The sequence below is a fragment of the Chiloscyllium punctatum genome, chromosome 37, assembly GCF_047496795.1.
Source record: "Chiloscyllium punctatum isolate Juve2018m chromosome 37, sChiPun1.3, whole genome shotgun sequence".
NCBI lineage: Eukaryota > Metazoa > Chordata > Chondrichthyes > Orectolobiformes > Hemiscylliidae > Chiloscyllium > Chiloscyllium punctatum.
This window is the reverse complement of record NC_092775.1, coordinates 51,749,996-51,894,174: the sequence shown is the minus strand read 5'-3', so window position 1 is coordinate 51,894,174 and position 144,179 is coordinate 51,749,996. Positions and strand designations below refer to the sequence as shown.

The following is a 144,179-nucleotide window of genomic DNA, read 5'->3' as shown; positions in this document are numbered from 1 at the left end:
GTTGGACTATAATCTGGTGTTGTGGGATTTTTAACTAAGTGAGCCAGCAATTCTCCACTATTCCTCACAATTCACGATCCTTCCAAGTTTTGTATCATCTACAACTTTTGAAATTGTTTTCTGCAGCAAAGACAAAAGTGGAACTAGTCCAGGCAGGGACAGGAGGATTTATAATGGGAAATTGCAGGCATGTTAAATAATGACATTGTGTCAGTCTGTCCAGTGAGAGGTACAAAATATTCCCAAAAATAATAAAGATTAGATTACTTACAGTGTGGAAACAGGCCCCTCGGCCCAACAAGTCCACACCGATCTGTCGAAGGCACAACCCACCCAAACCCATTCCCCTACCCCTATCACTACGGGAATTTAGCATGGCCAATTCACCTCACCAGCACATTTCTGGACTGTGGGAGGAAACCAGAGCACCCGGAGGAAACCCCACGCAGACACGGGGAGAATGTGCAAACTCCACACAGACAGTTGTCTGAGGCAGGAATTGAACCCAGGTCTCTGGCATTGTGAGTCAGCAGTGCTAACTACTGTGCCACCATGCCACCCACTGTAAAGCCTATTGCACCTGGCATTCCCAGGCAGTCTCCCATCCAACTACTAACCAGGCCTGAGTCTGCTTAGCTTCTGAGATCAGACAAGATCAGGCGTTTTCAGACTAGTATGGCCATAGGGTCTGAGGGCCTGGTGAGAATGAGGGATTGAAAGAAATTATATTTGCATCAAAAATAGTAGGATTGGAAGCTGACAAATCCTGGGCCCAAAATGTCTACATCCCACAGCGTTAAGTCAAAATTGGCAACTATCTTTCAAAATTCTACTGATTTGAGAAAATTACAGTAGAGTGGAAGGTTTCAAATGGAATCCCACTATTTAACAAAGAAGAGAGAGAGAACACACCTTATGTTAGTCATAGGGAAAATATTGTAATCTAATCAAAAGGATATGTTAACCAGGCACTTAGAATTATGCAGAGTTAACACGGAGTTATGCAAAGAAAATTATATTTGACAAGTGTGTTGGAGTTTTATGAGGTTGTTATTGGTAGAGCTGAAAAATGTGTTGCTGGAAAAGCGCAGCAGGTCAGGCAGCATCCAAGGAGCAGGAGAATCGATGTTTCAGGAATAAGCCCTTCTTCAGGAAAGGGCTTATGCCCGAAACGTCAATTCTCCTGCTCCTTGGATGCTGCCTGACCTGCTGCGCTTTTCCAGCAACACATTTTTCAGCTCTGATCTCCAGCATCTACAGCCCTCACTTTCTCCCTGTTATTGGAAGAGCCGATACAGGGGAATTAGTAGTGTTATGTATTTGGATTTTCTGAAGGCTTTTATAGGGTTCCACACAGGAGATAAGTAAAAGCAAATTAAAAAACATGGATTGGGTTGCGATCTGCAAACTAACTGTTCATTGGTCTTTCATTCATATCTAAATCACAATGTACATTAGAAACATCAAAGAATCCAGAGCTGAACCCTGTGGTACACTCCTGGCCACAGGCTTCCAGTCACAACTCACCGCTCTTTCACCTTCGCCCTCTGCCTCAGGTCGCTAAGCCGATTTTGGATCCAATTGTCCTGAATTCCATGGGCTGTTAGCTCCTTAATCTCAGTCTGCTGAGTGAGACATTGTCAAAAGTTTTACTGAAGACTACATCAACTACACTACACTCGTCGACATATCTAGTCACCTCCTCAAAAATGGCAATCAAATTTGTTAGACAGAATGTCCCCTTGACAATCCATGATGACTAACCTTGATTAATCCTTGCCTCTTCAAATGGGGATTCATTCTGTTGCTCAGAATTATTTCCAATAGTTTCCCTGCCACTAATGTAAGATTCACTGGCCTATAATCCCCTTTATCCCAATCACCTTTCTTGAATATAATATTACATTATATATCTCCTGTGGTAAGAGAGGACTTAAAAATTAATGTTAAGTCTCCTCCCCTGCCTCCAACAGTAGCCTGGGATACATATCATCTGGTCAGTAGTATGTATCAAGAAAAGCACAGGTTCCAACACTGAGGACCTCTTCCACAGACCTCCCTCCAGTTTGAAAAGCATCCGTTTACAAATCCGCCACTATTGATGTTGAGAGTGTGGTGCTGGAAACCTCCTATTTATTCCCTGTCACTCAGCCAATTCCGTATCCATGCTGCTACACTTCCTTTTATTCCATGAGCTCTAACTTTGCCCACCAGTCTGTTGTGCAACACTGTATCAAATATCTTTTACAAATCCACATACACAACTTTACAGCATTGCCTTAATCTTTATTACTTCACAAAACTCCAAGTAAATTGGACAGGATTTTCCCAGAAGAAATTCACTCTAGATTTACTTAATAAGCCTGCATTTGTTCACATAACTTTTTTTTGATCCAAGCTATTGTTTCTGGAAATTTCCACACTGCCAATGATTGGCCTGTAGCTGCTCGGCTTACTTTTATCTCTGTTTTTGAATGAGGCATAATATTTGCAATCTTCCAATCCACTGGCACCACCCCGAATCTATGGAAGACTGAAAAAGTTATGGCCAGAAATTGTAAGCAGTTTTGATTTTGCCAGTTTGTCTATCTTCAAGCAGTGATATAAAGTCCAATATTCAAGCCCAAACACTGGGTATTTGCAGCACAATACATTTGGTATTATGATCAAGTACCCAAATGTGCAATTAGGAGCATTAGCCCACTTATTTTGCTTTATTCCTGATGAAGGGCTTTTACCCGAAACGTCGATTTCGAAGCTACTTGGATGCTACCTGAACTGCTGTGCTCTTCCAGCATCACTAATCCAGAATCTGGTTTCCAGCATCTGCAGTCATTGTTTTTACCTCATTAGCCCACTTACCCTGCTCTGCCATTCAATGAGAGCATAGTGGATGTGATTGTAACCGTATCTCCACATTCCTGCCTACCCAAATAGCCATTGATTCTGTGTTATTCAGAATCTATCTATTCTGCCTTAACAATATTTATTGATCCCAATAAGAGAATGCTCCAAAACTGGGGCCAGTATTCACAGTGGAACAGAGCTCCAACAACGGGGGATGTACTGACAATAACCTTCCAATCAGAGGTGGTCCCGGAAGACTGGATAATTGCAAATGCTCCAGCCTAGTTCTGAAAATGGTGTGAGGTCAATAGCCAGCAACTGTAGGCTAGTCAGTGTTAGTCAGACATCTTTTATAAATGATAATGTGGACACAATAAAGGGCAGGCAACTGAGACAGATTTCGGTCTGAGACTGATTTGATTTGTTTTATTATTGTCACATGTTCCGAAATACAGTGAAAGGTATTGTTTTGCGTGCTGTCCAGACAAATCATACATTACATAAGTACATCAGGATAATAGAACAGAATGCAGAAGATAGAGAATGTGCAGAAAGGGTGCAGAGAAGGGTCAACTCTAATATATGAGAGGTCTTTAAGAAGTCTGTTAACAGCAGGGAAGAAGCCGTTCTTAAGTCTGAGCTCTCTGGGGTTCGAATTCACTCTGTGAGTGTGCTCTAATACTTATCAGTAGAGTATCTTATGTGGGAGGGAGTGTATCCAATGAGGGAATGTTTAGCTAATCACAATGAAAGTCAAGGCAGTACTGGAGGGTGGAAATGTGAAAATGACAACCAAATGTGACATTATGGGCAAGAGGACATAAACATAAAATGCCCCAACCCAGAGGCATGTGGAAGCCCCATCTTAAAGCAAGTTCAAGACAGAAAGCTATAGGTTTCTGGAGAGTAAGGCATTGTTAACACATTGTGGGATATGGAGACAGTGCAGAAAATGGCATTAAGGAACAGAATATGTTCTCAGATTGAAGGCCAAGTCAGTTGAGCTGACCAAGTTACTCCTGTTCCAATGCTTCCATGGCCCACAGAACAAATAGGGTCAGAATAGAGAAAATGGTAAAAAGACAGAAATAGCACTCTATGCCTTATGTCTTACAAACCTCAGGGGAGTGAGGTTCGCCTAAACTAGAGCATGCTAGGTCTTTTAGCCTACCTAGATAACAACAGTGATTTTAAATTGGTAACTAGTACAGTGTCCGCCCTCGTGCCAAAGTCACAGTATCACCCATTGCATGAGGAAATCAATGTTAGACACAGTATTCCTGTGCCTCCACAAGCTGATGAGAACGATTGAATCTCGAGGTGACAAAGACAGGATAAAAGAGGGTTTCAGCAACAGAAGCAGTGTTTGGGGTGAAGTTGGTCAGTATTTCAAGGTAGAAGCAGTTGGTCTCAGTGACAGTGCAAATATGAGGTCAGCGATTTATCTCAGGGTCAAACATTACAACAGGATTAATAACAGACCGGTGCCACATAAATGCAACTTGTGTAATCAGGAGTTTGGGTGAGGTTTGGGCAATCAATAAGATTTGAAAACTCTGAAGTTTGAACAGTGTATTTGATCAGTGTATAAACATGTTGTCAGCTTGGCTGAACAGTAAGGGTTTTACTCAGTGGGTGAGCAATAACTGTAATTTCCATAATGAGCATGTTGATGTTCCCATGTCCAAGTGACAGTGTGAAAAGGGCCTGAAATGCAACTGTCAGAACTAATTAATGTCACGTTTTAATTATTCCTTCCTACATTACGCTGTTAACCATCTAAGTCAAGCTTGTACTGTGTTAAAATGAGCCATCACAACTTAATTAAAATTCACTTTTTCTTCTTGAAGATAGGCCATGATGTGACAGTGAGAGGATCCATTAGTTATCATTTGAATCTCTCTAAGTAAAGGAGAATTGCCTATTCTGTTTCTGGTCATGCAGCTTTACACGTTACAAGCTTGTTTCCATGCATTGAGTGTGAGCTGCATAATAACATTGAGTTCAAGGCAATGGTTCAAAGGTTAATCGCCGGCAAGTGATGTGACTTTGTGAGGCATCCAATTGGCACATGACTTTACCCTCTTTTAACACCATGAAAGGTGACAGGTATCATGGCCTTCCATTGACCAACAAGACTGAAAGTGATATCTCTTTGCTGGCTAAGAAATGGGATATTGAGTAATGCAGGGATATATGGTTGGGGTACCAATCTGCCAGGATCTAATTAAATAACAGAATAAGCTAAAAGGAGCTGAATTCCCAACTACTTTATTTCTTCTATTTTTGTATTAGACTGAAAAACTGCTTCGAAACAAGGGATTTGTAAAGAGATGTCTGCATTTTAGAAATCAAGTTTACTTAAGCACATTATGATTGGTGTACAATTTCCTGGGATAATGAGAATGGAGGCAGACAGAATGGAACCAATGGATTCTGAGCTAATGGAAAAATTTACTGCACAGCAATATTTTGATTGGCTCCTGACCAGGTGACCATGGTTTGTGTGGGGCTAGTGTAGCAGAAACATTGAGTCTGCAAAGAAAAATATCTCTCTCTGTGTCTCTCTCCAATCTGGAAATACCTGAAAGTCTCCCGTTTAAAAAATAAATGACAGTTAGCTATCTTCTACTTTCTCTGCAAATGTCCTGACGAAGGAATAAAACATCAAAAAAGAAAGGCCAAATTCTGAACCAGTGAATGAAAGAGGGAGCGTTGGTGTGCGTACAATCTTGTGCCAAGGAAAAGAACTGAAAGGAATTGAAAGACCTGCTGATGTTGATGGCAAGTAGACGGGAACAGCCACTGCTGGGTAAATCTAAAGCAGAACAGTAAGAGAACAGACTCAACATATTTCCTTTAGTGACAAAACTAGGAGCAACAAGCCCAGAGAACACTGGATATCTCGGAATATTCAAGAAATTCCTATTTACCTTAGTCCTAAATGGTTAACCCATTATTCTGAAACTGCATCCATGGTTCCATGACCCCCTGCCATGGGTTTTCTAAGTTTCCACCAGATCAGTTTCCTCGATCTTTTAAATCTCTCATAGAGTCTTGGTTTTAATTGATCTACCAATGCCTGGGCCCAACACACTGGAATAGTGCATGAGTATGTGATGGCCTTGTGATATTATCACTAGCCCTATTAATCCAGAGACTCAGGTGATGTTCTGGGGAACCCGAGTTCGAATCCCACCACAGCAGATGGTGGAATTTGAATTCAATAATAATCTCGAACTAAGGGGTGGCATAGTGGCTCAGTGGTTATCACTGCTGCCTCATAATGCCAGGGACCTGGGCTTGATTCCAGCCTCGGGCGACTATCTGTGTGGAGTTTGCATGTTCTCCCCATGTCTTCTTGAGTTTCCTCCCACAGTTCAAGATGTGAAGGTTAGGTGGATGGGCCGTACTGAATTGCTCATAATGTACAGAGATGTGCAGGCTGGGTGGGTTAGCTAAGGGAAATGTGGGGTTATGGGGATAGGGTGGGTCTGGGTGGGATGCTCTTCAGAAGATTGGTGTGGATGCAATAGGCCAAATGGCCTGACTAAAAGCTGTAGGGATCTATGATTCTAATCTGATAATGACCATGAAACCCATTGTTGAATGTCAGGACAAAACCCATGTGGTTCACTTTAGGGAAGGACATCTGCCATTCCTACCTATTCTGGCCTACATGTGACTCCATGTCTAAACATGATTAATTCTTAACTGTTTTCTGGGGAATGAGAGATGGGAAATAAATGCCGGACCCTCTAGTAATGCCCACAATGAATGAATTTTTTTAAAAGCCTCTCACCACCTTTCTGTCCTCCGCCATGCTTGAGGGAGATGGTGTTGTAGTAATATTATTGGCACTAGTGACTAAGGGCCCCAGAATGATTTTCTGTGGAACATGGGTTCAAATCCCTATATGGCAGATGGTGAAATTTAATTTCAACAAAAAGAAAAGCTGGTCTCATAGCAACCATGAAAATAGCCACAGTAATATGGCCAACCTTTACCTACTTTAGGATCATTAAGGAGTAACAATAGATACAGGCGTAGTTCAAAGCATCCAAATTCCACTAATGAACTTTAAAAAACACACTGCTTAAGACTCTTGTAAATTGCTTTTTTTCTGAGGCTTATTGTCATATATGATTGTTCTCCTATAACGAGCTCTGGGAAATTTCAGGGTGTGGAAAGTGCTTAAGAAATGTTGTCTCCTGTTCCTATTTCCCTATTTTCATTATTTTCACTCATCCCTTCATTTCTTTGCAAGCTTTGTGGTCCCCTGGAACCTCTGTACTTCTCAATTCCTTCTTTTGCCTTGTATTGCGTTTGTCTTTGTCATCCTATTCCCTGATGATCAATGACAAAGTTAACATTAATGTTTCACCATCAGCTGATACCTTGCAATGATTGTGGAATCATTAACAACAGGAGGTACAGATTCATTTTAAACGCTGTTCAAATCCAACTGAAAATTCATTAGATTGAATTCAAATTCTTTATAACAAAAGGATTCTGGGTAATCCAAGATGGAAGACAAGAAAAATGGTGGCTGTAAGGGCTGCTCATTTTTGGAGGTATTTTAGGTGTTGGAGGTGATTTCCTCGAATTCCAGGAGCAGTAATTACTGTTTTATATGCTGTTACATTGTTTTGGAACTTTGGGGAAAAAAGATCAAAACATGGGAACTTTTAAAAGAAGAAAGACACGTGGTCAGTCAAGGAGAGAGAGAAAGAAGCCACACTGCTAACTGACATTGCTGTTTGAGTTCATGTATCTCTGTACATTGGAGTGCATTTAGGAAAAATGCACAAACAGTAAATTCATAGCTGATTCTTGGAGGAATCTGCGTGGGAGAGCTCACAGCATGGGAACAGATAAATACATAGTTTTTTTAATGCATAACCTTACTGTAAGTCTACAGTAGTGAGTAGAGTGGGTTCTTTCTTGATTATATGTTTTATTGAAATCTGTCTCTTGATTAAATTTTAAAAATATAAACCATGAGTACTAAGTTAGCTTGGAGCACTGTTTTTTAGAGGGAAAAGACAGTGCTATTTTCTGGGTCTGTAGATTGTGAAGGAGCAAAGATGGCCATTCGTAGAGTGATATGCTTTTCCTGATGGATGTGGGAGTTTAGGGAGATCTTCCATGTTACTGATGATTATGTCTGCAGGAATTGTCTTTGGTTGTGAATCCTATCAGATCACATGGATTGTTTGGAGTGGCAGTTAGAGGCAATAAGGAATTTGCAAGCATTGGGGGTGTGATGGATGGCAGTTATTGGAAGGGAAAAAAGCCACATGTAGAATCAGTTAGAAGGGTTAACTCCAGGAATGGTAGGATGGGTAGGCAGGTAGTATAGGAGTCTTCTTTGACTATCCCCATTTCAAACAAGTATGCTGTTTTGGAAAATGTAGGAGATGATGGACTCTCAGGGGAATGTAGCATGAACAGAGAAGTTTCTGGTATTGAGTCAGGGTCTAATGTGATGGGGGGTGCTTTGTTTTCCAAGCAATCGATTGTGACAGCGGACTTTTCGGTCAGAGGCACAGCCAGATGTTTCTGCGGCCAGCAGTAAAAAATCAGAATGGCATGTTGCCTCCCCGGTGCCAGTAGCAAGGATGTCTCGGAGATGATGTAGAATGTTCTCAAAGGAGAGAGGGTCATTGTACACATTGGAACCAATGACATAGGAAGGGGAAAGGATCGGATACTTAAGGGAGAATATAGAAAATTAGGCAGGAATTTAAAAAGGAGGTCCTCATGGGCAGTAATATCTGGATTACTTCTGGTGTTACGAGCTAGTGAGGATAGGAATAGAAGGATAGAGCAGATGAATGTGTGGCTGAGGACCTGATGCTGGGGAGAAGGGTTCACATTTTTTGATCATTGGAATCTTTTCTGGGATAAAACTGACCTGTACAAGAAGGATGGATTACACCAGAATCGGAAGAGGACTAATATACTGGAAGAGAGATTTGCTAGAGCTGCTCGGCAGGATTTAAACTAGTAAGGAAGGGGGTAGGACCCAGGGAAATAGTGAGGAAAGAGATCAATCTGAGCCTGGTACTGTTTGGAAAAGGAGCAAGTCAAACAGTTAGGGCAGCCAGGAACAAAGCAGAGAACAAGGTAGGATTGATAAATTAAATTACATTTACTTCAATACAAGAGGCCTAACAGATTCAATTGAGGCATTCAAAAGAGCAGACAAAATGGATCAAAAGAAAACATTAAGGGTATGGGGTAGAAGCAGGAGATTGGCAATGATGTTTGCATTGTGGGCACGATGGGCTGAATAGCCTTCTTCTATGCTGTCATGATTCTGTGATTCTCTGATACCATTGTAATTGTATAAATGGCCACTTCCAACTGGCCAAATGGTCAGTCCGTCAAGTTCTCCAGTCATCTGACAATGTGTCAGTGAGAGGTTAGGAAAACTTCCCCGTAAAATGTTACATTTTGCATTTGTGGGGGACATTTTTGCAGTACATTAGTGAATTCCTAAGGTCTGGAATTGGCACCCACTGAGAATGGGAGGACTAATTTGGATTTTTTTTCAAAATTCATTCAAAAGGTCAGCATTTGTTGTTGATCAAGATGGAAAGGAGTGATTTCAATGATTGGGGTATTTCCCAGGTGTCCCCACAGTATATGAACAGGAGGAGTCCATTTAATCCCAATACACAGTTCCACTATTTAGTTAGATCTTGGCTGATCTATATATTCAGACATCTTTACTCCATTGCCCTTGATTGACTTATAGACCAAAAATCAATCAATCCCAGAATGAAACATTCCAATTAACACTGGCATCCATAGCACTCTGGGAGGGAGCAAATAGGAGGAGAAAATGCAAAGGAATATGGACAGGTTACACAATCATTTGCTTTGGAAAGAAGACAAAAAAAGGGAGTGTTTTCTAAAAAGGGTTCAGAGAGTAGTGATTTTCAGATTAGGAAGTCCCTGATTGGGGCTGTTAATCTGCTCCAATTAGGGAGACCTGGCTGACCTCATAGGATGAATGTCGGGAATATTGAGATGCCTGACTCGGTGAGAGACTGTGCAATTGGCAAATGTTATGGATTTATGAATAAAAGGTTATTAGTGATGGGGTGCTGGTGCCTGAAGAGTTATTTCATTAAGTCATCATGCCCCCATGTCAGAAACATGCAGAAATCCTGACCCAGTGACTATCTGGGAATTACATTTCATTTTTCAACTGCCCTTTGTATGAAAAGTGATAACCAAAAATAACTAATTTGAGGCATATCTTGAGAGTCACATGAACATGAGGTGAACAGGGGGACAGAAACCACACATGGGCAATGATTCAGAATTAGTGCAGACTTGGTAAGCTGCAGGGTCTGTCCCTGTGCTGTACTGTATTGTATTTAGAGAATGCTGCCTGTCTGTATTCTCCCACAAAAAGAAGTGTTACCTCCATGTCTATCATATCAATTTCCTTCCTTGTTTCAAGATATCTCAATTAGATCACCCATCAAGCTTCAAAATTTAAAACAAAATCAGGTTTATGCTCCCAGTTTAAAGCCTGTGGTCATTGTGGTGAATCCACATGACACACCTTTCAAGGTCAGTACATCTTTCCTGTTGTGTAGCGTCAGAGAGGAACCCTGTATTTCACATGGGGTCATAGAGTCATAGAGTCACACACCCTTCAGTCCAACCAGTCTATGCCACCCATAATCCCAAATTAAACTAATCCCAACTGCCTGCACTTGGCCCATCTCCCTCTAAACATTCCAGATGTACATCTCCAGATGTCTTTTAAACATTGTAACTGTACCCACATCCACATCTGGAGGTTCATTTCATACACGAACCACTCTATAAAAATAAAAATTGCCCCCATATCTTTTTAAAATTTTCTCCTCTCACCTTAAAAATATGTCCCCCTAGCCTTGAAATTCTCAATTCTGAGGAAAAGACACCTTGCCCTTCACCTTCTAAAAGCCTTCATGATTTTCTTCCTATGGTCTTGTGATAAAAATCCTAGCCTATTCAGCATCTCCCCATAACTCAGACCCTCCATTTTGGGCAACATCCTGGTAAATCTCTTTTAAACCCTCTCTAGATTAGTAACATCTTTCCTATAACAGGGTGATTAGAAGTGGACACAGTACTCCAGAAGATGTCTCACTAACATCCTGTAGATATGATTCAGAGCTGCCGGTGTTGGACTGGGGTGTACAAAGTTAAAAATCACACAACACCAGGCTATAGTCCAACTATTGGACTATAACCTGGTGCTGTGTGATTTTTAACATTGTGGAGAATAAGATTGTAAGACACAGAATATATAGCAAAAGTTTGTGGTGTGATGTAACTGAAATTATGTATTGAAAAAGATCTGAATTGTTTGTTCAGTCTCTCATCTTTTAGAATGACCATGTTGGTTTCAGCTCTTTCATATGTAAATCGCAAAACTTTTTTAAAAATTACATTCTCAAGTGAAACTTTAACAATTGGTGTCATGTCGGCCCAGATAATGTATTGAAGGTGTGAGCTGCTCTGTGTGAGACTGTCTGTGCCACAATGATCAGACTGATTCTAATCTAAAAATCGGATTTACAAAATCTTACATGGATTCATGCAGTTTTTGAACAAAATAAAATGTAATTCTGCAAGTACAAATTCACTCCAAAAACATATATATGTGTGTGTGTGTCTGCATGTGGGTATGCGTATGTGGGGTGGGGGAGCATGGGGAGTGGGGAGCGGGGGTTATGAGTGTCTGTGACAGAGTGTGTATATGTGTGTAAGTGTGAGTGTAAAGGGATATAAGTCTGTGAGAGGGTGTATGTGGGAGTGTATGTGTGAGCGTATAAGAGAAGATCGGTGTGAGTGTGTGTGGTTGTAGGAGAGTATGTGTGTAGGTGTGTGTGCGTGTGTGTTTAGGAGTGTGTGTCTGTCTGTCTGTCTGTAGGAGTGTCTTTACACTCACATACACACATTCTCTCGCAGACACTCATTACCATCCCACATGCGTACAAACACAAACAGTTGTGGGGCGAATTTGTACTGGCAGAATTACATTTTACTTTGCTAAAAAATTGCGTGAATCCATGTAGGATTCTGTAAATCCGTACTTTAGATTAGAATCAGTCTGACCATTGTGGCACAGACAGTCTCACACTGGGCACCTCACACCTTCAATACCTTATCTGAGCTGACATGATACCAATTGTTAAAGTTCAATTGAGAATGTAACTTTTAAAAACGTTTCGTGATTTTCATATGAAAGAACTGAAATCAACATGGTCATTCTAAAAGATGGGAGACTTAACAGACAATCCAGATCTTTTTCAATACGTAATTTCAATTACATCACACTGTAAACTTTTGCTATAAATTCTGTGTCTTACAACCTTATTCTCCACAACCACCTGCTGAAGGAATAGTGCTCCAAAAGTTAGTGCTTCCAAATAAACCTGTTGGACTATAACCTGGTGTTATGTGATTTTTAACTTTCAACATGACTTCCCAACTCCTATACTCAAATGTCTGAGACTTGGGTCATGCCCAGTTTCTGTAAAATTGGTAAATAACCTACATGGTTCTTTATTCGCAACACAGTCTCCTTTTCACTCTGAGAATCTCACGAAATTTGTCAGGAGCTAGACTTCTCCTGAGCAGTATGAATAGTAAATAGCCAAGGTTCAATTTTAACTGTTGGAATCTTCCCTTTTCTAAATGTCCAGGTACCAAATACAAAAGGATAACTCTCCAAAGCCTTTGAACTTTTTCAAACCAATTGCATAAATGCAGCTGGTACCTTTGTAATTCTACATTTCCCAGAGCAGCTAAAACAGTGCAGTATCTGAGTCACATTTTGCCAGAGAGAACATTACTTATTCAGGTCGAATGTGTCACTTGCTTATTAAGCTAATTTGCCCAGATGCAAATTCTCTCATTTTCCGTTCATTAACAATTTAGTGCGAACTATTTCTTTATTGTGTTCTCATTTGTAGGGATGAATAAATTGAGGTGGAACTGGTGAAATGTTTTGAAATTATAATGATTATTAATTTTCAAAGGGAAGGACAGAGGTCCCAGCTCAGCCCAAAGGCAGCATGTCTGACTGAAATCGTAGCTTTGAAAGGTGGACGTCACTTAATTAATTCCTTCCACAATCTGTGCCAAATGATTTTAATTATTTTGAAACAAAGAGATTGCAAGTCTGTGCAAAAAACAACCTCAGGTACAGCAAATGAAGAAGGATATCTCTTATATAAAAAACAGAATCAGATATTTAAAGTGTGGGAGATGTAGAATACTGTATTGACCTGTTACTTAAAGTAGTATCTGTCCTGGAAATTGTTCTTTCATTGTGTCATAGAGTCATAGAGATGTGCAGGACAGAACAGACACCTCGGTCGAACACATCCATGCCAACCAGATATCCTAAATTAATTTAATCTCATTTGCCAGCACTTGGCCGACATCCCTCTGAACCCTTCCTATTCATATACCCATCCAGATGCCTTTTAAATGCTGTAATTGTACCAGCCTCCACCACTTCCTCTGGCAGCTCATTCCATACACGCACCACTCTTTGCATGAAAGATTTGCCCCTTAGGTTCATTTAAATTATTTTTACCTCCATTTAAATCTTCCCCTCTCTCACTAAACCTATGTCATCTAGTTCTGGACTCCTCACCCCAGGGAAAAGACCTTGTCTATTTACCCTATTCATGCTCTTCATGATTTGATAAACCTCTTTAAAGTCACTCCTCAGCCTCCGACGCTCCAGGGAAAGCAGCCCCAGCCTGTTCAGCCTGTCCCTATAGCTCAAATCCTCCAACCCTGATAACATCCTTATAATTGTTTTCTGAACCCTTTCAAGTTTCACAACATCCTTCCTATAGGAGTGAGACCAGAATTGCACGCAATATTCCAAAAGTGGCCAATACAATGTCCTGTACAGCCGCAACAAAGCCTTCCAATTCCTGTTCTCAATGCTCTGACCAGTGAAGGAAAGCATACCAAATGCCTTCTTCACTATCCTGTCTACCTAACACTCCACTTACAAGGAACTATGAACCTGCACTCCAAGGTCTCTTTGCTCAGCAACACTCCCCAGGACCTTACCATTAAGTGCATAAGTTCTGCCCTGATTTGCTTTTCCACAATGCAAGCACCTCACATTTATCTGAATTAAACTCCACTTGCCACTCCTCGACCCATTAGCCCAACTGATCAAGATCCCATTGTAATCTAAGGTAACCTACTTTACTGTCCACTACAACTCCAATTTTGATGCCATCTAAAGTTACTAACTATACTTTCTATGTTCACATCCAAATCATTTAGGTAAATGATGAAAAGCAGTGGACCCAGCATTGATCCTTGTGGCACACCACTGGTCACAGGCCTTCAGTCTGAAAAGCAACCCTCCACCACCACCCTCTGTCTTCTACCTTCGAGCCAGTTCTGTATCCAAATGTCTAGTTCACCCTGTATTCCATGTGATCTAACCTTGCTAACCAGTCTCCCATAAGGAACCTTGTTGAACACCTACTGAAGTCCACATAGATCACACCGACCACTCTGCCCTCCTCAATCCTCTTTGTTACTTCAAAAAACTTAATCAAGTTCAATGATATGATTTCCAATGCACAAAGCTATGTTGACTATCCCTAATCCGTCCTTGCCTTTCCAAATACATGGAAATCCTGTCCCTCTGACAATTTGCCCACCACTAATGTCAGACTCACCGGTCTATAGTTCTCTTGTATTTCCATACCACCTTGCTTAAATAGTGGCACCAAGTTAGCCAACCTCTAGTCTTCCAGCGCCTCACTTGTGACTATCAATGATACAAATACTTGAGTTGTGGGCATTTTATTTATTCATTCACTAGTTGAGGGCATTGCTGGGTAGGCCAGCATTTATTGCACATTCAGAGGGCAGTTAAGAGTCACCCACATTGCTGTAGGTCTGGAAACACATGTAGACCACAGACCAGGTAAGGATGGCAGTTTCCTTCCCAAAAGTATATTAGTGAACCAGATGGGGTTTTCCGACAATGGACTAATGGTTAATATTAGACTCTTAATTTCAGATTTTTATTGAATTCAAATTCGACCATCCACTGTGACAGGATTCGAACCCAGGTCCCCAGAAAATTACCTGGGTCTCTGGATTAACATTCCAAAGTTAAGATCGTTCGGCCATTGCTCCCTTCTAATTGATAGCCAACGGTCATCTGACCCAGTCCCAGCAGTCTGCTGCCCAGGGGTGTGTATATTAAAATTGTGTTCCATTTCAATTAAGCATCACCATCATTTCCAATAAGCTGCCATCAGCCCAGATCTGTCACTATGTCAGAATCTCAGGGACAGAACTAATATAATATGGGGATTCAGCGTCGATGAAATGGAGAGATCCAGTTCACTTGTTTTTTGCTCCTTTATCTAATGTGAGTGTTGCTGGCTAGGCTAGCATTTATTTTCCATTCATGATTGCCCTAGAGAAGGTGGTGGTGTGTCGATGGGAGGATAATCAAGCGCCTGCTCTGTCCTGGATGGTGTCAAGCTTCTTGAGTGATTTTGGAGCTGCCTCCATCCAGGCAATTGGGAAGTATTCCATCACACTCCTGTCTTGTGCCTTGTAGATGGTGGGGAGTCGGGAGATGTGTTACTCCCTTTAGGTTTCCGTGTCTCTGGCCTGCTATTGTATCTTTGGTATTTATATAGAATAGAATATCCTTTATTGTTATGTATACTCCATTGCAGAAGCAAATGTGAAAAGCCTCTTATGGCGCCATATTGGTGCAAACACTTAGGAATAGATCATGGATACAAATGAGGAATAAAAAGCAGTTGCATTACTGTACAGAGTTTAAAAAAATAGGTTGGAAATAAGATATTGTTGAAAGCTTGATATGACAGTCAGGTAAAAAAATTACAAATAAACATGAAATTACAGCAGCTCAGCGCAGAGCCTCTTCATGTGGTCTGACTGCCCGCACCAGATCGCAGTCCAACAGCCATCCCCTCTCCACGCCAAGCCTTCCTATCATCATTCAGCTGCTCCAAGGTAAATTCCAGGACTGTTTCCTCATCCCTGGTTTCCCACCGGGACTCCCTGCCTGTGCTGCTCCAGGACTCACTGCTCTGGGACTCAGTGCTCCAGGAATTGCTACTCCGGGAGGCAACTACTCCGGTACTTGATGCTCTGGGAAGCACTAATCCGAACTCTCTGCCCACTCTCCAGGCCTGCTGCAGCTCCAGGATTCGCCTCCAAGGCTAAGGGTAGAGGAAAATAGAGAGAAAAAAAGAAAAAGGAAAAGAACAGGCAGAGCAGTGGAGCTTCAGCTGGGAGTATCTTACTCTGCCGTCACCTTGCTGGTTATGGTTCGAAGAAAAGCAAAATGTTTGCTGGAGATCTTGAATGAACCCAGAAAAGGTTGAGAAACTCAGAAGGTCTGGCAGCATGTGTGAAGAGAGAGACAGAGTTTATATGTCAAATGTACTTGATAGGGTAGCTGTGAAGAAGATCCCTTTCCCATTTTGTAAGAGTCCTGGGTCAGTGTGCATAATCTCTGAGTGAAGCATTTAAAACAGATCTGAAGAGGAAATTCTTCTCTTAGAGGGTAATGAATGCATGGAATTCTTTCCCACAGAGGATTGTTGAGGCTGGGTCATGAGTATATTCAAGATTTGAGATAGACAGAGTTTTAATTTGTAAGGGAAATGAAAGGAAAAAGGTGGGAAAGTGGAGTAGAAGATTATAAAATCAGCCATGATCTCATTGAATGGTGGAATAGACTTAATGAGCTAAATGGCCTACATGTGATCATACATTTTATCGTCTTATTGTCAATGCTTAAGAGAAAAGAAACAAAAACTATTTTTCTCCTGTGAAAGGTTAACCACAAATTTTATTAAATTATGTAAAACCTCCAGTTGAAAATAAGCTGGAAATGCTGGCTGATGAATTTAAAACAATGCACATTGCAAAATGTTCACATTGAACGTATTCAGAATGTGACATCCTTGAAACTTTCTTGGTCTGAGATGCCCAACTGCACTGGGAAGAATATTCTGATCCAATCACCTTCAGCAGTTGCTGAGCTAATAAAGCTTAGGAGTGAGCCTCACAAGATCAGCTGCTAAACAGCCTTGCTCTTGTCTCTTCTATTATCAGAATAACTTAAAGCAGAACCTGGTTGAATTTAAGGTGAAAATCCCACAGGGAGGGAATCCAGGCATCTCAGAACTAAGTGAATAGGCCAAATAACTGTATATTTCCTTAACCATTCAGATTTCAAGACTAAGAAGGAAACAGGACAGTGCTGAGAAGAAAGCATAAATTCCAGTGGATGGATTTAATGCCATATAGAAAAAGAAAGATTAAATTGAGAGAAAAAGTAAAGAGGCAAGGGAAAAGGAAATCAAATAAGTTAAACCTTCAACCAATGAAAACCTGAAGAAATAAAACTTCAAAGTTGTACTTATTAATGATCAGTGTCAGGTAGGTTTGTTGGTATTAATTAAGACTTACTCTTTTGTTAAATAAAGTGAAATGGACAAGGTTTCTATGGTGAGGTTAGTTTGTATTTGCTGTGAGTGTGCAGCAACTGCACAGCACTCAATGAATTTCAAAAGTAAAAGCAGAAGACAGAATGGTATTCCCAGTTTAACTAACTACACTAACAGCAGTGTGGTCCTTCTCCTGCAAGAAACTGCTGAACAATTTGCTTGTAAGAAAATGTGGCTCACAGAAAAGAAAATACAATCTCTTTAATGATAATATGCAAAGGTCCCAAATCAGTTCATATTTAGTTATGAGACTTGTAATGGTTTATTGTCCTTAGCTTGTTGTAAACTCTGTGTTGGGAATTTCAACAATTGACCAATAAAAGTAAGTGAAAAGACCTGTGGTTTCAATGGCTGAGCTTATTTTTACACTGGTAATGTTGGTAATTCACTCACTTGGTGAATTTTGATCTATTGGGACTGAAAAGTTATTTGAGTGATTTGATGAGCTCTACTTGATGTTTACGGTCAATTTTAGTGCCACTCAGATTTGATGACCTAGTGGTATTATTAATAGACTATTAATCTGGAGACCCAGGTAATACTCTGAGGACCTGAGTTTAAATCCCATTGCAGGGTGGAATTTGAACTCAAAAAACCATCCGGAATTAGTGATGACCATGAAACCATGTTGATTGTCAGGAAAACCACATCTGGTTCACAAATGTCCTTTAGGGAAGGAAACTGCCATCCTTAACTGGTCTGCCCTACATATGACTCTAGACCCACAGCAACGTGTTTGACATTGGTGAGGCCACTGTTAGAATATTGCATACAATTCTGGTCTCCTTCCTATCAGAAAGATGTTGTGAAACTTGAAAGGTTTCAGAAAAGATTTACAAGGATATTGCCAGGGTTGGATCATTTGAACTACAGGGAGAGGCTGAACAGGCTGGGACTGTTTTCCTTGGAGCGGCGGAGGCTAAGGGGAGACCTTATAGAGATTTACAGAATTATGAGAGACATGGATAGGATAAACAGACAAGGTCTTTTCCCTGTGGTGAGGGAGTCCAGAACTAGAGGGAATAGGTTTAGGGTGAGAGTACAAGATAGAAAAGGGATCTAAGGGGCAACTTTTTCACGCAGAGGGTGGTGCGCATATGGAAATAGCTGCTTGAGGAAGTGGTGGAGGCTGATATAATTGCAGCATTTAAAAGGCACCTGGATTGGTATATGAATAGGAAGGGCTTGGAGGGATATGGGCTGGGTGTTGGCATGTAGGACTAGATTGGGTTGGGATATCTGGTCAGCATGGAGGAATTGGACTGAAGGGTCTGTTTCCATGCTGTACATCTCTATGACTCTATGATTCTCAACTGCCCTCTGGGCCATTAGGGCTGGGAAATGAATGTTGGCCTAATTAGTGATGCCCACATCCTGTGAATGAATTAAAAACAGGCTACTAATCCAACATTCTAACTTATCTGTCTTATAAACCCTAAACGTAAGATGTTCAGTGATGCCAAAGTGTGAAACTAGAATACGAGAGCAGTTTGCATAAAATACGATGCCAAGCAGTTTACATAGAAGATACCTTTATGTTGCTAAATTGGAGATATGTTACTTTAAGGCTTTAAAGTGTAATTAGCATGAAGTAATGATAGATTTAACTCACTCAGAGTGTAATAGTTGTTTCAGATGCCAAGAGGTTAATTGTAAATTTCGGCAGTGGTGGCAGACAGATACTACAAGATCAAGCTATACACTTCATTGTTTGAAACTAAAACTGAGAAGTGTGGGTTCTGGAGATCTGGAACAAACACAGAAATTGTCTGAGCAACTCAACTGATCTGGCAGCATCAATTCTGATGAAGAGTTATTGCACTTGAAGCATTAACTCTGCTTTCTTCCAACATGTACAGGACATTGGTGAGGCTGCTTTCAGAATACTGCATGCAATTCTGGTCAAACGTCAATAGGAAAGATGTTATTGAACTTTGAGAGGTTTCAGAAAAGCTTAACAAGGATGTTGCCAGGGTTGGAGGGTTTGATCTATAGAGAGAGGCTGAATAGGCTGACACTCTTTTTTCCCTGGAGGCTGAGGGATGATTTTATAGAAGTTAAGAAAATCATGACAGGCATGGACAGGGTGAAAAGCCAAAGTATTTTTCTCAGAGTAGTCGAGTCCAAAACTAGAGGTGAAATGTGGAAACATAGAAGAAAGGGGCAGGAGGAGGTTGTTTGACCCTTCAAGCCTGCTCTGCCATTCATCTCCCAGGTGAGAGGGGAAGGATTTAATAGGGAACTAATAGGCAACATTTTCATGCAGACGGTGATGTGTGTATGGAATGAGCTGCCAGAGGAAGTGATGGAGATTGGTACAATACTAACATTTAAAAGGCATCTGGATAGCTACATGATTAGGAATGGTTGAGAGGGATATGGGCCAAATGCTGGCAAATGAGACCAGATTAATTTAGGGGGTATGTGATTGGCATGGATGAGTTGGACTGATGGGTTTGCTTCTGTGCTGTACATTTCTATAACTCTATGTGCCCATTGCAACATGATCTGGCACAACTGTTTCAGAGTATTTCGTTATGCACTTGCGATGCCTAGGCTATGGGGCCAAGTTCTGGGAAATGGAATTCAAATAGTTCAGTGAGTGCTTTTGACTGGCACAAACTCGATGGGCCAAAGGGCCTTTATCGTTGCTGTAGATCTCAATGATGAACATGGAGCAGAGATCTATAGCAGCACTAAACAAGTTCATGCTGGATGACAACATATCATTCTGCCCAGTGACACAGGTGTAACACCTTCAGTCTAAAACTGGATGTTGTATAATCTCCATCATTGATCTTTTGCACTTAGCACAGCAGAAGTGCTGAAATACTTCACTGGGAGTTTTAATTATGCACAGCATCTAATGCAAATTAACTTAATTAACTGTTCCACCCACGCCTCAGAGCTGCAACCATCTGAAACTGGTGCTGAGACTTTTAGAAGGGTTTGAAGGAGTCCCTGGAATCAGTGAGTTCACACACTTTGCTGATAGGTGGCTCTCATAGAGTCATACAACATGGAAAAAGACACGTTGCTCCAACCAGTCCATGCCAAACATAATCCCAAACTAAACTAATCCCACCTGCCAGCTCCTGGCCCAAATCTCTCCAAACCTTTTCTATTCATATACTTATCCAAGTTTCCTGTAAACATTGTAATTGTGTTCACATCCATAATTTCCTCAGGAAGTTCATTCTACATGCAAGTTACCCCTTGTGTAAAAAAATTGCCCCCATGTCTTTTTAAAATCTTTCTCCTTTCATCTTAAAAATGTGCCTCCCCTGCCCCCCCACCCCCGGTCTGGAAATCCCCCATCCTAGGGAACAGACACCTGTTGTTGACCCTATCTAGAACCCCTCATGATTTTATAAACTTCTATAAGTTTTCAATATCCTACATTCCAGTGAAAAAAGTTCCAGCATATGCAGCCTCAAACCTTCCATACCTGACAACATCCTGTTAAATCTCTTCTGAGCTCTCTTCAGCTTTATAATATCCTTCCTTTAACAGGGAGACCACAACTGGAAACAAAAAAGGCCTCACCAATGTCCTGTACAACCTCAACATGACTTCCCAACTCGTACACTCAACGAAAAGAGCAATGAAGGCTTGCGTGCTAAACCATTCTGTCTCTATGTGATGCAAAGCACCCTCTGTTCTACAACACCACCCAAGGCCCGACCATTAATTGCATTAGACCTACCATTGTTTCATCGCCAGTAACATCTGTTACGTACACATGTGACATGCATGCATACATTTAAGGATATTTTCAAAACACCTTTTGTCAGATTGTTTCTGGAGATGCTGGAGATCTGAGACAAACACACAGAAGATCCTGGAGAAACTCAGCAGGGCTGGCAACATCGGTGGAGAGAGAAACAAAAAGACCATTGCCTTCCCATTGTGAAGGAGAGTAAGGCTGGACTTGAAATGTTAACTCATAAGGAAACGAGTGGTAATGGCCTACATTCACTGCATTCAGAGGTTATGTGAACAGAGTCAATAAGGGTTTTCAAAAGGAAATCAAATGACCTTGCAGGATCATGGCAAGAAAGTGGATGAATAGTATGACTGATTCCTCAATGATGACATGAGAAAAGTGAGTGTCGTGGGATCCTTCTGTGCTGGAACAAAACTTATAATTCTAAGGCCCAGATTTTTGTGGGGTTGTGAAGACCATGTGGAGACCCCAAAAGGGTGGACTAAGTCTACATCAGCAGCTGCTGTCTCTATTTCACTGGAAAGGGGAAGGGTACAAAGTGTGGCTCAAATATGTGGAAAACCCACGTGAATTCGTGCTGAGTTCAAGCCATTCACTGTATCTACAGCTCCATCCCATACTGTGGAAGTTAGGCATTCTTATTGTAAATGTTAATGCTATTGAAAGGTGCATAAGATCTATAGAACTGTCATTCTCATAATTATTAGGAATTATTAGGGATAATTATTAGGGATAACCAACATGGCTTTGTGGGGGGAAATCATGTCTCACAAACTTGATTGAGTTTTTTGAAGAAGTAACAAAGAGGATTGATGAGGGCAGAGCGGTAACCGTGATCTATATGGACTTCAGTAAGGCGTTCGACAAGGTTCCCCATGGGAGACTGGTGAGCAAGGTTAAATCTCACGGAATACAGGGAGAACTTTCCATTGGACACAGAACTGCTTCAAAGGTAGAAGGCAGAGGATAGTGGTGGAGGGTTGTTTTTCAGACTGGAGTTCTGTGGCTGTGGTGTGCCACAAGGATCGGTGCTGGTTGCTCTACTTTTCATCATTTACATAAATAATTTGGATGGGAGCATAAGAGGTGTAGTTATTAAGTTTCCTGATGACACCAAAATTGTAGGTGTAGTGGACAGCGAAGAAGGTTACCTCAGATTACAACGGGATCTTGATCAGATGGACCAATGGGTTGAGAAGTGGCAGATGGAATTTAATTTAGATAAATGTGAAGTGCTGCATTTTGGGAAAGCAAATCTTAGCAGGACTTATACACTTAATGGTAAGGTCCTAGGGAGTGTTGCAGAACAAAGCGACCTTTGTTCATAGGTTCATAGCTCCTTGAAAGGGGAGTCACAGGTAGATAGGATAGTGAAGAAGGCGTTTGGTATGCTTTCCTTTATTGGTCAGAGTATTGAGTACAGGAGTTGGGAGATCATGTTGAGGCTGTACAAGACATTGGTTAGGCCACTCTTGGAATATTGCGTGCAATTCTGGTCTCCTTCCTATCAGAAAGATTTTGTGAAACTTGAAAGGATTCAGAAAAGATGTACAAGGATGTTGCCAGAGTTGGAGGATTTGAGCTTTCGGGAGAGGCTGAACAGGCTGTTTTCCCTGGAGCATCAGAGGCTGAGGAGTGACCTTATAGAGGTTTATAAAATCATGAGGGGCATGGATAGGATAAATAGACAAAGTTTTTTTCCTGGGGTGGGGGAGTCCATAATTAAAGGGGATAGGTTTAGGATGAGAGGAGAAAGACATAAAAGAGACCTCAGGGGCAACTTTTCCATCAGAGGGTGGTACGTGTGTGAAATTAGCTGCCCGAGGAAATGGTGGAGGCCGGTACAAATGCAACATTTAAAAGGCATCTGGTTGGGTATACGAATAGGAAGGGTTTGGAGGGATATGGGCCAGGTGCTAGCAGGTGGGACGAGATTGTGTTGGGATATCTGGTCACCATGTCCATGCTGTACATGTCTATGACTCTATGACTCTACTTAAATCCTCAGCCCTTTAAAAAGAATAAGTACCCTGCATCAGTGAAGGTTACCAACAGAACCGAGATGGAACAGAAGTTTACCAAAGTGGTGAGGGGGCTTGGAATTAGAATCTTTGCAGTGTAGATCAAGGCCATTCAGCCCATCAAACCTGTGTCGATCCTCCAAAGAGCATCCCACCCAGACCCACCCCATCCCTGTAACCCTGAATTGTCCATGGCTAGCCCACCTGGCCTCCACATCCACATCCCCAGCCTCCATGGTCAATTTAGTATGGCCAATCGACCAAACCTGCACATGTTTGGACTGTGAGAAGAAACCTACACAGTCACATGGAGAACGTGCAAACTTTGTACAGACAGTCGCCCGAGGTTGGAATCAAACTCGGGTCCCTGGTGCTATGAGGCAGCACTGAACCACTGTGCACCCCTACTTTTTGGCTGTAAATTGCCTTAGAATGTCTAGTGGTCATACAAAGTGTGAGATGAGAGAGGGGGGGGGGAGTATTCCTATGTAGGACATCAGTGAATCTCAGCAATACCCACTTCCTAACACCTGAATTGCCAGACAATCCTTCAAAGCCAAGTTTAACCTGTGAAATTCCATCGTCCCCAACCAACAAGCTCTTATCTAACTTGTAAAAGTGTTTTATGAGCTTCCGAAAGGAGATGGAAAACAGCATCGTTGCTCTGCCCTCTCCCTGGCCATGTTTTACATTCAATGGCATTCTGAAACCAGCATGTCGAGCACCCCTTGCTTCTGTTCCTCACCTTAAAGGGGGGGAAACTTCAGGCCCAGGACTGGCTGACAAGGGGGAAGACAAAGAGCAGTGCCAGGAGTAGGATTGGGATGGAGAATGATCCTGGAGTCAGTTGGTGCTTTAAGTTTATGCAGGAACTTGTCATAGGGTTTAAGTTGGATTTGGGGATAGTGAGTGGGAGAGGGAAGAAAGTGTTTTACGCCATCATTACCCTGGAATACATGGCCTGATAACAGATGACCAAATGTAACCTCCTTGAAACAGTGGGGAGCAGAGACAAAATGGCACATAGAGTCATGATGGGCAGATTGGGATTTTGTCTGCTTTTCTGGGGTCCTGAGGAATGATCACCGGACCCGAAACATTAACTCTGATTTCTCTTCACAGATGCTACCAGACCTGCTGAACTTTTCCACCAACTTCTGTTTTTGTTTCTGACTTAAAGCCTCCATAGTTCTTTATCCTGTCTACTCTAGCTGTAAATCTCAATTCATAACTCTCAGCAATAAATTTGAAAAGAAGACAACAAACAGGCAATAAACATGAACACAGGTTACCTGCTCCCAAAGATACAATGGTCGTTTAATATTAAAGGTGTAGAGAGCTGTTCAGTTTGTCTGTATTCGGTAAGACCAAATGTTTTTTATGTGGTAACCCAGGCATCCAGCTGCCTGATTAGACTGAAGGTACATTGCCATAAGTTCACAGCAGCTTCAAATAAGTGGGCTGACATAGTTAAACACATGCCAGAAATTTCAGACAACCCTTCAGTGTAGTGTAAGCAGCAGTATTATACACCGAGCACTTCATCTCACGGTCCATTAATTTTATTACCTGATCAGAAAACTTCTGATTGTGCTGTTGGTGCAATAACCATCAGCTGAAAATTGTGATAATTGCACCTTTTTTCTCATTATTATAAGGCGATCACTGCAATTAACGATGATAGCATTTCATAGCTTGGTGGATGGATCTGAGCCAGGTTTTTTGGTCATGTAATGTGTAATGTGATCGCAGGATTGAGAGTGGGAGAAAGAGAGCGTGACCTCTCTCTGTAATTGATTCTAGGATTTCCTCGCAGAGAGATAGCAGGATTTCTCTGTTACTGATCCCAGGATTCGCACCCAGAGACAGTAGGATCTCTGTAACTGATCCCAGGATTTACACCCAAAGAGAATGGGATCTCTGTAATTGATCCCAAGATTTACACCCATAGTGAGAGTGGGTTCTCTGTAACTGATCCCAGGATTTCCTCGCAGAGTGAGAATGGGATCTCTCTGTTACTGATCCCAGGATTTCCACCCAGAAATAATGGGATCTCACACTTACAGAGAGAGAATGGGATCTTTCGCTCTAACTTATCCCAGAGTCAGCACCTATAGAGGAAGAGGTCAGAAGAGGTTTTGTGCGCAGTGCCTATTTCTGTACTTGGTTACAGACAGGAAACAAGCAGACCTGCTTCCACGTGGCAGACAGGGACTAGTCAGGTACCACAGCGATCAGCTTTAGGACCCCAGCTATTCAGAGTATGGATTTATGATTTAGATGAAGAAACTAAACAGCATCTCTCCAAGTTTGCAGATGTCACAACTGGGTAGGAAGGTGAATGGTGGGGAGGAGTTTCAGTATGATTTGGACAAATTGAGTGACTGGCAAATGTGGATAAATGTGAGTTTATCATTTTGGTAGCTAAAACCAGAAAACTATCTAGGCAAATGGGCTTAGTTCAGTTCAGGAAATCTGATTGGCATGGACAAGTTGAGCTGAAGTGCATTTTTCCATGCTGTATGACTTCATGACTGGGGAGTCCAGAACCAGGGGTCACACAGTCTAAGGGTATGGGGTAAACTATTTAAGACTAAGTTGAAGAGAAATGCCTTCACCCAGAGGTTGGGAAAGAGGGACGTGCAATGCAACCTGGGGGTGCTTGTACACTAGTTGCTGAAAGTAAAGATGCATGTGCAGCAGATGGTGAAGAAGTGAGAGGATTTGAATACATGAGCAGGGATGTCTTGCTGCAATTGTACAGGGCTTTAGTGAGACCACACCTGGAATATTGTGTGCAGTTTTGATCTCCTTATCTGAGGAACGATATTCTTTCTATAGAGGGAGATCAGTGAAAATCTACCAGAATAATTCCTGGGATTAAAGGACTGATGCATAAAGAGAGATTGAGTGGGTTCGGATTATAATCACTAGAATTTAGAGGAATGAAAGGGATCTCACAGAAATGTATAAATTCTAACAGGACTAGACAGGGTAGATACAGGAAGGATGTTTCCAATGACAAAGGAGTTGCAGTTGGAGTTTAATTTAGATACATATGAGGTATTGCATTTTGGTAAAGCAAAGCAGAGCAGGACTTACACAGTTAATGGTGGGGCCTTGGGGAATATTATTAAACAGAGAGACCTAGGGGTGCAGGTATATAGTTCCTTGGATGGGCCTCACAGGGAGACAGGGTGGTGAAGAAGGCGTTTAGCATAATTGCCTATGTCGGTCAGAGCATTGAGATTAGGAGTTGGCATGTTGTGTAGGAAGTTGAAAAGGCCATATTTGGAGAGGGATATGAGCCAAACACAGGCAAATGGGCCTAGTTCCGTTCAGGAAATCTGATTGGCATGGACAAGTTGGGATGAAGGGCCTATTTTCATGCAAAACTAGGGGTCACACAGTCTAAGAATATGGAGTAAATCAATTAAGATTTGTTTGAGGGGATCCAAGATGGCGGCAACCCAGCAAGTCTGAGTCTATAGTGCTCTTCCCAAGACTTTGGTAAAGTGGGTCACCCACCCCCACCACACTCCCAAATCATTCATAATAGCTGTTAAATTTAATTAGTTGCTTAGTATTACATTTAAACAGTCTAATATTTCGTAAAAATGACCAAAGGAAAGGGAGCCCGCAGCTCTCAGCAAGCAGGACCCCCTCCCCCACCTTCTCCCTCTTCAGCTGCAGCAGAGGCATCCACAGCCGCCCCGGGGGACTTACCTACAGTAACAAACCTTGTGGAGATGATCTCCAAACTGGACGCGAAGATCGACGCTTTTATCGAGGAGTCCCGAAATCGATGGGACTCACTCTCGGCCGCGCTGCAGAAGCACGACCGAGACATCCAGGAAATCGAGCGCCAAGTCGGAGGGGCAGAGTTAAAGGCCGCGACCTCCGAAACTACAGCGCTGTCGGCCATGTATCAGGTCGTCGAAAAAATATTCCTTTGCTGGGCCTTCCCGAATGGGAAGAGGAAGGCCAGCTTACAGCGTTTCTCGAGCAGTGGCTGCCACAGCTTTTAAATCTGGAAGCTGGATCAGGCCAGGTAAGGGTGGAATGGGCCTCCCGGGTCGCAATACGCAGGCCTGGCTCGAACCAGCGCCCACACCCGGTCCTGTTCCGGCTGCAGAGCTATAGGGAGAGGCAGATACTCCTAGAAGCTTCTAGAAATCTTGGAAAAGACCCCCAAACTATGATCTATAAAGGATCCAAGATCATGTTATTCCAGGACTTTTCTCCAGTTCTGGTCCGAAAGAGGAAGGCATTTGACGAGGCGAAGAAGCGTTTAAGGGACTTAAATATTCAGTACTCCTTACGCTACCCAGCGACGCTACTCTTTAACCATGAAGGATCCGTGTATAACTACGGATCACCAGAAAAGGCTAAGGAATTCTTGGACTCTCTTAGATAAATTGTAAGAGATAATGGATGTTGGTTTGCCTTTTCCCCTGCTTTGGTTTATATCCCCCCTTTTTTTTACTTACCTTACTGTTTAATATTATCATGGGGGGTGGAGAGAGGGATTTGATTTTTCTCCCCCCCCCCCCCGGGGTTGTTTCTTTTATTATTTTATACGCTGGGGGGTTTGGTTAGTGTTGGTGGGGGCAGGTGGTTACCTTATTCTATTTTACCTCTGTCTTTAGGAGCAGGGTTGTTTCTCCCTTGTTATTTTGTATTATTATATTTAATTATTATTTGTTGAGATTGTAACTTTATAGTTATATGTTTATACATGGTATTAACATTACCAAATATATCCAGGTGTTGGTGTGGGTGGGGGTAGGGTGCTCACTGTTAACTCTAGCTTTGTATTATATCTGAATTCTCCTCATTTTATTGAGGAGCACCCAGGTCAAGGGTGGGGCATTGGTTGGGAGAGGATATGATGGACTTTTGGAGAGGAAGTGACACCCCCTGGGAACAAGGGGGAAAATCTCCACTTAGATACATTTTTTTTAATTTAGAAATAGTTTTTTATGATGCTGCTGTGAGTGTATTAGAGAGCCTTTATTTTTGTAAATTTTATATGCTCTATGCTCGGGATGTTCTGGATAGGGTTTCCCCTCCCGAGGGGTCTCGGATTTGCCCAGATGATTATGGTTGATCAGTCGGTTAAGTGGTGCACCTGGAATGTCAAGGGGAGTAATTCTCCAGTCAAAACGAAGAAAATATTATCAAACCTTAAGAAAGAAAGAGTTGATATAGCTCTCCTACAGGAGACACACCTGTCGGATAAAGAACACTTGAAATTACGACAGGGTGGATTTGATCAGACCTTTTTTTCTTCTTTTAGCTCAAAAAGCAGGGGAGTTGTTATTCTTGTTCGGAAGAATTTCTCTTTCAAAATCCTAAATCAGATAAAAGACGAATCTGGACGATATATTTTGATTAAAGCCCTCATAAATGGAGAGGAATATGGGATTTTAAATTTGTACTGCCCCCCCGGCACACCCCTTTAAAATTATAACGGAAGCCTTCTCAAAATTGATGGCTTTTGGTGCCCATCATACAATTATAGGGGGAAACTTTAATTGTATTATGGATCCGGAAATAGAGAGGATTCCCAAGAGTACTGCAGGAGTATCTCCCAGATCTAGACAATTGGTGGATCTGAACAAAGAATTAGGATTAGTAGATGTATGGAGATGTCCTCATCCACAGGGCAGAGATTTTTCTTTCTACTCCAATCCACATAAATGTCATACCAGAACTGATATGTTTTTTGCCCCCTCGATTTTTAAAAATTCCATATCATCCTGTAAAATAGGTAGTATAGCAATTTCTGACCACGCTGCTGTATATATGGAAACTAAGGTGAGGAACAATGGGACATCCCCTTGGCATTGGCGTATGGACCCCTTCCTAATGAAAAATAGTAAATTTGTAAAGTACTTCTCTCAAGAATTTAAAACTTTTTTAGAAATTAATTCAGGTACGGCTAGCAACCCATCAATGATGTGGGAGACCATCAAAGCTTACACGTGAGGTTTGATCATCTCCTACTCAGCGACCCAGAAAAAATTGAAGGGAGAACAACAGCGTTTGCTTGAAGCTCGCTTAAAAGCAGCTGAAACAGCATACACTGATAGACCTTCTATTATTAAATTGCAAAGGATTACGGCTCTTAGGACAGCTCTAAACACTACACTCACCCAAACGGCTAAGAGGGAAATATTATTTGCAAAACAAAGGTTATATGAATATGGCGACAAACCGGGTAGATACTTAGCATTTCTTGCAAAGAAAAAAAGGCCCCTCAGACTATTGCATCTATCAAGGAAAGTACGAGTATTTTGATTCATGATCATAAAAAGATTAATGCGATCTTTAGAGAATTTTATTCTGAGTTATATAAATCGCAGGATTGTGAAGATAGGACTAGGAGGATGCAGTCATTTTTAAAAAATTTGACCTTTCCAGGTCTAACTCCAGAACAGGTATCGGTCCTAAATGTTCCTCTAACAGTCCAAGAAATACTTGATGCAATTAGGCAACTTCAGAGCGATAAGGCACCGGGCCCAGATGGTTTCCAAGCCGAATTCTATAAAGAATTTACAGAAATATTGGCTGGTCCACTTATGGACATGTATAACTATGCATATAGTCAGGGCTGTCTCCCGCCTTCGCTGAAAGAGGCAAATATCTCTCTTATCCTTAAAAAAGGAAAGGATCCAGAAGATTGTACATCATACAGACCAATATCCTTGCTAAATGTAGATTTTAAAATCCTTTCTAAAACGTTAGCACTAAGACTAGAAAGGGTACTACCACATATTATAAAGGAGGATCAGACGGGATTTATTAAAGGGCCGTAGATCATCCAATAATATTAGAAGGGTTTTGAATATGATTCAAGCCTGTCATCAGGGAAAGATACCAGGAGTAGTAGTTTCATTAGACGCGGAAAAGGCATTTGATAGGGTTGAATGGTCATATTTGTTTTACACATTGGAAAGGTTTGACGTTGGACAGGTGTTTACCAAATGGGTCTCAACATTGTATAGTGATCCCAAAGCAGTTATGGTTGCCAATGGATTAGGCCCGGGTAGCTTCAGTGTGGGTAGGGGCTGCCGTCAGGGATGTCCTCTCTTGCCATTGTTATTTACGCTAATAATTGAGCCACTAGCAGAAGCTATACGAGCTGATCCTAATATAACGGCCCCAAGGATTGGTACAGGTAAACATAAAATTACCCTTTGTGCAGATGATGTTCTTCTATTCGTCAGTAATCCTCTGATGTCCGTACCTCGCCTAATCCAAGTTATTAATACATTTAGCGCATTCTCAGGCTATAAAATTAATTTTTCAAAATCGGAGGCTATGTCAATGGGTGGCCTTGCTATGATACCCCACTTAGTGGACGGATCCTTTTTTCCCTTTCGTTGGTCCCTGGAGGGTTTCTTATATTTAGGTATTTTTATTGCCCCAGTATTAGGTCAGTTATACAAGGCTAACTTTGTGCATTTACTGGAAAGGATAAGGCAGGACCTCCAGCGATGGGGAGACCTTCCAATTTCCTGGCTGGGTAGAATAGCACTAATTAAAATGAATGTCCTGCCCCATCTCCTATACCCTATGAGAATGCTTCCGGTGATGCTGCCGAGGATGGCTCTACGTAAATTATATGGCTGGCTGGGTTCCTTTATCTGGAATCATAGATGGCCCCTCATTAAGCTGAAGAAGCTACAGCTTCCACAGACAAGGGGAGGATTGGACTTCCCAGATTTTAGAAAATGTCAGTTAAGCTCCCTATTAAGTTACATAGCTGATTGGGTCTTGTCTGATCCACAATCAATCTGGTTGGACATCGAGGCCTCTCAAGTAAAATACCCACTTATTAACCTTTTATTTTCAGACAAGAGGAAAATCATTACAGATCACTGTAAAAACCCTATAATACTAAACACAATTAAGGCTTAGAATATAATGCGGCAAAATGAGGGCAACTCACATAAAACATCCCCCTATGCACCGATAGTGGGAGCATGGGGATTCCAACCAGGGTTTACAGATGTCACTTTTAAACTCTAGAGATTCAGGGGTATCTCATGTCTAGGGGACCTATTTAAGGATTGGGTCCTGATGTCTTTTGAACAGCTGCGTCAGAAATTCAGATTACCTAATGGAGACCTCTTTCGATACTTCCAAATTCGAGACTATATACAGAAGAAGACTACGTTATTAGATAGTCTTTATAAATCGGATAGAGAATGTAATGTTCTACGACCAGTGGGGGTATCCTCTGTCAGTACTATTTATCATTTACTACATGATGAAGTATCGGGAGATATGGACAATCTGCTTAAAACATGGGATCAGAATTTGGGACTAGAAATCTCTATAGAAACGTGGAATGATATTTGGGAAAATGCTAGAAGAATTACTATCTGTAACAGAACCCAGGTTATCCAGCTGAAGATACTTCATAGGGCCCATATAGCACCGGTTCGATTGGCAAAATTTAAGGCAGGAGCATCTCCAATGTGTCCCAAATGCAAAATAGAGGTGGGCACTCTTGTACATTGCCTATGGACCTGTCATAAGATCCGTAGATATTGGACTAAAGTAGCAAGTACCCTGACAGAAATTTTAGGAACGGAAATTAAAGTGGACCCTGTGTCTCTCCTTTTGGGCTTTTCGAACTTTCCCTCCCTGGACGTGTACGGGAAGAGATTATTTTCTATTCTCTCTTTCTGTGCAAGGAAAAATATTTTGGTGAACTGGGTGGCTGAGGGCCCCCCTGGACTTTCAAACTGGCACAGATTAATTATGGAATGTATTGCCCTTGACTTCCTTACAAATATGGTGCACCGAAAGACCGAATTATTTTATAAAATATGGCAGCCCTTCTTGAATTACATAAATACAGATATTTCGGCTATCCTAACAAGGGCTTTTATTTAATTGAGATTACAAACCTGGCTGGTCCGGGGCCCCTTAGGAGAGGAATCCCGTACGAATACGGGTTTTATTACATTTAATGTTAACACATTCCGAGCATGTAAGAGACTTAAATATACACTCTGGTTAGTTGTAGGTTAGATTAGTAGACAGTTGAGTTTTTTTTTTCTTTTCGGTTTTTTTTTTCTTTTGTTAAATTTTGGCTATTGTGTATTTGATATACTTGTATATCAATGTTTGTATTTGAGAGCTTTGTTTATTTTTGTAAACTTGTAAAAATGTTAAATTTCTAATAAAAATATCTTCAAAAAAGACTTGTTTGAGGAGAAATGTCTTCACCCAGGGATTGGCGAGCCTGTGGAATTCACAATCACAGAACATGGTTTGAAGCTAAAACACTATGATTTCAAAAGGAGTTAGTTATAGCACTTGGGGATAAAGGAATCAAAGGATATCAGAGGGAAAAACAGGAACAGGCTGTTGAGTTGGATGACCATAGTGAATGGCAGAACAGGCTCAAAGGGCCAAAGGGTTTACTCCTGCTCCTACGTTCGATGTTTCAATGTGATTTGGAATGATCACACTGAGTAATATTGGCATACCAGCTGGTGGTGCTGACCTGGGTTAGAAACAAATGGTTAGTTCCAAGTGTCTGAGAAGCAGCACTCGCCTGTGTGTGATAAAGCCAGGGCTGAATCAGCAGCCCCTCCAATCAAACAGCAGTCCACAGTCGAATCTACACACCACGAGCAATCTGAATTATGTCAGACACAGGAGCGCAGGAGGTTGTGATCAGCATCTCATTCATGGGGCATCATTTTCCATTACAGTACAGTCCTGGCTCAGCGATGTTTCCCAGACAATTCTCATTAATGAAGCAATAATGAACAGGAAGTTGTTCTTTGATTGTGTCTGCCGCAACTGCATCAATTAGACAGCAGAAATTACATTTTAACTCATTATTAACATCCAGCTTGTGCATTTGCACATTCCTTCATTTAACAAATGGAAAGGTTACAGGAAATGCAGTAAAACTGAAGGCTTTATTTCTGTGTAGATTCTATGTCAGCTCATGTACAAGCACAGTACACACAGCAAGTATCCGGCCATGTCTGGTCCATGTGTGCCTGAAGGCCTGTGACGGTACATAAACCACTGAGGGGGTCAGTTTAGCTCAGTTGGTTTGCAAAGCAGTGTGATACCAACAGTGTGTGTTCAATTCCTAGCATGAAGCATTCTACTTCATAAACCCCTGAAAGTGGAGTTGCAGGTAGATAGGATAGTGAAGGTAGTGTTTGGTATGTTTTCCTTTATTGGTTTGAGTATAGGAGTTGGGACGTCATGTTTGTGGTTGTACAGGACATTGGCTAGACCACTTTTGGAATGCTGCGCGCAATTCTGATTTCCTTCCTATTGGCTTCTATTTCCTTTCCTATCAGAAAAGTTTTACAAGGATATCATGAAGGGTTTGAGCTATTGTAGGCTGAGGTTTATAAAAACATGAGGGACATGGATAGGATAAATAGACAAGGTTTTTTTCATGGTGTGGGGGAGTCCAGAACTAGAGGGAATAGGTTTAGGGTGAGAGGGGGAAGATATAAAAAGGACGTAAGGGGCAAGTTTTTCGCACAGAGGGTGGTGCGTGTACGGAATCAGCTGCCAAGGGAAGTGTTAGAGGCTGGTACAATTACAGCATTTAAACAATATCTTGATGGGTATATGAATAGGAAGGGTTTAGAGGGATTTGGGCCAAGTGCTGGCAAATGAGACTAGATTAGGTTTGGATGGTCGGCATGGACAAGTTGGACCAAAAGATCTGTTTCTATGCTGTACATCTCTATGTCTCTATGACTCTATGACTCTCTCTTTGTCTGAGGTGTAGTGACCCTCAGTTAAATCACCACCAGTTGTCTCTCTCTAATAACAGAGCAGTCCTACGGTCTGGTAAGACTATGGGTGACTCAGTGCACCATTCACTGACTGATACACTTCCTTGTTTCACTCATGGCAAGATGGTGCACATCCAGTAATAGGAAAACAGAGAGGGTCGGCGACTGTCAATTTAAGCTTACATGGAGACGGTACTGCTATTGTTGGGATAGGTCATTGCAAGCTGCAGCCAATCATGGGATTATTAAAGATCAAAAGTGCTGTTATCCTTATCACCTGGCTCAGACAGGGCCAGTTGCTGCTTCCACTGATACCCCAGCAGTACATGCTGGCTGTTGCTCTGCACACAGCTTGGTTTTCCACCAACACCTCCATGTAGTGGCCTGAATGAACCTCGAAGATGACCCTCAATTAAAACACACCCTTCAATGGTAGAACAATGAATGAAGATCATGTGCCCATCATCAGTTGTAAAGAGGGATTGACCATCTCTAGGCAAGATGGTTTGCCCCATGTCAGTGGGTAAAGAATGCCAAACCAATGAGACTGCACACTGGCTTCATCACATTACAAAGTGTCATACACAGTCCCCTGCTCAAGACCTTTTTCCTGAACCTCCTTCTCACACCCCACCACTCCCTCAGCACTATCCCTAGTTTGAAAGGAACTGATGGCATGGGGGCACATTGTGGTTCATCCAGCTTCCCTTATGACATCCTATTTTTATTGTTAGACCCTAGAAATCCAAATGGCCCAAGGAGAGGAGACAAAGGTGCAGTGGTAATCTAAAGAAGCCCAAACAAACCAAAAGGAAAAACATAACTGACCTCATCCTTACCAATCTGCATCTGTCCATGACAGCATGGGTAAGAGTGACCAACACACAGTCCTCGTGGAGATAAAGTCCCACTTTCAGATTGAGAATACCATCCATCATGTTGTGAGGCACTACCACTGTACTAAATGGGACAGTCTTTAAACAGATCCAGCAACTCAAAATTGGGCATCCATGAGGCATTGTGGGTCCTCAACAGCAGCAGGAATGTCCTTCAGCGTGATCTGTAACCTCAAGGCCCGGCATATCCCCAGCTCAACCATTACCATCAGGCCAGAGGATCAATGGAAAGTGCAGGAGGGCATGTCTGGAGCAGCACCAGGATATTTGAAGATGAGGTGTCAATCTGATGAAGCTACCAAACAGGATTGCTTGCATGCCAAACAGCATAAGCAGCAAGAGGTAGACAGAGCGAAGTGATTCTACAACATATGGATTAGATCTCTGCAGTTCTGCTACATCCATTCATAAATGGTGATGGACAATTAAACAGCTCACTTGAGAGGAGGCTCCACAAATATCCCCAAACTCAATGATAGAAGAGCCCAGCACATCAGATAAGGCTGACTCCTTGGATTGTGAGAGGTTACTGGAGCACGTGGAGGAAATCCACACAGACACAGGGAGAATGTGCAAACTCCTCACAGATAGTCATCCAAGGCTGGAATCGAACCTGGGTCCCTGGTGCTGTGAAGCAGGTAGTACTAACCACCTACCAAGCATGCCACCCAAAGGTCCTGTCAAGCAGCACCTGCTCAGCAGTAACCTTCTCAATGACGCCCAGTTTGGTTCTACCAGGGCCACTCAGCTTGTGACATCATTCCAGCCTTGGTTCAAATATGGATAAAAGAGGGGAGGTGAGAATGACAGCCCTTGACATCAAGGCCACATTTGACCGAGGGTCGTATAAAGAAGCTCTAGCAAAACTGGAATCAATGAGTGTCAGGGGGCAAACTCTCTGCTGGTTAGAGTCATACCTTGCATATAGGAAGCTGGTTGTGGTTGTTGGAGGTCAGTCATCTCAGCTCCAGGACATCTCTGTGGGAGTTGCTCAGGGTTGTGTCCTTGGTCCAACCACGATCAGCTGCTTCATCATAACATCAGAAATGGGGATGTTCACCAACGATTGCACAATGTTCAACACCATTTGTGGCTCCTCAGATACTAAAGAAGTTCATGTTCAAATGCAGCAAGATCTGGACAATATCCACTCTTGGGCTGACAAATGTTAAGTAACATTCGCATCTCACAAATGCCAGGCAATGACCATCTCCAATAAGTGACAATTTACTCACCTATTGACATTCAATGATGTTTTCATCACTGAACTCCCCACTGTCACAGTCTGAGGGTTACATTGACCAGAAACACAACTGGACTCACTTTATAAACTAGAGCAGGTCAGAGGCTAGGAATACTGCAGCATGTAATTCACTTCCTGACTCCCCAAAGCCTGTCCACCATCTACAAGGCACAAGTTAAGAGTGCGATGGAATACTCCCCACATGCCTGGATGGGTGCAGCTTCAACAACACTCAAAAAGCTCAACATGATCCAGGGCAAAGCAGTCTGTTTCATGCACACCACATCCACAAGCATCCACTCGCTCCACCATGGCACTCAGTAGCTCCAGTGAGTAGCATCTACAAGTTGCACAGCAGATAGTCACCAAAGATTGCTTGTAGTGGTGAGTAGTGTGGACACAGGGTGGTGTTCTCTAAGTGCAATATTGAAAAGGTGTGATATTCATCAGGCTTGTGTTCCCCAGATGTGATACTCCCCAGGTGTAATGTTCCCTGGGTGTAATATTCCCAAGGTGTAATGTTCCCCGGGTGTGATGTTCCCCGGGTGTAATGTTCCCCAGGTGTGATGTTCCCCGGGTGTGATGTTCCCCAGGTGTGATGTTCCCCGGGTGTAATGTTCCCCGGGTGTAATGTTCTCCAGGTGTAATGTTCCCCGGGTGTAATGTTCTCCAGGTGTAATGTTCCCTGGGTGTGATGTTCCCCGGGTGTGATGTTCCCCGGGTGTAATGTTCCCTAGGTGTAATGTTCCCCAGGTATGATGCTCCCCAGGTGTGATGTTCCCTGGGTGTGAAGTTCCCCAGGTGTGATGTTCCCCGGGTGTAATGTTCCCCAGGTGTAATGTTCCCCAGGTGTGATGTTCCCCGGGTGTAATGTTCCCCAGGTGTAATGTTCCCCTGGTGTGATGTTCCCAGGGTGTGATGTTCCCCAGGTGTGATGTTCCCCAGGTGTAATGTTCCCTAGGTGTGATGTTCCCCAGGTGTAATGTTCCCCAGGTGTAATGTTCCCCAGGTGTAAAGTTCCCCAGGTGTAATGTTCCCCAGGTGGATGTTCCCCGGGTGTGATGTTCCCTGGGTGTGATGTTCCCCGGGTGTGATGTTCCCCGGGTGTGATGTTCATCGGGTGTAATGTTCCCCGGGTGTGATGTTCCCTGGGTGTAATGTTCCCCAGGTGTAATGTTCCCCAGGTGTGATGCTCCCCAGGTGTGATGTTCCCTGGTTGTGAAGTTCCCCGGGTGTGATGTTCCCCAGGTGTAATGTTCCCCAGGTGTGATGTTCCCCAGGTGTGATGCTCCCCGGGTGTGATGTTCCCCGGGTGTGATGCTCCCCGGGTGTGATGTTCCCCAGATGTGATGTTCCCCGGGTGTAATGTTCCCCAGGTGTAATGTTCCCCAGGTGTAATGTTCCCCAGGTGTGATGTTCCCCGGGTGTAATGTTCCCCAGGTGTAATGTTCCCCAGGTGTAATGTACCCCAGGTGTGATGTTCCCCGGGTGTAATGTTCCCCAGGTGTGATGTTCCCCGGGTGTGATGTTCCCCAGGTGTAATGTTCCCCAGGTGTAATGTTCCCCAGGTGTGATGTTCCCCGGGTGTAATGTTCCCCAGGTGTGATGTTCCCCGGGTGTGATGTTCCCCAGGTGTAATGTTCCCCAGGTGTAATGTTCCCCAGGTGGATGATCCCCGGGTGTGAAGTTCCCCGGGTGTGATGTTCCCCGGGTGTGATGTTCCCCGGGTGTGATGTTCCCCAGGTGTAATGTTACCCAGGTTAATGTTCCCCAGGTGTGATGTTCCCTGGGTGTGAAGTTTCCCGGGTGTGATGTTCCCCGGGTGTAATGTTCCCCAGGTGTGATGTTCCCCGGGTGTAATGTTCCCCAGGTGTAATGTTCCCCAAGTGTGATGTTCCCAAGGTGTGATGTTCCCTAGGTGTGATGTTCCCCAGGTGTAATGTTCCCCAGGTGTAATGTTCCCTAGGTGTGATGTTCCCCAGGTGTAATGTTCCCCAGGTGTAAAGTTCCCCAGGTGTAATGTTCCCCAGGTGTAATGTTCCCTAGGTGTGATGTTCCCCAGGTGTAATGTTCCCCAGGTGTAATGTTCCCCAGGTGTAAAGTTCCCCAGGTGTAATGTTCCCAAGGTGTGATGTTCCCCGGGTGTGATGTTCCCCAGGTGTAATGTTCCCAAGGTGTGATGTTCCCCAGGTGTGATGGTCCCAGTGTGTAATGTTCCCAAGGTGTGATGTTCCCCAGGTGTGATGGTCCCAGTGTGTAATGTTCCCCGGGTGTGATGTTCCCCAGGTGTGATGGACCCAGTGTGTAATGTTCCCAAGGTGTGATGTTCCCCGTGTGTGATGTTCCCCAGGTGTAATGTTCCCAAGGTGTGATGTTCCCCAGGTGTGATGGTCCCAGTGTGTAATGTTCCCCAGTTGTGATGTTCCCCAGGTGTGATGTTCCCTGGGTGTAATGTTCCCCAGGTGTGATGTTCCCCGGGTGTAATGTTCCCTAGGTGTAATGTTCCCCAGATGTGATGTTCCCCAGGTGTGATGTTCCCCAGGTGTGATGTTCCCCGGGTGTGATGTTCCCCGGGTGTAATGTTCCCCATGTGTGATGTTCCCCGGGTGTGAAGCTCCCCAGGTGTGATGTTCCCTGGGTGTAATGTTCCCCAGGTGTGATGTTCCCCGGGTGTAATGTTCCCTAGGTGTAATGTTCCCCAGGTGTAATGTTCCCCAGGTGTGATGTTCCCCGGGTGTAATGTTCCCCAGGTGTAATGTTCCCCAGGTGTAATGTTCCCCAGGTGTAATGTTCCCTGGGTGTGATGTTCCCAGGGTGTGATGTTCCCCGGGTGTAATGTTCCCCAGGTGTAATGTTCCCCAGGTGTGATGTTCCCTGGGTGTGATGTTCCCCGGGTGTAATGTTCCCCAGGTGTGATGTTCCCCAGGTGTGATGTTCCCAGGGTGTGATGTTCCCCGGGTGTAATGTTCCCCAGGTGTAATGATCCCCAGGTGTGATGTTCCCCGGGTGTGATGTTCCCCGGGTGTAATGTTCCCCAGGTGTGATGTTCCCCAGGTGTGATGTTCCCAGGGTGTGATGTTCCCCGGGTGTAATGTTCCCCAGTTGTAATGATCCCCAGGTGTGATGTTCCCCGGGTGTAATGTTCCCCAGGTGTAATGTTCCCCAGGTGTAATGTTCCCCGGGTGTAATGTTCCCCAGGTGTGATGTTCCCCGGGTGTAATGTTCCCCAGGTGTGATGTCCCCTAGGTGTGATGTTCCCCAGATGTAATGTTCCCAGGGTGTGATGTTCCCTAGGGTGTGATGTTCCCCAGGGTGTGATGTTCCCCGGGTGTAATGTTCCCCAGGTGTAATGTTCCCCAGGTGGATGTTCCCCAGGTGTGATGTTCCCCAGGTGTGATGTTCCCCGGGTGTAATATTCCCCAGGTGGATGTTCCCCGGGTGCAATGTTCCCCAGGTGTGATGTTCCCCGGGTATAATGTTCCCCAGGTGTAATGTTCCCCAGGTGGATGTTCCCCGGGTGTGATGTTCCCTGGGTGTGATGTTCCCCGGGTGTGATGTTCCCCGGGTGTGATGTTCCCCGGGTGTAATGTTCCCCGGGTGTGATGTTCCCTGGGTGTAATATTCCCTAGGTGTAATGTTCCCCAGGTGTAATGTTCCCCAGGTGTGATGTTCCCCAGGTGTGATGCTCCCCGGGTGTGATGTTCCCCGGGTGTGATACTCCCCGGGTGTGATGTTCCCCAGATGTGATGTTCCCCGGGTGTAATGTTCCCCAGGTGTAATGTTCCCCAGGTGTAATGTTCCCCAGGTGTGATGTTCCCCGGGTGTAATGTTCCCCAGGTGTAATGTTCCCCAGGTGTAATGTACCCCAGGTGTGATGTTCCCCGGGTGTAATGTTCCCCAGGTGTGATGTTCCCCGGGTGTGATGTTCCCCAGGTGTAATGTTCCCCAGGTGTAATGTTCCCCAGGTGTGATGTTCCCCGGGTGTAATGTTCCCCAGGTGTGATGTTCCCCGGGTGTGATGTTCCCCAGGTGTAATGTTCCCCAGGTGTAATGTTCCCCAGGTGTAATGTTCCCCAGGTGGATGTTCCCCGGGTGTGAAGTTCCCCGGGTGTGATGTTCCCCGGGTGTGAAGTTCCCCGGGTGTGATGTTCCCCGGGTGTAATGTTCCCCAGGTGTGATGTTCCCCGGGTGTAATGTTCCCCAGGTGTAATGTTCCCCAGGTTAATGTTCCCCAGGTGTGATGTTCCCTGGGTGTGAAGTTTCCCGGGTGTGATGTTCCCCAGGTGTGATGTTCCCCGGGTGTAATGTTCCCCAGGTGTAATGTTCCCCAAGTGTGATGTTCCCAACGTGTGATGTTCCCTAGGTGTGATGTTCCCCAGGTGTAATGTTCCCCAGGTGTAATGTTCCCTAGGTGTGTGTTCCCCAGGTGTAATGTTCCCCAGGTGTAATGTTCCCAAGGTGTGATGTTCCCCAGGTGTAATGTTCCCCAGGTGTAATGTTCCCTCGGTGTGATGTTCCCCAGGTGTAATGTTCCCCAGGTGTAATGTTCCCCAGGTGTAAAGTTCCCCAGGTGTAATGTTCCCAAGGTGTGATGTTCCCCGGGTGTGATGTTCCCCAGGTGTAATGTTCCCAAGGTGTGATGTTCCCCAGGTGTGATGGTCCCAGTGTGTAATGTTCCCCGGGTGTGATGTTCCCCAGGTGTGATGGTCCCAGTGTGTAATGTTCCCAAGGTGTGATGTTCACCGTGTGTGATGTTCCCTGGGTGTAATGTTCCCCAGGTGTGATGTTCCCCGGGTGTAATGTTCCCTAGGTGTAATGTTCCCCAGGTGTGATGTTCCCCGGGTGTGATGTTCCCCGGGTGTAATGTTCCCCAGGTGTGATGTTCCCCAGGTGTGATGTTCCCAGGGTGTGATGTTCCCCGGGTGTAATGTTCCCCAGGTGTAATGATCCCCAGGTGTGATGTTCCCCGGATGTGATGTTCCCCAGGTGTAATGTTCCCCAGGTGTGATGTTCCCCAGGTGTGATGTTCCCAGGGTGTGATGTTCCCCGGGTGTAATGTTCCCCAGTTGTAATGTTCCCCAGGTGTGATGTTCCCCGGGTGTAATGTTCCCCAGGTGTAATGTTCCCTAGGTGTGTGTTCCCCAGGTGTAATGTTCCCCAGGTGTAATGTTCCCAAGGTGTGATGTTCCCCAGGTGTAATGTTCCCCAGGTGTAATGTTCCCTCGGTGTGATGTTCCCCAGGTGTAATGTTCCCCAGGTGTAATGTTCCCCAGGTGTAAAGTTCCCCAGGTGTAATGTTCCCAAGGTGTGATGTTCCCCGGGTGTGATGTTCCCCAGGTGTAATGTTCCCAAGGTGTGATGTTCCCTTGGTGTGAAGTTTCCCGGGTGTGATGTTCCCCGGGTGTAATGTTCCCCAGGTGTGAGGTTCCCCGGGTGTAATGTTCCCCAGGTGTAATGTTCCCCAAGTGTGATGTTCCCAAGGTGTGATGTTCCCTAGGTGTGATGTTCCCCAGGTGTAATGTTCCCCAGGTGTAATGTTCCCTAGGTGTGTGTTCCCCAGGTGTAATGTTCCCCAGGTGTAATGTTCCCAAGGTGTGATGTTCCCCAGGTGTAATGTTCCCCAGGTGTAATGTTCCCTCGGTGTGATGTTCCCCAGGTGTAATGTTCCCCAGGTGTAATGTTCCCCAGGTGTAAAGTTCCCCAGGTGTAATGTTCCCAAGGTGTGATGTTCCCCGGGTGTGATGTTCCCCAGGTGTAATGTTCCCAAGGTGTGATGTTCCCCAGGTGTGATGGTCCCAGTGTGTAATGTTCCCCGGGTGTGATGTTCCCCAGGTGTGATGGTCCCAGTGTGTAATGTTCCCAAGGTGTGATGTTCACCGTGTGTGATGTTCCCTGGGTGTAATGTTCCCCAGGTGTGATGTTCCCCGGGTGTAATGTTCCCTAGGTGTAATGTTCCCCAGGTGCGATGTTCCCCGGGTGTGAAGCTCCCCAGGTGTGATGTTCCCTGGGTGTAATGTTCCCCAGGTGTGATGTTCCCCAGGTGTGATGTTCCCAGGGTGTGATGTTCCCCGGGTGTAATGTTCCCCAGGTGTAATGATCCCCAGGTGTGATGTTCCCCGGATGTGATGTTCCCCAGGTGTAATGTTCCCCAGGTGTGATGTTCCCCAGGTGTGATGTTCCCAGGGTGTGATGTTCCCCGGGTGTAATGTTCCCCAGTTGTAATGTTCCCCAGGTGTGATGTTCCCCGCGTGTAATGTTCCCCAGGTGTAATGTTCCCTAGGTGTGTGTTCCCCAGGTGTAATGTTCCCCAGGTGTAATGTTCCCAAGGTGTGATGTTCCCCAGGTGTAATGTTCCCCAGGCGTAATGTTCCCTCGGTGTGATGTTCCCCAGGTGTAATGTTCCCCAGGTGTAATGTTCCCCAGGTGTAAAGTTCCCCAGGTGTAATGTTCCCAAGGTGTGATGTTCCCCGGGTGTGATGTTCCCCAGGTGTAATGTTCCCAAGGTGTGATGTTCCCCAGGTGTGATGGTCCCAGTGTGTAATGTTCCCCGGGTGTAATGTTCCCCAGGTGAAATGATCCCCAGGTGTGATGTTCCCCGGGTGTGATGTTCCCCGGGTGTAATGTTCCCCAGGTGTGATGTTCCCCAGGTGTGATGTTCCCAGGGTGTGATGTTCCCCGGGTGTAATGTTCCCCAGTTGTAATGTTCCCCAGGTGTGATGTTCCCCGGGTGTAATGTTCCCCAGGTGTAATGTTCCCTAGGTGTGTGTTCCCCAGGTGTAATGTTCCCCAGGTGTAATGTTCCCAAGGTGTGATGTTCCCCAGGTGTAATGTTCCCCAGGTGTAATGTTCCCTCGGTGTGATGTTCGCCAGGTGTAATGTTCCCCAGGTGTAATGTTCCCCAGGTGTAAAGTTCCCCAGGTGTAATGTTCCCAAGGTGTGATGTTCCCCGGGTGTGATGTTCCCCAGGTGTAATGTTCCCAAGGTGTGATGTTCCCCAGGTGTGATGGTCCCAGTGTGTAATGTTCCCCGGGTGTGATGTTCCCCAGGTGTGATGGTCCCAGTGTGTAATGTTCCCTGGGTGTAATGTTCCCCAGGTGTGATGTTCCCCGGGTGTAATGTTCCCTAGGTGTAATGTTCCCCAGGTGTGATGTTCCCCGGGTGTGAAGCTCCCCAGGTGTGATGTTCCCTGGGTGTAATGTTCCCCAGGTGTGATGTTCCCTGGGTGTGATGTTCCCCGGGTGTAATGTTCCCCAGGTGTGATGTTCCCCAGGTGTGATGTTCCCAGGGTGTGATGTTCCCCGGGTGTAATGTTCCCCAGGTGTAATGATCCCCAGGTGTGATGTTCCCCGGGTATGATGTTCCCCGGGTGTAATGTTCCCCAGGTGTGATGTTCCCCAGGTGTGATGTTCCCAGGGTGTGATGTTCCCCGGGTGTAATGTTCCCCAGTTGTAATGTTCCCCAGGTGTGATGTTCCCCGGGTGTAATGTTCCCCAGGTGTAATGTTCCCCAGGTGGATGTTCCCCAGGTGTGATGTTCCCCAGGTGTGATGTTCCCCAGGTGTGATGTTCCCCGAGTGTAATATTCCCCAGGTGGATGTTCCCCGGGTGTAATGTTCCCCAGGTGTAATGTTCCCCAGGTGTGATGTCCCCTAGGTGCGATGTTCCCCAGATGTAATGTTCCCAGGGTGTGATGTTCCCTAGGGTGTGATGTTCCCCAGGGTGTGATGTTCCACGGGTGTAATGTTCCCTAGGTGTGATGTTCCCCGGGTGTGATGTTCCCCAGGTGTGATGTTCCCCGGGTGTGATGTTCCCCGGGTGTGATGTTCCCCAGGTGTGATGTTCCCCAGATGTAATGTTGCCCAGGTGTGATGTTCCCTGGGTGTGATGTTCCCTGGGTGTGATGTTCCCCAGATGTAATGTTCCCTGGGTGTGATGTTCCCTGGGTGTGATGTTCCCCAGATGTAATGTTCCCCAAGTGTGATGTTCCCAGGGTGTGACGTTCCCTGGGTGTGATGTTCCCTGGGTGTGATGTTCCCTGGGTGTGATGTTCCCCAGATGTAATGTTCCCCAAGTGTGATGTTCCCAGGGTGTGATGTTCCCTGGGTGTGATGTTCCCTGGGTATGATGTTCCCTGGGTGTGATGTTCCCTGGGTGTAATGTTCCCCGGGTGTAATGGTCCCCAGGTGTGATGCTCCCCAGATGTTATGTTCTGCAGGTGTAATGGTCCCCAGGTTAATGTAATGCAGTCATTGTAATCTCCAGATTTAGCATTATCCAGAAGTAATATTCACCAGGTGTAATGTTCTTCAACTGTAATTTTCTCCTGTTGTCATTCTTTCATTCATTAGTGAAATGTGGGCATCACTGGCTGGGCGATCATTTATTGTCCATCCCCACTTGCCCTTGAGATGGTGGTGAGCTGCCTTCATGATTTGCTGCAGTTCACCTGCTCTTCGTTGATCTGCAATGACCTTAGGCAGAGAATTCCATGGTTTGGAGCCAGCGACAGTGAAGGAGACCACTATCATCCTTATACCTAAGAAAGCACATGCGGTGTACCTTAATGAGTACCATCCAATGGGTCTGACCTCAATAATCATGAAGTGCTTTGAGAGGCTGGTCATGGCCCACATCAACTCCAGTCTCCTGGCCTGTCTCGATGCCTTACAATTTGCCTACCGATGTAACTGGTTCATAATGGATTCCACATCCCTCGCCCATGCTCATTCCTGGAGCATCTCGATAACAAGGACACCCAGGTCAGACTCCTGCTCATCGACTACAGCTGTGATCCAGACTGATCTCAAAACTCCATGACCTTGATCTGGACTCCACCCTCTGCAACTGGTTCCTCAGCTTCCTCATGCGTAGACTCCAATCAGTGAAGATAGGTGATTGCATCTCCACAATAACACTCAACACTGGAGCCCTCCAAGGATGCGTCCTCAGCCCCCTATTGTACTGCCTGTACATCCACGACTGCATTGCCAAGTTCCAAACGAACGCTATCTATAAGTTCACTGACAACACCATTGTAGTAGGACAGATATCTAACAACAACAAGTCAAAATACAGAAGGGAGATAGATAGCTTGGTAACGTGATGCAATGAGAACATTCTCTCTCTTGATGTCAGCAAATCTAAAGAACTGATCACTGACTTTAGTAAGAAAGGATTTTCCATCTACAACAATGGAACTGAGAGGGTGGAGAGTGTCAAGCTCTTTGAAGTGATGATTACCGACACACTTGTTCTGGTCTTACCATAAAGAAGCTGCAACAAACCTCTTCTTCCTCAAAGGAAATTTGGCATGTCCATAAGGACCCTCACCAACTTCTACTGATGCACAATTGAAAGCATACTGTCTGGGTGCATAACAGCCTGGTATGGCAACCACCCTGCCCAGGGTCATAGGAAAGTACAGAGTGTGGTGTGCACAGCCGAGACCATCACGGGAACTAACCTTTCATCCATGGGCTCCACTTACATGGCTCCCTGCTGCGGAAAGGCTGCCAACATCATTAAAGACCCTTTGTACCTGGCAGTGCTCTCCTACAACCTCTGCCATCAGGCACAAGATACAGCAGACTGAACACACACCAATCGGTTCAGGGCAGCTTCTTCCCAGCAGTTATTAGGCCATTGCATGGACTGTATAGCCTCACATTATGCTGGTCTTGTTAATATTGATCTCTCTTGTACGCTCTGTGCAATGTTACCTGCACGCTTCCATCTAAATCTTTTGTTGTGTACATTCCTCCTTACTGCGATCTGCTTGTACTGCTCGTAAACAAAGTTTTTTGTTTTCTTTGGCCTAGCCAGCATAGTGTGAATGCCCTAAGCTGATGAGGCTCTAAATTTCCTGGTTATATATTCTTTTTTAACTTTTCCCCAGTTTTTTTTAAACAAAGCTTTATTTATTGCACTTCAGTACAAGTGACAATCAATCAATCAATATTTCCAAGTCAGGATGGTGAGTGATTTGGAGGGGAGCTTGCAGGTAATGGCGTTCCCAAATATCTGCTGCCCTTGTCCTTCTAGATGGAAGTGGTCATGGGTTTGGAAAGTGCTACCTTGATGTTCTCCAGGTCTAAACATTGAATCCCTGTATTGTGGAAACAGGCCATTTGGCCCAACAAGTCCACACTGACCCTCTGAAGAGTAACCCACCCAGCCCCATTTCCCTATCCTATTACCCTACATTTACCCCTGACTAATGCACCTAATCATTACTTCCCTGAACACAAGGAAATCTAGCATGGCCAATTCACCTAACCTGCACACTTTTGGATTGTGGGGTGGAAAAACCAGAGTACCCAGAGGAAACCCACATAGACATGGGGGGATGTGCAAATTCCACATAGACAGGCTGGAATCGAAGCAGGGTCCGTGGTGCTGTGAGGCAGTAGTGCTAACCACTGAGCCAGAGACTCGCCTTCAGATTCCCCGATGTGCTGTCCCCCAGGTGCAATGCTCCCCAAGTGCAATGCTCCCCAAATGCAATGCTCCCCAGGTGCAATGTTCCCCAGGTACAATGTTCCCTAGGTGCGCTGTTCGCCAGGTGCAATGTTCTCCATGTGCAATGTTCCCTAGATGTGCTGTTCCCCAGGTGCAATATTCCCCAGGTGAAATGTTCTCTAGGTGTGCTGTTACCTAGGTGCAATGTTCCCCATGTATAATGTTCTCTAGGTGCAATGTTCCCCATGTGCAATGTTCTCTAGGTACAATGGTCCCCAGGTGCAATACTGAAAAATGTGTTGCTGGAAAAGCGCAGTAGGTCAGGCAGCATCCAAGGAGCAGGAGAATTAACATTTCGGGCTTAAGCCCTTCTTCAGGAATGACGATTCCTGAAGAAGGGCTTTATGCCCAAAATGTCAATTCTGCTGCTCCTTGGATGCTGCCTGACCTGCTGCACTTTTCCAGCAACACATTTTTCAGCTCTGATCTCCAGCATCTGCAGTCCTCACTTTCCCCAGGTGCAATGTTCCCCATGTGCAATGTTCCCTAGGTGTGCTGTTTCCCAGTTGCAATGTTCTCCAGGTGTGCTGTTCCCTAGGTGCAATGTTCCCCAGGTGCAATGTTCCCCAGGTGCAATGGACCCCAGGTGCAATGGACCCCAGGCGTGCTGTTCCCCAGGCGTGCTGTTCCCCAGGCGTGCTGTTCCCCAGGTGCAATGGACCCCAGGTGCAATGGACCCCAGGTGCAATGGACCCCAGGTGCAATGGACCCCAGGTGCAATGGACCCCAGGCGTGCTGTTCCCCAGGTGCAATGGACCCCAGGCGTGCTGTTCCCCAGGTGCAATGTTCCCCAGGTGCAATGTTCCCCAGGTGCAATGGACCCCAGGCGTGCTGTTCCCTCGGTGCAATGTTCCCCAGGCGTGCTGTTCCTCAGGTGCAATGTTCCCCAGGTGCAATGTTCCCCAGGTGCAATGTTCCCCAGGTGCAATGGACCCCAGGCGTGCTGTTCCCCAGGTGCAATGGACCCCAGGCGTGCTGTTCCCCAGGTGCAATGTTCCCCAGGTGCAATGGACCCCAGGCGTGCTGTTCCCTCGGTGCAATGTTCCCCAGGCGTGCTGTTCCTCAGGTGCAATGTTCCCCAGGTGTGCGGTTCACTGGGTGTTGGGTTCTCCAGGTGTAATGTTCTTCCCTCTAAATGGTTACGCTGCTGCTTTGGATCTCCTGGTACTTCTCCTCTCACTATCTGTCCCAAAGACACATGAACTGTGTATGAAACCTGAAAGAAACCATCACCACAGTTAAACACAGAACAGAAATTTGTCAAAATACTTCGGTATTGTCTTTGGAGACAAACAATAAGTGTTTACTGTCAGCAATCAGGATCTTGCCTACTACCTGGAGAGACAGTAAGTGATACACCATTTTTTCCACTTGGTATGCTGTCATCAGTGCCACTCAGGGAGATAACAAGGCAGAGGTGTGTCAGCGGGATTGGATCATTGACCCTGGAGGTGTGAAAACCCCTGACCATCACCCTCACAGTCAATTTAATGCCCCTCTTCACTAAACCTGGAATGTGGGGTGGGGCATGGTTTGCATTAAATTCCCCCACACAGCCTGCATCTTTGTCATTGGCTTTTCATCAGATCAGTTCCAATATTGGGATTAAACCAAACAGGAAAATAGTTTTAGTCCTAGAATATACCACCACTTGTAATATTCTAAGAGCTAAGTACTTATATAGTCAGAGTCATGGAGATGTAAAGCACAGAAGTAGACCCTTCGGTCCAACTCGTCCATGCTGACCAACTATCCCAATCTAATCTAGTCCCATTTACTAGGACTTGGCCCATATCCCTCTAATGTTTCCTATTTTCAGCAGTGGGAGTTGAGAGAACATGAGCCAGGCAAGAGACGGGAAGGTGAATTTGAATATTAAGTACTTACTTCATGAATCAGTGGAGCGAAGGCTGGACAGGAGCGGAAGTGAGCACGGGCACAGCTGGGTAAGTGAACAAATATATTCGGGCAGTAGCTAAACCCAAAACACGATGTGTATGGTGTCTCTCAACCATCCTCCTCCTCTAACTAAAAACAAAAGACTCTGTCTGTAAAGTAAGGTGTTTTTAAAATCTCTTTTGACAATTTAGAGCAGAGGGATGGAAGCTTGGGCAGTTGCCTGCTCCTCTTGCAGGACGTGGGAGGTAAGGCTTACAGCAAGTATCCCTGCTGACCTCACCTGTGAGAGTGCACCCAACTCCAGCTCCTCACAGACCGTGATAGGTCTGGAGCTGAATGTACTTCAGATCATTCAGGAGGCTAAGGAGCTGAGAGAAAGGAGTTATAGGCAGGTAGTTACACCAAAGTTACAGGATAAAGATAGCTGGGTGACCGTCAGGAGACAGAAAGGGAATAGACCGACAGTGCAGGGATCCCCTGCGGCTGTTCCCCTCAATAATAAGTATACCACATTGGGAGGAGGGGGGCATTTGGGGGAGGGGTGGGGGTGCACCTACCAGGAGAAAGCCACAGTAGCCAGGTCTCTGGCACTGAACCTGGCTCTGTGGCTCAGAAGGGTAGGGGGGAGAATAGGAGAGCAATAGTGATAGGAGATTCAATGGTTAGAGGAACTGACGGGAGATTCCGTGCTCACGATTGAGACTCCTCGATGGTATGTTGCGTCCCAGGTGCCAGGGTCAGGGATGTCTCGGATCGAGTCAGCAGGATTCTTAAAGGGGAGGAAGAGCAGCCAGAAGTCATGGTAAACATAGCTAGGAAAAAAGATGAGGTGCTGAAATGTGAATACAGGGAGTCAGATTGGAAGCTAAAAGACAGGATGAGCAGAGTAGTAAGCTCAGGATTGCTACCAGTGCCATGTGCCAGTGAGGCTAGGAACAGAGAGCAAGTGTAGCTGAACACCGGCTGCAGAGCCGGTGTAGAAGGGAGGGCTTCAGATATGTGGACTATTAGGGTACCTTCTGGGGAAGGTGGGACCTGTACAAGGAGGACGGGCCTCACCTGAACTGCAGGGGCACGAATATCCTGGGTGGGAGGTTTGCTAGAGCTCTTCGGGAAGGTTTAAACTAGTTTGGCAGGGGGTGGGAACCAGAGCTACGGATCAGAGAATGGGTAATTGGTGAAAAGGCAGATACAGCATGCAAAGTGCCTGTGAGGAAGGATAGACAGTTGATAACACAAAATTTCAGTCAGTCTGATGGGTTGAGGTGTGTCTATTTTAATGAAAGAAGTATCAGGAATAAGGGTGATGAACTTAAAGCATGGATCAGTACTTGGAGCTTCACTGTTGTGGACATTACTTGGAGACTTAGATATCACAGTGGCAGGACTGGTCATTGGATGTTCCAGGATTTAGATGCTTCAAAAGGGAGGGAGGTAAAAGAGGTGGGAGTGACATTGTTAATCAGGGATAGTATCATAGCTGCAGAAAAGGACATTGTTGAGAAATATTTGGCTACTGAGTTATTATGGGTGGAAGTCAGAAACAAGAAAAGAGCAGTCACTTTATTCGCAGTTTTCTATAGACCCCTTAATAGCAACAGAGACACGGAGGACCAGTTGGGGAGGTAGATTTTGGAAAGGTGCTGAAGTAACAGGGTTGTTGTCATGGGTGACTTAAACTTCCCTAATATTGATTGGAACCTCCTTAATGAAAATAGTTTGAGCAGGTTTTGTCAGGTGTGTCCAGGCAGTATTCCTGACTCAATGATAGATAGGAGAAAGTGAGGACTGCAGATGCTGGAGATCAGAGCTGAAAATGTGTTGCTGGAAAATGATAGATAGGCCAATTAGAAGGGAGGTCATATTGGATTTGGTGCTTGGCAACAAACCAGGTCAGGTATCATTTCATTTGGCGGGAGAGCGTTTCAGTGATAGTGATCACACCTCCCTAATCTTTACTATAGTCGTGGAGAGGGATAGGAGCAGACAGTATGGGAAAGTATTTAACTGGAGGAGGGGGAATTACAATGCGATTCAGCAGGAACAGTGGAGCGTCAACAGATATTTTCAGGGAAATGCACAACAGAATTGTGGAAGTTGTTTCGGGAGCACTTGCTGCAAGTGCTGGATAGGTTTGTCCCACTGAGGCAAGGAAGGGATGGTAGGTGAAGGAACCTTGAGTGACAAGAGATGTGGAACATCTAGTCAAGAGGAAGAAGGAAGCTTACTTAAGGTTGAGGAGGCAAGGGTCAGACAGGGGTCTAGAGGGTTACAGGTGGCCAGGAAGGAACTGAAGAATGGACTTAGGAGAGCTAGAAGGGGGGCATGAAAAAGCCTTGGTGGGTAGGATTAAGGAAAACGTCATCGCAGTTTACACTTATGTCAGGAACAAAATGATAGCCAGAATGAGGATAGGGTCAACCAGAGATAGTGGAGGGAGCTTGGGCCTGGAGTCGATGGAAGTAGGGGAGGTCCTTAATGAATGCTTGGCTTCAGTATTCATTACTAAGAGGGACCTTGTCATTTGCGCAGAAAGCGTGAAACAGACCAATAGGCTTGAACAAGTCGATGTTAAGAAGGAGGATGTGCTGGAAATTTTGAAAAATATGAGGATAGATAATTCCCCTGGGCCAGACGGATATACCCAAAGTTTCTACAGGAAGTGAGGAAAGAGATTTCTGCACCTTTGGCAATGATCTTTGTGTCCTCACTGCCCACTGGAGTAGCACCAGATGATTAGAGGGTGGAAGACGTTATTTATTCACTTGTTCAAGAATCCTGGGAATTACAGACCAATCAGTCTTAAGTCAGTGTTGGCAAATATTTGGAAAGGATTCTAAGAGACAGGATTTACGATTATTTGGAAAAGCATAGTTTGATTAGTGATAGTCAGCATGGCTTTGTGAGGGGCAGGTCATGCCTTACAAGCCTTATTGAATTTTTTGAGGATGTGATAAAATACACTTATGAAGACAGAGCAGTGAATGTGGTGTACATAAATTTTAGCAAGGCTCATTCAGAAAGTAAGGAGGCATGGGATACAGGGAAATGTGACTGTCTGAATATAGAATTGGCTGGCCCATAGAAGACAGAGAGTGTGGTAGGAAGTGGAAAGTATTCAGCATGGAGCTCAGTGACCAGTGGTGTTCCATGAGGATCTGTTCTGGGACCTCTACTCTTTGTGATTTTTATGAAAGACTAGGATGAGGAAGTGGAAGGGTGAGTTAGTAAGTTTGCCAATGACATGAAGGTTGGTGGAGTTGTAGATAATGTAGAGGGCTGTTATAAGTTGCAACGGGACATTGACAGGATAGAGAGCTGGGCTGAGAAGTGACAGATGGAGTTCAACCTGGAAAATTGTGAAGTGATTCACTTTGGAAGATGGAATTTGAATGCAGAATTCAGAGTTAAAGGTAGCATTCTTGGCAATGTGAAGGAACAGAGGGATCTTGGGGTCCACGTCCATAGGTCCTTCAAAGTTGCCAGCCAAGGTGATAGGGTTGTTAAGAAGGTATATGGTGTATTGGCTTTCATTAGCAGGGGGATTGAGTTTAAGAGCCACGTGGTTGGTTGGACCACATTTGGAATATTCTGTTCAGTTCTGTCACCTCATTAGTGGAAGGATGTAGATGGTTTAGAAAGGATGCAGAGGAGGTTTACCACAATGGTGCATGGACTGGAGGGCATGTCTTAGGAGGAAAGGTTGAGAGAGTTAGGGCTTTTTTCATTAGATCGAAGAAGGATGAGAGGTGACTTGACAGAGGTGTACAAGGTAATGAGAGGCAGTCAGAGACTAGGAGAAAGTGAGGACTGCAGATGCTGGAGTACCAGAGTTGAAAAATGTGGTGCTGGAAAAACACAGCAGGCCAGGCAGCATCCGAGGAGCAGGAGAATCGACGTTTCGGGCATAAGCCCTTCTTCCTCATTCCTGAAGAAGGGCTTATGCCCGAAACGTCGATTCTCCTGCTCCTCAGATCCTGCCTGGCCTGCTGTGTTTTTCCAGCACCACATTTTTCAACTCTGGCAGTCAGAGACGTTTTCCCAGGGCAGAAATGGCTATCATGAGGGGACATAATTTTAAGGAAGATTTGGGGAGATGTCTGCAGTAAGTTCTTCACACAGAGAACGGTGGGTGCGTGGAATGCACTGCCAGCAGTGGTGGTAGAGTCAGAAACATTAGGGAGATCTAAGAGTCTTTTGGATAGGCACATGGATGAGAGCAAAATTAAGGGTATGTAGGTTAGTTTGATCTTAGAGTATGTTGGCACAATGGGCCTGTACTATTCTATGTTCCAGATGCAGTTTAAATGTTGTAATTGCACCAGTTTCCACCACCCTCTGGCAGCTCATTCCATTTGCGCACCACCCTCTGCGTGTACCACTACCACTTGTCCCTTAGGTCCCTTTTAAATCTTTCCCTTTCACCCTAAACCCTCTAGTTCTGGACTCCCAGGGAAAAGACCTTGTCTATTTTTTCTTTCTATGCCCCTCATGATCTTATAAACTTCTATAAGTTCTTTCCTCAGCCTCTGACGCTCTAGGGGAAAACAGTCCCAGTCTATTCAAGCTCTCTCTATAGCTTAAACCCTCCAATCCTGGCAACATCCTTGTAAACCTTTTCTGAACCTTTTCAAGTTTCACAACATCCTTCCAATAGGAAGGAGACCAGAATTGCATTTTTCTTCATCCAGGTGCATTATATTAATTCACTATGCATTGACCCGAGTGAACTCCCTGGTCTTGTTCTGCATGGATGCATTTTACAAAGTGTTTGGGATGAGAAAAGAGAGACAGAGGTCAGGGCAGATAAAAACAAGAAGGAGACAGTCTGACAGAGGGAGAGGTTGGGAGACACAGAAAGGAATGCAGAGAGGGAGCTGTCTAAGACTTTAATAGAATATCAATGAACATCTGGTAAGAATTGTACATCAAGTGAAAGGTTAGCAAATTATGTGCTTGTAGATAATGAATGGCCCCTTCATTACTGAGAGACATATTGGCAATGTCCCAGTTAACAGCCTGATCAGAGGCGTCTTTGTGAGACCAAAATTTGTGTTAATGATCTGGAGCAGGGGCCAGATTAGAGTGGGGAGCTGACACATTGGTCTTGTGTATACTTACTCTCTCAGACACACACATGCTATTTCTCTTTCACACGCACACACTCTCACATGCACACACTCGTTCTCTCTCTCACACACCCACAAACACACGATTTCTCTCTCACACTCACAGAAACACACGCACATTTGCCCTCTCTCACATTTACACACAATCTCTCAAGCACACAATCACACATATTTACACAAACACACACTCATGCTCACACACAGTTTTTCTTTCTCTCATATTCACACACATTCTCACAAACACGTACACTCTTTCTCTCTCTCATACATACCACTCACCTACATATACTCTTTATCTCATATACCCATACACACTCACATACACACACTCTTTCTCACTCTCACACACACATAACAGACATTGGTACACATCAGCTCACACACACACCAACACATGCACTCTCACTCACACACTCACTCTCTCAAACACACAAACTTACACACTCAACACACAAAATGACAACACACACATACACACACACACTCACAACACAAACACACAGACACATACTCACAGAATCACAGACGCATACATAGATACAAAACACAAACACATCGACACATCCATGCACACCAATGCACATACCCTCTCACATACTCACACACACAGACCCACACACACACACACACAATCATATGCATACAGACACATATACAGAAACACATGGACGTAGACACTGACATGCATACACACTCACACACCAATGCATATACTCCCACATATAAACACACTCAGATGTGCACATATGCACTCACACACGTGCGCACACAGGCACACAAACACATGCACACATCTGACATTCATGCACACACAGACACATAAACACACACATACGGACAAGCATAGACGGACACACAGACAGATACAAAATGAACGTTTAAAAGGGGTGTCTTGTAGCCGCCAATGTGGCTGTTCTTGATATCCTAACCCACAGGGGTTAAAGGTTACTCTGGGTCAAGGGTCACTGCTGCCCGCTTCAATAAACTGTCCTTGAGATTGTAGATTGAAAGACATGATTAAATGGGATCTGGCAATGAGATCCACACTGCCTCATTAACTCCAGGTTTGGGGGAAGGGAAGCTCTTTGATGAATACTTGGTGCCCTACTGTTTCACAGTGTGGTACAAATGGTACAATAACCATGATCTAATGGCTGGCTCCACGGGATGCCTTTGGAGGTACTGCTTCTCTGTGAATTGGACCTCCTTTGTTTTCAGCTGAAGAGGCTGGTATAAACCGTGGGGTGCCCGCAAAGACTGACTGCCGGGGTGGGGGGGGGGAGGAGGTAGCATGGCAGAGTGTGGTGGGGGAGCTAAAATACTTCAGCTTGTCCAGGACATGAATAGATGAACAGCTCACAGTGATTGACTGCACTGCCTTTCATGAGGAGCGCAATGGACTGAGGGTCAATCCTCAACAAGCTCCGAGAAACAGATGCCTGGATTAATTGTTGTCACAACCCTTCGACCCTCCCCCACTGAGCTTGTGCCACGCAGAGATGAGAGCATTCTGGTGCCTTTTCATTCAAGTCTGTCTAAACAGATCATAAAAACTAGCAGAAGAATTTAATTTCACAACGCCGCCTTTCATTCAATCACAATTTGTCCCAAGTTTCTGTTCTGTATAGTGAGTGGCACTTTTTCAGTATTAAACTGAAATCCTTATCAGGGGTGTCTGCTGTGGGTCAGTGGGCAACACTTCCACCCCTGAGTCAGACAAATCCCCTGAATGAGTACAAGAAAAAATGCTTTGAATATTGCTACCAAACAACTAAATGTTTATTCTTTTGTTAAAAGTACATTGGTTGCCTCTTGTGAATATTTTCAGTGACTGATCACCATGATAAAAAATAAAACTTAGGATCAATCAAGCCAGGCCCATGGTGGCTCGGTGGCTCAGTGGTTAGCACTGCTGCCTCACAGTGTCAGGGACCTGGGTTCGGTTACAGCCTTGGGAGACTGTCTATGTGGAGTTTGCACATTTCTCCCCCTGTCTGCATGGATTTCCTCCGGGTGCTCCGGTTTCCTCCTACAATCCAAAAGATGTGCAGGTCATGTGAATTGGCCATGTTAAATTGCCTGTAGTGTTAGGTGCATTAGGCAGGGGTAAATATAGGATAGGGCAATGGGTCTGGGTGGATTACTTTTTGGAGGATGGACTTGTTGGCTGAAAGGCCTGTTTCCACACTGTAGGGACTCTAATCTAAACTGAGAGTGACGATCCAAAAGAGCTGCACTGTCAGAAGAGCCATCTTTCTTTCAAGATGGCAGCAAAATAGGACTGTCCAGCCAGAGCTCATCCACTCCAACCATTTCTTTTAATTTTTTCTCTTTTTGTTACTCTTTTGCGTATTTTTTATGTTTCTTTCTTGTTAGCGATGTCCTGAACTCCTGACCCCAGCATGGACTTGGACACTTGGCCTCAGCATACATCCAGCCTGGCGATCTCCTGATTGGCATGGCGGTCTCCCGGCCCAGCATGGGGGTCTCCTGGCCCGGCGCGGGGGTCTCCTGGCCCAGTGTGGTGGTCTCCCGGCCTGGCACGGGGGTCTCCCAATCCGTCACGGGGGTCTCCGGGCCTGGTGCAGGTGTCTCCTAGCCTGGCATAGCGGTCTCCCGGCCCAGCACGGGGGGCCTTCTGGCCTGGCGCGGCGGTCTCCCGGCCCGGTGTGGCGGTCTCCCGGCCCGGTGTGGCGGTCTCCCGGCCCGGTGTGGCGGTCTCCCGGCCCGGTGTGGTAGTCTTTTGGTCTGGTATGGTGGTCTCTTCCTGAAGAAGGGCTTATGCCCGAAACGTCAATTCTCCTACTCCTTGGATGCTGCCTGACCTGCTGCGCTTTTCCAGCAACATATTTTTCAGCTCTGATCTCCAGCATCTGCAGTCCTCACTTTCTCCTGGTGGTCTCCCGGCCTGGTGTGGCGGTCTCTCGGCCTGGTGTGGCGGTCTCTCGGCCTGGTGTGGCGGTCTCTCAAGCCAGCGTATTGGTCTCCCAGCCTGGCGTGGCGGTCTCCCGGCCTGGTATGGCGGTCGCCCGACCTGACGTGGCCTCAACGTGGACTTCCTGCTTCAAGATAAAGCCTGGGCTGGTGGTTATGTGTCAACATGTACTAGATTTGAATGTTATTCTGAACTGTTTTCTTTTTTTAATTATTTGTCTAATTATTTTTCTAATTATTTTTCCTACGAATTTGTACTCAAGAATCTGAAAGGGAATTGTAAGTGGCGATTTGTAAACTTTTAATTGAACTCATGAGTACATGTGTCAATAAAGCTAATTCTAATTCTAGTCTTTCTAAAGAACCAAGACTTTGGACAGAATTCTACAAGAGTCTGACCATCATGGGCTGTGATAGAATCAGAGAGGGCCCATCATAAATTTGGGAGTGTCTCACTCCATCTTCGTATACTTTTCAAAATGGGCAGTGGTGAGTTGCCAATTAAGGAGACTGTTGCTTGCTAAATGTCTTATTGACAGCTAAACTTACCTCACTAAGATCCAGTTTCCTACTTTACCAAACTCACCAAACAAACTGAACCAGAGTGAGTACCAGGAGGATTCAGAACACTGCTTACTCAGAAAGACCTCCTGGTCATCAATCCTCAATCAAGGGTGTGGCCATCTTGCGGTAGGGCAGTGTGCTGCATCAATCTCACACCAGCAACATGTGCCAGCAGCTTACATAGTAAACACTGCAGGGAGCCATGTCACAAAGTTTTAAGGGGGAGGTCCTCACTGAGGTCCGCGGAGGTACCTGTCAATCAGGGGTCATGACACAATAAGTCAAGGGCACCTTTCAATCACAGTCCAGGGGATTGGCCACAGTCAGGCATCGGCTCTTGGCGATCTCCAAACGTGGTGTACAGGGAGGTCTAGAAATGTGGTTACATCTTAAAAAAAAACTGGAAGCAAATAGTTTAGTACTTTAAATAGAAGGAAGAACACTGGGCCATTGCCTCATAAAGACAGAAACAGAGCAAAACAATTTCCATTCAGAAAGACAGAACCATCCAGAAGGTTAGTGAGTATGCAGACTTCTGTTCAAGCAACAAGCCTTTGGCAGCAAAGGTGCTATTAGTAAAGTAGGTTCCAAAGCAATTTGAGCTGAAACAAAGCCCTGAGTAGTTTAGTGCCATTCAGCACAAACACCAGAAACAAGGCTGTGGAAGAGGAGGCTTTTTTCATTCATTCATGGGACATGACATCATTGCCTTGGCCAGCAATTGTTGTCCATCTCCAGATCTCCTAAAGGCTGCTTAAGAGTCAATCACATTGCTGTGGGCCTGGAGGTACAGGTGGGTCACACAAGGTCAGGGTGGCAGTTTCCTTACCTAAAGGACATCAGTGAACCAGATGGGCCTTTTATAACAATTGCCAGTGCTTTCATGGTCTCTATGAGACCAGTGTTTAAGGAATCCGTGTTGATAAATAAGTGATCTGTGTTAGCAGTTTGTCTAGGGTTCTCACCAAATGACATTATCTAAAGAAAATAGCATCAAGTGAGTGTAAGGGTTTGCAGGAAACAAGACAAGCTGTGCCAATTAATCAAGTAAGTTTAAAATGGTCCTTCAGAGATTTGAGTATCTGTCAGGTTGTTGAAAGTGAAGGGTTGAATACTTATCTTTGATATTTATTTTAAGACCATTTCACGTCTTATACAGTATAAAATAGTTTGTGTTCTTATTTATTTTTGTGTGCAATAAACTTTGACGTCCCTTTGTTCAAATTACACTGGCAGTCTTTTGAGATTATGTTCAGTGACTGAGCACCATGGTAACCAAATAGCAAACATAAATTATCTGATCCACGAAACCAGTTTTCACTTTAAAATCGGAGTTGTCCTGTATTACCATCAGCTGGGATTAGAACAACACTGTATACCCTCATGAAATCTCTTTGCTGTCTGATTTAAAACACTCAGACAGGTTAATCAAACACGATTTACCTTTAATAAATTCATGCTCACTTTCTGTGCCCAAATTTTGTTCTGATTCATAATTTTAGAAACCTTCCTAACACAAAAACTTAAATTGTGGTTTCACTATGGTTGACTATGTGAGATCAATTCAGACTGCCCTTGCCATCAAGGCTGCACTTTCAAAACTAGAATCAATTGGAATCAGGGCAAACTCTCTGCTGGTTGGAGTCAGACCTGACACATAGGATTGTCCGGGGTCAGTCATCTGAGCTCCAGTACATCTGTTCCACAGGGTAATGTCCCAGACTCAACCAGCTTCAGCAGATTCATCAATGACCTTCCCTCCATCATAAGGTTAGAAATAGGGATGATTGCCAATGATTGCACAAGGTTCAGCACCATTTGCGACTCCTCAGATACTAAATCAGTCCTGCCTGAGCAACAAGGCACAAGCCAGGAGTGTCATAGAATACTTCTCAATTGCCTGGATGGGTGCAGTTCAACTAACACTCAAGAAACTTGACACCATCCAGGACAAAATACCCCACTTTATTGGCTCCATATCCATGAGCATCCATTCCCTCCACCACCAACACTCAGTAGCAGCAGTATGTACTATCTACAATTCTGGATTAGTGGTGCTGGAAGAGCACAGCAGTTCAGGCAGCATCCAAGTAGCTTCGAAATCAACATTGATTTGCCTGATGCTGCCTGAACTGCTGTGCTCTTCCAGCACCACTAATCCAGAATCTGGTTTCCAGCATCTGCAGTGATTGTTTTTACCTCTGTACTATCTACAAGATGAACTACAGTAAATCACCAAGGGTACTTAGACAGCACCCTCCAAACCCATGGTCACTTCCATCTAGAAGGACAAAAGGCAAGCAGATACATCGGAACACCACCTCCTGCAAGTTCCCCTCCAAGTCACTCACCATCCTGAAAGCTTGTGATTTCAAATAAACCTGTTGAATTAAAATCTGTTGTTGTGTGATTTCTGACTATGTCCATTCCAGTCCAACACTGGCACCTCCACATCATGGATAATTAAAATCCCCCGATTGTATCTACCCTATAATTATTGCATTTCTCTGTAACTTCCTTGCAAAATTAGTGTCTCTACATCTTTCCCACTATCAGCGGCTTATTGACTGCACTGAACAATGTAACTGTGCCCTCATGTTTCTGAAGTCTAGTCAAATAGAAGCCTCAAAAACACCACAGAAGACAAACTTGTAACAAGATTCTACGAGCCAGAGTCCACAGTAAAAGGTAAAGTCACCACAGTCTTATAAGCAATAGGGCTGCTTCCCCATTAGAGAGAGATGGCTGGTGATGGTTACCACACCTTAGGTGTGGAAAGAGGTTGAGAAGAGCCCTTCATGGGAACCTCAGCCAGTGCAGGAATTGAAACCCATGCTGCAGATGTCACCCTGCACTGTAAACTTGCAGTTCAGCCAGCTAAGCTAACTGACCCCAAAAGAATCTACAGTAAGAGATATACAGCAGCAGGAGGGTGAGAAACTCCCCCTGGAACTGGAGTGTTAGTCAGTCCAAGGAACAGGAAGATGACATTGATTGCTGATGGTCCTGAGTCAAGGTTCAGCAAGGGAACTAAATGGATATCAGAGGCTCCAAGAGCAAAGTAAAAATCACTAACAGGCAAGTGAGAACTTTAAAAACTTAAGCACGCATCCTGGACATGTAAAGTACGTTTGGCTCAGATCAGGCATTGCTTCTGTAGTGTGCAATATGAACAAACCTCAGAAAGGGGGATAAAGGGGCACAGAAGCAATTTAAATAGAGAATGCAGACTCAGGAATATAATTAATCCAGAATCAAAGTGGTAAAGCCCAAGCAGATAAAGTCTAATACAAGAAGAAAGTTTGGAGGCTATTGAGGCTGTGGAAAAGGCTGTGGTCTATTTCGTAACACATTGGTAAAGATGCAAAGAATTTATTAAACCACAGAGAGTGGGACTCATCCTAGAAAAAAACATAGAGCAACAGGAGCTATTAGAAACACTGCAGGCAGCAGAAATCATCAAGGGAAATCTGTTAAAGGAACAGGATATGCTTTATAGAGCTGTGAAGAGCGAAATTCATTCAGAACAGCCATTAAGAGAAGGGGAATCATTTATTGGAACCACATGCAGTAAGATTCATTTGGTACAGTTGTTAGAGAAACAGGAGCTGTTTATTAAAGCCTAGATTGGTAGGCTATATCTCAAAAACCAATGAAAAGGCAAGAGTCATCTATTTGTAACTGCGAAAGGTGGGAATCTTGAATCGCTGCAAAGTTCACTTTTACATTTCAGACAGTGTACTAAAAAGTGAGAAATTATACTTTCAACCAAAGAACTGAAGAAGATGATGTTGCAATTTTTTCAAAAAAGAATTTCCTGAAACTTATGTGTTGTATCAGCAGTGTGGTCTTATTGAAACAGTGGGGGAGTGTGAGACACCATGGCTCTGTGGGGATGTGTCTGGGGGCAGTTCTGCCCAGTTTTATAAATTTTGATCAGATACTCTCTCCTTTTAGTTGATTAAAACTGTTTGATTGCATTCAATTGGGATTTTCTTGTTAATGATAAAAAAATCCTGGTGCACATATTCTTGTGATTTGAATTAGACAGAGGAATTGTGTAGTTTAATCAGATTTTCACATTGTCATGACTGTGGGAATAGTGGGTAAAAAAAATAAAAAAAGATAAAGCAAAGGAACAGTACCTCTGCTTTGTCCCCACAGATGTTGCCAGTTCTGCTGAGTTTCTCCAGCAGTTTCATTTTTTATATTTAGGAACTGCAAGGCTTGATTTTTAATGCTTTAACTCCGTAGAGTTGTGACATTGAAAAAAGGCTGGAATCTTACATTTTGACTGCAAATGTATCCGAAAGGTAGCGGTATTGCCTTGCTGCAAAAATCTAGGTCCTTTAAATAAAGAATCACATTCTGAAGGAATGAGTTAAAATTTCATAGAGGAGGAGCTCAGCAGTGTCCACGTACTTAAGACACAAAAACCCTACAGACACATGTGACAAATCATTACAGACAGCAGATGCCACCAATTGTTGCAATGAAACCTCACAGGCACAAGTAGTGCCCAGTAATTAAAAAGAGAATGCTTTATCTGTAAAACACTATGTCATTTTCAGATGTCCCAAAGTAGGACTCTATGACAGAGCAGTAAACAAATCAAATTGCTACTCACACAAATAAGTTCATAAGGTAGAACAGACTACAAAGAAGGAAAGCCAACTGTGTTCCATGGGGACCCAGACTAAAGCAGCTCCACAGAGGCCAATGTTCCGTCATCAAGTCCACCCTTTATTTACATGTGCATGGTTCTTGACACTGATCCAGCTTCATCAGAGCCAGCTCTCAGAGTGAGCAAAACCTCTGACACTCCAGTTTTTATCTGTCATCTGGGACTCCCTGATTGGACCAAATTAACAGCCTCAATCAGGGAACTCATTCTATGATGTCCACCTGGCTGACCTCATTACAGTCACTACACAGACCTGGTGTTTTGGCAAGATAAAAATAATGGCTCAATGGTAATCTCACAAATTTTAAGCTCAATACAGGGCTGAGAGCTCTTATATTATCACACAGTCACCATGGGTGAAGAAACCCTGTTTACAGCTTACAACATTGCAGCTACATGGTCTGGAGGTCGACAATTTAAAACTCAGGGTTTGCTCCTGGCAACTATTCGACACAAGGTTTGTCAGATTGTAAATGACACAAAACAAAAGCAAGGTACTGTGGATGCTGGAGAATCTGAAATGTTGCTGAGATGCTGACTTTCTCCAACTCTTCCTGTTTGTATAATTGCATCCCTCTTCCACCTCAAAGGTAGCAAGTAGCGTCACAGAGATATGCAGCACGGAAATCGACCATTTCGCCCAACCTGCCGACCAGATATCTGAAATTAATCTGGTCCCATTTGCCAACATTTGGCCCATATCCCTCTAAACCCTTCCTATTCATGTTCCCATCCAGATGCCTTTTAAACATTGCAATTGTACCAATCTCCACCACTTCCTCTGGCAGCTCATTCCATTCACGCACCACCCTGTGCATGAGAAAAGTTGCCGCGCTAGGCCCCTTCTAAATCCACCCACCCTTCACCTTAAACCGATGCCCCCTAGTTTCATTACCCTGGGGAGAAGACTTCAATTCACACTATCTGTACATTGAACTTATTGGATTGCACCTGTTTCCATGTTTTCTAGCTTCCCTAGCTTTCCTTCTATGCTATTAGTCACACCAAACCCACTCAGAACCTGTACCTATCTATAAAGTGTGGCAAAGTCTGGAATATATTGTCCAAATATTACTCCCCTTTTCGTATGTGTATGGGTCAATGCTATAGAGGTCTATCCATTTCCAAAAGCAGCTCTCAGGTTCCTGTAGTTATGGAATTCTGTGAGGGAATGAATTGGAATGGGAGATGGTGCAGATGGAATGCAGGATGAAAGAAATTGAACACAGCGTTTAAAGATGAGCTGAAGCTATCATGGAATTTGTGACAGGATAAAATATTACATTAGAAACTGCTGGACCACGAACACAGAATAACTTGATGTAAACCATCAATTTTCAATATCCTCCGCTTTAGCTTCTCAATTGTCTGTTTAAACCCTTTCCACAGCCTTCCATTGAGATGTTGACCAGATGTTCAACACTTGGGGAAAGCGTCTGTTCTCTGTAATCTGGTCAAATATATGCAGTAACTAAACTCCAATGCAATGCGAACACAGTTGTTCCTTATTAAAAAATCACTCTCTCTCAATGGTGTGAACTAAGAGGATGCAAATTCTATGCAGTGCCAAAGCCTTCGAGCATCAGTCGAATACCTGCTCAGAGGCATCTTGTTTAGAGTGAATCTGACATACATGTGTCTCCACAACCTCACAATCAAACCAGCCTTCCAACAGAATGTTGAGCTGTGATTCACACAAGCCTGCTTGGCACAAGGGTGTTAGACTGCACACTGTGTCTGCCTCACACTGTTTGATGTGCCTTTGCCACTTGTACTGGCCCACACATATCTGCTTGTAAACAGAAAAATGTTCTTGGAAAATATATTCAGTCTAATTTATAATTAAACTGTCCCCCCTTGGTGGGAGATCCCCTGGTGGCTCCATTTGCAAGTGGACTTGTCAATGTGGCAGCATTCCACACAAACCAGGGAGGATCCAGGTTCAATTCCCAGTTTGCCCCGAGTTCGCTGATCTCAACAAGGACCCTGCTCAGATCTCTATAATTGGACTCAGTGCCCTCAGGCGAGAGAAGTGAAAGAGCAGCTTGCTTTTGTGCTCCTGATTACTATCCAATGACTCTCGCTTTTGAAGTGCCGTTACCAACTGAATACTAAATTAGGGGAATTGTATCTGCACATCCTGTGAAAACAAAGTTGGATTGAATATTAACGTGTCCCTAACCAAATGAGCAAGTTAGACTGTTAATTAAGTTACATTGTGCCTTCTTGCTACATTTCCCACAGTCCCTGGAAGGCTGAGTAGGTTGGCCACTGGATTTGGATTCACTTCCAGTCCTGAACGATGAAGTGAACATCTGTCCGAACTGTAACAGTAAGTGAAGCGCGTTCAAGATAGCTCAGGAACAAACATCCTTTTCCCCAGCCTCCCCACTTGACATTCAGTAACAATGAGGGACTCGGGAATGAGTGGCGCTTAATAAGACAGTGAGAGACCATGAAGACGAGTGATGTTTGAAGAGAGAAGAACTCACTTAGATCCAGCCATGGTGATATAGTGAACCTGCGATTGAGGACTCATGTTTGGGCTGGGCAGGGAGCTGTTAACAGTGCCACCCTTGAACTGGCGCTGAGGATAAGTGGGGCAAAATGTGATATAATCTAAAAGCAATAGCCTTCAGGAGGAGAAACAAGATATATTTGTAATCTGTTTGGTTTCCACCTCTCTCATTGGCGTATTTCTCTCATTTCATCCTGTGAGTTAACACCTTTACCAGCCTTTCTATGGTCTCAGACACTGAGTCATGATGACCTCCCCACGTACAATTGTCTGAAAGGTACCTGACTCACTTGACTTGGGTTTATCATCATTTTGAAACCTTAGGTTCTGTCTTTTAATGAGCAATGGGTTGAAGAGTTATGGAGTGTGGGCAGAAAAGTGGAGTTGAAATTAGGCGAAAATGAGTACTGCAGATGTTGGATATCAGAGTCAAGAGTGTGGCGCTGGAAAAGCACTATAGGTCAGGCAGCATCTGAGGAGCAGGAGAATCGAAGTTTCAGGCAAAGGCCCTTCATCGGGAATGAGGCTGGGAGCTTCGGGGATGGAGAGATAAATGGGAGGTGTCAGGCTAAGGGGAAGGTAGTTGAAAGTGCAATAGTTGGATGGAGGTGGGGGTAAAGGTGATAGGTTGGAGTGGAGAGCGGAACAGATAAGTCGGAAGGAAGAAGGACCGGTGGGGCAGTTCATGAGGTCGGTGCTGAGCTGGAAGGTTGGAATTGGGGTAAGATGGAGGAAGGTGAAGTGAGGAAACTGGTGAAATCAACATTGATACCATGGGGTTGGAGGGTCCTGAGGCGAAAGATGAGGCATTCTTCCTCCAGGTGTTGAATAGTAAGGGAATGGCGATAGAGGACACCTCAGCAGAGTGGGAGGGGGAGTTTTATGGAAAGCGGATGGAGTGGGGAGGGGAACATACCTCTGGTGGTAGGATCTGTTTGTAGGTGGCGGAAATGGTGGAGGATGATATGATGTATACGGAGGTTGGTGGGATGGAAAGTGATGACCGGGGGGTTCTGTCCTTGTTGCAGTTGGAGGGATGGGGTTTGAAAGCAGAGGTGCAGGACGTGGATGAGAGAGCACCATCAACCATGTTGGAGGGGAAATTGCTATCTTTAAAGAAGGAGGCCATCTGGTGTGTTCTGTGGTGGAACTAGTCCTCCTGGGAGCAAATGCAGCGGACGCTGAGGCATTGGGAATACGGGATGGCATTTTTGCAGGAGGCAGGGTGGGAGAAGGTGTAATCCAGGTAGCTGTGGGAGTTGGTGGCTTTGTAGAGAATGTCAGTGTTGAATTAGTCACCGTTGATGGAGATGGAGAGGTCCAGAAGTGGAGAAAGATGTTAGAGATGGTCCAGGTGAATTTAAGGTCAGGGTGGAATGTGTTGGTGAAGTTGATGAACCGCTCAACCTCCTTGTAGGAGCACGAGGTGGCACTGATGCAGTCATCAATGTAGCAGAGGAAGCGGTGGGGAGTGGTGCTATTGTGGCTGTGGAAGATGGATTGTTCTATGTAGTCGACAAAGAGACAGGCATAGCTAGGGCCCATGCAGGTGCCCATGGTACCCCTTTCGTCTGGAGGAAGTGGGAGGATTCGAAGGAGAAATTGTTGAGGGTGAGGACCAGTTCGGCCAAACAAATGAGAGTGTCAATGGAAGGGCATTGGTGGGGATGTCAGGAGAAGAAGAAACAGAGGGCTTGGAGGCCCTGGTCATGGCGGATGGTTATGTATTGGGACTGGATGTCCATGGTGAAGATGAGTCACTGGGGGCCAAGGAACCAAAAGTCTTGGAGGAGTGGAGGGTGTGGGTGGTGTCCCGAACATATGTGAGGAGTTCCTGGACCGGGGGGATAGAACAGTATCGAGGTATGTGGAGATGAATTTGGTGGGGCAGGAGTGGGCTGAGACGATGGGTCAGCTATATTAGTCAGGCTTGTGGATCTTGGATAGGAGGTAGAACCAGGCAGTGCGGGGTTCCCAGACTATGAGGTTGGAAGCTGTGGATGGGAGATCTGCTGAGGTGATAATGTTGTGTACAGTCTGGGAGACGATGGTTTGGTGATGAGGGAGGGTGAGGTCATGTGATAGGAGAGTTGGCATCTGGCTTCAGTGGTGTAGAGGTCAGTGCACCAAACTACCACTGCACCCCCGTTGTCTGCTGGTTTGATGGTGAGGTTAGGATTGGAGCAGAGTGAGTGGAGGGCTGTGCAGTGTGAGGGTGAGAGGTTGGAGTGGGGGATGGGAGTGGACAGGTTGAGGCGGTCAATGTCTTAGCAGCAGTTGGAAATAAAAAGGTTGAGGATGGGTACTGATCATATTAAACCACAGAGTAGACTGGAGGGGCTAAATGGCCAACTGGATCTTATGGTCTGAACATAAGATGGTTCACAAATACAGAGGCAAGACTCGACTTCCCCACTTCACCATACTTGCTTTTTGGCTGAAATGTTAGTGCAGTGCTGGAATTCTTGACTAGTTATGCTGGTTTTACATAGATGGTTAGTATCTCCAGACCGGAAAATATCCAGTGTTTCCTCAGGCTTTAAATCATTTGTTAACAATTATATCTTGACTCCACATTCAGCAGAGGTCACTGCTGATCCCATTCACTGTTTCTCTCTTTAATGTTATGCTGACATGTTCACTAGGTTAAATCTCATTTGGCCATTACAAAGTGCATACTGGGAAGATCCAACTACATTAACACAGTGTTCAAGATTTTCGATCAGTCATAGGTTTCAGTGATTCATTGGTTCCATCTTGACTCTATAGCTATCTTTGGGTAATCCATCGTGGGAGCAGACTTAAGGGATGAATTGTCCACTCCTGCTCCTAATTCTTATGCCCTTATGTAACAACAGCCTGTATTTATATAGTACCTTTAATGAAATAAAACATTCCAAAGTACTTTGCAGGCATGCTATAATGTAAAACATTTGAAAGAATCACATAAGAATGGCGTTAGGTCAGGTGAACAAAAGCTGTTGAAAAGCATAGGGCAAAAAAAGTGCCTTAAAAGGGAAAGAGAAGTGGAGAAATTTTGGGTGAGGGTTTGGGGTCCTGGCAGTTGAATGCACGGTGATATCACGATGATAAGGAAGGATGCTTATGAGGCCAGTACAAAAGGAGCACTGAGATCTCAGCACATGTTGATATTAAGGAGGGGGTGTTGGGTGTCTTGGCCTGATGGGATCTGTCCCAGGATACTGAGGGAGAGATTGCTGAGGCCTTGACAAAGATCTTTGCATCCTTTTTAGCCAGTGTAAATGGCTGGATCCTGAGGAGCACTGATATGCAGAAGGATCTTAGAATCCAAATCCTTGGCTTCTGAAAGTGGCAACACAAGTTATAGAAGGCATATGGCATGCTTACCTTCATTGAGCAGGGTATTGAGTATAAAAGTTGGCAAGTCATGTTGCAGCTGTACAAGACTGTATCACATTTCTAGTATTGCGTACGGTTCTGGTCATCACACTATAGGAAGGATGTGGAGGTTTTGGAGAGGGTAAAGAAGAGGTTTGCCAGGATGTTACCTGGATTGGAGTGAGTTGCTATGAGGAGATTTGGACAAACTCCTATTATTTTTGCTAGAGCAGCAGAGGCTGAGGGAAAACTGGATAGAAGTATATAAAATTATGAGAGGCATGGATAGAATGGATAGTCAGAGACTCTTTCCAAGAGTAGAAATGTCAAATACTAAGGGTTTAAGGTGAGAGGGGGAAAGTTTATAGGAGATGTGGGAGGAAAGTATTTACACAGAGAGACTGGTAGGTGCCTAAAAGACACTGACAGTGGAGTTGGTAGAGACAAAGAACTGTAGATGCTGGAATCCAAAGTAGACAGGCAAGAGGCTGGAAGAATACAGCAAGCCTGGCAGCATCAGAAGGTGCAGAAATCGACGTTTCGGGTATAATCCTTCTTCAGGACTGGGGGTGGGTGTGGGGGGAGCTGCAGATGAAGGGGGTGGTGGGGGCAGGGTAGTGAAGTGGGGATAGGTGAAGGCAGGTAGAGGGTATGACCTGGTTGGTCAATGGGAGGAATGAATCCATTTGGTGGCGGGGAGCAGTGGAGGGGTGGGGGAGGGGCTGAGAAGGGAGTCAAGAGATGGTGAGGGAGGTTATTTGAAATTGGAGAACTCAATGTTGAATCCTCCAGCCTGTAGGGTGCTCAGGTGGAAGATAAAGTGTTGTTCCTCCAATAGGCGCTCTGGTTTGTTTTGGCAATGGAGGAGGCTAAGGGTGGTCATGTTGGAACAGGAGTAGGAAGGGGAATTAAAATCAGCGGTCAGTCCCTGTGGGACCAGCTGAGATGCTCAGTCAACTGTTCCTTAAGTTTATGGTCAGTCTCCCAGATGTACAGAAGACCACATCAGGAGCACCTGATGCAGTGAACTAGGGTGGAAGAGAGTTAGGTGAACCTCTGTCTCACCTGGAAGGATTGTTTGGAGTTCTGGATGGGGGTGAGGAGAGTGGTGCACCAACAGATTTTGCATCTTTTTGGATTGCAAGGGAAGGTACTGGGGGATTCGGTGGCAGGGGGTGGTGTGAACCAAGGACTGCCGAAGGGAACAATCCTTGCGGAAGGCAGAGTGAGGTCGGGAGGGGAAAATGTGTGGTCTAGTTGGAGTTGGCAGAAGTGTTTGAGGATGATGCGTTGGATGCAGAGACTGGTGGGAATGGTAGGTGAGGACAAGGGGGACTCTGTCTTTATTGCATTAGTGGGTTTATAGCAGTGGAGCAGGGAATGGAGGTAGTGCAGTGCAGGGCTGTCTGGATAATGGAGGGAGGAAAAGCAGAAGCAGTTGTGATTGTAATGTTTAAGGGACATGTAGACAGACACGTGAACAGGCAGGGAACAGAGAGATGTGGACCATGTGCAGGCAGATGGGATTAGTTTAGAATTGCACAGACATGGTCGATGAAGGGCCTGTTCCCATGCTGTACTGCTTTATGTCCTATGTGGGGTAGGAGAGATTGCACAGATAGGAAGGAGCATGGAGGAATTTGCATACAAGGTTGAAAAATCTTAAAGTTAAGACATTGGTTTAGCAGGAGCCAATAAGTTACTGGACGCCATGGTGATAGTTGGCAGAACACAGGCAGCAGAAATATGGCTGACCTCAAGTTGATGGAGGATAAAGTGTAGCAGGTTGGCTGGAGATGGAATTGGGCTGTGTGGTGTTTGGAGGTAGCTGAAGTGTGGAAGTGACAAAAGCATGAATGGAGGTTTAAGCAGCAGGCAAGTGGAAACAGAGCAAAGTCTGCAATGCGACAGAGTTGTCAGTTTTAGTGAATGCCTGAATTAGTGGTTAGAAATATATCCCAGGGTTAAACATGGCATCAAGGTTCCAGTGAGGCATGGAGCTGATAGTTCGGTAATGGCGATGGTGCTGGGGGCAGAGGACACTAGCTTCAGTCTTTATATTCACTCACAAGATGTGGGCATCACTGGCTGGGTCAGCATTTATTCCCTATCTCTAATTAACTTGGGAAGGTGATGGGTGAGTTGCCTTCATTTAAACACTTAATTTGGGGAACACTTCTGATCATCCCATACTGCATGTTGGAAAGGCAGCCTGCTAATTGAATAACAATGAAGGAATCTGAGAGGTGGATGCTTGATTATCAAGAGTGTAGGTGCCAAAACTAACATTGTGCCTTCAGATGATGTTGCCAGAAAACATCTGATAGATATGAAATCAGATTTGTGGGAGAGAGAACAAGGATTGATCTTTTAGAGGTAACAGAGGCCATGGGGATGCTGGAGCAAAAAGACAATTCATTGCAAAGTTATTCTCCAGCAATGATACAATAGACAGGAATAGAACCAGGACATCAGGGCCCAGCTACAGAAAGAGGAAGGTGCAGTCAACTGGATGGCAGTAGGTTGAGAAAGATGAAGGGGAAAAGTTTAACTTCTTCCTGTACTATTCAGATAAGATGTACATGCATTTGGAAAGACAGGGTTTGAGTGCATGGGAGATCGTGCCTCACAATGTCTTAGTGTTCTTTGATGAAGTGGAGAAAGTGAGGACTGCAGATGCTGGAGATCAAAGTTAAAAAGTGTGGTGCTGGAAAAGCACAGCAGGTCAGGTAGCATCCGAGGAGCAAGAGAGTTGACATTTTGGGCATAAGCCCTTCATTAGGAAGGGCTGATAGAGGGCTTATGCTTAAACATCGACTTTCCTGCTCCTCAGATGCTGCCTGACCTGCTGTGCTTTTCCAGCGCCACACTTTTTGATTCCTTTGATGAAGTGACCAGGAAGGTTGATGAGGCAGGGTGGTAGATGTAGTCTATATGGATTTCAGTAAGGCCCTTGATAAAGTTCCATATGGTAGGCTGCTCTGGGAGGTCAAATTGCAAGGAATCCAGGGTGAGCTGGCAAATTGGATACACAATTGGCTTGATGGGAGGAAGCAGAGGGTAATAGAGGAAGGATGCTTGTCAGACTGGAGGCCTGTGACTCGTGGAGTGCCTCAGGGATCACTGCTGTTTGTTATCTATATCAATGATTTGAATATGATTGTACAATGATTAGTAACTTTGCAGATGACACTAAAATAGGCAGTATCGTGGACAGTGAGGAAGGTTATCTGAAAGTGCAGCAGCATTTTGATCAGCTGGGGAAGTGGGATGAGGAATAACAAATGGAGTTTAATATAGACAAGTGTGATGTCTTGCATTTTGGATAATCAAATTAAGGTAGGATTTTCATGGTGAATAGTAGGGCCTTAAAGAGTGAAGTGGAACAGGGGGCTCTTGGAGTCAGGTTCACAGTTCTCTGAAAGTGGAGTTGCAGGTAGACTGGGCAGTGAAGAAGGCTTTTGGCACACTGGCCTTCATCAGTTAGGGCATTAAGTATAAAAATTGGGAAGTTGTGTTGTAGTTACATAGGATGTTGGTGGAGTATTGCATTCAGTTTTGGGCATCTTGCTATAGAATGGATGTTAGTAAACTGGAAACAGTGCAGAAGAAATTTACAAGGATGTTGCCTAGACTCAATGGTCTGAGCTATCAGGAGAGGTTGGATAGACTAGGGCTTTTTTCTTGAGAGCGTAGGGGACTGAGGGAGATCTTAAAGAAGTGTATAGGATGATGAGAGGCATGGATAGAGTGAATGCATTCAGTTTTTTTTACCAGCATTGGGGAATTGAGAACTAGAGGGCACCAGGTCAAGGTTAGAGGAGAAAGAATATAAGGGAACCTGAGGGGCAACCTTTTCACACAGAGGGTGCTACGCACATAGAATGAGCTGCCAGCAGAAGTAGTTGAGGTGGGTACATTAACAACATTTAAAAGGCAGTTGGACAACTACTTGGATAGGAAAGGATTAGAAGGGTATGGACCAAGTGCAGGGAAATGGGATTAACGTAGATGGACATTTTGATCAGCATGGACCAGTTTGGGCCAAAGGGCTTTTCTCCATGCTGTAGGACTCTATGACTCTATGTCATTACCCACTTTAATAAAAGCTGTGACTGGAGGAGAAACTTGATTGGATGCTGTCACAGAGTAAAAACCAATTTTAGTACATCCCAATTTATGGATTTAAAGATGGTTTTAAAGCCACAATTAATAGCAAAACATTGATGGATGCTATAATTATGTGACTGGATTAGCAACAATCTTCCAAAAACTTTTCTGAAGATATAAAATTGACACCCAGGTACCTCCTGATGGGCCTTAACTGCAAACTGTTGTGCTCACACTTCATAGAATCCCTACAGTGTGGACAGTACGGAAACAGGCCCTTTGGCCCAACAAGTCCACACTGACCCTCCGAAGAGTAACCCACCCAACCTCATTCTCCGACCCGATATACACCCCAGACTACTGCACCTAACCTGCACATTCCTGAACACTTGCGGCAATTTAGCATGGCCAGTTCACCCAACCTGCACACTTTTGGACTGTGGGAGGAAACCCACGCAGACACGGGGAGATCATGCAAACTCCACACAGACAGTCACCGAAGGCTGGAATCGAACCTGGGTCCCTGGCACTCTGAGGCAGCAGTGCTAACCACTGAGCCACCTTGCCACCACATTTGCTGCAGAGATGATCATTTTAAAAACCATATTTTTGTTTGCATCTTTGATTGCGGTTTGAAGTGGGAAAAGAACTATATTAAATATCAAGGATCGCTGAAGGATTACGGTGCTTCTCCAGAGCATGCAACCAGCTATCATTATCAGTACTGTTAACACAGATGTTTGTTCAAGTTATAATGGAAGCCTGGTTTGCAGACGAGCTGGAGCCAAGGGGTGTATATGAATGGAGTTTTGAGCAGCAACAAGAAACTGATTGGTCCGTGGATTAGTGGCCTCTTATTGATGACAAAGGCCTTCTGCCTCCCAATAACAATGTGATCGGCTCTCAGGTAGCTGTACAATTTGGAGGTGTGAAAGTCTTGGCAAAACCCGTTGGAATTCTGGAGGAGAATGAGCTATTTTATTCTGCAATAAAAAGGAATATCTCAAGCCTGTTTCCTTTTTCCAGCTGCTGTAAGCTATAACTTTTAATTGATAAGACAAAGACTTTATAAGTGTGAATCAGTCATCTAGAGTACCTGGAAAAGGGAGACTGAGAAACAGCATTCTGATCATCAAAAGAATCATCTCAATATTCCCCGCAGACATTAACAATGGAACTGCCTTCCCAGTTTATCCATCCACCCATATTGCCCATGCCTTTATAAAAGTAAATTACTGCGGATGCTGGAATCTGAAACCAAAAGAGAAATTGCTGGAAAATCTCAGCAGGTCTGGCAAAGGGTCAGTTAGACTCGAAACGTCAGTCTTTTCTCTCCTTATAGATGCTGCCAGACCTGCTGAGATTTTCCAGCATTTTCTCTTTTGGTTGTCCATGCCTTTGTCTACATGTGTTTGTCTACATGTGTGTTTATAAGTGGGTTTGAATTTTAACTAGTGGAGTTATATTTTTTTTCTCACTTATTTATATTTTATTAAACAATACAGTTTAAAACAATTTACATTAGCAGCTGTGTACAAAGAAACAGCAATTTTACAAGGGAGAGGAATGGCAAAGCCAGGCCCCAAACCCTACCGACTAGTTATCAGCAGTGACAATCTATTTATTCGTGAAAAAGTCATTCTTATTAAGTTCAGGAAACTTCATGCTTTCGGTGAACCTGGGTCTGACAAATCAGGCAAGTTGAGGAATTCTGTGTCCTTTATAAAATCTTTAACTTTTGTGAGGACCGCAGGAATAGTGGCACTTGATTTCCTGTCCCATCTTTGTGAGTGTAACATTGTCTCCAAGAGAAACCCTCTCACAATGCAACTTCAAATCACACCCATCCTACAAGATGTGTTAATAACTTTCCTCTTAACCTCTGGATATGGACTGTGGATGAATGGCTATCTACAAGGCAAGTCATTGTCTCAATGATAACAGCTTCTCTCCTATCAGGCAAAAAGAAAAGAAACTGCCTAATTCTCCTCAACGACTGAATAACGAAATCCACTCGACAAAGAAATAGTACAAAGAACGTCAACTTTTGACTTTTGGATTCTAATTTGAAATCAAGGACATTGATAAATGTATTTTTGTATTAAAGTCCACAAACATTGAACAATCTCTCAACACGTTCTGATTCTATATCTTGATGTATTTTTGTAAGCATCCCTGTGTCTAACAGTGTGAAAAATAAACTTTTCTCCTGGTTTAGCTCTACCACAGTATCATTGTGGTCTTTACAAAGTCAGAGTCCACAAACAGAGGGAGTAGGGGAAAATGTGGGAAGGGGTATTAAATGAAAATCTGCTTATGCATGGGTGCTGAGAATAAAGAGAGATTTATTTCCAAATTTACAGAATGATAGATTCAGTAATGGGGTTCTGAGAAAATTGGTATAAATTTGAAACAGTGCACTGGCAAGGAGAGGAAGTTTTGAAATAGTCTCCTAGTAAGGTTGAATTGTTAGAGAAGAAGTTTGATAATTACATAATTGAAGGAGACAGACAATGCTTGAAAAGAGGGAGTTGGAGGAGGAGGTGACTGGTCTGCAGTTCATGAGTATAGGTTTGAAGGGGCAAGAGTTGAGGGGCTGAATTTTATTTCTCTCAAGTGTCAGAGGCTGATGGGTGACCTGACAGAGATATATAAAATTATGAGAGGCATGGGTAGAATGGATAGTCAGTCTCTCTTTCCCAGGGTGGGAATGTCAAATACTAGGGGGCATAGGTTTCATGTGAAGCAGCTTTTATTTTGCACAGAGGTTGTAGGTGCCTGAAATAAGCTGCTGTGGAAGGTGGTCAAAGCAAATACAATAACAATGTTTAAAAGGCATTTACACAGACACAAGCAGAGGCAGGGAATGGGACCTGAACCATATGCAGACAGATGGGATTAATTTAATATGTTTGGCCAAAGGGTCTGTTCCTGTCCTGTAGTGTGCCGTGTTCTATCACAGAATTGGAGAAGTGTTATAATGTAAAAGGAGACTATTTAGCCTATTGTGCCTGCACCAGTTCCACTATCTAGTGCCAATCTCCTCCCTTTTCCCCATATCTCTGCAAATAATCAGCCAATTCCATCTTAAATTCCTATGTGGTATCGGGGATCATACTCTTACCATCTAAAACTCAGGGTGGGTAGAAGAAACATGGAGAGTCTGTGATCTTAATCACTCCCACGATGCGATGGTAACAGTGGAATTGGTGGTAATTGCTTCGAGGTGAGACTGCCACCTTGTTGTAACATAGGCCAATGGGTAGAGTTCTTCTTTGTGTCCCTTATTGAAGCTTGTCATTATCTTGGAACCTCAATTGAATCTCTCTTTGATCCCATCTCCTCCACAGTGAGCAGGTCCATCTTCTCCAACCTCACAGCATTGCTAAAACCCCACATTCCCAGGATCACTTTGGCCAATCTCCTCTGACACTACCTCCCCCCCATCCCCCGCCCTACGGACCCCCACATTCATTTTTCTGTGTGCTGACCAGAACTGGAGACAAGTCTCTTCCTATAGTCTTAGCAGAACTTTATATAGATTCAGTACAACTTCCCTGGTTCTGAACTCAATGCCTTGATTTATGAAGCTCAAGATCATACAGTCAATGAGGTCAAAGAGGGTAAGAAGGGTAACTTGGGGAACTAGAGAAAGAAGTATGTTCAAAGTTAGAGGGTTGTGAAGGGAAGATCAAATGATAGTTTGAATCAGTGGGCTACTGAAAGGGACGGCCACAGAGAGGCAGCTGATCAAATTGTCTCAACCTTAGCAGGAAAGAGTTCCACAAATTTGATATACTTATTAGTGGCAGGAGACTGTGGAAGCAACAGAGAGAAGTTTAAGAAGGTAGTTTGAAAATCACTCGCTAGCCTGGAGCAGTGAAAAACTGAAGCAGTTGAGAATATGAGCTGAGAGCACTCCATATCATCTTGCCAGACCAGATAGTGGATAGTAGACTATTTTTCAAACAATTTCCTTCAATTATGTGTTCTTTAGGTTTCAAGGAAATGGAAATCAGAGTCAAGAACAAACTTATGTTTTCAGGGCTTTGTCTAATTCTTAGCATCTTCCTGTTTGACTCAGAGCAACTGTCCTTTCCAGGTTTAGTGCCAATCTGATTTTTACAATGATGAGAAAGCTTGTTGTTGCTATAATTTGTGAAAGTGATGCTTGGATGAAAGGGAGGCCAGCTCATAATAAATCATCATTTAAGATGACCCACTTGCATGAACACTTAACATATTAACATATTTCTAAAGCTGACAATCAGTTGGTTAATTGGTATAATTTTTTTCTGACCCCTTTCCCTATCACTTACCTATATTTAGAATGAATCAGCAGCAATCAGCTAAAAATAACTCAAAATGCTAGACTCTTTCACATCCATGGAGTCTCATACTTTACATATCTTATTGTTCAGATTAGAGCCAACTTTAGTCTTTAAAACTTTACCAAAGTTCTGACTTCAACCATTCTCATCTTCAAAAACACACTGTGGCCTCAAATGTTGGAGTCTATTCGTCATCATCGGTGATCCCTCGCAGACGAGGAGACTCTCTCCCACTCTCAGGGTGAGCCTATAGGTGACTGTACAGACCAATGTGGCAACCACAGGTTCTGTTACACTAGCGGCAGAAGGTGGTCACGGAATGGGGTGGGTGGGTTGTTGCTGTGGCAGCGCACTCCTTTCGTTGTTTTCTCTGGGTTTCGCCTTTCTCCTAAAAGGAAGTCTCAAGGTTGATTCCTACCTGGATGCTTCTCTTCCACTTTAGACGGCCTTGGGCAAGTGATTCTTAGGTGTCTATGGGAATGCCATATTTCACCAGTGAGGCCTTGAGGGTATCCCCGAGGTGCTTCCTCTGTCCACTTGAGACTTGCCTGCCAATTCGGAGCTGAGGCGGGGTCTTGTGTCAGTCATGTGGACAAGGTGCTGAGCCCATTGTCGCTGATCGAGGCAGGGGTCAGTGCTTCAGTGCTGGGGATGTTGGCCTGAGGACACTGGTGATGGTGCATCTGTTTTCCCAGTAGATTCGCAGGATCTTGCACAGGCAGCATTGGTGGAACTGCTCCACCTTCTTGAGGTGTCTGCTGTACACAGCCCATGTCTCAGAGCCAAATAGGAGGACAGGAACCATGATCTTGGTGTCGGATCTGATGTTGTTGTCCTTGAACACCCTTTTTCCTCACGTGAACGAAGGCCGCATTAGCACACTAGATGTGGTGCTGGACATCTTCATCAATAGCTGTCAATATCTTCTATTGAAAAGGATTTAATAGCAGAGCATATAAAGCTACATCATCTCATCAGGCAGAGTCAGCATGGCTTCATATTTGGGAAATCATTCCTGACAAATTTACTGGAATTGTTTGAGGAGATAACAAACAAAGTAGACAAAAGGGAATGAAAACTGACATTGTTGAAGAAACTCAACAGGTCTTGCAGCATCTGGAACATCTTGTGGCAACAGAATTAACCTTTCTTCAGTCACTGGACCTGAAGTGTTAACTCTGTTTCCTCTGCATAGAATTTGTAAGACCTGCTGAGTTTCTCCAGCAATTTCTGTTTCTCTTTCAGATCTTCAGCATACAGTTTTTTGGTTTTATATTTGATAAAGGGGAAACAGTGAATGTAGTAATTTTCAGACGGCATTTGATGAGGTACCACTTGTTAGGTATTTAATTGGAATTTGTTAGGTATTTGTTGGAGGTAGGTTATTAGCATGGTAGAGGACACAATTGTGATTAGGGGGACACTTTCAGTATGGAAGCTTGTAACCGGGGAAGTGCCACAGGGATTAGTGTTGTGGTTGTATACTCATATATACTCATACCCTTGGCTAAGCAAAGTGCATGTACCATAGCCAAGTTGTAGATGACACAAATAGATGGGAATGCAAATGGTGAGGATGACACAAAAAGTCTGCATAGACTGGATAAGCAAGAAGGTAAAAATGGATGGAATTTAACATGGGTAAGTATAAGGTTATGCACTTTAGCTGGAAGAAATAGAGGAGCTGAATATTATTTAAATGGAGACAGATTGCAGAAAGCGATAGCACAAGAGAATTTGGTGCCTTCATGAACAAATCACAAAAACCCAACATCCAAGTTTATCCAAGTAATAGAAAGGGCAAACAGTATGTTGCCCAACATTTCAAAGGGAATGCAATATCACAGAATCCCTACAATGCTAAAAGAGGCTATTCGGCCCATCAAGTTTGTGCTGACCCTCCATAGACTCTCCCCATCCCAATTCTGCCCTTCTCCCCATCCTGCCCACATTCCCAGTCCCAATCTACCCTCTCTCCTTTCCCTCTTGCCCCCTCCCCATCTTGATTGTAGCCGCTCTCTCCATCCCTATCCCTATCATTCCCTCTCTTCCCAACCCGCACCACCCCCAATCCTGCACGCTGTCCTCATCCCAATTCGCCTGATCTTTAACTTCAAGCCGATTGACAGCTTTCCTCCTGAAATTGACATTGTGCAGCTGACTCCCTGTTCAAGTATTGACCCTCCCACTGTCCCATGAGGCTGTTGTTTTGGTTTGATTGACCCATCCTCTCTTTGATTAGACCCTATGGCTAGTTTTGCTTTCCACCAATAATGTGTTCCTTGAATATAGCCCTGGTGGCGATAGAAAATTAAACATCCCATAGTTGTAGAGGAAGATTCCACAAATAGCAACAGCATTCCTAATTTTGCAATTGTTTTAAGTTGGTATTGGTTGAGAGAAATATTAACTAGCTCTTCGTCTAATAATTGCCACAAACTACTTTCCTTTGTTCCAGGAATCAGCCCATCAGTCAACACATATCAAATATCGGCTGAGAATATACAATTCATTCTCTTCAGCATGACCTGAACCACAAGCATCTGACTCAGAGACTAGAAAGCTACCACAGACATCCACGTCAGGAAAGAAGAGATGAATAAAAACATTTGGCACCAACTGATCTATAAAAAGATGAGTGTCTCACTGATTACAGAATTCAACAGTCGTCTAAAGAAGATTCTGGCGCAGGCCAAGCCTGAACAGATGTCTCTACTCGGCTTCTCGCCAAGCATCTCAGCAAACAACTATATCAACTGCCGAAGATGAAGAAACAGCTTTAACACCTCAACCCATCAAATATGAATGAGCCTTTCTTGGCACTTCCAACTGTATCCGACTTGGAAAAGAAGAATTGTGTGTCAATTAGCCACAGTAATAAACATTTGACACAATAAAGGAGCTGGGGGGGGGAGAAGAAACAGAGTTCATTTCCTTCTGGTCGCTGAGACTGAATGTGCAGCATTCCTCTGGGAAACAAGATTTTGGAAATTAATCAGTTGAATAATACAAGGCATATTACAATAGTCCTGGGATCAATCTCATTTTCCATGTGCACCCATTAATGCAAAGTACTCCTGGTCATCTCACTCTCGTTCCTGGCCTGCTCCTGTTCACCAATCAGGAATAACATGCAAATGCAGCAAACAATTAGCTTGTTGGTCTTTATTGCAAAAACGATTTGTGAGCAGGAGCCTTGCTTCAACAGTCTTCTTAGCTAAGGAAGGGTATACTGGCCCTAGAGGGAGTGCAGCAGAGGTCTGATTCCAGTGATGGTGGAACTGCCCCAAGCTGAGTGATTGAGCAGACTGGGCTCATATTCTCTGGAGTTTAAAGGTGATCTCTTTCACACAACCCACAGGGCCAATGTTGGAGGAATGCTTCCCTTGATGCAAGTTGGGGATAGTTGGGGAACTAGCTGCAGTTTCAGAATTAGAAGTTGGACATTAAGGGCAAGAGATGAGGAGGGATTTCCTCGAGTCATAAAGTCATAGAAATGTACAGCATGGAAACAGACACATCGGTCCAATTCATCCATGCTGACCAAATATCCTCAATTAATCTAGTCACATTTGTCAGCATTTGGTCCATATCCCTCTAAACCGTTCATATTCATGTACCCTTCCAGATGCCTTTTAAATGATTACCACCACCAGCCTCCACCACTTCCTCTGGCAGCTTGGTCCATACATGTACCACCCTCTGCATGAAAAAATTGTCCCTCCCGTCCCTTTTAAACTTTCCCCCTCTCACCTTAAACCTATGTTCTCCAGTTTTGGACTCCCCTATCCTGGGAAAAAGGACTGGCTATTCACCCTATTCATGCCCTTCATGATTTTATAAACCTTTGTAAGTTAACAGTGGGAGCACAGATTGCAGTCATGCAGGATCAGTTTCCTGTTGTCCAGGCTCAGACTACTGCAGGGTCTTGTATTAGCTCCTCATGGACCTAAGCAGTCCTGTATCATCTTTGCACAAGGAAATCTCACAAGATTGGTTTTTCTGTTATTTAATGGACAGTTTATTGTTTATTCTCTATACAATTCATCTTTATGTTTAAGTCAAATTTTGTTTTGATAGTTAATGTTGTAAAAAGTGAACTCTTGCCCACGGTTTTCTTACTGAGAATATCGATTAAATCCTCTCCACAAGAATCAAAACACAATTAATTCATTAGTTTGTTATGAATACTTAGTGAATCGTCAATTCTGTATTTTCCCATTTTTCCCAACTCTGACCCTAGTTACTGGTGCAAGAGATTGTTTGTAGGTTCCATCCTGTCTCCTCTTGTCACACTCAGGTTATCATTCCCATAGTAGTCTTCCCTTTTTTACTATCATTTTAAAACTCACCTCCATTGAGCTCACGAACCCAGCCCCACATCACAACTATTTGGTTTAAAGCCCTCTCCATGAACTTTGTCATTTGATTTGCAAGGACACTTGACACATTGTGCAAGTGATTGATTCAAATGAACCAGTTCCCTCTTGCTCTAGTATTGGGGCCATTACGCCATGAAGTGAAGCCCAATACTCCTACACCAGTCTCGGTGGCATGGGTTATAACACATCTGTAGTTTTCCTTTCTTTTTGATTTAGCCTTAGCTAACATGTTTTTAGAACATAGTATATAGAAAACTACAGCACAGAACAGGCCCTTTGGCCCACGATGTTGGGCCGAGATTTAATCCTAATGTAAAATACAGTAACTTAACCTATGCACCCCTCAACTCACTGCTGTCCATGTGCATGTCAAGCAGTCCCTTATATGACCCCAATGACTCTGCTTCCACCACCACAGCTGGCAACGTATTCCATGCATTCATAACTCTCTGAGTAAAGAACCTATCTCTGACGTCTACTTTATATCTTCCTCCTAATATCTTCAAACTATGGCTCCTCGTACCAGTCAATCCTGCCCTGGGGAAAGGTCTTTGGGTATTGACTCCATCTATTCCTCTCATTATCTTGTCCACCTCGATCAGGTTTCCTCTCTTCCTCCTTCTGTCCAGAGAGAAAAGTCTGAGCTTATTCAACCTTTCTTCGTATGGCAAGCCTCCAGTCCAGGCAGCATCCTGGTAAACCTTCTTTGCACCCTCTCCAAAGCCTCTGTATCTTTCCTATAGTAGGGCACCCAGAACTGGACACAATATTCCAAGTGTGGTCTCACCAGGGACTTGTAGAGCTGCAGCAAACCCTCGACGAATACCAAAACACCATATGCTTTCTTAACACCCCTATATCCACTTGGGTGGCAACTTTGAGGGATCTATGTACTTGCACACCCAAATTCCTCTGTTCCTCCACACTGCCAAGAATCCTGTCTTTAATCCTATATTCAGCGTTCGAGTTCAACCTTCCAAAATGCATCACTTTGCATCTGCCATTTCTCAGCCCAGCTCTGCATCCTGTCTATGTCACGCTACAGCCTGCAGTAGCCCTCTATACTATCAACCACACCTTCAACCTTTGTGTCATCTGCAAATTTACTAACCCACCCCTTAACCGCCTCATCCAAGTCATTTATAAAAACTACAAAGAGCAGAGGTCCAAGAACAGAGCCCTGCGGGACCCCACTCAACACTGACCTCCAGGCAGAATACTTTCCAACTACGACCACCCTCTGCCTTCTGTCAGCCAAACAGTTCTAAATCCAGATAACCAAATCTCCCTGTATCCCATACCTCCTGACTTTATGAATGAGCCTACTGTGGAGAACCCTCTAAAATGCCTTGCTAAAGTCCATATACACCACATCCACTACTCGACCGTCGTCGACCTGTCTTGACACCTCCTCAAAGAACTCAATAAGATTTGTGAGGCATGACCAGCCCCTCATAAAGCCATGCTGACTGCCTTTAATCACACTATGCTTTGCCAAATAGTCATAAATCCTATCCCACAGAATTCTTTCCAAAACCTTGCTGACCACAGACGTAAGACCGACTGGTCTGTAATTGCCAGGGATTTCCCTATTACCCTTCTTGAAAAGTGGAACAACATTCGCCTCCTTCCAATCCTCCCGTATGACTCCTGTGGAGAGTGAGGTGGCAAAAATCCTCGCCAGCGGCTTATCAACCTCCTTTTCTCGCTTCCCGGAGCAGCCTGGGATAAATCTAGTCTGGCCCTTGGGGACTTATCAATCTTAATGTTTTCCAAACTTTCTAGCACATCAACTTCATCAATCTTGATCTGGTCAAGACTGTATTCCAGCTCCTCTAAGTTTTCATTTACAAGAATTTCCCTTTCCTTGGTGAAAACCAAAGCAATAAACTCATTTAGGGCTTCCCCTATCTGCTCAGACTCCACACACAAGTTCCCTACACTATCCCTGATCAGCCCAATCTTCTCCCTGATCATTCTCTTATTCCTCACCTTTGAATAAAATGCCTTTAGGTTCTCTCTAATCCTTCCTGCCAAGTCTTTTTCGTGCCCCCTCCTGGCTCTCCTCAGTCCAATTCTGAGCTCCTTTCTAGCAAGCCTCTTATCCTCTCAAGCTGTGCTAGATCCTTGCTTCCTCCACCTTATATAAGCTGCCTCCTTCCTTTTGTCGAGATGTTCCTCTGTTCTCAGAGGACTGCAAATGGAAACCAGATTCTGGATTAGTGGTGCTGGAAGATCACAGCAGTTCAGGCAGCATCCGAGGAGCAGTAAAATCAACAAAGGGCTTTTGCCCAAAACGTCGATTGTACTGCTCCTCGGATGCTGCCTGAACTGTTGTGCTCTTCCAGCGCCACCAATCCAGAATATGCTAAATGTGAGGCAGTTGTAATCAGTTTCACCAAAGTGCTCTTCCACCATGAGATCTGACACCTGTCCTGGCTCGTTGCAGAGCACCAAATCCAAAATGGCCTCTCCCCTCATTGGTCTGTCTTCCAATATCACTGTATCCCATGTGAACCACAACAACTGGATCCTCTTTCTCTCTCCCACTCTGAGTACCACTCCAGAGGTGAAGAGGTGTCTTTAATCCAGCAACATAGCCTTCAGCACTCACACTCTCAGATGCAGATAATACCATTTATTCCTTCAAATGTACTATCTCCTGTTACTGCCAGGGGTATTGGGTATTGGGTTGTACAGCTCAGAAACAGATACTTCAGTCCAACTCATCCATGCGGACCAGTTATCCTAAATTAATCTCATCCCATTTGCCAACATTTGGCCCATATCCCTCTAAATTCTTCCTATTCGTTTACGCATTCAGATCCCTTTTAAATGATGTAATTGTACCAGCCTCCACCACTTCCTCTGGCAGCTTGTTCCATACAAGCATCACCCTCTGCATGAAAAAGGCATCCTTTCGGTTCCTACTAAATCTTTCCCCTCTCAGCTTAAACCTACGCCCTCTAGTTTTGAACTCCCCTACCCTGGGAAAAAGTCCTTGGCTATTCAACCCGTCCGTGCCCCTTATGATTTTATAATCCTCTTCAAGGTCACCCCTCAGCCTCCATCGCCCCAGGGAAAATAACCTCAGCTTAATCAGCCTCTCATATGGTCCAACCCTGGCAACATGCTGGTAAATCGTTTCTGCACCATTTCAAGAAACATCTTTTCTGTAGCAGGGAGATTAGAATTGAAGGCAGTGTTCCTAAAGTTACATAACCAATATCCTGTACAGCTGCAACCTGAAATTTCAACACCTATACTCAATGCACTGACCAATTCTGAAATTTATATATCCCTCCTCAAATGACAGCACTATCTTTAATTAATTCATCCTCCCTGCAGTGTTTTCTCTCATCCATGCAACCTGCAAATTTCTCAAATTGTGTCGGACAACTGCAAGAGCTGAGGATCTTCTTTTGCTGATTTCAAGGTCTCCATTTCGACCTCATGCCTGCTCCTGATCATGGACCAAATCAAATGTATCTCACCTAAGGGCTGTGACTTCCTCCTAGAACAAAGTGTCCTGGCAATTTATCTTCCTCCTATTGTATCACAAATTCCAAATCTCAGAACCAAAGTTCTTCAAGCTGAAGACACTTACTGCATATGATTGCTGTGGATCATATAGACATCAATCAGCTCCCACATGCTGCAGTTGCACCTGCCCTGCCATTTCTACTGGATTTTGTTTAAGTAACTTCCATATATTGAAATATCATTCAATGTTATTTAATCCAGTTATTATTTGTAGCTCTGAATTAATTATAATCTAACGCATTACTACCATCATCCCTGTCCTGGTTTAAACTGCTGTTCCATTTTGGAAAATGAAAACCATAAGAATTACCATTCACCTACCTGTGAAAATAATGCCTTTAGATCTCAGTTGTTAGGTCTCTGTCTCTTGCTCTATCTTTTGGTGCTCTCCCTGTTTTGTGAAAGAACAGAGCAGCATCTAATCCCTCACATTGCAGAATTCCCTCACTCATTAAGCATTCTGTTGAAGCTGAACTACATGATATTTATTCTGTGTTAGCAATACAGAATAATTCAGGCTTTTTCCACATCAAACAGTACTTGACAACAAACAACTCATAAAATACTGATTTGGTGTCATTTGACAACTGCCCACTCCACCCTGTCTAAACTTTTACTCATCTGAATAAGTCATGAATCAGAATGAAGAATTCCGTGTTTGTTAAAGGAACTGGTTACAGATTAATTGCTGATGCTATTTCATGTGCTCTTGGAGGTTTCTCGTTCATGGTTCTCTAACATGCCCAGACATTCTTCAGTTTGGCACAATACAGGCTCATTTCGCATTCCCATTGTATCTTGAAGTCAGAAAGTACCAGAAGCTACTTTTGGTGTAGTTCCCTGGTAATGTCTATCACCAATGAACTGTATGGGTAGTGCTAGCAGCGCACTGGAGACTGCGTAAAACAGTGGGCAGCATGAATTTGCAGGCATTCTGTTCATCTCCATTTCTGTACTCAAGAACTATCCAATTTAACCCCAAACCTTGAAGACTTACACAGCTAATTGATACATTTAGTAGACTTAGTCAGCTCTCAACTGTGTGTTAAATACCTAATCATAAACTGTTCTTCAGGTCATTTCACCATTGCAGTTGTATTTATAAATATTAAGGTAGGGGCAGAATAGGTCATTCAGCCAATCAAGTCTACTCTGACACTCAATAAGATCATGCCTGATCTGAACATTCTCAACTCCACTTCCCTAGCTTTTCCCCATAACCTTTGATTCTGTTGCTGAATAAAGTCTGCCTACCTCACCCTTGAATATACTTAATGCCCCAACCTCAACAACCCTTGGCCGTGAAGAATTCCACAGAATCATTACCCTCTGATAGTTGAAATTCTTCTTCATCTCCGTTTTAAATGTGTGACCACTTACTCTGAGATGATGTCCTCTGGTCCTCGACTCACTCACAAGTGGAAACAACTTTACTGCATCAACCCTGTCAAGTTCTCTAAGAAGTTTATATGTTTCAATAAGGTCACCCCTCATTCATCTGAATTCCAATAAATACAGTCCCAATCTACTCAACCTCTCCATAGACAGCCCCTCCATACCAGGAATTAGTCGAGCAAAGCTTCACTCCACTCCCTCAATGGCAAGTATATCTTTTCATAGGTAAGGAAGCTAAAACTTTATACAATAATCTGGGCATGATCTCACCAAGGCCCTGTACATCTGTCCACAGATGTGCACATTAAGTGGTTTGTCCATGCTAAATTGCCCAGGGATTTGTAGGCTAGGTGGATTAGCTATAGAAAATCCAGGGTTACAGGGATAGGGTAAGAGGGTGGGTGGGATGGTCTTTGGAGAGTCGATTTGGATTTGATGGGCCGAATGGTCTACTTCCAGACTGTAAGGATTCTATGATTCTATAATCTGCAGTAGGACTTCCTTTCTCCTGTATTCAAATGTAATATTTACATTCTTAACAGATTGCTATACATTCATGCCATTTTTAAGTGACAGGTGTACAAGGGTACTCAGGTCCCTTTGGACACCAACATTTGCCAAATTAACCCCATTTAAATAATATTCTGCCATTCTGTTTATCCTATCAAAGTGGATTACGTCACATTTCTCCGTGTTATACTATGTTTGTCTAACTCACATTGAAGCCTCATTACATCATCCTCACTGTTCATATCGCCATCAGCAAATTTGGGAAATATTACATTTGATTGCCATATCCAAATTGGTGATATATACTGTGAATCGGCAGAAGGGAAACCATCAGATTGCTATAAATCCCCAATTAGTTCACCACCATGCTTTAGGCAAGGAAACATGTCACCTTTGGTTTGCATGTGATCTCAGCTCACAACAAAGGGTCAAAAAGTGTGGAGCTGGAAAAGCGCAGCTGGTCAGGCAACACCTGAGGAGCAGAAGAGTCGATGTTTAAAGCTTAAGCTCTTCATCAGGAATGCCTGATGAAGGACTTATGCCTGAAATGTCGACTCTCCTACTTCTTGGATGCTGCCTGACCAGCTGTGCTTTTCCAGCTCCACACTCTTTGACTTGACCTCCAGCATCTGCAGTCCTCACTTTCTCTTAGTGGATCACAACAAAGGATGTTGAATCCTCACTGGTCTCCGAAGCAATTAATAAGCCATTCAACGTTAGACCAGAAAGATCAGCACTGCCAACTCAAGGCAATTTGGAATGAATGCCACACACAATGGATTATATTTTTAAAAAAAGTTACTGTGTTCCACCTTTGGAATCACAAGTACAAAGATTTATTAAATAATTCTAGTTGTCAGACACGGTGTGCATTGTTTCCAAGTCAATTTACAAGTGACTGTCATTTCCAATGTGGAGTCAGTGGGAGAGTTAAAGGCATAGCAATGCATTGACTGTTGATTTGAGGTTTTGATTTTAGATTAGATTTAGGTTTAGATATTATTGGGACTTGTACTCAAGTACAAAAGTACAGAGGTACACTGATAAGTTTTCAATGTTGCCATACACGATGCTGACTTAGATTCAAGTATTGAAGCATAAGAACAAGGTAGCAAGATATAAGGAACAAAGTTAAAAGCTAAATATTATAGTCACTCTCGTACAGCATTAAAAAAGTTATAAATTAAATATTACATTCCTCCTTAGGATTAAGTTGAAAAATAAAGAAATAGAGGCAAAAGTTCAACCATTGCAGATTTTCTGAAGTGCTGAGCCATGTTGGGACCACACTTCCTTCAAGGGCGTGATCTTCTCCGCTTTGATGCTTTCCCCATGCTGGGTCAAAGAACATGGTGCTGGAAAAGCACAGCCAATCAGGCAGCTTCCAAGGGCTTCCTGATGAAGGGCTTTTGCCCGAAATGTCAACTCTCCTGTTCCTTGGATGCTGCCTAATCAGCTTGCTTTTCCAGCACCACACTCATCGACTCTGATCTCCAGCATCTGTAGTCCTCATTTTCCCCATGCTGGCTCAATCTTCCCTGCTCTTATCATTGCTGCAAATTTAGGAAAACCTCCATCGCCATGTTGGGCTCACTCCTGGGATTTCAGATCGCCGACGTCCTGAAACAGGCCCTGCCTGCACTGGGCCTCGGCCTCGCCTTCAATCCATGTGCCGAGCATCAGGAACTCATGAGAGTCCTGGGTCAGGCCCCCAGTCACTGCCTCACACTGGACATCCAGCCGACTGCCATATTCAACAAGCCCACTACTGCACACACCTTGTCTCTCTCCTGAAAATAAGGTAGCAGAATAAAAACGAAGAATAGTACAAAAACAGAAAAAAATACAAAAATGAGGAAAGAAGCGAAAAGAAAGGGATTGAGAAGAGTGGACAGAGTGGACAAACCTAATCCGCCACCATGTTTATCAAGCAAGCCGTGGGCTGACCTGAGGCTGGTCTGATTTCTAGACTCTTTTCAGTCACAGCACAAACAGTGTGAGGGCTGTACTTTCTCCAATATAAAGGCTTGGCTAAGCCTCTGAGGCAGTGACTTCTAAAATAATGGAAGTATTTTGTTGGAACTGTGAAGTCGAGAGGTAGAGAAGACAGGATTGTCAAGGGTAGTCATAGAATTGAGAGCAATCAATCCTGAGATCATTCTCTACGTATATTTGTTCTCCTCATTTCAAGTAATTATTAATTTATTTCCTAATAGGCCTACAAGGACACAACAAACTAATTAGAATTAGAATACATTCCTTCCTGTTTTATTGACTTTTCCCACCCCTTCAATAATTAACAAAGCAGCAAGTTAATGAGCTGTGTCAATCACTCGATGTATCTCTATTAACACAGGGAATTAATTATTAAAAAACTAGATGTAGCCCTCTTTTAAATTAAAAAAAAGGAAGAAATCCATTTGGCAGTCTTTAAAATCTAACATTACAAGTGGAATGATTTCTTGTACTCCCCTGTCTCCAATCACAATAGCGATCTAGATACTTTATATAAAATTCATTCTAGTAATTCACAAAGAAAATACTCCTTCGTAAAGTACTTGTTTCATGTTGTGCATGAATGTGTTTCTCCAGTTGCAACAGTGAAGAGAAATTGAATTAAAATCTTGGGAGCATGAAAATCTTTCAACTTAAAACATATGAACTCTGTCTCTCTCGACAGCTGCTGCCTGACCTGCTGAGGATTTCCATCATTCTCTGTACTTAGTTCAGACTTCCAGCATTTAGCTCCACCAATCATGTTGCCCTGTTCCATTTTCAGTAATATATATGTTTCCCCTGATAATTGAGTATCAGAGAAGGATATGACTGAGGAAGGAAACTGGTTGAGAACAGGATGAGTGATATTGTGAGAGATAAAACATGAAGCTAAAAGCAGACAAAGTACATGGGGCCAATAGGATACAGCTTGGGATCCCAAAGAAAGTGAGGGTGGAAATTGCCAAAGCCCTAGAAATTTCCAGATTTGATTGACAGTGTGGGTTCATGAATGGTGGTCAGTAATGACTGATTTTCAAACAGAAACAGCATTAATCTGAGTAATTACACAGCAGTTAGTTTAACATCTGTGGTAGGATCTAATTAAATTGAAATTACCTGATTCCAAATATAGAAATAAGAATTTGAAATGGGCAGCACATCCTTCACATGGGTCAGTCATGCTCGAGAAACCTTTTGGAATTCATTGAGGATGTAACAGGCAATGGTCGTTGGGGAAATGTAATAGCTGTGGTTTATATGGACAATAGGAATGCTTTTATTGCAAGGGGGATATGTACACAATCTGGACTTCTGGCAAGACAGCAGTAATATACAGGTTTAAAGTCGGTATTTCTAAGGATTTGAGAAGTGAGATGCTGAAGGACATCTATGATACACATCAGAGAATTACATCAAATCTGAGCTCTACTGGCCAAACAGAAGCAATGGGATGAAGGACCACATCACAGCCATTTCTGTATGTATAACAAAGACCAAGCTGAGCAAACTCATGAGTTACTGATGACACTTAGCCTGTTGACAGAAAGACCATGGAATGAAGCTGGGAATAGTCCTCTTCACACTCACAGGATCTGGTTATCTTATCACAGTACACTGGTAATCTGATGAGTGGAAGGTGGATCAGCTTTCCTAAAGTTGTCATGAGTGACACTGGCCCTCAGTCCATGAGTGAAGAATCCAGTTAACTCATGATGTATTGGCAAACTGAACACCACACAGTGGCAGCAAGAGCAGGTCAGAGGCTAGGAATAACTTACTTCATGACTCCCCAAAGTCTGTCCGCCATCGACAAGGCACAGGTCAGGAGTGTTATGGAATGCTTCCCACTTGCCTGGATGAGTGCAGCTCCAACAACAGTCAAGAAGCTTGACACCATCCAGGATAAAGCAGCCCACTTGATTGGTACCATATCAATAAACTTTCATTCCCTCCACCTCCAATGCTCAGTTGCAGCAGTATGCACTATCACTGATGCATTACAGAAATTCACCAAACATCCTGAGATACCTTATAAACCCATGACCAATATCTTCCAGAAGGACAAGGGCAGCAGATACATGGAAACACTGCAACCTGCAAGTTCCCCCTGTGGCCAAATGGCCAACCTGGCTTGAGCAACTAAGCCCAATATAAAATTGCGAAACAGCTTCTGCAAGCAAGGCTGGATGGAGCAAAGAGTCTAAGTTTACCACAGGTCAAAAGCAAACAAGGACCAGCCCAGACCTGGACTGCATATTGAACAATGGGAAAGTCGTTATAACCCAAAACTCATTAAGAGACCGGGAGAGACATTATGGTTCGATCTTCCCCAGTTTCAGCAAGACCCCTTGGCACCATGAAGTAATTATATCTTGGAAAGGGGATGGGTAGACCTTGGATGCCTAACCTCATTGGGTACTGTGAACCATTAGCTGAAGTCGAAGAATGTTCTATAAGAGCATAGAAATGGGAGATAAGAAGAGACGCATGTTGGCCATTCCCTCAGCAAAAGTTCACCTGGTGAAAACTGTGCAAGGCCTATATTTATACTAAGAAGACTCTCTGTGCCCTGTCCATGGAGCTCAGTAAGTTGAGTCCAGTAGACCAATCAAGTTCACCAGAGCGGGTACTAAATGTGTTTTCACGCAGTTGGCCTAGATTGAGGAAAAATTTATTTAATTTGCGTAAGAGTCATTTCTTTAACTGGCAAGTGTTTTAATAAAACAAAGTTTGAGCTGCAATCTTTGTTTGTCTGATACAGTGACAGCACCTGGATAAATATGAGTAATAAGCTGGCCAAAGTGTCTATGCAGGATGTTTCACAGGCAACACTCTCCAAGCTACTCACCATCCTAACTTGGAAGTATATCGTCGTTCCTTCACTGTCACTGGATCACAATCCTGGAATTCCCTCCCTAACACCATTGTTATGACACATGGACTGTAACATTTCAAGAAGTCTTCTCACCATCACTTTCTCAAGGGCAACAAGGGACAGTAATAAATGCTGGCCAGCCAGTGATGCCCACATCCCACAAGTGCATTAAAAACACACACATTATCACCACACCATCTGCAGTCAATTGGAAACACTGAGACAAAGAAATTGATCAAATTCCGTACAGATATATGCAAAGCAATCCTTGAGTGGAGAAACATGCCTATTGACTGTGGGGAAAATAATCAAGTACAAAGACAAATGTCACATCACATCCATAAGACCATAAGACCATAAGACATAGGAGTGGAAGTAAGGCCATTCGGCCCATCGAGTCCACTCCGCCATTCAATCATGGCTGATGCGCATTTCAGCTCCACTTGCCAGCGTTCTCCCCGTAGCCCTTAATTCCTCTAGACAACAAGAACTTATCAATCTCGGCCTTGAAGACATTTAGCGTCCCGGCTTCCACTGCACTCCGTGGCAATGAATTCCACAGGCCCACCACTCTCTGGCTGAAGAAATGTCTCCGCATTTCCGTTCTGAAATGACCCCCTCTAATTCTAATCCAAACTACTCTTCCAATAGCAAATAAAAAGCTACAGAAGCCAGAAGTAATAATAGAATCAAGGTGAAACAGCAGAATGTCCAGTTTCATTTTGATGTGACTGTTGAAGCATTGAGAGAGTTGAACATTGGAGAATCAGGCAGTGTACACCCCTTCAACACTCGCAACAAGTATCAGCCCAAGTGACAACTTTGGACCAGCACAAAGCACTTTCCATCTCAATCACACGCAGTGAGTCTAAGCAACCTGAGATACCATTATAATTGCAGATATACACACAACTAGACAACCTCTTCTGTCATTGCTGCTGGCTGATCATAGCTCCCTAACCATGGAAATGGAACAACAGTTATCACAGTCACAACTAGTTAGACAGAAATGATACTTCTCAGAGAAGGTGAATCATTCCAACAAACAGATAAACAGCTAATGCACAATTAAACAAGAGCATGATTTATAGAACTGTTTGCAAAAGGTTTATGCAGAGGTGGCTAGGATAATGAAAACTTCTAATCCATGGTAACAGTTATTACGTAGTGGGTAATCTGGATAATTCAGCGTATAAATAGTAATGCAGGAAAACTGTTTCTTTTGCATGAAATTGGGGATATTTGGATGGAAATGCCATATATACCATATTGTCGTGTTTCCCACATTGTACACAATCATGTAACCTCTGCCATAAAGCGCAGCCTACACACAGATTTAATATACAGACAGTATAAGTTAAGATTACACTCTTGAAGATGTAGCACTCAAGAGTTGCTGCGATTGGAACTCTGCATATTTTAATGCTAATTTCAAATTTGTATATGATGCTTGTGTCTGCAAAATTCAACATTTTATTGTCTTTTCTACATTCAATCCTAGTAACTATAGGCCAGTGAGTCTCACTTCTGTTGTGGGCAAAGTCTTAGAGAGAATTGTAAGGGATAGGATTTATGCACATCTGGATAAGAATGATGTGATCAAGGATAGTCAGCATGGTTTTGTGAAGGGCAGGTCGTGCCTCACAAACCTTATTGAATTCTTTGAGAAGGTGACTAAGGAGGTAGATAAGGGGAAAGCGGTAGATGTGGTATATATGGATTTTAGTAAGGCGTTTGATAAGGTCCCCCATGGTAGGCTACTGCAGAAAATACAGAGATATGGCATTGAGGGTGAGTTGGAGGTTTGGATTAGGAATTGGCTCTCTGGAAGAAGACAGAGGGTAGTAGTTGATGGCAAAGGTTCATCTTGGAGTGCCGTCACTAGCGGTGTTCCGCAAGGATCTGTTTTGGGACCATTGCTGTTTGTCATTTTTATAAATGACCTGGAGGAAGGGTTAGAAGGTTGGGTGAGCAAGTTTGCTGATGATACGAAAGTCGGAGGAGTTGTAGACAGTGAGGAAGGATATGGCAGGTTACAGCGGGATATAGAGAAGCTGCAGAGCTGGGCAGAAAGGTGGCAAATGGAGTTCAATGTAGCTAAGTGTGAAGTGATTCACTTTGGTAAGAGTAATAAAAAGATGGATTACTGGGCTAATGGTAGACTACTTGGTAGTGTGGAAGAGCAGAGGGATCTTGGTGTCCATGTACACAGATCTCTGAAAGTTGCCACCCAGGTAAATAGTGCAGTGAAGAAGGCATATGGCGTACTGGCTTTTATTGGTAGAGGAATTGAGTTCCGGAGTCCTGAGGTTATGCTGCAGTTGTATAAGACTCTGGTGCGGCCGCATCTGGAATATTGTGTGCAGTTTTGGTCGCCATACTATAGGAAGGATGTGGAGGCACTGGAACGGGTGCAGAGGAAGTTTACCAGGATGTTGCCTGGTATGGTAGGAAAATCCTATGAGGAAAGGCTGAGGCACTTGGGGTTGTTTTCATTGGAGAAAAGAAGGTTTAGGGGTGATTTGATAGAGGTGTACAAGATGATTAGGGGGTTAGATCGGGTTGACAGTGAGAACCTTTTTCCACGTATGGAGTCAGCTATTACAAGGGGGCATAGCTTTAAATTAAGGGGGGGTAGATATAGGACTGATGTTAGGGGTAGGTTCTTCACTCAGCGAGTCGTAAGTTCATGGAATGCCCTGCCAGTAGCAGTAGTGGACTCTCCCTCTTTATGGGTATTTAAGCGGGCATTGGATAGGTATATGGAGGATAGTGGGTTAGTGTAGGTTAGGTGGGCTTTGATCGGCGCAACATCGAGGGCTGAAGGGCCTGTACTGCGCTGTATTCTTCTATGTTCTATGTTCTATGTTCTATGATGTCACTGGACTGGTATTCCAAACATGGTCTGGTGATTTGGGATCAAATTTCATCAGTTGTAGTGGGATTTGAATCCAATGAGATTTCTGGAATTAAAAGTCGAACAATGACCATTCTTAAAAGTCCATCTCATTCACAGGAAACAAATGTTGCCATCCTTAACTGATCTTCGAGGAGAAAGCCCTTCCTGAAGAAGGGCTTATGCCCGAAACATCGATTCTCCTGTTCCTTGGATGCTACCTGACCTGCTACGCTTTTCCAGCAACACATTTTCAGCATCCTTAACTGATCTGACCTACATATGACTCCAGACCCACAGTATTGTGGTAGATTCTTCATGCTCTCTGAAATAGTTGAACAAGCCACTCAGTTGATCAAACTATTAAAACATCTTGAACAAATACAACTGGATACATCACCTGGCAATGACCTCAGCACTGGAAATGAGCTCATTGCCACTCCTGGTCTCAGTCTTGGTTCAAAGCTGAATTCCAGAGGTGAGGTGAGGTGACATTAAGGCTGCATTTGACTCACTGATGATTGCATAATGTTCAGCACCATTCACGACTCCTCAGATTCTAAAACAGTGCATGTCCAAATGCAACAAGACCTGGGCAATATCCAGACAAGTGTCAGGCAATAACCATCTCTAATAGGAGAAAATCTAACTATCTCCCATTGACATTTGGCATTCGATGGTATTACCATCACTGTCAACATCCTATTGAACAGAAACTGAACTGGACCAGCTACAAAAAGAAGTGGCTACAAAATCATGTCAGAAGGCAGGAATACTGCAGTGAATAACTCATCTCCTGACTCCCTAAAGCTTGTTTATAATTTAGAAGGCACAGGTCAGGAGTGTGATGGAATACTTCCCAGTTGCCTGGATGGGTGTAGCTTGGATGCTCAAGAAGTTTGACACCATTCAGGACAAAGCTGTCCACTTGATTGGCACCGCATCCACAAACATTCACTTTGACCTCCACCGACACCCAGTAACAGCAGTGCATTCTACAGGTAGTTCTTCTATAACACGATGGTTGCTTTCTTGTGCAACATTGCATTATAGAAAAATCGTGCCTTAGAAACAATGCTTAAAGTGGTGATGTAATCATGTTACAATCCACATGTTTTGAAAGTTCGTGTTATAGAAAAAGGGTCCCCAATTTATCAATTGCATTATGGCGAATCACATTAATGAAATGCACGTTATAGCAGAATAACCTATATATGCGTGATGCATTGCAAAACTTCACCAAATCTCCTTAGACAACAATTTCCAAACCCATGACCACTTTCATCTAGAAGGGCAAGGGCAGCAGATACATGGGGACACCACCCTTGCATGTTCCCCTCCAAGCCACTCACCACCCTGACTTGGAAATGTATTGCTATTCCTTCACTGGCACTGGGTCAATAACGTGGAACTACATTTTTGGAAAGAATAAGAAATGATTGAATGGTGACTCTTTTTTTACAGCATAGAACATTCTAAGTATATTCTCTTTTGTAAAGATTATCACCAAATGCAGTTTGGCAGAATTTGTAGAACACCTGAACTTTGTTTTGATCTAATCATGTATCCAGCACTCTGATAAACTTGGCTGTTTTTCAAACTAGATTGTAATGAACAGGAGAATGATACAGGTTGAAGTTACCCAGCAACCAGCAGAAGCCTTGAATTCAGCCTGACGTGTGATCCAGAACCAATTACTGAAGCTGGTTTCCAGAAAGTGACAGCAGCAAGAGTCAAACTTCAAACATCTTGTCATTTGGGGCGGCACAGTGGCACAGTGGTTAGCACTGCTGCCTCACAGTGCCAGAGACCGGGTTCAATTCCACCTCAGGCAACTGTCTCCGTGTCTGCGTGGGTTTCCTCCAGGTGCTCCGGTTTCCTCCCACAGTCCAAAAAATGTGCAGGTTAGGTGAATTGGCCATGCTAAATTGCCCGTAGTGTTAGGTGAAAGGGTAAATGTAGGGGAGTGGGTCTGGGTGGGTTGCTCTTCAGAGGGTTGGTGTGGACTTGTTGGGCCGAAGGGCCTGTTTCCACATTGTAAGTAATCTAATCATCGTGAGCTCAAACACACAGTAATAGGCAGTGTCTGCAAATCAAAGACATCCAGAGGTAATGAGCTCACAAGAAAATGTGAAGACACCCTGCCACCTAACATTACCAGCTGCCATCAATGTCTAGCTTAAATCATTTTATTTGGTTAGTCTCATTTTGGGAGGATAAACTAGGTTGGAACAAGGCTCCTTCAGCAAAGGACTAACCAAATAGAAATATTGGTTTAATCTTTGATATTTTGGTTGCCAGATTTTGAAAGCATCACACTTTGAGCTTGGAAAGACGAAAGTTCCTTGTTTAATTCTAACCTGCCCAGATGCCTTACTAGTGGATTGCTTAGGCCAGCGTCGTGTTGCTGAAAGAACTGATTTTCCAGTGCAGCCCTGAGTATTGCTTACTGGAATACTCACATGTTCTTCGCTAGTTAGTTCCTTGCTGTTTATAGACAATGTAACAATAAGTAACACCCGGGAATAAGAACCCTCAAGTCTGTTCTGCCTCACAATTAAATCATGGTTCATCTATTTTCATACATTCGATATCTTGACAACTATGCAACAAAAATCTCACTCTTGAATATTTCAAATACTCCTACATCCATATTTGCAAGTTAAGAAGTTTGAAATTTCCATTGGTAATTGTCATGAAGAAAAGCTTCTTAGTTTCACAATTACCTCCAATTTGAAGATTTTGTCTCTGTTCTTGATTTCCTGCACTCTAAGAAATCATTTGACACAATTTGCATCAGAACACAGGAAGAAGAGTAGCTCATTCAGCTCATGAGCATGTTCTGCCATTCAGTGAGATCATGGCTGCTCTGTGGTCTAACTCTTTATGTGCTTTTGACCCAGATCCCCTAATATCTCCACTTAACAAAATATGATCTATCTCAGATTTACAATTAAGAACTGATGTGGCATCTGCCTTACGCAATTATGAATTAATCCCTGTATCATTTTAAACTTCACAATTAAATCAACCCTTCATATAATAAAAATTGAGGGACTATATGTTCAAATCATACACCACCACTATCCACTCTGCCTACCGTGCTTATACTAACTTAAAAGAACTATTTAGTTGTTCCAATCGTCCTGCTTTACTCACATAGCCCTGATGGTTTTCAATTATTTATCGAGTTTCTTTTTAAAAGTTACAATTTAATGTAGCCTCCTAATTTGACCGTCATATCTCTAGTATTATTCTGGTGAATCTGTGTTACCCTCCAGCCTAAACTGATATACCCTTTCCTGACGTGCATGCCCACTTTGTCAGAAGAGGCCTGAATAAATCCCTGTATAATCTGAACCATAATCTCCGACACTTGTATTCTTGTCATCCCAAGGTGAAGTCCAATATTTTGTCAGCTGTATTGATTAGTTTACTACCCACTCGCTTCCAGTGATCAAAGTTCCCCAAATCACTTTCATCTTTCATAGTTCTTAATGTCTCATTGTAAAAGAAATATCACATTGATTCCTCCAGCCCCTAAAATGGACAAATTTATGTTCATCAACATCACATTTCCATGTGCCCCTTAGTTTAACCACCGTTTAATCTGATCCTTTGTAAATTTCTTCTCTCAGTTACAAAACATGGAGGGGAGATGATAGTCTAGTGGAATTATTACTAGATGATTAAGCCAGAGACCCAGGTGTTGATCTGGGAGCCCTGGTTCAAACCTTACCAGAGCAGACCGTGGAATTTGGATTTAGTTAAAAATGCAGAATTAAGCAATTGAATGGTGGCCATAAGACTATTGCTGATTGTTGGAGGCAAAGTCCATCTAGTTCACTAACATGACCATTAGGGAGAGTTAGCCAGCTGGATACAAAATTGGCTTGATGGTAGAAGACAGAGGATGGTGGTAAAAAGTTGTCTTTCAGACTGGAGGCCTGTGACTAGTGGTGTGCCACAGGGATCAGTGCTGGATCCACTGCTATTCATCCTTTAAACAAATAATTTGGATGAGAATTTAGGAGGTATGGTTACTAAGTTTGCAGATGACCCAACATTGGTGGCATAATGTACAGTGAAGAAGGTTATCTCGGAATGCAGTGAGATCCAGATCAACTGGGACATTGGGCTGAGGAATGGTAGGCAGATGTGGGTACTGCAGATGCTGGAGATTACAGTCAAGATCAGTGTGGTGCTGGAAAAGCACAGCAGGTCAGGCAGCATCTGAGGAGCAGAAAAATCGACGTTTCGGCCAAAAGCCCTTCATCAGGAAATGGTAGATTGAGGAATAGTAGATGGAGTTTAATTTAGATAAATGCAAGATGTTTCATTTTGCTGGGTCAAATCAGGGCAGGCCTTACATAGTCAATGACAGAGCCCCGAGGACTATTATAGGACAAAAAGATCTAAGGGTGCAGGTTCAAAGCACCATGAAGTGGAGTCACACATAGACAGGGTGGTGAAGAAGGCTTTCGACTTGCTTGCTTTCATCGGTCAGAGCATTAAGCATTGGAGTTGGAATGTCTTGTTGCAGCTGTACATGATGTTGGTGATGCCACATTTGGAGTACTGCATGCAGTTCTGGCCGCCCTACTGTAGAAAGGATATTATTAAACTAGAAAGTGTGCAGAAAAGATTTACTAGGATGCAACCTGGACTGGAAGGTTTCAGTTATAAGGAGAGGTTAGATTTGCTGGGAATGTAGGACACTGTGGGGTAACCTTATAGAGGTCTATAAAATCATGAGAGACATATATAAGGTAACAAGTTTTCCCCATGGTAGGGGAGTCTAAAACTAGATAGCATAGATTTAAGGTGAGAGGGGAGTGAACTAAAAGGGTCCAGAAGGGCAATTTTTTTCACACAAGGGTGGTGAGTGTCTGGAATGAACTGTCAGAAGTAATGGTAGAAGCAAATACAATCTTGCCATTTAAAAAACAGAGAGATACATGGATGGAGAGCTATGGACCAAATGCAGGGAAATGGGACTAGTTTAATTGTGAAAACTGGGCAGCATGGACAAGTTGGGCCGAAGGGCCTGTTTCCATGCTGTTGACCTCTATGACTCCATGACTCTATGTGACTTCAGACCCTTCGTGTGACTTCAGGAATGTGGTTGACTCTTAACTACCCTCTGGGTAATTAGGGATGACAATAAATACTGGTTCAGCCAGCGATGCCCAAATCCTATCAAATAAAACAAAAAGACATGCTATGCCACATCCAATATATGGGTCTACAAGGGTTAATATGAAGAGGGTTTTCAGTACCAGACAGGTTTCACGGTGTTACTGTTTCCAGCCTTGACACTTCATGGCTTGAGAATTCATATTGAAGAATGCCAGCTCAAGATTCTGTCGATGGCCAAATCATGTATCCAATCCTAAACCAAATCAATAAAGAGGTCAAACACAGGTTAATATTGATCAGGTAGAGCAGAAAACCAAGTCAGACAATGGAAATATTCAATTACAAGAGGATGACTAGAATTTAAAATGATTAAATTTGATGCTGAAGGCCCAAGGTTTGTGGCCTTTTTCTAAGATAGGGCCATTGCTTATAGCTATTTTCACCTGGAGACTTGCTTTAATGTCACGCCATGCTTGCCTGCAATGCAGCATCCTCACCCATTCACTGTAGGTCATAGCATCTGGATGGGTAAATGAATTGGAAGGATTTAGATGGATATGGGCCAAATGCTGGCAAATGGGACTTGGCTAAATTGGGATGCCTGGTCGGTGCAGGGAAGTTGGACTGAAGGGTCTGTTTCCCTGCTGTGTGACTCTATCTACTCACACTCTGTGGCATCTGTGCCCCAACTATGTCTCAGTTGGTCCTTCTTTGTGTCACCTTCCACTTTGCCTTCCAGATCTTTGTAGTCTCTCACCTCTGAGCGAATCACCAAAATACTGACCTCTCCTCTTCTGGAAGTCACTTTTTCGCATTCTTTTTGCTCTTGTAATGTTAAACTTGGTTTGTCTTGTAATGTGTGTGTGGACTATCTAATGTATGACTTCACATCCAAACTTCAAAGCTATCTATTTCTTCCATAGATCTTTAACTTATTGCCAAAGTTTCTGAGACAAACAGAGGTAAGGGTATTGCATTGAAACATACATAAATCTTAGGTAATAATTTTTAAAATGTGATAAACTTAACAAAAAGATTGAGCTAGTGGGATGAACAAATTAGCAATGTGATTAAGTGAGGGATGTGATCTGCTCAGTGATGCATGTAGCGTCCAACTCTGCAACTGGCTTGTGTTTGGTTATTTCAGTTTGTCAACTTTGATTGATTGGCTTGAGTGTGGACTCAGATAAAGATACACAAAGAGCTGGAAAATGGAGAGAGAAACTTGGGGGTAAACACTTTAAAGCTCTGTGAATATAACCTGTTATACACATAACAAGTAGGGCTATCCTGTGTGTGTATCTGTGATGTAGAGTGCTGCCCATCATAAGGGTTTTCCCTTAAAGTATTTGCCCAATTTTCCCTTGCAAGTTCCTATTGAAGTTGCTTTCAGATAGTGCGTTCAATTCCAGCCTCGGATGACTGGCTGTGGAGTTTGCATGTTCTCCCTGCGTCGGCTTGCGTCTCTTCCCAGTGCTCTGGATTCCTCCCACAGTCTAAAGATGTGCAGGTTAGGTGGATTGGCCATGCTAAATTTCCCATAGTGTCCAGGGATGTGCAGGTTAGTGGATTAGCCGTGGAAAAAACAGGGTTACGGGGAAGGGTCGTGGGTCTGGGTAAGGTGCTCTTCGAAGAATCAGGTGGCCTACTTCCACACTGTAGGGATTCTATTACAACAAATGATTAGGAAGAGTTTAGAGGGATGTGAGCCAAGTGCTAGCAAATGAGACTAGGTCAGATTGGGATGTCTGGTCGACATGGATAAGTTGAACTGAAGTGTCTGTTTCCATGTTCTATGGGAGCAGTCTGAGTCTGAATCTTGCCGATTTAAATTGCACTATTGGCTTTTTATCCTGCAGCACCTTTCATGTATCCATCTTTGACTAAGGCTACAACAAAATCCCTTCCGTCCGCAAATCATGAAATTAGTTCAGGACTGTGCTACCAGACTGACAGCATTTCCCATTGTAGGAGCAAATCAGCAGGATCCTGATTTATGCCTGAACTGACCTTAGCCACGTTGGATGTGGTAATGGAGCTACATTTGGTGTCATTAGTGGCCAGTCTAATGGAAATTATATATGTCTGTCCTCCAGTAAAGGCTGCTAGCCCACAGCTCACTCACACTGCAGGCTATGTGTACACCAGCTATGTGCCAGCAATTCAGGTGAGGATTAATGGATATGTCCTTAAAAAAACACATGCAAATGAAAGAAAAGAGAAAAAAACTTGCATTTACTTCACAAGTTTCACAGCATTAAAGCTATTCACAACCAACACTGCACTAAGATGGGCATGTTTTTTTACAAAACACCTAATGTATATAATCATATTAAAATATCAGGCAGACTGAGCAATATGTTTGTGAACTGCAAATTCTATTTAAGTATAAAATATTGCATGAAACGACATTTGTTGGTTTGAATCCATGCTTGCCTGAGCTAATGTCAGAGTTTGTCTGCTATTTGAATTTCAAATCAGGCCTTTAATGAAAGAGGAATTCTGTCTCTCAATGTGTCTCTGCTGATAAATCTACATTTCATAGACCAGCTTAGATTTCCCATGTCCAATGGGTGCCATGTCCCACTTTTTCCCAAATTTCAGTGTTTGCCTAGAATTCATCATTTGCTTATCCTGAACCCTTCCTTTGATCAATTAGACACTGGTATCTGGCTGCTCATGCTCCAACTGAGCTGCCTCAGGCTGCACAGTGTCCAGCTGGTTCAGCTCCTGTATTTCAGCACAGCCGTGCCAGTTACACAGCTCCAACACATCACAGTGAATCATGGGCCCTTGCCCTCTCACCCCCCCACAACTCCCCATCAGCCCCAAGACACTCAAAGCAAACTGGCTGACTTCAGAGGTGAGAGTTCACAAGCCAGTCAATCAGCCCCCATTGGTTCAGAACAAATTATATACTTTATCGGTGGCCCACGAGGCATATATTAAACATAACACAGCAGCGCAGCTGCTGACAGCAAGTGATGACAGATATTGCGAATGAGTTGACCCGGGGGCTGTGGCCTTATATAGCACTTGTCAATCTTGCCCTTCTAACAGAGAAGCCTGGGGAGTTAGGTGTTGACAAAAAAAAGCACAGTTGTTGGAGAAGGAGGCCAAGATCCAAAATTAATTAGCACTTTGATATTTTCTCAAACTTTATTCCAGAAGGGAGGCTACCCAGTGAGGAGGAAACAAAAGATAGTTAGTTTTAACCTTAAAATTCGAACTAAGCGGTTAAGGTGTGATATCAGGAAAGATTTCTTCACACATTGGCAGTGTGTTTGGGCTCAGTTGAAAATTTCAAACTGAAATGGGCAGATATCTCTGCAGCAAAGGCACTAAGGATCATGGAATGAAGTTGATTGCATTGTTTTATGGCACAGATCTAATTAAAAGGCAGGACAGATGCAAGGAGCTGAAAGACTTCCTTCTACTTCTATACCAACATACCGAAGATCTTCGTAAACTGGCTTGAATCCTTCAGATTACTGACTGGTAGACGGAAAGGAATTAAAGATTTGTATTTTGACAGTGTTTCTTCTATCTCCAATGTGCTCCAAATCAGTTTACAATGAATGAACTAATTTTGAAGTGTGGCCTTTGCTGTAAATATAGGAAATATGTGTGACAATGCAATGAATTACAATAAATATGCTTCAGAAAGTTCTGGTCATCTAGACCCCATCACAATCCCTTTTGATTTGATTTGATTTATTATTGTCACATGTAACGAGATACAGTGAAAGTAATGTTTGTGTGCTATCCAGCCAACCCATATTGTACATAAGTACATCAGGGTAATGGAACAGAATGAGGAATATAGTGTTACACCGACAGATAAGGTGTGCAGAAAGATCAACTCGAATAAATGAGCAGTCCGTTCATAAGTCTGATAGCAGGGAATAAGCTGTTCTCAAATCTGTTGCTATATGCTCTCAAATTTTTGTATCTTCTGCCTGATGGAAGAGGATGGAAGAGAGTATAACTGGGGTGGGAGAACTCTTTGATTATATTGGTTTCTTTCCTGAGGCAGTGGGAAGTATAGATGCAGTCAGTGGATAGAAGGCTGGTTTTAATGATAGATTAGGCTGTATTCACCAGTAAATCTTAACCAATGTTTAAGAGGCCTATTTTATAGACTCATAGAGGCATACAGCATAGAAATAGATCCTTCAGTCCAACTCATTCATGTCAACCAGGTTTCCTAGACTAAACCAGTTCCATTTCCCTGCATTTAGCCCATATATCTCTGAAACTTTTCTATTCATTTAAAATTCTATTAAAAGTTGCAAATGTACCTATCTCTACCACTTCCTTTGACAGCTCGTCCATATATATTCTATCCTCTGTGTGAAAAAGTTGTTCCTCGAGTCCTTTTTAAAATCTTTCGACTGGCACCTTAAAAATATGCCCTCTATTTTGAATTCCCACATCCCAGGGAAAAGACCTTTGCTATTTACCTTATCTATACCTTTCATGATTTTATAAACCTCGATAAAGTCACTACCTTCTCATGTAAAAATTCTCGGCCTATCCAGCCTCTTCTTGTAATTCAAACCCTCCATTTGTGGCAATAGAACTGTACACAGTAGTCCAAACATGGCCTCACCAACATCCAATACAACCGTAACATGATGTCCCAACTCCTATGCTCAATGTCCTGACCATTGAATGTATGTGTGTTAAATGCCTCCTTAACTACACTGTCTACCTATCACACAACTTTCAAAAAACAACATACCCAAACATCTTTGTTCAAAAACACTACCCACCAATGTGGCCTCTGTGTGGCAGGTACATTGCTCAGTATCAGGCTGAACATTACAAAATGAGGAGCTCTCAGCCTCAAACTCCCTCTGCCAGGGGTAATGGGCCTCTGCACTCGATGCAGCAAAAGGTTCTACCTTTAATCAGGTTTCCCTTAGTTTATCATCTCAGATAGACAACTAGAAGAGCAAATGAAGGATGACCTGGAGGCAGAAAGTTAATCGTTTGGACTTGATTCTTATTCTACAAGGGGGAAGAAGTGACTATCTCATTGCTGAGTATCTCTTAATTAGTTAAGGTCAATTCTAGTCCCAGATTTTAAGATACTGTAGCAACTGTTGGCAAGGTTTAATAAGATAAAAAGTAACATTCAATTTTTAAAAATGATGCCTAAAAGGAAACAAATCATTAAATACATTAAGTAGTTAATTACAAAAGGATACTGGGACAGGTGATGTGTCACTGTTACAGCATGTGGGAGCTCTTGTGTGACCCAGTGATACCTCACTGCAGCATGTGTTTCCAGCTCCTGCAGCTTTGCTTCAGAGTTTATCAGCTACAGTCACAGTGACACATCAGGGTGAGGGAAAGTTACCTGGATCAAAAGCAGTGAAATTGCTGGCAAAGGTCAGCAGGCCTGGCAGCACCCATGGGGAGAAAGCAGAGTCTGGGGATTCTTCATCAGAACTGTTAGCAGCTGGGAAAAAGTGGCTGAGGCATAAGCAGACTCATATCCCCCTCCCATGTCAGAATTCAGCAGGAACTGTTCCCTCTGGGAGACTCTGGTCCACACCTCCTTCACTCCCAACATTGTCTCACACTTGGAGAGCATCTTTCTATACATCACAGGTATAACACTTTTACATTTACTTCCACCCTCCTCACTATCCAAGGTTCCGCGCACACCTTTCAGTGAAGCAGCGATTTACCTGCACTTCACTCAATCTAGTCTACTGTACTCATTGCTCACAATGTGGTCTCCTTTATATTGAGGAGATGAAACATAGTCTGGGTGACCACTTTGCAGTCTGTAGAATTGACCCAGAACTTCCAGTTGCCTGCCACTTCAACATACCATCCTGTTCTCTGGCCAACATCTCTATCTCACACTTGCTGCAGTGCTCCGGTGAAGCTCAGCGCAAGCTGGAAGAACATCTTATTCTCCATTTGTGGACCCTCCAACCTCTACGATTCAACATTGAATTCAATAACTTTAGAGCCTGATTCCATCCTTCTATTTTTTTTACCTACCCCACACCAGGTCCTGGTATGAAATGTTTTTAGCATGGTCATCCATTCTCACTTACTCCTAGATTGCATTCAATACAACTCGCCCATTTTCTCACTCTTAGCTCTTACTAGTACTTATTCAGTTTTTCTTCTGTCCTGGCCTGCTGTCCATAATCGCCTCGTTAACCCACCTCTTACATTTCTCCAGTTATCCACTCACTTGACCTCCCCCACATCATCTTCGACATAAATAGCACCTTTTCCTAACTGCTAACAGTTCTGATGAAGGGTTACTGGACTTGAAATGTTAACTCAGTTATCTTCCCACAAATGCTGCCAGACCTGTTGAGTTTCTGCTTTGTTTCAGATCTCCACAACCTGCGTTTCTTTGTTTTATTAAAGTTGCCTGGATGCAGTGCACTAGAAGGAAGTCACACCTCTTAAGGTAGGATTTCCAGATTTAGTGAGTGAAAATGTGTGGTGCTGGAAAAGCACAGCCAGTCAGGCAGCATCCGAGGAGCAGAAGAGTTGATATTTCAAGCACAAGCCCTTCATCAGGAATGCATATTCCTGATAAAGAACTTATGCCCGAAACGTCGACTCTCCTGCTCTTCAGAAGCTGCCTGACCAGCTGTGCTTTTCCAGCACCACAAGTCTTTGACTCTGATCTCAAGCATCTGCAGTCCTTAGTGAGTGGTCAGGGTGAGGATGGTGTAATTGCAAATGAGGGGAGCAGGGGAGGAACTTTCAATAGTCCACAAGGTTTGACATTCTTTCAGCTTATTGGGGTAAGAGTAAGAGCTATAAAGTGGATCAGCTAACTAACCACAGTATCATGGTACAGGAAACAATTCAAGTGGGGATATGCACCAAGAGAAGTGAAACAGCTGTGTGCACTTAGAATCTCCATCTTGTGGAAGCAGCCATTCAGTCCACACCAACTCTCAGAATAGCATCCCCCACCACCCCCCACCTTATATTTCCCATGGCAAATCCACCTCGCCTGCATATCCCTGAACACTGTGGGTAATTTAGCACGGCCAGTTCACCTAACCTGCACACCTTTGAACTGTGGCTGGAAACCAGAGCACCCAGAGGAAATCCACACAGACATGGGGAGAATGTACACAAATACACAAATAGTCACCCAAGGATGGAATTGAACCTGGGTCCCTGGCATTGTGAGGCAGCAGTGCTAACCACCGAGCCACCTTGGCACTTGGGGCATGACTTTGGATTGGAACGGGGGGATCCATTCATTGTGGTCCTTGTAGGTACCAGGCACGTGTCAGTCTTCAATGAGGAAAGAGGTTCTACTTCGACAGTATAAGGAGATTAGATTAGATTACTTACAGTGTGGAAACAGGCCCTTCGGCCCAACAAGTCCACACCGCCCCGCCAAAGCGCAACCCACCCATACCCCTACATCTACCCCTTACCTAACACTACGGACAATTTAGCATGGCCAATTCACCTGCCCTGCACATCTTTGGACTGTGGGAGGAAACCCACGCAGACACGGGGTGAATGTGCAAACTCCACACAGTCAGTCGCCTGAGGTGGGAATTGAACCCGGGTCTCTGGCGCTGTGAGGCACCAAATTGAAGAGTTGAATCTCAAGGTTAATAATCTCTGGATAATTACCTGTGTGCCAATTGGCAGAGGGTAATAAGGTTGGTGAAATGAATATGTGGCTCAAAAATTGGTTTGGGAGAAGTGGGTTCCAGTTTATGGGCCACTGGCATCAGTATCAGAGAAAGTAATGTCTGTACCTGAACCAGTGAATGGGCCAATGAACCAGCAAAACAACCAACCAGGGAAGTGGAAGAGGTTTTAAACTAAACAGTGGGAACTCAGACAAATATAGCAAATCAAAGAGTAATGACAGGAGAGAAAAATCATAACATGGGAAATAAAAGTCTGAGAATGGCAGGAAGGGGCAGAGAGTATAAATCAAAGAAGGCACCAACAATCAAGACTCGGCATTACAGAGATAAGATTAGAGACCTTGTAGTGTTCATAATAAAATAAATGAATAATAAAATAAGTGAATTAGCAGCAAATATTAAAATAAATAAATATAATGTAATTGCCATCATGGAGACATGGCTACAGGATGACAAAGGCGAAAGTGAGGACTGCAAATGCTGGAGATCAGAGTCTAGATTAGAGTGGTGCTGGAAAAGCACAGCAGGTCAGGCAGCATCCGAGGAGCAGGAAAATCGACGTTTCAGGCAAAAGTCCTTCTCACTAATCTATAGGATGACAAAGCTTGGGTTCTGAATTTTGAAGGATATTTTCCATTCTAGAAAAATATGAAGTTTCACTGACCATTAGTGAAACAGAGACTACCTTGACTTGGGGAGTCAGTATATATAATCAGTTTAGGTGGATATGAGTAAAAGAAGGAGAACAAAATCACTAATGGAATGGCCCACAGACCTTCTTAACAGTAACCACAATGTAAACAAGAAGCTTGCGATAAATGGATGGCAATAATCCTGGGTGACCTGAATCGACATAAAATCTGGAAAAAAAATCAGATTGTTAGTAGCAGCCTGGATGAGGAGTTCATGAATGCTGTTGGAAATTGGGATCCTTTTTAAAACTGTGCCATTTTAGTATTCCAAACTCAAAATTTCCTGTGTAGTATGAAATCACTGAGTTACAGTAGCAGAAAGGATTTCTCTGGAACACAATACTCTATTATAGGTGCAACATTTTTTAAATAATAAAAACATTTTATTTGTTGGAGTGAAACCTAATCTTCCAAAGGAGGTGGGCAAGAGCACAACAGTTATCCTGGCATCATGAGTAGCTGTCTGTGGTCATTGGTGTTGACAGAGGAAAGGTGGGAAGAGAGGAAGAGTCTCCTTACTTGAGAAAGGATTTACTGGCAGTAGAGGGGGTGCAGAGAAGGTTCACCAGGTTGATTCCGGAGTTGAAAGGGTTGGCTTATGAGAAAAGATTGAGTAGACTGGGTAGACGCATTGGAATTTAGAAGAATGAGGGGGATCTGATAGAAACATATACAATTATGAAGAGAATAGATAAGACAGAAGCAGGGAGATTGTTTCCACTGGCAGGCAAAACTAGAACAAATGGCCTCAAAATAAGATGAAACATCTTAGGATTGAGTTGAGGAGAAACCTCCTCACCCAAAGAGTTGTGAAGCTATGGAATTCACCTGCCCAGTGAAACAGCTGAGGCTATCTTGCTGAATGTTTTTAAGGCAAAAATAGAGTGATTTTTGAACAGTAAAGGAAATAAGATTATGGAGAGCAGGCAGGTTTGTGGACCTGAGTCCATGAAAAGATCAGCCATATTCTTATTGAATAGCGGAGCAGGCTCAAGGAGCCAGATGGCCTACGCCAGCTCATAATTCTTATGTTCTAATGAAACAGGTTGCCGGGAAATGAGCACCATCTTCCTGAGAAAACATTAGGAGTTTCCCAACATCAGCCCGAAGGAGGAAGAAAAGCAAAGACATAATTTCAAAATTACTGCCCCACTTGGGATCAGTGAAAGATCTGTTACCGTCATGTACATTCCACATCTAAATAATGTATTATCTCTAAATTGCTTCTTCTTAAGCTCAAGAGTGATCAGAAAATGACTACAAATTGTAGGCTGGCTATATGAGGTAACTGTGATCACACAGTCCCAGAGTCAACAATGCTTTTAGGATAGAGCAGCGCATTCTAGAACCAAGCAAAGAGCAAGAGCATGCTTGCTATGGTGCTGTGGTATGTGACAAGGTTAATTCATGACCTCGGGATAAAGGCACCTCCAGATAGCAGCCACCATAAAATTATTACATTTTACATCTGTTTGGAAGAGAGATGAGTGGGCCGAAGACTAGTATTTTAAACTTAAGTAAGGAAATCGATATAGACAGGAAAGCAGAGCTAGCTGGTGAACTATAATACCAGGCTAGGGGATAAATCAATAGAGACACAGTGGCAGACGTTAAACAGGCTATTTAAGAATTCTCAGAAATATTCCTGCGATTGAGAAAAATTTTCTCGACCCAAATGCATGACCTCACACTTACAAATAGATATAGATAGGTTAGGAGAGTGCATCAAAATGTGGCAGATGGGTAAGGTTCTTATTTCCTCATTGCAATTTACCGTCCCACCTATTTTTATGCCATTTGCAAATTTGTGTATAGAGTCTGTATCCAAGTTATTAATGTAGATTGTAAATCCCTGGGGTCCAAAGTCCAAAGTCCAAAGGCCAAACCTTGTGGCACCCCACTAGTTTCATCTTGCCAACCAGAAAAAAAATCACTTATCTCAACTCTATGTTTTCTGTCCTCAGCCAGTCATCTGTCTAGGCTGAATTATCCCTAATCCCATATGATCCAACCTTGTGAATTAACCTTTTGTGTGGCACCTTATCAAATGCCTTCTGGAAGTCCAGGTAAATTACATCTAGAGTATCCCCCTTATCCATTTTGCTTGTTACATCTCCGAAGAACTCTAGCAAATTAGTCAAACATGATTTGCTCTTCATGGATAGCGTTTTGATTTTCCAAATGTCCTGATATTGCTTACTTGATAATTGATTCTAACACTTTCCCAACAACAGATGTTAAACTAACTGGTCTATAATTGCCTACATTTTGCCTCCCTCCCTTTTTGAGTAAGTGGAGCTCAGTCCATGAAAAGATCAGCCATGATCTCATTGAATGGTATAGCAGGCAGGAGGGGCCATATGGCCTACTCCTGCTTCTATTTCTTATGTTCTTATGAAGTGAGTATTTTTGTACTGGAATGTCATATGGCCTGATGCCATCTAACTGTCTTGAAAGTATACTGTCTGTCTGGTCTGGAACCTATGAAATAATACAACAGAGGTGGGAATGTGCTGATTATACTACCTTCACACCCAAGCAGCAATTAGTCATTTCCAGACCTGTTACCTTGAGCCCACTTCTGGTATAGTCTGGCAATGTATTCTCCTCCCATCGACAGCCTCACTAATGTGATGATGCTGCTCCTTAAACAAGCTTATTCTGTCCTTAGATATTCTGTCCTTAGGGGTTGTAAAGGCAGAGGTTCTGGTATGTCTGGAAATATCTACTTGAGAAAGCTTTTAAATGTATTTTTAAAAAGACTTGCATAATGAAAGGGGAATGGCCAGTTCTCCCACGTCAGGGTTTGGTTTTGTTTTGTTTTAGCAAGCTGTTTGGTTTGCAGCCACTAGTCAAGTTTTAACTGGGACCCCAGGGGTGGCACAGTGGCTCAGTTGTTAGCACTGCCACCTCACAGTGTCAGCGACCTGGGTTTGATTCCCAGCTCAGGCGACTGTCTGTGTGGAGTTTGCACATTCTCCCCGTGTCTGCGTGTGTTTCCTCCGGGTGCTCTGGTTTCCTCCCACAGTCCAAAGATGTGCAGGTCAGGTGAATTGGCCATGTTAAATTGCCCATAGTGTTAGGTGCATTAGTCAGGGGTAAAAGAAGAGAAATGAGTCTGTGTGGGTTAACTCTTTGGAGGGTCGATGTGGACCTGTTGAGCCGAAGGGTGCTCTGGTTTCCTCCCACAATCCAAAGATATGCAGGTTAGCTGGATTGGCCATACTAAATTGCCCGTAGTGCTAGGTGTATTAGTTAGGGGAAATGGAGTGAAATAAGGGAATGTGTCAGAGTGGGTTACTCGTCAGAGGGTTGATGTGGACTTGCAGGGCCTGTTGCCACATTGTAGGGATTCTAAGTTCTAAGAAGCTGCTGTGGATCCAAAGAAGTCAAGATTAGAATGGTGCTGGAAAAGCACAGCAGGTCAGGCAGCATCCAAGGAGCAGGAAAATCGACATTATGGGCAAAGGCCCTTCCAGCACCACTCTAATCTTGACTCTGATCTCCAGCATCTGCAGTCCGCACTTTCGCCTGGGGATCGAAAGACGCCATTCCATGCTGATCCTCTCTCTCTCTGACATCTCTCTCGTAAGAACCTGTGTTTGGTTTTACCTTTATTTGCCAAGAGGGTGTTTATGGGGATGTTGCAAGTATTTGGAACAGCATCATTAAGTCGCGATAGAGTCGATTTAGTTTTCAGGGAGGTTAAGTTATTCTAAATTCAGTTCTCTTTCATTTGTGTTTCATTCAGTAGCCTGTGAATAAATTCTGTTTTGTATAAAACTGAGTGGTTGGGCCAGCTGTACCACTTCTGGAATATCCACTTCATACCTGCTTAAAACAAAAAGCAAAGTTAGGATCTGTGTTACCTTCTTGACAGGGTCTGGCCTGGTCCATAACACTAATGATGTTAGTGTCCCTGGACTGTTTGACTCTCCGAAACACTTTAAATTAGTTGCCTGACTTTTATCAGGAGCTGATCCAGGCTTCAGGCATGATTACCTTGCAAGGAGGTCTCCCCCTTCTCACTGGGACTAGCTGCTCTGGAAGCTGATACTCAGGAATTCACACCTCCAATGATCTGATGGCTCACAGAAGAGAGGGTTTGGGTGACTGACTGTGCTCAATGGCAGTGGAGCAGGTTGGATGATGTTGCAATAAGTGATATGATGGGCATCTAATCCTGTCCAGACCTTGGCCTATGCCATCCACAGCCTCAAGACTGTGTCATAGAGAAATGCCCTTCAGCCCATCATGTCTGGGCCAGTCAAAAGCAACTACCGAACAATTTCAATCCCATTTTCCAGCACTTGGCCCATAGCCTTGTGTGTCTGGCCATTTTCTGCAATGCTTGACCCTGACACCTTTGGGATGTCGAGGTGGTTCCAGAGTGCAGTGGAGTCTGTCCGAATTGATCATCATGTGGTCTTAAAAGCTCCCTTGAGAACCCATGGCCCACAGTCTGAGACATCGTGTGGAAGTTCTCTCTGTACCAGTTCACTCAGCATAATGGAGTTTCCTGATGGGCCATTGCAGCACCCCATCTACTGCCTTGCCCTCATCAACCATCCAGACATAGAATCATACAACTATAGACCCATAAAACCATAGAACCATAGAAAATAGGAGCAGGAGTAGACCATTGTGCCCTTTCAGCCAACTCTGCCATTCATTCTGATCATGGCTGATCATTCAACTCAGTCCCCTGTTCCCACTTTCTCCATATACTTTGGGAACCCTTTAGCTCTAAGAGCTATATCTAATTCCTTCTTGAAAACATTCAATGTTTTAGCCTCACTTGCTTTCTGTGGCAGAGAATTCCACATGCTCACCACTCTGTTTTCTCCTCATCTCAGACCTAAATGGCCTATCCATATCCTTAGACTGTGATACATTGTTTCTGGACTCCCCAGTCACTGGACACATCTTTGTTGTGTTTACCCTGTCTAGGCTTGTTAAAATTTTATAGGATTCTATGAGATTCCCCTATTCTTCTCAGCGCCAGTGAATATAGAACATAGAACAGTACAGCACAGTACAGGGCCTTCAGCCCTCGATGTTGTGCCAACCTTTTATCCTACTCTAAGATCAAACTAACCTACATAACCTTCATTGTACTAACTTCCATGTGCTGATCCAAGAGTCGCTTAAGTACCCCTAATGTATCTGAACCTACTGTCACTGCTGGCAGTGCATTCCACACACCAACCACTCTCTGTGTAAACACCCTATCTCTGACATCTCCCGTAAACCTTTCTCCAATCACCTTAAAAAAATTAATCCCTCTCATGACAGCCATTTCCACTCTGGGAAAATGTCTCTGGCTATCCACTCAATCCATGCCTCTCATCATCTTGTACACCTCTATCAAGAAATTTCTCATCTTTCTACACTCCAATGAGAAAAGCCCTAGCTCCCTCAACCTTTCTTCATAAGGCACGTCCTTCAGTCCAGGCAGCATTGTGGTAAATCTCCTCTACACCCTCTCTAAAGCTTCCACATCCTTCCTATAATGAGGTGACCAGAACTGAACACAATATTCCAAGTGTGATCTAACCAGGGCTTTATAGAGATGCAGCATAACCTCACGGCTCTTATACTCAATCCCTCTTGTGAGAGGCCCTTGCGAAGGTTGTTGTTTATGCAAAAATCATAAGGCTGAGTCATGGGGGGGGGGGGATGTATGCTAAACTAGATATGCTTGCACACAAACAGTTATCTTGCTTCTGCAAATATTGCAAGGCAGTATCATGAGGCTATATACCAAGAAATAAATAACCAAACAGGGAGGTGGTCGACCATCAGAAACAGATGTATTGACATGACAGTTGCAATTGTCACACACATAGGGAGTTAGTATGAACAAGATAACCAAATAAGACCCAGTGTTGTGTCAGCAAAAGTAATAAGACCCAGCTATCAAGGCGGGGGAGGGGGGGCGGGGTTGCACGCCAACAACAGGTCACAGACAGATGTGTAAACTGATTAGATTAACAGCTGCACAGAGCAATACAACTATCAGATATGAAGTAAAAGGGGAGTACCGAGAGACTCAACTAAACTGTATAAATTGGGGTGCTACTTTATGGTCACCCGCTTGCAAGACCATATGAATAAAGACTGCTTCAGAATTTGACTCGGACTAAAATTATTGAACCGTGAGCTTTGTTTCTCACACCCTGCTAATGAAAGCCAACACACCATATGCCTTCTTAACAGCCTGACCAACTTGGGTGGCAACTTTGAGGGATCTATGGACGTGGACCCCAAGATCCCTCTGTTCCTCCACACTGCCAAGAATTCTGCCTTTAACCCTGTATTCTGCATACAAATTCAACCTTCCAAAATGAATCATTTCACACTTTTCCAACTCTATCTGCTACTTCTCTGCCCAGTTCTGCATCATGTTAATGTCCAGCTGCAACCCACAACAGACCTCCACACTATCTACAATTTCACCAACCTTTGTGTCATTGGCAAACTTACTAATCTACCATTCCACTTCCTCATCCAAGTCATTTATAAAAATCACAAAGCAGAGATCCTAAAACAGATCCCTGTGGAACACTGAGCTCCAGGATGAATATTTTCCATGTACCACCAACCTCTGTCTTCTATGGGCCAGCCAATTCTGTATCCAGACACACAGATTTCCCCGTATTCTATGCCTGCTTACTTTCTGAATGGGCCTACCATGAGGAACCTTATCGAACACCTTGCTCTATCTTCATCAGTGTGCTTTGTCAGTTCCTCAAATAATTCAATAAGGCTTGTGAGGCATGACCTGCCCCTCACAAAGCCATGCTGACTATCTCTGATCAACTAGACTTTCCCAAATAATCATAAATCCTGTCTATCAGAATCCTCTCTAATAATTTGCCCACTACCGATGTAAAACTAACTGGTCTGTAATTCCCAGCATTATTCCTATCCACTTTCTTGAATAAGGTATTAACATTTGCCACCCTCCAATCATCTGGTACTACTCCAGATAGTCCTAATCAACTCAATCTCTCTTCATACCTCAGTCCTGCCACCCCAGGCATTAGTCTGGTAAATGTTGGTTGCACTGCCTCCTTGGCCAGAACATCCTAATTAAGAGAAGACCAAAATTGCACAGTGTGCTGTTCTAGTTGTGGCATTTCATCCTGCTATTCAGGAGGTGACAAGCTCCCATGGGGGTGGCTGTCCATGTCACAGATCATCCCCTCCCCTCTATTCATCTGGGGATCTGATGTGGAGGGTGTTGCTGCACACTCTGGAGTCCCCTGCAATAAAAGGTTGAATTGGTCCATGGTCTCAGTCTTTCTGGTTAACATGTTTACACTGGTTGTGGTCAAGCATAGCATCGCTTCCACGATCTGAAGGGGTTGCTAATCAAAGCCCCATAATCCTGGTCTTTAGTCACCCAGTGTGGAAGTGGGGTGGGGTGCAGGTACTCACAAGCGGCCATGAACAGATCCAGACAGTAGTTAGTTAAGGGGGTCATTTGGTCTGGTTTTCAGCCTCTCATTCACAGTCATCTCCTTTCCTAAGGAGGTTGGAGAGGAGTCATCTGGTAGTCACTGGCAGACCAAAGGCTAAAGGGCACCATACAGGGGCTGGAGGTCATCATTACCTTCCAAAACACCAAATTCATTTGAAAGTAGTTTACTTTTGGACTTTTGATCTTTGTTGCAGAACCTCTTTAAAGGACTAGTACTATTTAATCTGGTTTAATTGGGCTTACTTGAGTTAATTTGATTAAATTATTTTTTTAAATCTCCAAAAGCAGTAGTTCACTGGAGGTTTATTAGGTTGATAGCTGTAATGAATGGGTTGTGCCATGAGGAAAGTTTGGACAGGTTGGGCTTGTTTCCACTGGAGTTTAGAGAAATGAGGGGTTCTGCAGTTACATTTGTGCCTGGGTGTCTTTGGAGAGGGAGCACGCAGAGTCCGTCAATGCTCTCAATACCTTTAGAGATGGGTGAGCACTGAGGGCGATACCATGCTTTATTTCCCCCTCCAACTCCATTTTGATTTAGTTCCTGCCCTCTCTCCCTCCCCCCTCCCCCACACCACACATCTTTGATGGTTTGCATTGCCCTTAATGGGTTTTGTTTGCAAATATTGTTACAATATGTGCCTTTAAGAGAGATTTGTTTTGTTCTGGTACTCTTGAAGAGGGGTGCTGCAAACCTGATGTCTACTCCATGAAAAGCAGAGTAAAGAGCTTTGGATTGTTTTCTAAATTAGACGATAGAAGCACGAGATGGGTGGAGTCTGGCTCACATAGACCCTGGGTTTTAGTTGTGCTTTCAATTGGTGGAGTTGGGTGTTTTGGAGTTGAAGCTGTTAGGTACATCTCTCTCTCTGCTGATGCAAAAAGTTTCAGTTCTGCTCAATTCATTCTGTTGGTTTTTCCTTTCTCTTGAACTGAAGGAGATAGCAAGAGAGGGAAATTTTGCCAAGGATGTGTTTATGGGCTACTGCTATATTACAACAGTTGATGAGTAACGGTTAAATAACATATTAGTCTTTTAAGAGAATTGGAGTTATATTAATTCTGTTTTTTGTTTATATTTTCACAGTAGTGTCAGAATAAAGTGTCTTTTGCTTAAAGCCTAGTTGATCAGATCACATCTGGAGCACTGCATCTTACAACAAATAAGATAAAGTCATGGCGATCTCCTTGACATATTGAGGGAGTTTGGTCTGGTTCATAAAAATACTCGATTGTCTACATGGGCGTTTTCACTGGTGATGTTTACTGGTAAACAAAAAGCAAAACAGCAGCTGATGAACCCGAAAGATCCTATACAGACAGCAAGCAAAACTAATGTCATTTATAAAATACTAAGTAATAAGGGGTAAATGTAGGAGAATGGATCTGGGTGGGTTACGCTTCGGTGGGTCAGTGTGGACTTGTTGGGCTGAAAGGCCTGTTTCCACACTGTAAGTAATCTAATCTAATCTAATCTAATCTAATCTAAACTGTAACAAACACTACATTGGACAAACAGGCAGAAAACTAGACACCATGATACATGAACAGACCCTCTTTCACTAGTGTCCTTTTATATGGATAAGGAAGGACACCACTTCGACTGGGATAACACATCCATCCCAGGACAAGTCAAAAAGAGATACACATGAGAATTCCTAGGAGCATGGCATTCCAACTGGAACTCGATCAACAAACACCTCAAGTTAGACCCCATCTACCACCCCCTGAGAAAAAGAACAGGAAATGACATCACCACAGGAAATGACATCACCAACCCAAAGAAACCCAAACATATAAATAGAAAGCAGGAATCATCAGCAGTGCTTTGCCTGGAGACCCACTGAAGATGTTACCTAGTAGGGGCAAAATGTCTGTAAATGAACCTTGCAGCTCAGTAAGCAAACCTACATCCAGAACCTCAACTTGAGATCCAAATCTTCTCAAAACTCCCTAAAAAGCATAGAAGATGGTGATTCTGGTTGTGGGCAGATAGCTCAGTTGTGTGTGATAACATGTCTGGGTAGGATAAAACGAGAAGTGAGGACTGTTTAACATCCTGAATCATGGAGTCAGAGTGATATAGCGCTGAAATAGACCTTTGGTCCAGCCAGTCCATGCTAACCATAACTCCAAACTAAACTAGTTCCACCTGACTCCTCTTGGCCCACATCACTCCAAAACCTTTCTTATTTACATACTTATCTAACAGTCTTGTAAATGTTGTAAATATGTAACCACCACATCCTCTGGAATTCATTCGACACATCAATCATCCTCTGTGCAAAACATTTGTTCCTCATGTCTTTTTTAAAATCTGTCTCCTCACACTTTAAAAATATGCCCCTGAGCTTTCAAATACCTTGTCCTCAGGAAAAGACAGCTATCATTAACCCTATCTATACTCCTTGTAGTTTTATAAGCCTCTGTAAGGTCAACTCTCAACCTCCTACACTGAAATAATGTATCCTCCTGTGGGTCAGGACAGAACCAGAGGGAAGTGGTTTAAAATTCAGAGTCATTCCCATGGGACAGGGACAAGGAGAATTTTTTTTTCAGAGGTTTGTAAGATTTTGGAACTCTCTGTGTCAGAAGGTGGGTGAGGAGCAGTCAATGTATATTTTAAAGATGGAGGTGGATAGACAAGGGATAGGTGGGAATGTAGGATTCAAAACAAGTACAGAACTGCTCTGAATGAATAGCAGAGCAAGATTGAGGACTGAGTGGCCTACTCCTGTTTTAATTGTATGAAAGATTACCTGATTATTTATAATCATGGTGATTAGATTAGATTCCCTACAGTGTGGAAACAGGCCCTTCGGCCCAACAAGCCCACACCGACCCTCCAAAGAGTAACCCACTCTGACTAACGCACTAACATTACGGACAATTTAGAATGGCCAATTCACCTGGCCTGTACATCTTTGGACTGCGGGAGGAAACCAGAGCACCCGGAGGAAACCCACGTAGACACAGGGAGAATGTGAAAGCCCCTCACAGACAGTTGCCTAAGGCTGGAATCAAGCCTGGGACCTTGACGCTGTGAGGCGGCAGTGCTAACCACTGAGCCACGGTGCTTTCCGTAATCTGGAGAGAAGAAATGAAAGGTCACTTGGGCAAGGACCCTCTTGTGGCCCAGTGATAGTGTCCCTACCCCTAGACTAGGAGGCCCAGGTTCAAGCCCACTCTGTTTAGATGTGTGTAATAACATATCTGAATTGATTAGAAAACTGAGTTAAACAAAAAAAAATCAAACTTGGCCCCTGGCCCTCTTGTGCTGTGATGGTAGTGTCTCTACTCTTAAAATTGGGAGGCCCAGGTTCAAGACCCACCTGCCCCAGATGTGTGCAATAACATGCCTGAAAGGATTGATTATAAAAACAGGTTAATTTTTTTACAAAAAAGTAAGATCACTTGCCATTATTTCAAGGAAGGATAGAGCATTTCTCCCTCATGTCACAAGTAACATTTATCACTCAACCAAAATCTCTGAAAACTAATAACATATTATTTAAATTTCCTATGTTAGAGTGTTGTGAAGCACTTTGTTAACCATTGACGAATCGGAGAAGTCAATTCATGGCTGGAAGTAAAGAATGTAAAAGGCGCTATAGAAATCCAAGTTTGTTCTGTTGTCCCCTTTCCAACAGCTCTGTCTGTCTGACATTGTGTCAAAGCTTCTTCCTCAGATCTCAGATCCAATCCTGAGCTTCAGAGTCACCAACAAATCTCTCTGCCAAAGAAACTGGTGCACAATTCAACAGTAAGAGCAAAAGCTCTCGTCAGATATCAGCACCAACTATTATAAAACGGTCAAAGAAAGAGACCATTCTGCCTATCTGTGCTGCTTTCAGCCAGAGCAATTTGGCAGATTCAGTTCCAGCCTTTTCCTTGTAGCCCTATAAACCAATCTGAACCAATCTGCTGCAGGAACTTATCAATTGAAGCACTGAATAGTAAACAAATGCAGCTATTTGTCAATACCCCCATCTGGTAGATCGCCCCCAAGACACACACACACACACACACACACACACAGACAGACAGACAGACAGACAGACAGACAGACAGACAGACACACACAGACACAGACACACACACACACACACACACACACACACACACACACACACACACACACACACACACACACACACACACACACACACACAATCCTGACTTGGAACTATATCACTGTTCCCTAAGGTTGCCTTTCCCGGCAGATATTCACAGGGTAACATCCTTCTGTGGACTTGGTTTTTCAACGCACATGACCATTGGCAGTTTGTAAAGCAGAATTTGTTCCTGATCATTGACGGCACGCTCTCTCCATAGGTAAGAGAAATGACAAAACGATAGCTTGTGACAGTGATGATGTCAAACTGTGCACAGCATCAGTCACTGAGGATGATAATGAGTAAGCACTGCCCCCTACTGAAAAATTAAAACATTTTATAAAAATAGGCTGAAGCAGTGGGTAAAATTGTCCCATCCTAGATAAGACATCATCAGGGAAACCTAATTGGGTGTGAATTCAAAAGTTAGAATCCTTTGCAAAATTAAAAATCAATCTTTGTGAAGGCAGGGGCAGAAGCCTATTTGTACACATTTGCCAGTTTCCTAGAATGAAGTTCCCCTTCCCCTTTCAATTTACCCCAATTGGGAAGTAGGTGCATTCAGATAATCCATCTGGGGTAAATGTAAATAGAAAAGGGCAAGGGGTGTGCACTTGCTGAGGTAGGGGTGGCCTGGTGACTCAGTGGTTAGCACTGTTGCCTCCCAGTGCCGGGAACCCAGGTTTGATTCCTGCCTTGGGTGACTGCCTGTGTGGAGTTTGCACATTCCCCCCCCCCCCCCCCCCCACCATGTCCATGTGGGTTTCCTCCGGGTGCATAAGTTTCCTTCCACAGTCCAAAGATATACAGGTTTGGTGGTTTGGACATGCTAAATTGCCTCATAGTTCCAGGGGTGTGCAGGCTAGGTGGATTTACCAAGTTTAATATGGGGGTAGGGGGCTGGATCTGGATACGATACTCTTTGGTGGGTTGGTGTGGACTTGGTGGGCTGAGTGGCTTGCTTCAACACTGTAGGGCTTCGAAGACTGATTCTTGGAGATCACAGAGAGTATTTGATGCCTTGTCTTTCTAGTGATATAGTTTACAATAATGTTTGTGATTGAGTTGCAGTGCGGGTACTGAGAGCAGCCCAACGGGAGGAGGGAGTGAGGGAGGGTCAGTGGGTAAGACTGGGGAGCTGTCCAAGAACTGGTAGAGGATTGACAGCATAAAGTGGCTGTCAGCCAGTCACTGCATGTACACTATCTAGTGTCAAGTCTGGCATTTAATTTTCCTATCTGACATTCCTCTGCACTGGCACAGTGAGGCTGAGTAATGCTCCTGTGAGTGCCAGTTTGTAGTGAGCAGCTCTTATCTCTGTGGAGCACCCCTAGCCAAGCTGGCCCAGTACAGTTACAACACTGGCATTTACCTGACAATGTGAAAAAGTTACCCAGATTTGTGCCGTAAACAAAATAGGAAAACTGAAGTTCAACCACATACACTCGATCATCAGTAAAGTGATGGAAGGTGTCATCAACCGTGCTATGAATCAGTATCTGCTCAGTTTGAGTTCTGGCAGGGCCACTCAGCTCCTGATCTCATCAGCCTTAGTTCTAACGTGGAAGAAAGAGCTGAATTCCAGAGGTGAGGGGAGAGTAACAATCCTTGACATCAAGCCCACATGAGGCTACCAGGAGTCCTAGCAAAACTGGAATCAATGGATTTCAGGGGCAAATTCCCTGCTGGTCGGAATTATATAAGAAGTCAGGAGGATTGTTGTGGTTGTTGCAGGTTAGTCATCTCAGCTATAACTTCTCTGTCTTACAATCTTATTCTCCACAATCACCCGATGAAGGAGTAGCGCTCTGAAAGCTAGTGTTTCCAAATAAAGTTGTTAGACTATAACCTGGTGTTGTTTAGATTAGATTACCTACAGTTGGCCCTTCGGCCCAACAAGTCCACACCGCCCCGCCAAAGCGCAACCCACCCATACCCCTACGTCTACACTACGGACAATTTAGCATGGCCAATTCACCTGACCTGCACATTTTTGGACTGTGGGAGCACCCGGAGGAAACCCACGCAGACACGGGGAGAATGTGCAAACTCCACACAGTTAGTCGCCTGAGGCGGGAATTGAACCTGGGTCTCTGGCGCCGTGAGGCAGCAGTGCTAACCACTGTGCCACCGTGCCGCCCACATGATTTTTAACTTTGTACACCCCAATCCACCACCGGCATCTCCAAATCATGAATATAATATTTATACAACATAAATGAGTTGGATGAGAATATAGGAAGTACAGTTAGTATGTTTGCAGATGACACCAAAATTGATGGAATAGTGGCAGTTAATATGGTTATCTAAGAGTACAATGGGATCTTGATTAATAGGCTGAGGAGCGGCAGATGGAGTTTAATTTAGATAAATGCGAGGTGTTGGTAAGACAAACTGGCCTGCACAATGGATCAGTGATTAGCACTGCTGCCTCACAACACCAGGGACCTGGGTTCGATTCCACCCTCAGGTGACTGTCTGTGTGGAGTTTGCCCATTCTCCCCATGTCTGTGAGGTTTCCTCCCACAGTCCAAAGATGTGCAGGTTAGGTTGATAGGCTATGTTAAATTATCCAGGGTGTGCAGACTAGGTGGATTAGCGATGGGAAGTGTAGGGGGATGAGTCTGGGTAGGGTGCTCATCAGAGGGTCAGGTGTGGACTTGATGGGCTGAATGGCCTACTTCCGCAGTGTGTCTACGATGAAACCAGTGCAGGACTTATACACTTAATGCTAGGGCTCTGGGGAGTATTGTCGAATAGAGAGAGACATTGCAGGTACATAATTCCTTGAAAGTTCCATCACAGGTAGACCACAGGGTGGTCAAGAAAGTGTTTGGTATGCTTGCCTTTGTTGGTCAGAGCTGGGTATAGGAGTTGGGATGTCATGTTGGCTGTACAGAATATTGGTGAGGCCATTTTTAGAATACTGCATTCCGTTCTGGCCACCCTTCTATAGGAGGGATATTATTAAATTGAAAAGCATTGCAGAAAAGATTTACAGGTACGTTCCGGAGACGGAAAGTTTGAGTTATAAGGAGAGGCTGACTAGGCTGGGACCTTTTTCCCTGGAGTACAGGAGGCTGAGATGTGGCTTGACAGAGGTTCATGTAATCATGAGGGACATGGATAGGTTGAATAGCCAACGTTTTTTCCCTTAGGATAGGGTAGTCCAAAATTAGAGGGCATCGGTTTAAGGTGAGAAGGGAAAGATTCAAAAGGGACCTGAGAGGCAATTTCTTTCACATAGAGGGTGGTGCATATATCGAATGAGCTGCCAGAGGGATTAGGAGGTGCAGATAAAGTTACAACATTTGAAAGACATTTGGGAAGGTATATGAATAGGAAAGGTTTAGAGGGATATTGTCCGAACAAAAGTAAATGTCAAGTTTGGGAAAACTGGTCAGCATGGATGGGTTAGACTGAAGGGTCTGTTTCCATGCTGTATGACTCTATGACTCTATGGTGAGTGACGAGACTTCTTGAGTTTTATTGCCACAAACTGGGCTGCTTAACAAGGTCGGGTCCTGTGGGATTGCTGGACATCCCATGAATTTGATAATGTGGTACCATGTGCAGACAGCTATTGATTGTATTGAGGATAATCTGCAGGACTAGATGGTCAGAGGGAACTGGGAGATATTCCCATTCACTCTGCTCTCCTGCCTCTTTGTCTGATTGGATTGCCTCCTCTACATTGGGGAGACTGGGCGCCTCCTAGCAGAGTACTTTAGGGAACATCTCCAGGACACCCTCACCAATCAACCACACCGCCCTGTGGCCCAACATTTCAACTCTCCCTCCCACTCTGCCGAGGACATGGAGGTGCTGGGCCTCCTTCACCGCCGCTCCCTCACCGCCAGACGCCTGGAGGAAGAACGCCTCATCTCCCACCTCGGAACACTTCAACCCCAGGGCATCAATGTGGACTCCAACAGTTTCCTCATTTCTCCTTCCCCCACCTCACCCTAGTTCCAAACTCCCAGCTCAGTAACTGTCCCCATGACTTGTCCGGACTTGTCCGACCTGCCTATCTCCTTTTCCACCTATCCACTCCACTCTCTCCTCCCTGACCTATCACCTTCATCCCCTCCCCCACTCACCCATTGTACTCTCTGCTACTCTCTCCCCACCCCCACCCTCCTCTCGCTTATCTCTCCATGCTTCAGGCTCACTGCCTTTATTCCTGATGAAGGGCTTTTGCCCGAAACGTCGATTTTGCTGCTCCTTGGATGCTGCCTGAACTGCTGTGCTCTTCCAGCACCACTAATCCAGATGCTACTTCTACTGTTCAGTCTACAAATAGTCCAGGGTAGCATTATCAGATTAGCACCAGATTTTTGGGTCTATCCGGTATGGGTGTCCTTCTGCACTGCTCACTGGACCAAGGTTGATCTGGCCTCATTGTAATGTAGATTGATAGATACAGTGGACAATGTGAATACAGATTGTGGTTGAATTCTGCTGCTGCTGGTGACTTACAGTTCCTCAAGGGTTTTCACTTATGAGTTACTTGATTTGCTCTTAATCTATCCCATTTAGCAAAGTGGTAGTGACATTTAACTCAGATAGCTGTTCAATATGAAGATGGGGCTTGGTCTCCACAAGGGAGATCAATCTTATTGATACTGTCATGGACAAATGCAACTGCAGCTGGCAGATTGATAAGGATAACGTCAAGTAATCTTTTCCCTCTTGTTGGTTCCCTAATCCCCTGCCACAGACCAAGTTAAAACTTTTGAACCTGACCGGCCTGACCAGTAATGCTGAGGCTGAGTCCGCCTTGGTGGTGAACATTGAAATAGACAATAAACAATAATACAATAGATGTATGAGTAGGCCATTCAGTCCTTTGAGCCAGCACCACTATTCATTATGTTCATGGCTGATCATTCCCAATCAGTATCCTGTTCCTGCCTTATCCCCATAACCCTCGATTCCATTATCTTTAAGAGCTCTATCCATCTCTTTCTTGAAAGTATCCAGAGACTTGGCCTCCACTGCCTTCTGGGGCAGAGCATTCCATATATCCATTCCTCTCTGGGTGACGAAGTTTCTCCTCAACTCAGTTCTAAATGGCCTACTCCTCATTTTTACACTGTGTCCTCTGGTTCTGGACTCACACATCAGTGGAAAGATGCTTCCCGCCTCTAGAACGTCCAATCCTTTAATAATCTTATATGTCTCAATCAGATCCCCGCTCATCCTTCTAAACTCAAGTGTATACAAGCCCAGTCGCTCCAATCTTTCAACATATGATAGCCCCGTCATTCCAAGAATTGAACTCGTTAACCTATGCTGCACTCTCTCAATAGCCAGAATGTCCTTCCACAAATTTGGAGACCAAAATTGCGCATAATGCTCCAGGTGTGGTCTCACCAGGGCCCTGTACAGCTACAGAAGAACATCTTTGCTCCTATACTCAATTCCTTGTGTTATGAAGGCCAGCATGCTATTAGCTTTCTTCACTGCCTGCTGTATCTGCATGCTTGCTTTCATTGACTGATGTACAAGGACATCTAGATCTCGTTGTACTGCCCCTTTACCTAACTTGACTCCATTTAGGTAGTAATCTACCTTCCTGTTCTTGCCACCAAAGTGGATAACTACACATTTATCCACATTAAACTGCAACTGCCATACATCCATCCACTCACCTAGCCTGTCCAGGTCACCCTGTATTCGCCTAACATCCTCCTCACATTTCACCCTGCCACCCAGAGTCCATTTTGCACCCTTGCCACCCTCAGTGCTTCCTTCAAATGTTGTTCAACAAGGAGGAGCATTGATTCATCAGCTGAGAGAGTGTGATCAATGTTAATGACATTAAAATTGGTGGAAAATAAGTTGCAGTGAAGAAATAAGGAATTTACAAATGGATATGCATAGTGAGATGAATGGGTTAAATTTTGGCAGCTGGAGTTTGGCTTGGATAAATGTGAGGTTATCTACTTTGTTCAAAAGAATGACAAAAAAAGTTATCTAAGTGAAGGGCAATTTCAAAATACTTTGATGCAGAGGGATCGGTGTGTCCTCATGTATGAATCACAACTCACTACTAAGCAGGTCAACAGGAAGGCAAATGGAATTTTGGCATTTCTTGCTAATGAAACAGAATATAAAAGCAGGGAAGTGTTGCTGCAACTGTACAAAGCATTAGTGAGACTGTATTTTGAGTATTTCATACTATTTTGGTCACCTTACTTGAGGAGGGATGTAGTTATACTGGAAGCAGGTATTCACTGGATTGATTCCAGAAGTGTGAGGTTTGTCTGATGAAGAGAGATTGATTAGTTTAGGGCTCTCCTTGCTGGAACAATGAGAGGAGATCTCGTTGAGGTACAGAAGATTCTAAAAGGGGACTGACAAAGTAGATGGACAGAGAATGTTTCCCCCTTGTGGGACAATCTAGAATGAGAGGTCATAATTTGAGGATGAGGGGTAATAGATTTAACACAGAGGTGATGAGAAATTTCTTCTCTCAAAGTGTTGTGAAGTTGTGAAATTCACTATCCCAGTGGAAAGCAAGACACTGAATAAATTTGGTGGGAAGTAAAATTTCCTGAGTAAGTCTAAGGAATGGATTTTTAATTAGTAACGGGTTGAAGGATTACGGAGAGTGGGCAGGAAAACAGAGTTGAGGCCAAGATGAGAGCAGCCATGATCATATCAAATGGAGAAGCAGGCCTGAGGGGCTGAATGGCATCCTCCTGCTCCTGGTTTGTATATTTTAATATAATCAGTGGAAGGTCCCTTGCCCATGTTTGACCGGATACCATGAGACTCCACAGGGTCTGGAGTCAATGATGAAAACTCCTCGGGAAAATCCTTCCAGGACATATTTACAAGGATGATATAAGATGCTACATGAGTCTATCTATTTATATATCTTACTAACTGAAAAGTAATGACAAGCTGGATATCTTTTATCTTCAAAAATCAGGTGGATGTGTGACCCTAATCATGGCCTTTAAATTAAGAAATGTTTTGATTGTTTCCTCTTGTGGGGAAGGGCACTTGCAAAAGGTCATTGATATAAGATCATCATCAAGAAATCCATTTGGGAATTCAGGAGAAGCTTCTTTCCTTGGAGAATGGTCAAAATGTAGAACTACTTACACAGAGGAAGGTGCTGAAGCGGGTGGGAAGCACGGTGGCTCAGTGGTTAACAGAGCTGCATCACAGCACCAGGTCCCCGGGTTCGATTCCAGCCTCAGGCAACTGGCTGTGTGGAGTTTGTGCATTCTCCCCCCGTCTGTGTGGGTTTCCTCCGGGTGCTCCGGTTTCCTACCACATTCCAAAGATGTGCAGGTCAGGTGAATTGGCCATGCAAAATTGTTCAGGGGTGTGTCCGTTAAGTGCATTAGTCAGGGATAAATATAGAATAATGGGGTAGGGGAATGGATCTGGGTGGGTTACTCTTCAGAGGGTCAGTGTGGACTTATTGGGCCAAAGGGCCTGTTTTCATACTGTAGGGAATCTATCTGTAATAAGAATTGGGGGGGAAAGCAAATAGTATCAATGCACTTATGGATATTTACCAAATCATATCTACGAGAGCAGATCATGATGTGAATTTAAGTGAGGAAAGATGGAAGAAAGCAACAGAGGAGCATAAGCACCAGCATGGACAGGTTATTCAGCCTGGCCTCTCTCTGAGGTATACACTCATCCACTCAAATGTTAGCCAGGAAGTCCCCACCGTGGCTGAGGGTTTCTCTCTCCATTGTTTCCTAAGTGCCTCTCCCTACAGGAGGTTGTGTGGCTGGTTAGCAGGGGAAGGAAGTTGCTAGCCTGAGATCAGTAGAAGTACAGGCTCAATAGCTTGGCCATTCTTTTCAAAGTCCCTCTCGTTTTCAACCATTGATTCTGGGAAGAGGAAGAGCACCACCAACTCTAATTGGACACATTCTTGAAAGTTTTATCACATGACAGACACCCCTCGCCCAATTACAGGTGTCCCCCAGGTCCATTGTTACTCCATTTTGTACACCAATAGGAACACAAGTCAACTCTCCATTACCCAATTGAATAATCCTTTCTTGTCAGCTGTCAGTTTCAAACACATCTCTGATATTTTTCATAAATAATAAACAAACGTACTGCAAGGAATCAAAAATGTCTGTTGTCCTTATGACTTTTCCCCTTGGATTTGCTCACAGCTTTCTCCCAGTCTTTCTTGTTCCTCAACACTGCAGAATAATCCAGGATTGTTGACACTCCGTGAAGGGGGTTGGAATTACAGGGCCGTGGTTTCCCAACATTCCCACACTTTAAATCCGACCCGCTGTTGGTTTCCTGCCTGTTACGGGTTTAACTGCAGGTCTGTGAGTAAAACAGGAAATGGGGCTTTATGGAATTAGCCACTGTGCATTGGAAAGGGCCAACCATGCAATAAAACTCTCTGTGTTTCCCTTAATTATCATTTCCAGACAGCTCTGTCGTTCACTTCAAATACTTAGTCTTGACTGACATAAATCCCTTGTGGGAAGAGGTCCCTGTTGAGCTAATTTCTGGAAAACTCTTCCCAGTAACAGTAAACAGCCCCACTTGTGGAGAGTTCACAGCCTCCGGAGATGGCAGCACATGCTACAGAGACAGAAGAGGCTTTTGTTGTGATTTGGGCTTGCTGCACAATGAAGGATTACTTACATTTATGTAGCACCTCTTGATGCATCACGACTTTACAGCCAATGATGTTTTTTGCAGGCTCGCCACTTTTGCAGTAAGAAACAAGGAGTCAATTTGCACATGGCAAGCTCCCACACACAATGATCTTGACCAGAGAACTGATTAAAAGCAAAATACTGTAGATGGTGGAAATTTGAAACTGAAACAGAATTTGCTAGAGAAACTTAGCAGATCTCATAGCATCTCTAGAGAAGGAAACAGAATTAACATTTCAAGTCTGGCGATTCTTCTTCAGAACTGAAAGGAGTTTGAAAATGATTTTTTTTATAATTTAGACAGATACAGAAAAGGAGCAAGGGGAACAGATGATGTGGAAGACCAGTGCAAAAAACAAAAGATTTGCTCACTGAGATGAAAGAGAAATGAGAATGTAAAGTTGCTGTAAATTAAGATGTGAAAGGGAGATAATACATTCTCTATACTGAGAATAAAATAAACAATGTACAAACAAAGCCATTGTGTATAAGAATAATATAGAATCCTTACAGTTCAGAAAGAGGCCATTCAGCCCAGCAAGTCAGCACTGACCATCCAAAGGACATCCAATATCCCCTCCTACATAACCTTGCATGGGGTTTTTACCCTGGCTAACTCACACATCCCTATACACTATGGGCAATTTGGCATAGCTCTGGCAGGAAATCAGAGCACCCAGCGGAAACTTACACTGGGAGAACATGCAAACTGCACACAGACAGCCAAGACTGGAATCGAACCCAGGAACCACTGTGAGGCAACAATGCCAATCACTGAGCTGCCAGAGTGTGTGAAAGAATGTGCGTGTGAGAGTTTGTATGCATGCATGAAAAAGTGTGTATTTATGAGTCCCTGTGTGTGTGTGTGAGTGTGTGTATGTATGTGAGAATGTGTGTGAGTCTAAGTTCAAGTGCGTGAGACCGTCTAAGTGTGTGTAAGAGTATGTATGCATGGGGTAAAGGCCTGGAAGAATGTAATAAAAGTGGAGGACCACTATCATACAGTCAGGCTCTGAAGTCAAAGAATCTAATGTTGAGTTATAAAGGCTGTGATATGTCATATTTTCCCCCACACAACTTAACTTAGTCCCATTTTAAATCTCTATTTTTCTTTCACCACAATTCACCACACTCCTTGTTACAGGGTGTGTCTCTGACACAGTGAATCTGAGGCCCCTCAACTATATTCTGGTTATTGTTGGGAATATAACTGTTCTGGCTGATATTGATTTTCACTAAGGTTCAATCTTTGATTGTAAATGATAAATTCATCAATGTTAACTATTAGTAGTCAGAACGCATAGGTTATCTGACAAACACACCAGAAAATCACACAGCTGTCTGTAACTGGTTTCACGTCATAGAAACATAGAATCACACAGCTCAGAAGAGGCCAAAAACAGAAATTGCTGGATAAGATGCCCACCAAGTCTGCGCCATCAAAAATATACCACCACCTACACTAGTCACACTTTCCAGCATTTGGCTCATAACCTTTAATGTTATGACATTTCAAGTGCTCATCCAAGTACTTTTTAAAGGTTATAGGGTTTCCTGCCTCAACAACCCTCCAAGGCAGTGCATTCCAAACTCCCACCACAAAATGGGTGAAAAAGATTTTCTTTAGATCCCCTCTCTAAACCTCTTGCCTTTCATTTTTAAAATTATGTGGAGCATAAACTAAGGAGAGCAACGTCTTCCTATTCACGCTGTCCGTGCTCGAATAATTTTAAACATTTCAATCTTAAACAACTCAATCAGATCCCTCTTCAACATTCTCTGCTCTGAAGAAAACACTCAAGTTTATCCAGCCTCCCTTCATAGCTAAAATGATCCATCCCGGGCAACATCCTGGTGAATATTAATGTGACTCTTGCAAAGAACTGAATTGAAGCTGGAGAAGCAGATTGAAGAACAGAAGATCCTGAGTTACAAAAGAAATGCCTCAAAAAGTCCTGTGCAAAGGTGCTATTGAACTGTGTTTCCCTAGTACTTTTCCCTCAATCTGTAACACTATTTTTAAAATTTGTTTGTATACAGTATTTGTGTAGGTGCTTCAAAAGGGGCTTAGAGTTCCAACTAGTGGAGTTAAATGTTGATAATTCATAGTACAGATTACCTCTGGCTAAATCCTATTTATTTGGAATAAACAGTAGTTCGTGTTAAGTACAAAAAACCTAGTCAGTGTTTGTTATTAACCTCATTCCATCAGAGAGGCAAATAGGGGAATTTATGTACTTTGGTTAAATCTCAGGAGTAGTGTGACTCAAGAATCATTGGCAGGTCCTAAGTGTGTTTTAACAAACAATTAGAGGCTCTTGACTAGCATTATTCTGAAACAAAGGCAACAAGGACTTGGGTATGATGTCAGTAAGTGATAAAGGTGAAGAAAACACCAAGTCTGGAACTGCAAACAAGAAATGCCTTTAGAATTTGTCAAAAACTTCCTACAAGTAGCAGAATTGTCCCTGAGAGTCTTAACTGAAACTACAAAGGTCAAGTTAGTTGAGTTGGCAAGTAATTTTGGAATGAATTTGTCTGCTAAAAGTAAGGAGGGAAATATAGGGAAAGATGGGCTAACACAGCATTTGGTTTTAGGAGAAATACACAAAGGACAAGGTGCTCCAAGGTATTGAAAGATCAGAATTGGGTGACTTTGCATTTCAGTTAAAGCAGTTTAAACTATAACAGCTGGAGATGAAATTCCAAAGGGAAGGAAAGCCAAAGACTTTGTTCCTCAGATGGCGAAAGACTCTGCTGGCAGACTGAGGGCATTGTGGAATTTCCTTGTAACCTGTAAATAATTGCAGAGATTTAATAAACATGTTTCCTGCAAGAGCGTTGATTCTCTAGTGCCATTACTCCTGAGGCCACCACAAAAGTTAAGGGAGCTGGCTATCTCATCTTCACAATACCACACAGATCCCGGAGGAGTATAGACCAAGAAGGTATTGATGGCAACATATACAACATGGCATTTAGCTTCTCCAGACAAGCAATGGTAGTGATCTGAAGGGAAACTGAAGACTCGTACAGGGAGACCGACACATGCAACATAGTAAACAGCACTGTGAAGATCACCAGTACAGATCTGAAGATATGATGAATCTGAAGATGCGGCAACACTGAAGAATGATTGAAAGAGTGTCAGACTTGGAAACAGAAGAAATATGCCACTTCAAGTGACAGAACTCCTGAGTCTGAATATAGCCAGTGATTGAATAGAAAATGGAGATTGAATGAGTCAAATCTAAAAATCCTTGGCCCAAAAGGGAAAACTTTACACGGTACAGTAATTTGGGTTAAAAGGACAATCATTTTTTTTTTAAAATCACAGCTGAGAAAATGCATCACAGCCAAAATATGTGGATACCACAAGGCATGGCTTGAAAACTATACAGAAGCAATAGGGTCAACAGACACTCATAATCTGGGATTGGAAAGTATGAAACATTGCAATCCCAGTAATTAATAACAGATAAGCAATTGGAAAATTAAAGATGTGAACTGTTCTGGTCTAACATGGAAATGTTTTGGGAGACTTCATTAAGTCCACAAAAGGCAGGTATTGTCCATTAAAGTTGTGGCAAAAAGAAATGGATAAACCTTACAGTACAGCAACAAAACATGGGAGAGTCAGCATTATTGCAAATACAAGTCATTAAAACAGATAAATATTGAAATGACATCAGAAATAATGTTGCCATGATTCAATTTCTGAGAAGGGCCAAATATAACACAAAATTGGACTCCTTGGAGAAAATAAATCTCAAAGTTTTGAGTAACATCTGAAATGGATGCTCAACCAGAAGCTGAACAAGTAAGTATGCTTCTGCATGCTGATGATGTTGTAGTTGCTAAGATAAAAAAGAAGCAATAGATGCATTTGAAGTAAAATTGAAAATCTTTGATTATCATTTCAACCTCAGTAACAATAAATTTCTTGAAAGAGCAAGATTTAACAATAGGCTTCAGCACCCAGAGGAATCCATAAACAATTTCATTGATGATCTTTACAGGCTCATGGAAAGATGTGGCTACAATAACTTGATGTCAGAATTCATAACAGACGAGACTGTTTTCGGCATTACTGATGAATCTTTCTTCGAATTTCTACAGTCAGAGAAAACCTCACTCTGGGTCATTCAGATATTGAATAATGCAAAGTTCCAGAAACTCAAGTGGTCAATCCTAAAAGAAGGTGAAATTTGACAGAAGAAATCATCAAAATCCATCAATACCTAAAGTACAGAACTATTGAAGAAGCATGTGATATGCAAATACATTGGGTAGACATAAAATCAGATGTAAAATATCCTTGCCAAAATGTGGAGCAAAGAAACTTTATAGACATGAGCAGTGCCCAGTGACTTAGAAAGAAAATCATTCTGTTGTAAAACACGAGGTCACTTTTAGAAAATGTGCTGATAAAAGGACACAGGTACAGAAAAGGAAAGGACAAAGAATTGCCCACACCAGAAGTCAATGAAGTAGAACAATCTGCAATAACAGATGAGCCAAAATGGGTGAACCAGACTTTGTATTTTGACAGAGACAAAAAAAACTGCAGATGGTGGAATCCAAAGTAGACAAGCAGGAGGTTGGAAGAACACACCAAGCCAGGCAGCATCAGGAGGTGGAGAAATCGATGATTTGGATATAAACCTTCTTCAGGAATGGAGGTGGTGGTTTGGGGAGTGGCAGATAAAGAGGGGGTGGAAGGGTTTTGGGTGGGGAGAGGGGTGGAATGGTGAGGTAATGATTGGTGAACACAGGTGGTAGGTGAGACCAAGTTTGTCAATGGAAGGGCTGAAACTGGTGGTTGATGGCTGGAAGGAAGTCGGTAGGTGGAATGAAAGGGAGGAGGTGGGGCTAGAAACAGAGTCAGGGGACTGGTGGGCAAGTTATTTGAAATTGGAGAACTTAGTGTTGAGTCATCCAGACTGTAGGCTGCCCAAACAGAAGATAAGGTGTTGAGTTTCCGAATTTCAAATAACTTGCCCATCAGTCCCCCAACTCCATCTCCAGCCCTGCCTCAGCCCTTCCATTCCACCTACCCACCCTTCATTCCAGCCATCAACCAGATTCATCCCTCCCTCCCATCCACTTACCAGGTCGTACCTACCACCTGTGCTCACCAATCATTACCTCACCATTCCACTCCACTCTCCACCCAAAACCCTCCCAGCTCTGTTTATCTACAGCTTCATCTACTCCCACCGCCAGTCCTGAGGAGGATTTATACTTGAAACAGCAATTTCTCCACCGCTGGATGCTGCCTGACTTGTAGTGTTCATCAAGGCAAAAGTAAAGACTGCAGATGCTGGAAACCAGAGTTTAGATCAGAGTGGTGCTGGAAAAGCACAGCAGGTCAGGCAGCATCAGAGGAGCAGGTAAATTGACGTTTCGGGCAAAAGCCCTTCATCAGGAATGGAAGGAGGGAGCATCCAGGGTGGAGAGATAAGTGGGGGTGGGGGGGTGTGGGGCTGGGGTGAAGGTAGCAAAGAGTATAATAGGTGAATGGGGATGGGGATGGAGGTGATAGGTCAGAGAGGAGGGTGGGGGAAGGTAGCATGAGGTGGTGCCAATGCAGTCATCAGTGTAGCGAAGGAAGAGGTGGGGACCAAAAGAGAAATTTATTGTTACTAAGGTTGAAATGATAATCAAAGATGCAATATGTGAATGGGGGGGTGGGGATGGAGGTGATAGGTCAGAGAGGAGGGTGGAGCGGATAGATGGGAAGGGAGATAGGCAGGTAGGACAGGTCATGAGAACAGTGCTAAGCTGGAAGATTGGAACTGGGGTAAGGTGGGGGGAGGAGAAAATGAGGAGACTGGTGAAGTCCATATTGATGCCCTGGGGTTGAAGTGCTCCGAGGCGGAAGATGAGGCGTTCTTCCTCCAGGCATCGGGTGGTGAGTGAGCGGCGGTGAAGGTAGCTCAATACTTGCATGTCCTTGGCAGAGTGGGAGGGGGAGTTGAAATGTTGGGCATTGGGGTTGATTGGTGCGGATGTCCTGGAGATGTTCCCTAAAGTGCTCTGCGAGGAGGCATTCAGTCTCCACAGTGTACAGGAGACCGCATCAGGAGCAACGGATACAATAAATGAGATTTTTTCTGGTGGATGTGCAGGTGAAACTTTGATGGATGTGGAAGGCTCTTTTGGGGCCTTGGATGGAGGTGAAGGAGGAGATGTGGGTGCAGGTTTTGCAATTCCTGCAGTGGCAGGGGAGGGTGCCAGGATGGGAGGGTGTGTTGTTGGGGGCATGGACCTGACCAGGTAGTCATGGAGGGAATGGTCTTTGTGGAAGGCGGAAAGGGGTGGGCAGGGAAATATATCCCTGGTGGTGGGGTCTGTTTGGAGGTGGCGGAAATGTCGGCGGATGATATGGTTAATGCGAAGGTTAGTAGGGTGGAAAGTGAGGACAAGGGGGGTTCTGTCCTTGTTAGGGTTGGAGAGGTGGAGTTTGAGTGCGGAGATACGGGATGTAGATGAGATGCGTTAGAGGGCATCTTCAACCACGCGGGAAGGGAAATTGCTATCTTTAAAGAAGGAGGCCATCTGGTGTGTTCTGTGGTGGAACTGGTCTGCCTGGAGCCGGAGGAATTGGGAATATGGGATGGCATTTTTGCAGGAGGTAGGGTTGGAAGAAGTGTAATCCAGGTAGCTATGGGAGTTGGTAGGTTTGTAAAAAACGTCAGTGTCAAGTCGGTTGTCACTAATGGAGATGGAGAGGTCCAGGAAGGGGAGAGAGGTGTCAGAGATGGTCCAGGTAAATTTAAGGTCAGGGTGGAATGTGTTGGTGAAGTTGATGAACTGCTCAGCCTCCTCGCGGAAGCACGAGGTGGTGCCGATGCAGTCATCAGTGTAGCAAAGGAAGAGGTGGGGACCAAAAGAGAAAGTGCTGGAAAATCTCATCAGGTCTGGCAGCATCTGTAAGGAGAGAAAAGAGCTGATGTTTCAAGTCGAACTGACCCTTTGTCAATGCTAGGTGGGAGTGGTGCCAGTGTAACTACGAAAGATAGACTGTTCTACGTAGCCGACAAAGAGACAGGCATAGCTGGGGCCCATATGGGTGCCCATGGCTACCTCTTTGGTCTGGAGGAAGTGGGAGGATTCGAAGGAGAAATTGTTGAGGGTGAGGACCAGTTCAGCAAACGAATGAGAATGTCAGTAGAAGGATACTGCTGGGGATGTCAGAAGAGGAAGAAATGGAGTGCTTGGAGGCCCTGGTCATGGCGGATGGAGGTGTAGAGGGATTGGATGTCCATGGCGAAGATGAGGCATTGGGGACCAGGGAAACAGAAGTCTTGGAGTAGGTGGAGGGCATGGGTGGTGTCCCAAACGCATGTGGGGAGTTCCTGGACTGGGGAGAGAGGGCACATATTGAGGTATGTGAAGGTGAATTCAGTGTGGCAGGAGCAGGCTGAGACAATGTGTCGGCCAGGGTGGTCAGGCTTGTTCATCTTGGGAAGAAGGTAGATTCGGGCGGTGCGGGTTCTCGGACTACGAGGTTGGAAGCTGTGGGTGGGAGATCTCCTGAGGTGATGAGGTTCTGTATGGTCTGGGAGATGACAGTTTGGTGAGGGGGGTGGGGTCATGGTCGAGGGAGCAGTAGGAAGAGGTGTCTTTGAGTTGGCGTCTGGCTTCAGCAGTGTAGAGGTCAGTGCGCCAAACTACCACTGCACCCCCTTTATCTGCTGTTTTGATGGTGAGGTTGGGATAGGAGCAGAGGGAGTGGAGGGCTGCACGTTGTGAGGGTGAGAGATTGGAGTGGGGGAGGGGTGTAGACAGTTTGAGGCAATTAATGTCTTGGCAGCAGTTGGAAATGAAGAGATCAAGGGTGGGTAATAGGCCAGCTCGGGGTTTCCAGGTGGAAAACAAACACCTCCAAACAGACCCCACCACAAGAGATATATTTGCTTTCCGCAAAGACCGTTCCCTCCGTGACTACCTGGTCAGGTCCAGGCCCCCCTACAACCCACCCTCCCATCCTGGCACGCTCCCCTGCCACTGCAGGAATTGCAAAACCTGCACCCACACCTCCTCCCTCACCTCTATCCAAGGCCCCAAAGGAGACTTCCACATCCATCAAAGTTTCACCTGCACATCCACCAAAGAAAATGTTATTTATTGTATCCGTTACTCCCGATGCGGTCTCCTATACATTGGGGAGACTGGATGCCTCCTCGCAGAGCACTTTAGGGAACATCTCCAGGACATCCGCACCAATCAACCCCAATGCCCAACATCTCAACTCCCCCTCCCACTCTGCCAAGGACATGCAAGTATTGGGCTTCCTCCACCACCGCTCCCTCACCACCCAACGCCTGGAGGAAGAACGCCTCATCTTCCGCTTCGGAGCACTTCAACCCCAGGACATCAATCTGGACTTCACCAGTTTCCTCATTTCCCCTCCACCCACCTTACCCTAGTTCCAATCTTCCAGCTCAGCACTGTCCTTAAGACCTGTCCTACCTGCCAATCTCCCTTCCCACCAATCCGCTCCACCCTCCTCTCTGACCTTGCACCTCCATCCCCACCCCCATATTGTACTCTTTGCTACCTTCTCCCCAGCCCCACCCCCTACCCTCACTTATCTCTCCACTCTGGAGACTCCCTGCATCCATCCCTGATGAAAGACGTTTGCCCGAAACATCGATTTTCCTGCTCCTCTGAAGCTGCCTGATGTGTTGTGCTTTTCCAGCACCACTCTAATCTAAACATTTGTAGTGTTCTTCAGCCTCCTGCTTGTTTACTTTGTATTTTGTCAATCTGATATTTATAATAATTGTAAATTTCATTAAGATACTGGAACAAGTGCTGAAATATTGTCTAAAGGTGTAAGCAGTACATGGTCCAGCGGGTAAATAACTTATTTTTAGATGCATCAGGACACACCAAATGTTTATGCAATTCATGACCAAGAACTCAATCTGACACAAAGGTTAGACAACACAAGGTAGAGAATTCCTTTGAAAGGGACTATCCCCATTTATTTGAAGGGTTAAGAATGTTAAAATGAGACTGAATTACATGGAAGGAAGATGTTAAACCCTGATGCTTCATAAACCAAGAAAATACTACATCCCTTCCTTACAGAAGTTGAGAACAAATCCATGGAATTGACAATAATGGGTTAATTTCCCACATCATAAAAGCAATTGTAGCACAGTGGCTCAATGGTTAGCGCTACTGCCTCATAGTTGAAAAGTGTGGTGCTGAAAAAACACAGCAGGCCAGGCAGCATCCGAGGAGCAGGAAAATCTTAACCTACTGCCTCATAGTACCAGGGACCTGGGTCCACTTCTACCTTTTATCTCTCCACCCCCGAGGCTTCCAGCCTGATTCCTGATGAAGGGTGCCTGTCCGAAATGTCAATTTTCCTGCTCCTTGGATGCTGCCCAACTTGCTGTGTTTTTCCAGCATCACTCTAATTTTGACTCTAATCTCCAGCATCTGTAGTCCTCACTTCCATTTCCACCCTTGGGTGATTGTCTGCGTGAGTTTCCTTTGGGTGCTCCAATTCCTTCCCACAATCCAAAGGTATGCAGTTTAGGTGGATTAGCCATGGGAAATTACTGGGATAGAATGGTTCTGGATGGGATTCTCCTTGGAGGGTCAGTGTGGACTCAATGGCCTACTTCCATGCTGTAGGGAATCTATTGTTCTATGAACAGTTTGGACATGATTACTGTACACAAGCCTAATGATATTATTGGAACTTATGTTGACCTAATACGAGGTAGTGATGAAAGGAATTCACCCTCCTTCATGGTTGGCAATATCAAAACTGTCCAAGAGCAGAGGTTCACAAAACTCAAGATAAATTGCAGATTCTGGCCAGTCCCATTAGACATGAGCAATTGTCATTGCCCATCACATTTATAAACTCTTCTGGAAGCTTTTGTCTTTACAGATTACCATTCGGAATTACATCTGCTCCTGTGATTTTCCAGTGAGCTATGTCAAACATGATCTTCACAAATTCCTGCACCACATTAAGTATATACCTATCTGTGGCTCAATAGTTGAAGAGCATGGTCAGGCAGTGTGCGCTGTATTTAAGCATCTATATCACGAAGGATTCATGCTTCACGACAAGAAGAAGTTGAATAAGTAATATTGAGAGCTGAAGGGAGTAGAGAAAGGGTAGTCTGTGACAGTATGACAGCAACCCATGTCATGCGATAATAGGCTTGAGAGTGGGTGAAAATGGGTCACTCATATAATGCGATGATGGGTCTGGAAGTAACATACGAAAAGCAACCCAGGTCATAACAGGACTGGGAGTGGGTGGGTAAAAGCATGGAAGGATGGAAGTAATTGAACTTGATGCTGAGTCCCAGAGGCTGTACGGTTCCCAAGCAGAAAATGAGATGCTGGTCATTTGTATGTTTTGAGATGGCTTGTGAAACAATGGGGAAAGATTATTGCAGAATTTTTCCCAGTTAAGTTGTAACATTATCTAAGGAAGGTTAGAGAATGGAAAACCTGCTCTAACTCCCAAGTAACTATTAGACTGAACCCCTGACTCACCAATGACCCCCTCTCCCCATGACTAGATCCCTAAGCCCTGGCCCACCCCAATACCCCCAGGCTTGGATCTTGCCTGCCAGACTAGACAACTGTCTGATACCCCTGTCCTACAACCTGACTTGCCTCCTTACCCTCATTAAACACATTAACTAACTTCAAATGTGACTCATTGTAATGGCATTGTGAAAACGAGAAGGATTAGGAAATGACAGGGTTCATTAGGATTGATGGGTTCATTAACATTTTCCTTGTGCTTTGAATTTTGTGAGCAGGCACCATGCACTGCATCCATAAGCATGAACTCAAACCTGTGTGGTAATATTAAGTTTATATTGTCTATTTCCAATCTCTCGAGAGCATTTCATCAGAGAGTAGTAAGGGTATGGAATGCTTTGCCTGCATCGCCAAGTTTAAGTGCATTTAAGTCGTCATTGGACAGGCAAATGGATGTACATGGAATAGTGTAGGTGGGATGGGCTTCAGATTGGTATGACAGGGCGGCGCAACATCAAGGGCCGAAGGGCCTGTACTGCGCTGTAATGTTCTATGTTCTATGTTCTAATATCAAAGACAATGTAAGAGAAGATGTGCCAACAAAGGTTTGAATGGAGCAAAGCCTTCAGTTTTGCAAGGTCTGGTTTGAAATGACAGCTGTACAGAGTTCTTGTCTGACATCTCATTCAGGCAGCTCAAAGGAGTTCGGCATGCCTGCGGTTTGGACACTGTCTCTGCAATGTTTGGGTTACACAGCTCTCCAATAAAACGGAGTGGCTGACTTGATGTTGTGGGAGATCTGAAGACCTGTTGCTGGGAGCAGCTGAGCCTGCCAACTTCAGTGCCCATGTTCCTAGGCCACATGCTAAGTCTTTACCAGGGAAGAAAGCAACCAGGGTCAACCTCAAGCCAACGTCGCAATGGCTTCAACCGTGCATGAAAGATAAACAATTTCCAATACACCCCATGAGAGAGACTGCTTCATCATAGGCCTTCAAGATATCCAAAGCATCTGCCAGATGGTCAGCAGTGTTGCCTCACAGTGCCAGGGACATGGATTCAATTCCAGCCTCGAGTTACAGTGTGGAGATTTCCCGTTCTCCCCATGTCTGCATGGATTTCCTCACACGTCATTCAGGTTGATTGCCCATGCTAAACTGTCTCATGGTTGTGCAGGTTAGGTGGATTAGCCATTTAAATGCAGGGTAATGAGAATACGGTAAGAGGCTGCACCTGGGTCTGGGTTGGGTGTTCTTCAGAGGGTTGCCACATCATAGGGATTCAATGATATCCCCCATTGAAAAAGATTGGGTATGAAGACTGAGGAAAGGGGGAAGGTGTGATAAAGGGAGAGGAGGAAATGGAGAGAGAACAGTGGACAGTAAAGGGTTAATTAAATGTTTTGTTGCTGAGCATATGCTTACGGAGACTTATCATAGTGCTGTCAGATCATTTGGAACTGGAAACTGAGTCTGTAAGTTTTTTTTTAATCTTCCCCAACTAGTAGATCGTGTAGATATTTTCCTCATCAACCTACTCAGAAATGTTATGACAAACTTTAGGAACAGGTAGAACTTGAACTTGGGCCTTCTGACTCAGTGGTAGGGATGCTGCCACTGCACTACAAATGCCCAACTTACTGTCTCTCTTCTATCTTTCAGTTTGAGAAATCCTATTAATGTTCACTCACCGGGGTGTAAGTCTGATCCTCCCACCTGGTGGCAGAGCTACAGGACTGGAGGCAAGCATCAAAGGGAACCCAGCAGTGGTCCAGCATAGTGAGTGATGGTCAAGGCCGGTCCAGAGACGTGGACTGAGGGGGGAAGGATACAAAGAGCAGATTGCCTCTCACCACAGATCTGGTACAAATATTCATTGATAAAGCTACAAAGTGAACAGATGCCCTAACATCAAATGTGACAGAGGAATGTAGAAGTGTTCAAACAAAAGTGAGCACCTCCAAAGCTCTCTCTTTACAGGCTAGTAAAAGTATCATAGCCCAGCAATCAGCAGCTGTCATCCTAATCCGACAATGTGTTCACCTTCCAAGTAATTAATAAGATGGTACATCATGGCACACATCGTCTAAGAGAGCCAGAGATTCAGCTCTCAGTAGGATGAGGCTGTGGGGGTGGGGGAGTTAGGTATTGGATGAAAATCATAACAGATTATAAAGTGAACAGCTTGTGGGATGGTTAGGCTTGACAGAAATGCAGAGTAAAGGTTTAGCAGTATATTAATTCTAATAACATTACTGAGCATGTGTAAAAGATCTAGGATATAGCAACATCTTTAAGGCAGGCACGGTGGCTCAGTGGTTAGCACTGCTGTCTCATAGTGCCAGGGACCTGAGTTTTATCCAAGCCGGGCAACTGTCTGTGCTGAGTTTGCACGTTCGCCCCATGTCTGTGTGGATTTCCTCAAGGTGCTCTGGTTTTCTCCCACAGTCCAAAGATGTGCAAGTTGGGTGAATTGGGCATGCTGAATTGCCCATAGTGTCCATGGATGTGTAGGCGAGAGGAGGAGGATTCAGAAAGATGGAAGGAGAGATTGAGAATAAAGTGGGATAAGGGACAGTAAGGGAATGGAAGAAAAGGGAGGAGGAGGGACCAAGAGATAGAAAGCAGGAGACAATCACCGTAATGACACCAAATAATTCAGAGGGCCAGACTAATGCTCTGGGGACATGTGTTTAAATCCTCCTATAGCAGCCAGTGGGATATATCTTTGATTTCTACAAATCTGGAATTCAAAGTCAATCTCAATGATGATGATTATGAAATTGTCTTTGATTTTTGGTCTGGTTCATTGATCTCCTGTTAGGCAAATCAATCTGCCATCCTTACCAGGTCTAGGCTTACATGTGACAATGTGGTTGCCTCTTAACTGCTCCCTGATATGATCTAGGAAGCTATTCAGTTCAACGGCATTTAGGCATGGGCAAAAAAATGCTGGTCTCGCCAGTAATGTCCATATCCCATGCAAGAATGAGGACAGAACATTCCCTCTTCATTCCGGATAGCAGACATTAGGACTGACTATGGGTACAGAGGCAATACAGTGTGTTTCTGAATCAATCTGCTGATACAGAGCCTTCAACATTCCTAAGGTCCTGGGAGTGTTGCTGAACAAAGAGACCTTGGAGTGCAAGTTCATAGTTCTTTGAAAGTGGAATCACAGGTAAATATGATAGTGAAGAAGGTGTTTGGTATCTTTTCCTTTATTGGTCAGAGCATTGAGTATAGGACTTGGGAAGTCGTGTTGTGGTTGTGAAGGATTTTGGTGAGGCCACTTTTGGAATACTGTGTATAAATCTGGTCTCTTTCCTACTGGAAGGATGTTGTGAAACTTGAAAGGGTCCAGAAAAGATTGACAAGGATGTTGCCAGGGTTGGAGGGTTTGAGTTATAGGGAGAGGTTGAATCGGTTGGGACTGTTTTCCCTGGAATGTCAGAGGCATAGGGGTGACCTTATAAAGATTTATAAAATCATGAGGGGCATGAATAGGGTAAATGGACAAGTTCTTTTCTCTGGGGTGGAGGAGTCCAGAACTAGAGGGCATAGGTTTAGGGCAAGAGGGGAAAAATTTAAAGGAGATCTAAGGAGCAACTTTTTCCCATGCAAAGGATGGTGCCTGTATGGAATGAGCTGTCAGAGTAAGTGGTGGAAGCTGGTACAATTCCAACATTTAAAAGGTGTCTGGATAGGTATATGAATAGGAAGGGTTTAGAGGAATATGAACCAAGTGCTGGTAACTGGGACTAGGTTAATTCAGGATATCTGGTCGGTATGGTTGAATTGGACTGCAGGGTCCGGTTCCATGCTATACATCTCTATGACTCTATCCATTACAATTGTGCAACTGAACAAGCAGCAGCCAATCAGCTTTCCTGCTGCTGTGTGCACTTGGAGAATTGCTGCTCCACTTTTTCTAAAGATCACTGGACTTGGGTCTATAATCACATGAGGTCCCTGGGAATGTGGCAATGAAATGGAGTTGCAGGAATGGTCTGTGAATGACCTTGTGTCACTTGGAATGTATTAATATCGCAGGGGATTTCTGGGAATGTTGTAATAAGAGCAAAGAGTACACAAGGGCGTTCTTAGAACATGGTCAACTAAATCAAGAGAAACCCTCTCTTCACAACTCTCCCTTCTCACAAAGACACAGAAAATACATAGTAGAGCAACCATTGGGGACACACAGTACGTAAATTGCACAGAAATTAAACAGGAATCAGAGAATGTATCAACATGGGGTTTCTGTGTGTGTGTGTGTGTGTGTGTGTTCATAATTATAAGAACTTAATGCCCTTCAGGTTGGGCTATGGTATGATTCTAGTTTAACTTGTTGCTTGTCCCCTCTGTTTGGTAGTGGGGTGTTACTGCGCTGTTTCTTCTCTCTGTACTGAAGCGCATTACTAAGTTTGCTCGACCAAAATACTCCACACCCAGTTTCATCACATGGGAGGTGATTTACATGTGGCTACTTTGCTGAAAGGGGGAGGATTTAAGCTGCAGGGCATTCTCAGATTATGTAGAGTCAGAGTTATAGCACTTTGTGTAACCACACCTACTCACCTAGTATCTGACTTGGCTAAGGTGGAAGAGCATTCAGTTCTCAGTGGCTAAGTTGAAGAATTCAAACTTCAGACTTGACCCATGTGGGCCATACTATAATCACACAGAAGTGTACCCTCTTTCATAGGTAGCCTGATGGGATGTGTGGCCAAGATTGTTCAGGAGGTCTGTCCAGGAGGCTATTCTAAGAAGATCAGGAGATCTGTTATTCCCAAGGGACAACAATGAGTGTGGTGTCCAAACAGTTCATTTCAGCTAATACATTATTTTCCAGGTTTGACCTCTGGCTCCCATTGTGAATAGTGAAAAGGCAAATCAAGGGAAATCAATACAGAAAATGCTGAAACTACTCAACACCTGATGAAGGAGCAACGCTCTGAAAGCTAGTGTGCTTCCAATTAAACCAGTTGGACTATAACCTGGTGTTGTGTGATTTTTAACTTTGTACACCCCAGTCCAATACCGACATCTCCAAATCATGAAAATACTCAACTCAACAGCTCTGGCAGCATCTGTGAAGAGAAAAACAGCCACAGGGTTTAGGTGAACACTGTTCACCGCAGGGGACCTGGCAGTTTTTTTTAGTTCAAAAATATACTTCATTTAGAAGAATCTTAATATACATTCATGGTTACTAGAGCAGTTCAGTTCTGTACAGTCTTTACACATGGAGAGCAAACAATCCCAAGGCATTTCTTACTTGTACAAGATTATATTTACATGCATTTGAGGCACTAGTAGAGTAAAGTTACTGAAAGGATCCCATTTAACTTCGGCAGAAAGACCTCAGCACGTAGTCCTGGACCTTGGAATGTGCCAGTCTGCAACACTCGGTTGAGGTCAACTCCTTTATCTGGAAGACCAACAAGTTTCAGACAGACCAGACAGCATCTTTCACCAAGTTGATGGTTCTTCATACGCAGTCGATGTTTGTCTCGGTGTATGTTCAGGACAACAGACAGTAGAGGACAGAATCCTGCATCACGGAGCTGGGTTGGAAAAACCTCAATAAAAACCATTGCAAGTCTCTCCAAACCTTCTTTGCAAAGGCACTTTCCAGAAGGAAATGTGTGACACTCTCTACCCAACATCCCCACAAGGACAGCATGCAGTGGCACAGAGTTGCATGTGATGGATCTCACAGGCTTTTCCCCACCAGTCAAACGATGCCTGGATTAGTCACCCCTCTCGAGCTCACATCCTTCCTAATAGATTCAATGAAGGCTCTACACAACACACAAACAGGGCAGGAGTGAGTGGGCAGTGGTGCCTGACTTCAGATCTGATTAGGAAGCTTTCTGATTCAGGAATCTGACTAATGCAGCAAATACCCATTACAGCAGATGGGGTTCTCACATCACCTATATCAAGGCTCTCTATTCTTTCCTTCGAGTTAGGCTCATAATTAGTCATCATCTCCCTGCAGCACTTTTATACTTAAGAGAAGCAACTTGCATTCATTCATAGAAATCCATTCTCTGCAGACACCTTACACCTTTTTCTTAAATGACCCAAGAACTTGGGAACCAAAAATACTTCATTTCCATGGCAATGACTCAGCCAATCAG

General features: G+C 43.9%; 1 long non-coding RNA gene and 1 pseudogene across 1 annotated transcript; both read right to left on the bottom strand.

Moving 5' to 3' along the window:
- Positions 1-568: 568 nt before the first annotated feature.
- LOC140463237 (5S ribosomal RNA) lies at positions 569-687 on the bottom strand (annotated as a pseudogene).
- Positions 688-47,600: 46,913 nt separating this feature from the next.
- On the bottom strand, positions 47,601-127,032 carry LOC140463228 (uncharacterized). Its single transcript, XR_011954640.1, has 3 exons — positions 126,936-127,032; positions 99,019-99,131; positions 47,601-47,827 (listed from the first exon to the last, which is right to left on the bottom strand). It is a non-coding gene; the product is annotated as an uncharacterized lncRNA (long non-coding RNA).
- Between the last annotated feature and the right edge of the window lie 17,147 nt (positions 127,033-144,179).